At 42.9% G+C, this 135,425-nt stretch overlaps 2 protein-coding genes and 5 long non-coding RNA genes across 8 annotated transcripts; 2 read left to right on the top strand and 5 right to left on the bottom strand.

Annotated features, from left to right (window-relative positions):
* Positions 1-18,573: 18,573 nt before the first annotated feature.
* Positions 18,574-56,093, bottom strand: slc13a1 (solute carrier family 13 member 1). Its single transcript, XM_032577280.1, has 13 exons — positions 55,635-56,093; positions 54,694-54,838; positions 48,439-48,567; positions 45,024-45,160; positions 43,061-43,227; positions 41,365-41,404; positions 40,983-41,214; positions 40,575-40,732; positions 40,250-40,369; positions 32,278-32,376; positions 32,040-32,141; positions 20,489-20,580; positions 18,574-19,344 (listed from the first exon to the last, which is right to left on the bottom strand). Exons 1-13 carry the CDS (start codon positions 55,673-55,675, stop codon positions 18,926-18,928), a joined length of 1,881 nt encoding a protein of 626 aa, XP_032433171.1. The 5' UTR covers positions 55,676-56,093; the 3' UTR covers positions 18,574-18,925.
* Positions 49,143-50,150, bottom strand: LOC116728937 (uncharacterized). Its single transcript, XR_004341046.1, has 2 exons — positions 49,734-50,150; positions 49,143-49,642 (listed from the first exon to the last, which is right to left on the bottom strand). It is a non-coding gene; the product is annotated as an uncharacterized LOC116728937 (long non-coding RNA).
* Positions 56,094-65,798: 9,705 nt separating the features above from the next.
* Positions 65,799-96,342, bottom strand: iqub (IQ motif and ubiquitin domain containing). Of its 2 annotated transcripts, none has more exons than XM_032548368.1 (13): positions 95,864-96,342; positions 93,667-93,756; positions 92,101-92,235; positions 85,221-85,388; positions 84,003-84,178; positions 75,717-75,872; positions 74,064-74,274; positions 73,792-73,967; positions 67,819-67,989; positions 67,559-67,735; positions 66,811-67,059; positions 66,194-66,379; positions 65,799-66,066 (listed from the first exon to the last, which is right to left on the bottom strand). In XM_032548368.1, exons 2-13 carry the CDS (start codon positions 93,728-93,730, stop codon positions 65,965-65,967), a joined length of 1,971 nt encoding a protein of 656 aa, XP_032404259.1. In that variant the 5' UTR covers positions 93,731-93,756; positions 95,864-96,342; the 3' UTR covers positions 65,799-65,964. The 2 variants fall into 2 exon arrangements, with proteins under 2 accessions (XP_032404259.1, XP_032404250.1); XM_032548359.1 differs by lacking the exon at positions 95,864-96,342 and adding an exon at positions 94,408-94,932.
* Positions 96,343-110,865: 14,523 nt separating this feature from the next.
* Positions 110,866-111,764, top strand: LOC116709789 (uncharacterized). Its single transcript, XR_004336963.1, has 3 exons — positions 110,866-111,003; positions 111,209-111,264; positions 111,655-111,764. It is a non-coding gene; the product is annotated as an uncharacterized LOC116709789 (long non-coding RNA).
* Positions 111,765-112,376: 612 nt separating this feature from the next.
* LOC116709771 (uncharacterized) lies at positions 112,377-116,029 on the bottom strand. Its single transcript, XR_004336957.1, has 2 exons — positions 115,439-116,029; positions 112,377-113,629 (listed from the first exon to the last, which is right to left on the bottom strand). It is a non-coding gene; the product is annotated as an uncharacterized LOC116709771 (long non-coding RNA).
* Positions 116,030-130,354: 14,325 nt separating this feature from the next.
* LOC116709794 (uncharacterized) lies at positions 130,355-131,229 on the top strand. The gene is made up of 3 exons (XR_004336964.1): positions 130,355-130,493; positions 130,699-130,754; positions 131,145-131,229. It is a non-coding gene; the product is annotated as an uncharacterized LOC116709794 (long non-coding RNA).
* A 722-nt stretch (positions 131,230-131,951) lies between these two features.
* Positions 131,952-134,977, bottom strand: LOC116709784 (uncharacterized). The gene is made up of 2 exons (XR_004336962.1): positions 134,924-134,977; positions 131,952-133,115 (listed from the first exon to the last, which is right to left on the bottom strand). It is a non-coding gene; the product is annotated as an uncharacterized LOC116709784 (long non-coding RNA).
* Positions 134,978-135,425: the final 448 nt, after the last annotated feature.

The raw sequence follows: 135,425 nt of genomic DNA, 5'->3' as shown, positions 1-135,425 counted from the left end.
GTGCCGTGTTGAAGTGCCTGTGTCTCAGACGTATTGAACAGCCAAACCATTCATCTGGCTTCAAACAGCAGGTTTAGTTCTCTGCAGAGCTGCCCCACATTTAAATGGATACTGGTGTGAAACCCCCAACCACAGGGACGCACAACGTAACGCACTACAACCACAACCTGCATTTAAGTCTGGAAAGCATATTTATGCCTGATCCACAAACATTTTTGCATGGGCAACAGAAAACCTGACAGTGAGTTTATGTTGTTTATCTTGAAGCAACCAAACTTTGCAGAGGTTGCGGGAAAATTCAGCGTCAGTTTGAGGTTTACCAAATTAAGTAAAGGTAGTTTTAACCAACTCTGAGTGATTCTTGCTTTGGTTAAAGAAAACTCCCACAACACAGCCTGATCTCTAACAACCTGAACTCAGTGTTTTTATTTATGTTTTCCTGGAAGTAAAGAAAAGTGTGAGTTTAAACTAATAGACTGATATTGCAACAGAACAGTGGCAAGGGTCATCAATGTCGTCCAAAGGTCACTGTCCAAAACAGGTTGTCACCAGTCTTATCTTTTTATCTTTATGATTTTGGACTGATGAGTAGACAAGCTCCATGTCACTGTCAAAGGTCAAAGTGTTTTTGCCTTTTTGACCCGTGTTGGGTCAAGATCCACCAATCAATCAGCCAGCGATCAGAAGTGGCTCGTTTTAACTCTTAATCAATCAACAGCTGGTCAAATACTGAAAAGTTGGATCTTTTTTCCCCCCCTTTTATGTTTTGTCAAACTAAGAACTGCCACCATTTCCAGTCCACCAAATGTTTTGATGCCCCTTAATTAAATAAGTCTTATATGCAAATACTAATATGTAATGGGGATTATCCTACAAGTCCTTTATTTTCTGCTCAACAAAATCTGACATCGGTATCGGCCTGGAAAAAGCCTAATCGGTGTATCTCTTAGCGATTTATCTTCCTCTTTACTTCGTGAAGTGATTTTAAGTTTGTTCAGTTTTTTTTCTTCACGCTATAAGAAAGCTTGCTAGCAAAACATTTGTGAGAACAGGCAGAAGATCTTTGTTGGCTTGTGTTGATGAACTTGAGTAGTTGAGCCTGTGTAACGTGTTTGTGAGTCAGTGTTACTGGCTTGGCCACTTGGTCATCTGTTAGGCTTATAAAACTTGTATTGCAGGTTAGTGCAAAACAGAATGTCATGCTGAGATAGGATTTTCAGTAGAAACAAAAATAAGACAAGGGAATGCAGTAGTGACCCGTTAAAGTCTACCGCTCAATGTCGTCTTCTAACTTGTCTTTTATATCATCACTTTAAGGAGTTGTGACTAAGAAATTAAAAAGGCTGTGCATTTGTTGTGTGGGAGCGAAATTCTGTGAAATGTGTGTGTTTATCTGGTGTTACACATTTTGGTGAGAGTCTGTGTTAGGGGGAGAGAGCGATGACGTACCAAGTGGCACGCAGGCAGCAGGCCATGTCTGATGAAATGACTCATACAGCCAGCACACATTGAAGGGAAAATTTCATGCCGTTGGACAGTTTCGAACATTCACAAGTAAAGCAGCAAATACCAAGAAGGAGCTCAGGTTCTGAATAAGCAGCATACACGTCAAACTTCCTATCATTTCCTCAAATTAAAAAAAAAACATTGGCTGTCGTCACTGGAATGTGGTGTTTAGCAGGAAAGAAACCCCTGAGGTTGATTTAAAACTGTATTTCTATTGTTAATTGTTACAAAACGTTAGTCTAATACTGTTTACTTTATTTAACCAATACAGTTTTCACCCATGATCAGAGATTTGATTATTTCTTTGACATAAAACAGCAATAGGTTGAAGTGAGTCTAATGGAGAAGACTGATAAACCCGTTCATATTTTCTCTGTCAAATGTCTTCACATAAAAATACTTAGATATGCAATATTTTAATTAACAATCAGATTCCTAAATGAAATGGGAGGAGTAAAGATGACTTTGCTGCTGACCTCCTGATAACATGTTATAGTAATCAGTGGTAGATTGACATGTTTGCCTGCTGTACATAGACCTGACTCTGCAGTGCTGCTGTTTTACAGCTTGACCTTTGTCCCATATTTACTTCCTACTGAGTGAGAGTAAAGTAAAACAGTACTTGCTTTTAAACTGCTTCTGACCCACATGTTATTGTGTCATTACAGGACACCGCATATTCATGCAGGCCTAAAGCACAGTTAAAAGTGGAGACGGGGTTGGTAAAACTGGTTTCTTGTTATTTATATATGTATTTTTCTCCTTTTTTACGCACAAGCAAATATTTGACCTACTTTAGTTTGCTGAAGTTCCTCTTTAAAAAAAAGAAAGAAAGGAAAAAAGTTCATTAGTTTGTTCAAACCTTTGTCACAAGGCTTGCTGTGACTTGCGATGCTTTCTGTTGAGCGGCGTTTCTAAGTAATTAATATTTGTAAGTAAATAACAGTTGCAGTCTGTAGTGGAAATAAGATATCACAATCCAAAACAACACCTTAATGTCCAGAGCAGAGGTGTACTCTATAACTATTTTTTTTTCTATTTCATTTTCCTTTTTCTTCAGCTGGGATCTCTGCACCACTTGTAAAAACAGTGCAAATCATTTTGTATTGATCCTTTTATTTGGTTTTCAGCAGTTTGAGTTCTGTGAAGTTACAGTGCTGGATACAGTGATTGATTTATGCTTGCTTCTCTACACCAGTAACTGACCCCACATTACTTGTGGCCTCAGTTGCTCTGTTTCTATATATATATAACTTGTGAGTGCATGTTTTCATGTTCATGTTTTGACCAGAGTACTTATCTCCAACTAATCAAGACTGACATTTTCCAGAATCAAAAGATACACGTTTTAAATTAAGGGTGAAAAGCGACAACATGCTGCATTTGCATCAGTGAGTACCCCTCACATGACTGCTTTCAAATTGTTTTAAAAATATAAAATTAAAAAAGGCGTGGCGCTCCTGCCTCCTCTTCTAACTCTGGATAGCTGCATAAAGCTTTGAATTTGTCAGACGAAAACAAGCAGCAACATGCAGAGCAGATAAAATGAGATTTGGGGCGCCACGCTAAGAATAGCCTGAAAGAACAAAGTCAAAGATGTTTTGCACACAAATACCTGATTGATTCATGACCCCGGTTTCCTTTGAATTAAGCTTTTTATTTTGGTTTATTTGGCTGTAATTTCAATAATGTACAACATTACAATAGCTTTCACCCTGGTACCTAAGCCTGTATTGTAGGGTATTAAACTTAGAGCTAAAATCATCGATGTAAAAATGTCACTTGATGATGATAATGATGACTCTGAGTGAGATTAATACTTTTTTCATAGCTATATTTGAAACGGGAAAATTTGCATATTTTGGAACACTTTAATGTAGAAATGAAACCGATTCTTAAACGCTGGTATTTTCAGTGTAAAAGTGAAGCTCGCATGATACCAGTTGCCCATCTGGGAGCAATGTGATCATAGTTACCCTGCATGAAACAGTTCGATGACTCATTCTGCTTCCTGTTGTGGTCAGACATAACATGTCAGCTGTTGTAGGGGCTAAAGCAACTCGGGAGTCGGTCGGTTCAGATCCTTGTAAGCACGTCCTGGACTGGGTGTGTGAAGCAGCTCTTGCTTTGTGTTCTTTCCATATCTTTACTTCCATCAAATGAGCCTTTTTATCTTAATTTGGGGCCGGGCCAGTCTGTACTGTTCTGTTTGTTTTGCTACTGTTATTTTCACAAGTAGTGCCAATGATTACGTGAGTCTTTGATTCCTCAGGATACTAAACAACGTAGAATGAAAAACATTCTTGCAACATCAAACTTCTCGTACAAAGTAAAGTGAACGATGTTCGTTTAGTGGTGGATAAATATGCTTCTTTACTTTTTCCTTATTATTATTTTTTTCTGCTTTCCAGACCTTTTCAAATTGTCAAAAGGACGGTTTGTGCTCGCGCTGCGATCACATGAGTCTATCCTCCTGGGGGCTAAACTAGGACTGAAAAAAATCACATCAAAAGTATCTGTGAAAGCAAACTTTCCAACACGACAGGAAATGTGGCAGTGGCTACCAGAGAAAAGTGCTACAGTTATTTTTGATAATAGTTGGGCTGCAGAAATAGAAATTGATAAGACGTCACTGAGTGAAAAAAGGGTCCTGAGTGAATAACATTGCTTTCTGAAGGTTCATGTGTAAAACATGTTAGTAGTATTTGTTTCTTTCTCCTATTACCTTCAGTCCTCTTTCAAAATGTGTTGAAGAAACTCTGGTTTACCTGAAGGGTTATTTTTCCCACTGAGAGTAATGAGCTTTAATGTATTGTGTGGGGCGGGGTGAGAGTTTAAATGAAGCAGCCCTGTGCTAACCTTTGGGACATATTTACATCGATTTGGCCTCACTGGAGCCCGGTGAAAGATGGGAGGTAAACATATAGCAAGCAGCAGTATGTGGAAATGAGTCTGCAGCTGCATTCCTGATTATTTCCAAATTGTTAAAGCTTTGGTCGTCCCTTTTGGAAACCTGCAGTTAAAATATCAGCATGTGCTTTTTTGTAGAACTGTTTACAAGTTTAATGCAACTGTTTCCATCGGAAGCTTCTTTAATCTATTTAAAGATGGGCTCACATTTTAACTCTGGTTCTTAACAGCTAACTCTGTTTAAGAGGAAAGCTAGAGTGCAAAACAATTTGCCGTCGGGGAATACTTCATCTTCCTGTATGTGAATGTCTTGTTGCTGTCCTTGACACCTCTCGTTGCGAAGCAACTCACCATGACAGCAAGTTGGCAGCTTCTTATTGTTTTCAACTCTTGTTAAACGCAGCATTTAGGGTGGATGGCGTAATGGAGTGATTCAGACAAGACACTGAGGGATATTTTGGAGGCTGACTTCCGTTACTTGACATCTTTTGTTTAAAGTTTGGGACTGGTTAAAAGTGTTGAATGTTTTATTCAGCTAACTGGTTTTAGTCTGCCGCGTTCGAATTATCTTTACATTTTTACGTTGATGTTATATTGTTGTTTTTCTTTTGATCTGTTGTATTGTTTTGCAGTAAATTGGGAATCAGTCATTATTTTTTCTTTCCTTCAGTTTCTCTCTGGACTGCAGTTCCTCTCCAGCTTAGTCCCATAAAGCCTCGACTCAAACCCATCTTCAAGTTCAGAAACTTCAGCTACAACCCAGGTATTTAATATTCATACATTTGGAACAAGCTCAATTCAATAATATTTTATTTATCCCAAAGGTACATGAAATTATCAATTGAATTAATTCAGCTAAATAGATCCAAGTGCAAACAGTTGCTGTAGAAATCAACTCATTAAGTCAATGTGAGCCATGTCTGGGACAGCAAAAATCTTTTGTAAGACACTGTGGTAAAACATGGCAGTGGCAGCATCATGCAGAGGGGAAGTTTTTGTACATTTCTTGTAAGGATGAGGTTGGGAAGTTGTGGAGAGGTTGAGTTCCTTCTTCGAAGAACGAGTAAAACTTTCTGTTTCCACATGTGAAAAGCTGGTAGACAGACCACAAAAATTTTACAGCTGTAACCATGGCGACAAGTAGCTCTATTTATATATATTTTCCTTCCATTTCACCTAAATGAACCATTTTGTGTTGGGTCTACCACATGAATTCCTAATAAAACACATTGAAGTTTGAGTTTTGACCTGCCTGCATGACTTTTATTTGAACTTTCCACTCTCTAATCGTTTCAGATTTTTTTCGGTTGGTGGCTGCACCCCTCAGTCTTCTGTCCAGCTCCAGCTGGGATCCTTCTTGCTTTCAAATAAAGAAGGCAGTCCAGCCTCTCAAGCTGGACGAAGAAGAGACTGTCAGGGCCGGGAGGCCAGATGAGGGCCCGGCCTTCGTGCTGCGACACAGAAACTCTAACCTCACAGAAAATGCCACAAACTGCTCACCTGCAGGTCCCATGAGTCCACAGGAGAAAAACACACCCAACACCTCAGGCTCTTCAACCAGTCACCTCAGCACCGCAGAGTGCCCCTCACACCATGGCGTGAGTACAGGACACACACACCTGCCTGCTGTCAGCAGCTTTGGGGCTTTGTTCAGAGGCATGTGGCATGGCGGGGCTTTACTGGGTCACACTGTAAAACAAAACCAAAACTCGCATCCTAACGTTAATAATGTAAAAGGAGTCATTAAGAAGTTGAGGGCGTGAAGCTGATCCGTCCGGCTGTTTGAAAACAAAATTATACATCACTGCCTTTTCTCATTTAAATAAAAAAAAAGAAAAAAGGAAATTTCAAATCTTTGTGAACAGCATGTAAAGTGATTAGCAGATTATGTTTCAAACTCAGTAAAATCTTCTAAAGAGCAATTTTGAACTTGATTTTTGAAGTTGAATTGGAAAAGTTTGGAGTCTCCTTTAAAGTACTATTGAGTCACTCTTAAGCCTAAAGAGCTACAGCAGAGATCAGATAACAGAGCTTTATTAGTTCTCTGGGGAAATGTAAAAACTTTAAACATGCAGAAAAACATGACTTAAAAAATGAAAAGGGACAGATTTTATTTCCTGAAGTTATCTTGAATAGTAGCGCTAGTAGTAGAAGTGAAATCAATCTTATTTCAAGACAAACAAAGGAAAGGAATCAACTCTCGATATTTTTTTTTCAGTTTGGTGCAATATAATGGATTATTACGGTAAGTCAGATGTACAAGCAGCAGTTTGAGTTTACATGCCTTGGTCACGAGCCTCTTTCTCCAAGGTTCCCAACATCCACCTCCACTTATTGATAACCGCACCACTTTGAAGGCTCTGCAGGCTCTGATGACTCACACCGTGCTGTAGCAATTAGAGCTGCATTATGATGAAGCTGGCTCTGCTTCATCAGTCAGGTCCTTTCTAAGTTAATGGCGATGGTTTGTTATTTAACAACAGATCCATAAAGAAATCTGTTGTTATATGTATAATGGCGGCCTTACTGGAAAGAGAGCAAACAAATCTGACTATTGACCCGGTTAAACTAATGCACCAGACGCACTGAGACAACACTTGTTCGTTTTCAGGTGCTGTGTGTAAGCACACAGAGAATAGGTCAGTTCTATTCTTCAGCAGGAAAGAGCCGTCTGAAACACAATCTTTCTTTTTTTTTTGCTGTGTGTGCTGGGGTTCAACCTTTTTTTTACCTGCTGTAACACAACACGTAAACCTGAGACAGCATCAGAAGACACCTACCTCGGTCACAACAAGGCATGGTTTCCAACCCCCCTGTCCCCTAAACAAGGCCTCGTTTCACTCGTTCACGGCTTGCTGTCTGTTGGGGTGTGTGTGTGTGTGGGGGGGTGTGTGTGTGTGGTGAAGCTTTCAGGCTGGTATTCCACATCCTGTTTACCACCAGATTTCATCTGGTACACTTCTGTCTTCAGCTGCACTCGCTCGATTGGAGCTGTTCTTGTATTAATATAATTTTTTATGACAGAAGTGAAATACTATTCGGACTAGTTCTGTTGTTTTTTTAAAGCAACTTGATGGCTTCCAATAAAACTAACAAGTAGACATTACAATCCACAGTTAGAAAATCAGAACTTCTCTCAGATTCAGTTTTGCAGCTTTTAATTTCATCTCTATAAGACAAGCAGACTTTAATACTTGTATAAAGTTTGTTAAATTTGCTGGGTAATAGAGCTGAAACAGTTAATCAGTTTAATTGTGATGATTATTGAAATAATCGTCAACTAGTTTAGGAATCAATTAATTGTTGCCTGGATTATACAAACTCAAAAAAATGAAAGAACAACACACTCAGAGCAGTACTTAACACAAAGCTGTATAAAAAAATATACATTTTGCATATAAGGTAAAACAACCTTTGTCTGTAAATATGTTCTTTCTAAAACTCCTCAAGAGGAATAGTTGTAGCTTCACCTGGTTCAAATTCTGTACAAACATTTTCTATTAAGCCTATTTAAAAAATCATGTGAGCTGCTAGGGAAGTGAAATTAGCTGAAACTTTATGGTGTAACAGTGGATGATTATGCAGTTTACTTGCGTAATCCCAAGGACAACAAAAACTTTAAAATGGCAGATTTAAGCGCTCTTACTTTAAAGGGTCTCTGTTGCTGTGCCTGTAGAGCATTCACGTCCTCCACCTGGTCAGAACAGGAAGCACAGTGTCCTGTCTTGAGAACAGGCCGCTACTGAGGGTCACAGTGTCTTTTCCTACAATCCCAAGATGACAGTGAACATGTGTGAGTCACATGTTGAGTATCTCTGCCCTGCCTTGAGGGTTAATGTGTGCAGGGGTGAGCTCTTCCCTCTCTGGCACGTTCAACTCTCAGACTTTCCAGAGTTTCATCTGTGTTCCTCTTAGCTTTCTGCTCCTTCTCTGTTTTTACACTGTTAGCTCCTGCTGACTCACTATTAAAGGCCATCAAGCAGCAGATACCTCAAAATGCAAGCATGTGATGGGCGTGTTTGCAGAAAACCAGTCATTAGTCAGGTGAAATTGACCAGAAAGAACAACATGGAGTTAATGAGTCTGAGGGGAGCATGACATATGCTCTCTGTGGCAGAGAAGAAGTCTGGCCTTCTGGGAATCAGAAGAAAAACATCCTGATTTACTTCTAGGTAGAAAAAGCTCTCAAACCCTTTTTTCTTCCTATCGCTGCTTATCAATCAAGATATGTGGGGAATGCAGAAAAAACCTTTTTATCCATACAAATGTAGTTTTATTGTCCAAAATTAAGAAAATCATTGTAAATAATTGAGGTTAAGTAAGTATCTGATCTTAAAAATGTGCTGTTTGTTGTTTTTGCATTTGTTAGTATTGGAGTAAAGGCCCCAATTAAAAATCACTTTTAACCTGAGCAACATTCACAAAGAGGCTCACTGATTTACAGCTTTATCACATTGTTACATTTTTGACTATCATTGGTGTGTATATATAGATATATCTCAATATAGATATATTTATATAGATATACAGTATATATGTTAAATTATTGTTCTATGACACTCTTTTGCCTCACTCCATCAAAAATGCCCCAAAGAAATAAACAAACAGGAATTCTAATGATCATGTTTTGTAATTCAGCTCAGGATGTGTCTGCATTTCACTGATAAGGCTTCCAACCTTCTTTATCAGACGTAGTGTGAGCATCTGTGTACACACACCCCAACTATAACATTGCTTAAGTGGACAAAATTACTCAGCAAAATTTTTTAATTATATTATCAGAAAAGATAAACATGAAGATGAGCTTGGTTTTCATGTTTTCCTTAGTGAAAGTAGAAAAAGAAATCTTCCTTCTGCTGGGCTAAAAAAAATCAAATGTATTTACACTTGCATTTTTCCAGGAAGCAATTAGGAAAAGTATTTTGTTTCATGGATCTGGATTCCAGTGTGCGGGTGACGTGCTATGCAAACACACCGATGGCTTTTTATGCAAGCTTCCCCTAGGAGTTTCAGGTGTTGTTTCTTTGAAATCAGTTCTGAGAACAACTGGAAAGGCTTTCTGCTGAAGTATGGCTCCAACTGTGATGCAGGGAATAAATAACTGGGTGTTTTAGATGAGCAGCCAACCTGGGCGCCTCCAAGAGGGGACGGTTCATACCGTTGGCCCGACATCCAGACACTTTTATACAGAGTGAAATTTGACCCCGGAGCCTTTACCCTTCTGGCCAGTGGGAGGCTGAATAGCTGAGGTTAGGTCACAGGTTGCATGTGCAGATCTCTGAGGGGATTTAATGTGAGAAACATAAAAATTTCCAAGAACATGAGTTGTTTCAGACTTTGAATGTTTTCTGATGATTAACAGAAGCTCCTCATGAGCAGACGTCACTCAGACATCCTGTGTCATCTCCCTCTAAACCTCACAACTGCGGCTTTCAGTGACGGGACTTCATGCAGCTGAAACGTTCCTCAGAAAAGAAGTGGTTTTAGTTTGTGTTTTGTGGTCTGTTAACCAATTTTAAGACCTCCTGCCCCAACTAAAAATCAACCGAAACGGCTGTGACCAAAACAAGAAACCCAATTTTGGGATTCCACGTTTAATGTTCTTCCCCTCATATTTAATCTTATTTGAGATTCACTAATCAGAAAATTAAGGACGATCTTTGATCTGCTGATACCAATTTTAGCTAATTCTGATTTTATTATGTAAGACAATGTTTGCAAGGGGACTTCATGAGCTGTCGTTAGCATCTTTTGCAAGTTATTTAGCATGATTAGTGACTGTTGTCTCTGTGTGCTCTTTGCAGCTGACTGAAACAAGTCCTAATGCATGGTTAAGCACCATTGATACATGTACAATCTTAACATTAACAGATGGAAAAATAAACCACAGAAACTGAGAAGTACATTTCATCAGAAGGGGCATCATTCTAAGAGCAGACAGGAACTGGGCTGATCCAGAGGATATTTTGGTCTGTTTTCCTTTTTTTAAAAATAGGTTTTGCATCTGACAACATTCTCATTTTTTATTTCTATGTCTCATTGAATTTCCTCACTTTCTTTCCTCCTTATACAACAACAGAAGGTGCATTTTTCTTTCCTGTTATCTTCGTTCACAATAAAGTAATGCGTGTGCAATGGAGGTTTGGATGATTTCAGCTGTTTCCACTGCTGTGCTTATCACGGTTTTCCACCTGATTTCTTATTTGTTTTTCCATGGAGCATCGCTGTTTCAGTGTGTGTGTGTTACGTCTGTTGTTTGTTTGTACACCAGTTCTGATTAATGACTGCATACTTATCACCAGGCGGCGCTGACTGCCCAGCTGTGTCTCGAGTCGTTCAACTAAATTCACACTTTTTGACTGTTGAGCTTCCTGTTTGTGATTGGCAGGCGTTGGCTGCGTCTGCTTTATTTAACCAAATCAGTTCTGTTACTAAAATGTCCTTGTTGGTCAATTATTTAAGAATCCAATTCATTTTTGGATTATTTCTGGAATAGGTTTCAAATTTCTAACATATATGCGCAGGCATCAGAACAGTCATTCTTTTAAAAAGGTTTGCGTTTACACTCCAAAGTAAAAACCTGAATATTTTATATGATGGTGTATAATTATAATCCAAATTTCTTCAAATGTGGATATTTCAATATAAAGCCATTGTATTCTCTTAAAAATAAAAGGTATAATCTTTCATAGGTTAGATAATTGATCAACTTTGGTCCTACTCTTCCAATCCAGACATCTGCAGTCATTTTTAATGGTATTACAAAATAAAAGTCATGTTTTTAAAAGGTTCAAAAGTGGTGGCAAATGCTGCAGGATTTCTTTTAAGCAGTTTAAAAGTCTTATTGAACTGTGTACCATCCCATTTTATTTCTGTTCCCTTAAATTTCTTTATTTTGTTACACATGTACAGCAATTATTTGACACAAAATAGTCCAAAACCTTTCAGGGAAAGGAAAACAAGTCCAATAGGTTCATAGTTGATTCTCCAATTCTCCTTGTTTGCTTTCCTTTGTGACGTTCATTAACGTGATTAATTGGCACTTTGGCAAACATTCTCTCATGATCTACCTTTCAAGAAAATGTCTGTATATTTTGGCATGAATCCAGTCTAATGTTGTCTGTCTGCCCTGTTTCAGTCTGTCCCCGAGTGCCATGAAGAGGATGACAGAGGAGGAGAGGAGAGGAATCAGAGTGAGGATGAGAGAAGCAGCGACGAAGGCTTCATGGCAAGAACTCCGTTGCTGCAAGCTCACCACGCCATGGAAAGGATGGAGGAGTTTGTACATAAGGTAAAAATACTTTTTTACACCTTTAATTCTGTTGGTGTTCACATGTTTAGGATGACTGTACTTTAGCTCATATTTCTCACTAAGCTTCACCCAGGTGTTTGTTTTACTGAGACGCTCAATAAATCCACACAGTAAAAAGAAAAACAACTAGTAGTAAAACCATAAAAAATATGACAGGCTTGTGCCCTAAAGTAAACTACAGCCATGGTGTCCAAGTTGTAAATACGGACTCTAACGAGCCATATTTGGACATGGGCCAAAATTGAAAATGTATAAACCTATACAGTCATTAACTATATCACAGTCTGACCAGAGGTACATGTCATTCATCATTTCAGTTATGAGGCTGAAGGTAGCACCAGCACAAAAAAACAGGTTCTTTGGCGAATTCTGTCCTCGTCTTCCATTTACCTTCATTACTCCTTGTAATTTAAACATTCCCATCAATTTCAATGCGCTCCGGTTCAAATTAAAAGCTTAACAACGTTATTTATCGCCGTTTTGGCTGGCTAGAGCTAGCGCAGTCGGACCTGGCACTAGTCATTTACCCAGAATGCATCGCAGCTTAAAACAACATGGTGATGTCCGTATGACAATATTATTTGAATTTATAAAAACTAAACTTCCTACAGTATTATTACTGTATTGTTTTTACATCTAAAATAAATATTTCTCAAATAGTAAATTGTTGCAACTAATCATGGATCCCTTTAACAATGCATCTTTCTCACAGAACACTATAAAAGCAGATTGTTGCTGTTTTCGTCTTTAGTAATTGGGTTAAACATAGACGCCTCATTGAAAACTGAATTCTACGTTACGTCGTCCTCATCTTGAATGAGGCAGTGAAGTGAACAGAGGGCCGTAATTCATGTGCTGCATGAAATTGTTTAAACCATTTTACAGTACAAACCGTATTTATTGGCATTATCTTTCATAGGTAGGAATGAAAGTTCATAAAAATTAAATTTTACGAGCAGAATTTCTTGACTCTGTGGCCAATACTGTGAATTCCTGCAGTGAAACTAACTTCTAAATAACTGAGACATATGTACATTGACTATTCTGAAAAACATTCTGAATGTCTTTTGTTTAGCTTAAAAATTTTTCATATTGTGTAGGTTTTCTAATGAGAGAGCTAATAGGAAACTACAGTTCGAAGGGAAACAGGGTTTATACAGGAATTCTATACTTGAATTTACTACCTCTAAAATATTTTTAATACCAACATAAAATCAAGCAGCAGTCTCTTTTGGTGAAATTCAGTGAATTCTAGGGGTGCACCGATTTATAGGTCAGTTGATTTATCAGCACCAATTTCTTTGGCTTCACATGTAAGTATCGGCCGATCACTGATCTCCCAAAGTTAATCTTATCTACCTGAACAAAGGTCTGAAAATCAGCCACTGTCCTTTTCTGCTCTGCTGTGAGAGAGGTCTGACTGACAGACTGGCCCACCAGGTCATGTCTGCACGGTTGCAGTTAACAATAGTCACCCCACTGTGGCCAAAAGCAATTTTAGTGACATTTCAGACAAAAAATGGTATAGAGCAAAATCAGAATTGGCAGGTCAGGGTTTTTAAGGATCGGTAATCTGCGATCAGCCAGAAAACTGCAATCGGTGCATCACTAGTGAATTCACAGCACTGACCCACGTAATATGATGGCCTAGGTAAGACAAAACTTTATCCCACTTACTGGGGGATGAAGGTGCAACTGTGACTTTATCTTGACCAAGATCTCACATGTAAATATTGCAAAAGCATTTCCAGAAGACTTGGGATATTTGTTGTTATTTTTTATGATTGTAAACAAGATGCTATAACATACAAATTTCACAAGCCTATGTTTTATTCTCAGTAATGCAATAATATTGGTTTGCTACTAATTGTCAATATAAGTTTAAAAATATGTAATCTGTTGATGTGCAGCAGAATTTGGCGATTCGGTTCAGTTGAAACAAAAAAGGCAAACCACACACCAACTCTGACAGATCACCAGTACAGCAGAAGTTTAATTAGCTAATCAACCACCGCTGTGTTCAGACGATCATTTAATAACCGCAAAATAGACAGCAGGTCTGAAAACACAAACGGACTGAATGTTCTGTTTCTTTGAGTGGAAAACGTTTGCGTGTTTGTTGGGGTGGAATCCAGATAGGTAAAATGGCGCTGTTGTCAGTTGCTATGGCAAAGAGTCTGCGTGTATTTTTTCCTGACACAGAGTGAGAAAAAATTGGTTTTGAGTTGTATTTCCTACGCTGTTGCGCGTAGCACCGAATTAACATCTACATCTCCAGGTTTCATTTTGTTAATGGGATCATTCTACCGCGACAGCGTGGCTACTGATGGCAAGTAAAATAATCGGCTTTTCTCGTCCAGCACATCTGCAAAATTTCTGCCTGTAAACAATAACATACACTGCTCAAAAAAATAAAGGGAACACTTAAACAACACAATATAACTCCAAGTAAATCAAACTTCTGTGAAATCAAACTGTCCACTTAGGAAGCAACACTGATTGACAATCAATTTCACCTGCTGTTGTGCAAATGGAATAGACAACAGGTGGAAATTATTGGCAATTAGCAAGACACACTCAATAAAGGAGTGGTTCTGCTGTTGGGACCACAGACCACTTCTCAGTACCTATGCTGTCTGGCTGATGTTTTGGTCAGTTTTGAATGTTGGTGGTGCTTTCACACTCGTGGTAGCATGAGACGGACTCCACAACCCACACAAGTGGCTCAGGTAGTGCAGCTCATCCAGGATGGCACATCAATGCGAGCTGTGGCAAGAAGGTTTGCTGTGTCTGTCAGCGTAGTGTCCAGAGGCTGGAGGCGCTACCAGGAGACAGGCCAGTACACCAGGAGACGTGGAGGAGGCCGTAGGAGGGCAACAACCCAGCAGCAGGACCGCTACCTCCGCCTTTGTGCAAGAAGGAACAGGAGGAGCACTGCCAGAGCCCTGCAGAATGACCTCCAGCAGGCCACAAATGTGCATGTGTCTGCACAAACGGTTAGAAACCGACTCCATGAGGATGGTATGAGGGCCCGACGTCCACAGATGGGGGTTGTGCTCACAGCCCAACACCGTGCAGGACACTTGGCATTTGCCAGAGAACACCAGGATTGGCAAATTCGCCACTGGCGCCTTGTGCTCTTCACAGATGAAAGCAGGTTCACACTGAGCACATGTGACAGACGTGACAGAGTCTGGAGACGCCGTGGAGAGCGGTCTGCTGCCTGCAACATCCTTCAGCATGACCGGTTTGGCAGTGGGTCAGTAATGGTGTGGGGTGGCATTTCTTTGGAGGGCCGCACAGCCCTCCATGTGCTCACCAGAGGTAGCCTGACTGCCATTAGGTACCGAGATGAGATCCTCAGACCCCTTGTGAGACCATATGCTGGTGCGGTTGGCCCTGGGTTCCTCCTAATGCAGGACAATGCTAGACCTCATGTGGCTGGAGTGCGTCAGCAGTTCCTGCAAGATGAAGGCATTGAAGCTATGGACTGGCCAGCCCGTTCCCCAGACCTGAATCCGATTGAGCACATCTGGGACATCATGTCTCGCTCCATCCACCAACGTCACGTTGCACCACAGACTGTCCAGGAGTTGGCGGATGCTTTAGTCCAAGTCTGGGAGGAGATCCCTCAGGAGACCATCCGCCACCTCATCAGGAGCATGCCCAGGCGTTGTAGGGAGGTCATACAGGCACGTGGAGGCCACACACAATACTGAGCCTCATTTTGACTTGTTTTAAGGACATTACATTAAAGTTGGATCAGCGTGTAGTGTTATTTCACTTTAATTTTGTGTGTGGCTCCAAATCCAGGCCTCCATTGGTTAATAAATTTGATTTCCATTGATGATTTTTGTGTGATTTTGTTGTCAGCACATTCAACTTTGTACAGAACAAAGTATTCAATGAGAATATTTCTTTCATTCAGATCTAGGATGTGTTATTTGAGTGTTCCCTTTATTTTTTTGAGCAGTGTATATAGTTTCAGTTGGGTGATTCTCTGAATTCGGTACATTTTGGGGCCTCAAGTTACTTAAAAATATACCACAAAAAATTGTGTTTTTGAACACTGCATCTATTGAAGGACTCTTTGAACCTCCAAGAAAATATGTCTCCCCACCTTATGCATGAAATCCCAAACAGTAGTAGAAATCCCATTTCTTTGTACTTAGGTTGCTTTAAATTCAACTGGACAATTTGATTCCTCTATGAGTATAACTCCATAACATAATTAAACTAATTCTTCCAGTTCCTTTGAGATCACTTGCCCCTTGATTAAAATAATTAATTGTAAGTTATATTTTATACAGTACAGACCAAAAGTTTGGATGCACCTTTTTAATTCAATGAGTTTCCTTTATTTTTATGACTATTGACATTGTAGATTCACACTGAAGGCATCAAAACTATGAATAACACATGTGGAAATATGCACTAAACAAAAAAGTGTAAAACAACTGAAAATAGCCCTTATATTCTAGTTTCTTCAAAGTAGCAACCTTTTGCTGTGATTACTGCTTTGCACACACTCTGCATTTTCTTGATGAGCTTCAAGAGGTAGTCACCTGAAATGGTTTTCACTTCATAGCTGTGCCCTGTCAGGTTAATAAGTGGGATTTCTTGCCTTATAAATAGTCATGAAAATAAAGAAAACCCATTGAATTAGAAAGGTGTGTCCAAACTTTTGGTCTCTACTGTATATATTCATATATATCAATATTTTTATTTGATTCTGAATCATAATAATTAGACTGATAAGTAGAACATGGCAACTTTATGTAAGTGCTTTTCATAAATCATAAAATGCATTTTAAAATAAACATTAAATTGGGCTTTTTATATTAGAGTTAGGGTTATTTTGAAACATTCTTTAAACTTGAAAAATATTAGTTTAATATTTGCTGTTATTAAAAAAACAAAATCATAAGAATGTATGAAGTAACGGGGTTGAACCCAGTGTAAAAGTTGACCAAACTGAAACATGGTTGAACACTGTTTCAGTCCAACGTTCAATCCTGTAACAAAACCACTGTTTTTCTAAAGGGTTGAACGTTAGAGGGTTTAAGATTTTCGCTCAAAGCTGCCATAAGTCCACATCAGCTAGGGTATGGAGCAACATATGATATGACGAATACCAGAAATTAATATATGTTTCAAAGACAATTCTTTACTTTTTCCCAAACAACAATGAATATCACTTACGTGCGTAACAGTGTTGAAAGGTTGAGCTTGACGATGTCAATCTTAGGATAAAAATAATCAAATATAGGCAAGAAACTATACTAACACTTAAATCTCTTTACAGTGTGAGCGGGAAGACACGTAAGTGATGTCACTTCCAGGGTGCTGAGGAAATTGGACTGAAGCATTATTTATAAAAAGGAGGGATTGGTATGTTGTTATAGGGTTGAACAAAACTAGAGGGACATGATTAAAAAGTGCTATTTTACAAATAAGTCATGTATTTTTTTCACATTTCTTTTATTTAGGTTAAAGTATACCTAAAGATGTTTATGTTAGTAGAAATAACTTGCAGTTACTGACTATTTTTATTTGTTTTATATTCAGTGAAAACTTAACATTGGTCAGTGGGGACATGCGCATTTGGCTGACCTCTACGTTTCAACAACCCATAACATTTTTTAAAACATAATTTTTAAAATATATTTGCATGTTATATTACCAAGACTCATGGATATTTCCATTTCTTGATTTTCTCAAAAAATGTGGGTTGCATTATATGAAAATCTTTGAGATAAACCTGTGACACAAAATGCACCGAATTCAGAGAATGACCCAGCTGATGAATGTTATACAGTTAAAAATTTTACTACTTTTCCTAAAACTGCAGTAGAATTTTCATTTCAGTGGATGGTCACCCTGCCATCTGTTTGCCTTGCAGTTGGTGATATTTAACTTACGTCAGTAGCAGCGGTGTTCAGAGGTTAATGGTGTCAAGTAAGGTCTACTGGCTGTCTGCACCACCCGTCGCGTTGCTGGTAATACTGCTTTCTGTTGCTGTGTGATGGTAATACTTATACTTGTAGCTGAGCTTGAAGCTGCATCGCTTCGTGTCGCACCAAAAACGAAATAGGGATCTGCTCCCCTGCGAAGAGTGAACGGTAGATGCTCCACTTGGTTTGGTTTGATCACAGTCCAGGTCAGGTTTGTATATTTTCCTGCATACTTTACAAAGTACTTCTTTGTCATCTGGTCATCGAGCCAAAGTTGTGAAAACATTTATTTTCTCATGGTGAGGCGCAAAATAACTCACTAGTCTCAACATGTAAGGCGCTTCCAACACTATGCATGTGCACAGCAGATCCAATCGAGTCTATCAATATCAGCTCAGGTCCTGGAAGTAGTTAAATATTTTAATACAGATTATATATGGAGAGCCATTTCAGCCAAAAGTAAATAAATAAATAGGGAAAATAAATTAATGAGTAATTGGCATCTTTATTCTCATTTATATTTATTCATTTATACTTTTATTTATTCCCAGATTTATTTCTGCCTGGCCTTTTTTAATTTTCCCTATTTTCCCATTTTCATTTATCCTTTTTCAATTTTTCTTTTTCATTTATCCTTTCCTGTTTTTTCATTTTTCTTTTCCCTATTTTCCCATTTTTATTTATCATTTTCCTATTTTCATTTATCCATTTTAAATTTTCCGTTTTCATTAATTCTTTTTCAGTTTTCCTTTTTTCATTTATCCGTTTTCCCCAAAACTGGGAAAAAAGGTAAATAATTATATGCTAATGAGGAGCATATAATTATGCATTCATTTATGCTCCTAATGAGGAGCATATAATTATGCTCCTCATTAGCATGAGGAGCATGCTAATGTTAAGCTCAATACGTTGATCATGGAAGGTTTTGAGTTGATCTCGGCACTAGGTGACAAACTGAAAGCCGCCAGGAGGCTGAGACCAGCACGTCCTCTGATCATAAGGTCCAAAACATTTGTAACTTTACTAAGAAAAAAAAATCAACAAAACGTGATCAAATTAATAACCCAACAAAATTAATAATCTCAGTAATTATTGTTTCAACTAAGTTTTGCGCCATTCTGTGCGACTCAAAGACCGACTGACTAGCAGAGCAGGAGTTTAAATCGGCTAATCAACCACCACTGTGTTCAGGGGAGCGCTGATTAATAACCGCGAAATAAATATCAAGACTGAAAACCTTATATTATAACGGACTGAATGTTATGTTTTTAACGTAATCTCTGCTTGGCCTATAATGTATACTGTCGAAATGACAGATGGGCAAACTTTTTCGTCGTTTAAAAAAAAAACAATGGTCAAATAAGGAAAATATTCCATTAATGCAACCCCTGCTCAGAACACTCCTGAGCTCAGGTAAACAAACTACAGAACATTTAAAAAATTTTTGACTGAAGTCATTGATTAAATTTATGATTATGATGAGTATTAGTGAATTGTGTCTGCTGACGTATGATCGGCATATATTGTGGTGAATTTGAGGCATTTCACTCGAAAAGGTAAACACAACCTTTGCTCCTTCGGCAAGTGCAAATCCTCCACCAACCAGCAGGGCAACCTTCCATGGCATCAAGGCTTGAAATTCGTCCCAGGAGATCATGGCCTCTGTATCAGCAGAGAAAAATGTAGTTATATTTTTATGTAATATGCACAAATAGTTAACGGTTCAAAACATGTAGATATTACCATCAAGAATGTCATTTATTTGCTTATTAATACTCTTCAGTTTGATTTAATTTCTTTTTACAACCTGTGTTTTAAACACATAGGTTTGGAAGTCCCATCTATATAATTACCACATTTAAATGGTGGAAGGCTTTGTATCCCTGTGATCATGTGGATTATAGTGTGGGATTGTTTTTCAGGAGCTGGACTTGGCCCCTTAGTTCCAGCAAAAGGAACTCTGAATGCTTCAACATACCAAGGCATTTTGAACAATCCCATGCTTCCAAACTTGTGAGAACAGTTTGAATCTGTCCCTTCCCTCTTAAAACATGACTGTGCACCAGTGCACAAAGCAAGGTCCATAAAGACATGGATAGCAGAGCCTGGTGTGGATGAACTTGACTGGTCTGTACAGAATCCTGACCTCAACCCAATAGAACACCTTTGGCATGAATTAGAGTGGAGACTGAGAGCCTTCTCATTCAACTTCAGTATGCGACTTCATAAGTGCGCTTCTGGAAGAATGGTCAAAAATCCCCATAAACACTCTCCTAAACGTAGACTGCCTTTTTTAAAGGGTTGAAAGAGTGGATCGACATCATATTGAACCCTATGGGTAAGAAATGGGATGTCACTTAAGCTTATATGTGAGTCAAGGCAGGTGAGCGAATATTTTTAGCAATATAGTAGTATATTGCCAAATATAAGAAGTATATCTATTGGCTACAACCTAACAGTTTGTTATATAATGCACCATATTTGTCTAGTTTAAACAATGTTCTGGCATGCAGGAAAGTCAGAATATGGATTGTAAAGTTTTGTATTAAACTCAGCACAACTAGTTTGAGATTAATTAACACCTATGCTCTGTTAATTTTGGCTACTTTTTATTTTATCCTTGGTAGATTTCCACAGAGGTACATCAGTTTGTACTTCACAGAAGCAGCTTGACTTTTCTTTTGGAAGATCATTTAAGTAGAATTTCCACCCATGACTAAGTCAGCTATTTAAATATGTTCCAAAAAGATTATTATATTTGTACAGCCTCTTGATTACATTTTCAATAATATTACCATATTATTACCATATTTCTTGTCAGGTCCATGGGCAGGGACGATAAAAAACAAGAAACCCAGCAGCAGGGCCACAGTAGCATCTGTGATGTAGCCTGAGTGACTATCAAAGAGAAGAAGAAAGAAATTAATGTTGGTGTAGATTCTCATTCATCCAGGACATTATAACATTATAAGTGTTTGAGTAGAAGGGCACTAAACTTTTTTTGTTTCTAGAAGACATTTGCCTATTGCCTCTTCAGTTCTGAGCATGATTGGAAAAACAGATTAAAAAGTTGTAATCAGAATAGTCACACTGAGGGTCTTTAAAGTCATGTAGTATATAGAGGGCAACGAGAAGTGACCAAGATCTCTTGATCAGCCCTTATCAGCAATTGTACAGTCCCACGAAAATCAAATCCATTTCAAATTCTGGTTGCCCTTTATGAGGGTATCACACTTTTAAAGTAGCGCCACCAGCCAAATTTGTCCTAACCTCTCACACTTCACATGCACCAATATGAAAGCGGAAGCATAAAAGCAGCTTTTTTTAATTACACATTTTTCAAAACAGAATCACAACAAATGCCAATGAAGCACCTTTGTTTTTCTCTAATTTTCCCAGTTTCACCTTTGTCTTCTTTGCAGTTTCAGATTCAATGACTCGAGGAATAAAGGATTTTTATTGTCATACTATTTCGCAATTGCTTGCTTGTGGTATAAAATTCAAACTCAAGTCCCAGACCAAGAATTCAAATGGATAAGTAATGGCGTACACTATACTACATATGTGTGTAAATAAATAAATTAATTTAAAAAGTAAGATGTAGCTGAATTAAGTGCAGTTTGAGTTCAGCAATTTGACAGCTGAAGGTTAGAAACTGTTTCTGGTGGTCTTGCTTTGGATGCTCCTCAGCGTCCTGCCTGAAGGGAGCAGCAGGAACTGTCTGTGCGCAGGATGGGTGGAATCCTTCATGATGTTGCACGCCCTCCTCCTGAATTATGATATGTAGAGGAAAGTCTGCTCCCCCCAGTCCTCTGTGCGTCCTTAACCACTCGCTGCAGAGCATTCCTCTCACTGGAAGGCTTTGCGGTGATGCATCTGCAGAGAACACTTTCCATCACACAGCGACAGAAGCTCCTCAGTTCGAAGTCCAGCTCTCTGCAGCTTCCTGAGGAAGCAGAAATGCTGGTGGGCCTTCCCAACCAGATGGGAGGTGTTGGTACTCCAGGTGAGGTTACTAGATATATGGACACAGGTACCTGTAGCTGGAGACCACCTCCACAGCTGCTCCTCTGATGTACAGGGGATGAAGGAGGATCCTTGTCCCTTCTGAAATCCACCTCCATCTCCTTGGTCTTCTTCACATTAATGCAGAGGTTATTGTCTCTGCACCAGGTGTTCCACCTCCTCTCTGTAATTGGACTCATCACTGTTCGTGATGCATCGCACTATTGCAGTGTTGTCAGCAAACTTCACTATATGAAAGCTGGATTGTCTTGCCGAGCAGTCATATATCAGCAGAGTGAAGAGGAGGGCTCTCAGCATGCAGCCTTGCAGCAAGCCTGTCCTGAGGTTGAGGGAGGAGGAGACAGTGTTATGGATCCTTACAGTCTGAGGTTTGTTGGTCAGGAAGTCCAGAATCCAGTTCCCCAGTGTGGGATTTAGTCCAAGAGAGGAGAGCTTCTGCATCCGGGTCAGTGTGATGATGGTGTTGAAGAGTGCATCTGACAGTGAAGGGTCCCTTGGGCATTGTGCATCCCTGATGTTGTAGATTGTGATGCACTTGAATTCTTTTCACATGTGCCGGGGGGTCATTGGTGGTGAAGAGACCTTGAGCTTTCTGGGCGTATGTGACTTTGGCCCTCGCGATGCCAGCAGTCAGTTCTTTCCTTTCTTCTCGGAGTGCTGATGCCTCACCTGTCCTTATCACCGCATCCCCAGCTTTTCAGCAGAACTCTCACCTCATCTCCCACCCCTGCATCTGACTGTGACTTGTATATCACAGTCAGATCTGGTAAAATGTTACTGTCTTGGTGGTGGTAACTTCATCAGTATACTTGGAGATGAAGCCCAGAAGCAAAGAGGTGTACTTCAGGTCCATCTCTCCCTCATAAGTATCCACCGCTCTGAAAACCTGCCAGTCTGTGCACTGAAAACAGTCCTGAGCACAGAGGTTGCATCCCTGGGCCACACAGTGACTGTCTTCTGCGTTGGCTTTATCTGTCTCACCAGCAGACGATATGCTGGCATCACCAGGATAAAAATGTGGTTGGAGAGGCCAAGATGGTGGAAAGGAAGAGCTCTGTATGCACTGTAAATGTTGGTGTACACACAGACCAGAATGTTGTCTCCCCATGTTGGAAAGTCCATGTCACCAAGATGGCGGCGCGTGAACAACGCAAGGCTCAGAGTCTCTCCAGAATCTGCTCTTTAGTGGTTTTTTATCTATTCATGACTGGACTTTTTTTTCAGGATTGCACAGCGTTGCTGCACTACAGCAGACACGAACTTCTGGACCTTTGGAGCTACAATTTTGACTCTATGATCACCGATCTCCGACTCATCCCAGAGATCTCCAGAACACCGGAGGCTGCTCACTTCTTCCGCCGGGTGGAAGTGTACGCAGGCCGCGATGAGAACATAAACAAAGGCGGGGTAAGCGTGGAGGGGTGCGAGCTAGGCTAAAGCTAACACCACACCGGCTCCCTTTACCCAGCATTTTCCTCACCAATGTCCGTTCTCTGGCTAATAAAATGGACGAGTTACGACTATCCATCACGAGTGACAGACGGATTATGGACTCAAATGTCATGTTTTTCACCGAAACATGGCTAAACAACAGCTGCCCGGACAATGCTATCCAGCTAAGTGGACGCCACACACACCGAGCCGACAGGACAGCAGATGACTCCGGCAAGACCAGAGGCGGAGGTTTGTGCATTTATATTAACAAAGCTTGGTGCACAGACTCTGCTACTACCGAGAGTCACTGCTCACAGAATGTGGAGTTTTTAATGGTCAAATGCAGACCTTATTACCTCCCAAGGGAATTCACTTTGATCATCCTCACTGCCGTGTACACCCCCCTGGATGCTAATGCCAAGCTAGCCATGAAAGAACTCTATGTGGCTATTAGCAAACACCAAACCAAATACCCCGAGGCTGCTTTTATTGTTGCGGGTGATTTCAATCACTCCAACTTGAAGACAGTTCTTCCCAGATTCCACCAACATGTCTCCTGCCACACCAGAGGAGACAAGACCCTGGACCATGTCTACTCCAATCTGGCTGGAGCCTACAATGTGACACCCCTCCCCAACATCGGACAATCAGACCATCTCTCCCTGTTTCTCACACCTCGGTACTTACCACTCATCCAACGTGTGAAACCTACCGTGAGGACAGTAAAGGTGTGGCCAGAGGGCTCAGACGCTGTGCTCCAGGACCAGTTCAGGAATACAGATTGGACTATTTTCCACCATACAGACTTGGATCAGTACGCCTCATCTGTACTGAACCATATTTCCACCACCATAGAACGTGTCACCACCTGCAAACGCATTACCATGTACCCCAACCAGAAACCCTGGATGAACCGAGACGTTCGTCTCCTGCTGAAGGCTCGCAACATCGCCTTCAGGTCAGGGGATGCACAGACTTACAGTGCAGCCAGGGCTGAGCTGAAGAAGGGAATCAAGAAGGCCAAACACCACTACAAAAAGAAGGTGGAGGATCATTTTTCTAACGCCAACCCCCGACGAATGTGGCAAGGCCTTCAGATTCTCACAGACTACAAGAACCCCAATACCATCCCCGCTTCTACTGATGTCTCCTTCCTCAACGAACTTAACAACTTCTATGCTCGTTTTGAGAGAGGGAATACCACAACTGCAACCAAAGCAGCTACCACCCCAGGCCAACAGCCACTGACTTTCCTCCCCACTGACGTAGGAGCGGCTCTGAGCAGGATTAAATTCCACAAGGCTGCGGGTCCTGATGGCATACCTGGACGTGTCCTCAGAACGTGCTCTGGGGAGCTGGCAGCAGTGCTGATGGACATCTTTAACCTGTCCCTGGCCCGCGTTGTGGTACCGACCTGCTTCAAGTCTACCTCCATCGTCCCAATCCCCAAGAATCCCAACCCAACCAGACTCAATGACTACCGCCCGGTAGCCCTTACCCCCATCATTACCAAGTGCTTGGAGCGGCTGGTCCTAGCACACCTCAGATCCTGTCTCCCCCCCACACTAGACCCCCACCAATTTGCATACAGGCAGAACAGGAGCACAGAGGATGCAGTCTCTATAGCGCTGCACTCTGTCCTTTCTCACTTGGACAGTAAGAACACTTACGCCAGACTGCTGTTCTTAGATTTTAGTTCAGCATTCAACACTGTCATCCCATCACAACTCATTACCAAACTCACAGACCTCGGCATCAGTCCACTCATGTGTAACTGGTTGCTCGACTTCCTGACCAGTCGACCTGAACATGTCCGGCTGGACAACCACTTCTCATCCACCATCATCATAAACACCGGAGTGCCACAAGGCTGTGTGATGACTCCCTTCCTCTACTCCCTATTCACCTACGACTGCAGACCTGTCCATGGCTCTAACGCCATTATCAAGTTCGCAGACGACACCACGGTGATCGGCCTCATCAGAGATAATGACGAGGCTGCTTACAGGGAGGAGGTAGACCGTCTGGCTGAGTGGTGCGACAAAAACAACCTGCAGCTGAACACCGAGAAGACCAAGGAGCTTATCGTGGACTTCGGGAGGAACGCTGAACCACATCCACCCATCCACATTAAGGGGACAGTGGTGGAGCGTGTGGACACCTTTAAGTTCCTGGGAGTCCACATCTCCGAGGACCTGACTTGGACGACCAGCTGCTCCAAACTCATTAAGAAGGCGCATCAGCGCCTCTTCTTCATGAGGACCCTGAGGAAGAACCACCTGTCCTCAGAGATCATCACGAACTTCTACCGCTGCACCATTGAGAGCATCCTCACCAACTGTATTACAACTTGGTACGGGAACTGCTCTGTCTCCGACCGGCAGGCGCTGCAGAGGGTGGTGAAAACTGCCCAGTATATCGCCGGGGCACCGCTCCCTGCCATCAAGGACATCTACAGGAAGCGGTGTTTGAAAAGGGCCGGGAAAATCACAAAGGACTCCACTCACCCAGCACACACACTCTTTTCCCTCCTGTCCTCTGGGAGGCGTTACAGAAGCCTACGGACCAGAACCACCAGGCACCGGAACAGCTTCTTCCCCACAGCTGTCACTCTTTTGAACGCCTCCTGACATAAAACATAAACTATAAGGACTGTACTCCCCTATCCTCTCATACAACAATAACACATGGACTATCCTCACACACACACACATCACGGACTGTTTTCTTCACACACACATACAACCTGTAAATTTTATCTGCCATTATTTATCTATAATCCATTCCCTAACATTCTTGTATAATCTGTATAATCTGTGCATATAGCTCCCATATTTATATTCATACACAATATCTATATCTCTTGCTATAACCCCTTATAGTCCATACATACATAGTCTTGTACATCTGTAAATAAATATTTATATCTCGTAGAGCACTTCTGGATAGATGCAAACTACATCTCGTTGCTTGTACTTGTGACAGTGCAATGACAATAAAGTTGAATTCTATTCTATTCTATTCTAAAGGTGACATGCTGGTAAAAACCGGGCAGAGTGTCCATTAGTTTTATGTGATTAAAGTCTCCCTGAACCACGTAAAATGCCTCCGGGTGCTTTATCTGCAGTGAGGTAATGGTGTCTGTGAAGTCAAATCAGAAAAAAAAAAAGACATGCGTTCACTGTGTTCCACACGGACCTAGAAGAGGGACGGACAAGGGGGAAAAAAGCGGAAGAGAAAGCCAAACAAAGAGAACTGGATTTTGAGGACTCTTTTGATCAGAGATCCTGGTCGATTTGTGCAGATCTGGACGAATCTGTAGACGGGCGGAGAGGCAGCCGGTAAGAAAGAAGCTGTATTATTGCGAGATCGGACTGCAAGGTCACTCACGTACCGCCAGCTGGCCTCCAGCTTTACCGGCCAATTAACACCTATTAACCGCAACGTCTAAACTGAAGCGGTGGAGAAGAAGTCTGGAGCTGATTGACTGATTTTAATGATCAAACTGATTGTTGAGTTGTTGTTGGGTGTTAAATTTAACTATTAATCAATTTAGCATTAGATTAAGAAGAATAACAACTTTGAAGCTATTTATATTTATAAAATAAATATTTATGACTAATATTGAAAGGTAGATATTTATATATTTATGTTGACGCTGCCATCTTTAAAGGGCTGGAAATGCTGGACCGTGACGAAGGAAAAACAACATAGCCTTCAGTTTCGTTTGGCCTGAGTGCAGTACTCACCAGAGCAACCTGTGGCCTTTTAGTAGCAGATTGCACCCACCTGTGTAAATCTCCGCCCACAACAGGAAGTCAACAAGAACATCAGATTCAACACCCCCACTTGTTCTTATGTTGACATAATACATTTACATTTCATTGCTTTACATTTACATACCAAAAATAAAACATACAAATTTGTCCATTCTCATTTTAGTTACAGGCTTTGTTAAAATATCAGCCACCATTTCTGTTGTTGGACAGTAAGAGAGAGTTATTTTTCCATCACTGAGTGCTGACCGAATAAAGTGATATCGAATGTCAATGTGTTTTAATTTTTGACGATAGATCGGACTTTTAGAAAGAGCAATTGCACCTTGATTGTCCTCAAAAACGGTCACAGGCGAATATTCACATCCAAAGTCCATTCCATTCATTAGATTCACAAGATAAATACTTTACTGTGCAGCAGCAGCCAAAGCAATATATTCAGCTTCACATGTAGATAAAGAAACTGTGGATTGCTATTTAGATTTCCAGGAAATAATGGGTCCAGTTTCAGATAGACTAAAACAGTAACCAGTCTTACTTCGTCTGTCCTTCTGGTCTCCTGCCCAGTCTGCATCACAGTATGCCACAAGTTTAAGATTTAGATCATTTTTCTTGAAGCATAATTCCTGATTTAGTGTACATTTCAGGTACCTCAATACATGCTTTGCTGCAACCCAATGTTGTTCTTTTGGTTCACACAAATATTGTGACAACTTACTGACAATAAAACTCAAGTCTGGCCTAGTGCTCATTATTACATAGATCAAACTCCCCACTACTTCACGATACTTTTTATGATCAGCAGGTTGACCTTCACTGTCAAACTTCATTTTATTTTCACATAGGGTTGACCTTGGTTTGTAGTTAGCCATGTCAAACCTCTCCAAGATTTTTATGATGCATCTTTTCTGGTTCATTTTTACTTGACAATGATTCTGTGTAAAATCAATTCCTAGAAAATGTTTAAGTTTTCCAAGATCTTTAATTTTAAACTTAGCAGCCAACATTTTCTTCACGCTTTTGAGTATTTGATCATTACTAGCTGCAATAATAAGGTCATCAACTCAAATAATCAAGATCACTCTCTCATGTTCATTTTCTTTACTGTAAACACAATAGTCAGCAGGGTTCTGCACAAAGTTATTTTCAATAAGGAAATCATGTAACATTTTATTCCAATTTCGTCCTGACTGTTTCAGACCATAAAGTGACTTATTAAGTTTACAGACTAATTTTTCTCCTGTCTCTGTTACCACCTCAAATCCTTCAGGTTGTTCTAAAAATATTTCACAATCGATAGGGGCATGTAAATATGCTGTTTTGACATCCATTTGGTGCAATTCCAAATCATATTGAGCAGCAAGCTGCATTAGAACACGCACAGATGTCATATCAGCAGTCAGGGAAAAAGTCTCATTATAATCAATACAGCAACCTGACTATAGCCTTTTGCTACATATGTAGCCTTATAAAGTGTCTCAACAGGATTTTCTTTAATAGTGAATACCCATCTGCCCCCCACTGCTTGCTTACCCTCAGGTAATGAAGTTAGGCTGTAAGTATTATTCTCCATCAAAGAATCCATTTCATCCTTCATAGCTTTAGCCCATAGTTCTGATTGTGGTGAGCTCATAGCTTCTTCCACTGTCTTAGGCACATCACATGCGATCCTATAACAATAGTCAATGTTCATGTGTGCTTGATCATCCTCACATTTCATTTCATAATCCTGATCTGTGTAATACTTAGGAGGTCTCCTTTCTCTCTTAGGATAACGTGCACCAAGATTACATTCACTTTGACCCAAGTTCCCATCTATGTCACAAGTCTCAGTTTTAACCTCCTGTGAGATAATTGTTCTCAAATCTGGTTTTGATTGCTCACTTTCAACTTTCTTCTTGAGTAATATATTCCCATTTATGTCATCATCAGTCTGAGTGTCACATTCATTGGTACTTTTTGTTAAAAACTTTACCAGCCTATTCCTAAGTACTCTACCTGTATCTGGATAAAAGACAAGATATGCAGGACTATTTTTGTCATAACCAACAAAAATTCTCTTTTTACAACATGGATCCAACTTTTTCTTGTCATATTTATATGCGTAACATTCAGATCCTAAAGTTCTCATTTTTGAAAGGTCAGGTCTCTTTCCAGTTAACATGTAATATGGAGTCTGCTCAACACGTCTGTTGTAACATCTATTACGAATAATAGCAGCCGTCTGAACTGCGTATGTCCATAAATCTTTAGGCAGATTACTCTCAATTAACATGAATCTTGCCATTTCAAAGACAGTTAGTTCTCCATGTTCTCTCAGTTGTCCCATTCTGATGGGGAGAATAAGGAGCTGAAGTTTCATGTCTAATGGCATTTTGACTAAGCAATGATTGGTACTCTCTAGATATAAATTCAGTTCCATTATCGGATCTTATACATTTGACCTTCCCATAAGGTGCCACATCTGCAATAAACTTTTCTGTCCCTTTAACAGTATCACTCTTAACTTTCAGAAAATAGGTAAAAATAGCACTTGAATAATCATCTGTAAAAGCTAAGGTATATCTTGGCAGCTGGTTCTATTGGTCCAGCCAGATCTGCATGTACAAGATCTAGTGCACCTTTAGCTTTTTCATCCGGATCTCTACTCCTGGTCTGAGCAAATTTACCTTTTATGCATACTTCACATTTCAGATCAGGTTTTTCAGTTTTACCTCTAATTTTCATTCCATCTGCAATACCCTCCAACTTTGACACATCATCATAGTTACAGTGACCTAAAATTTCATGCCACGTTTGTATGTCATAGCAGGCATTACATTTTTCAACCTCATCTGTAAGAGTACTTAAATAAAACAGTCTATCATAAACATCAATATCAAAAGTCGTACCATTTTTATGGATGAGTCGGTTCTGTCCATCTTTGAAGATGACTGTCGCTCCTTGGGCAGTTGCAGCTTTAACCGAAAAGATGTCCTGAGAAAATGACGGCACGTATAAAGTGTCCGTTAACATCATCTCCACAATTCAGCCGTTGCTGTCTCTCAAACGAACTCTGGCGGTGCCTTTCTTCAGTGCGATGCCACTGGCCCTCACATCGTCAGCCAACTCCAAAATATGGCTCTGAGACTTAAATGTCGAGTCGAAATCCGTGAATTTTGAAGCGTGGGTCACAATGTGCTTTGTTGCACCAGAGTCGACCATGAGGCCCTTTACCTTCGTGCCATAGATCTGGGCATCGTCGATCTGCTTCACCTTGAAAGCAAACGTATGGTCCTCCTCATCCATTGCTTGCTTGACCTTGTCTCGCCTTTTCCGCCGACAATTTACGTACTTATGTGTGGCGCTCTTGCAGAAACCACACCACTGTTTCGGCTCTCTGCGCTCGCCCGAGGTTGAAGGACAGTCCAGGGCTTTGTGCCCTCTCTGGCCGCAGTTGTAACAGCTGAGTTTAATACTCCAATTGTCTCTTCCTTTAACTTTCATCACGCTATCTTCAGCTGAGCCAGCAACACACAACTTCTCTGTGCTCTCATAGCTTCTCAGCTTCGTTTTAAATTGGGCAAAAGTTAACTCTTCCTCACTCTGTGTAACACAAACAGAGAATGGTTTGAAGTCATCAGGCAGGCCTTTTAAAATCATTGCCGTCAGCAGGCCATCACTTAAAACTTCTCCAGCATTACGCAGAATCTGCTGTAATTGCTGTAATTGCAGATTCTGCTCGGATAATATAGTCAGTGACGTTCTCACTGACACCTTTCTGAAGAGACGTCAGCTCCGTATACAGACTAATCACTCGTGGCTTACCCGAACCAGCATAGTGATCTCGGAGGATCTTTAAGGCTTTTCTGCCATCATCTGCAGCATCTCCATGACAAGGGAAAGACTCTTATCGTCCAAGACTTGAATTAATTCTGCATACGCCTATTTGTTTTTGGTGGCGTCTTCTTCCGCGTCATCGGGTTCGTCCTTCAATAATATGGTATTCTTCAGCTCAAGCAGACGTAAGTGGGCCAAAAACTTTGTTTCCCACAACTCATACTTCTTTTAATCTCCGTCAAAGCATAACCGGTTCCATCGGCTTCCAAACTCCTTTCTGGGCCCACAACCTGTTGACGCTGTCATCTTCAAAGGGCTGGAAATGCCGGACCGTGACGAAGGAAAAACAACATAGTCTTCAGTTTCTTTTGGCCTGAGTGCAGTGCTCACCAGAGCAACCTGTGGCCTTTTATTAGCTGATTGCACCCACCTGTGTAAATCTCCGCCCACAACAGGAAGTCAACAAGAACATCAACAATAAGATTCAACAATTTAAATAAATGAAAATATTATGTAATTGTAAATATTAATGTGAAATGTACTTTAAAGTTAGAGAACTTAAGTTTAGTTACTTGTTCATTTAACTTTAATTACTTTGTGGGTTTGATTCACAGTGGTTTGCTTAGTATTGTTTATATAGTTTGTCATCATTTGCTTTGTAGTTTGAGTGAAATTAATTTATGTAAACTTACATGCAGATTAGTAATTATTTATTTTTCTTCTTTTGGGTTTGTTTAAAGGTTTTTACCTGCTTCTGGACCAGTCATGAAATGTCCTGACACGCATTAAATAAATGGAGGATAAAATGAAGAAAACTGCTTGGTCCTTTGAGTAAAACCCTGTTGACAAAAGTCTGCATCGATTTATCCATCCCTTTTCAAGTGGGGAAGCTGTACAAATTAGAAAAGAACTTGACAGTGTCATACTGTTTCTTTGATGCTTTGTTACCATTAACACCTGGTGGGATGAATTCAAGAGTCAGATGGGATGCATACACATGTGCAGTGTGAGCAGCCAAGTCACATCCATGATTTGTGAGCTGTGACTTTTCAAACCTTGCACTGGTGCTGGACAGTTGGAGCTGAAGCTGAACACAGTGACTGAAATTACAGCATTTTCTCAGCTTTACTCCCAACAATGTTCACAAATGAAGATGCTTGGTTGAGAGGTGAGATGTGATCAAGAAACAAGTAGTTGCCTTTTACTTAACAAATCAAAGTGTGACTGAACTCCTGATTTAATATAGATGTGTAAAAATATATAAAACATATGAATTAAGATATGCAAATAAATGTGACTCACTGAGGGAAGAGAGAAGCCCAGCCAGGCATGAAACCTGGAGATCTGGTTAACCACAACACCACCATCAGCAGGAAAACCATGCCAGTGAAGATCTCCTGAGGCCTGGATAGATAAAATCAATTATAGCAGATAGATGAAATAATGTGTAACTAACTGCAAGAATTATTTATGCAGCATCCCTTAGTAATACAATTTTTTGATACTGAATTAGTCTATGAATGAGTGACCAAGTAATCACCTGATTGCTCCCAATGACTTGTATTCTTCCTCTATAACTTTTCTTGCTGCTTTCTCTTTCCCAGACTGCACTCCATCACACTGCCACAGGAACGTGAAGCTGTGGAGACAGTGTGTAGGTGTCTACTAGTAATAATAAAATGTAAGAAATAAGAGTGCTAGTTGAATCCCTAAAATGTACTTTAGGCTTAGAAAAAAAGCGAAGTTTTTCTTATTCAGCGTTATCTTTATCGTGTCATAGCTGCCCTGCAAATTTTTGATGTTCACAAAAATCAAAGAGAAACTAGAAGTCTTTCCCAAAATAATTGATGCAATTACAAAAAAGGCTATTAATATTTGCAACCGTGTATTGCTTGTTTATCACAGTCAGATCTTATTTCATCTGGCAACATACTGTATAGTTGTTTCCAATGAAATATTTATTATTACATTCTAAACCAGAGGTGGCAAACTCATTTTCATTTTGGGCAAATCAAGATCATGAATGCTCTTAGAGGGCTGGTTGTGCCAGAATGTAGTGATAAAACCTTGTTGGCAACCTGTTAAAATATCAATGAATTCTTGAAATTAAATAATATTATTGAACATATTTTCAGTCCCTCCAGGATTCTTTTTGTGATTTTTTTTAAACAATTAAGATCAGAGTGTTTGTGGTACTAATTCGGAAATATTTGCACATGTTTATGACGCAAAAGCGACTTTTTATTACCCGCTGTATAGATCCTATTAAGGTTAAGGTAGCTGTTTAGTACAAGTAAGAAAGTTTTGGACCAACTACGTATTAGTGCAAAAAGTGCAAGGACTTGTTGATTTTGCATGAATTTCCACAATAATTCTCAAGAAACTGGAGGGACTGATTAATATAATCTGGCAGTAAACAGATAAAAACTGCATTGATTTGATTGATAACGTAATATTTAAGCACACTTATTGTTAAGTCTGGAATCTAGAGGGCCAGATTTGGCTCACGGGTCTTGAGTTTGACACGTTCTAAACTGTGACTTTTCGGTAACACTTTATTTGAAGGGGTGTGCATAAGATTGATATGACACTGTCATAAACATGACATAACACCCGTCATGAACCTGAATAAGTCTTCATGAATATTTATGACTGTTGTCATTCGGTAAATATTGACACTTTTCATGCAAAGTTGACTTTATTCAAAATTTCTTTGTTATGACAACTTGATATTAACCTAGACCAAAATGTCATTATGACAAGTCATAATATTTGTTGATTATTAACATTTAAAATGTTATGTATCTTTGTGTTTTATTACATTACTATATACAGTACAGAGCAAAAGTTTGGACACACCTTCTAATTCAATGGGTTTTCTTTATTTTCATGACTATTTATAAGACAAGAAATCCCACTTATTAACCTGGCAGGGCACAGCTATGAAGTGAAAACCATTTCAGGTGACTACCTCTTGAAGCTCATCAAGAAAATGCAGAGTGTGTGCAAAGCAGTAATCACAGCAAAAGGTTGCTACTTTGAAGAAACTAGAATATAAGGGCTATTTTCAGTTGTTTTACACTTTTTTTGTTTAGTGCATATTTCCACATGTGTTATTCATAGTTTTGATGCCTTCAGTGTGAATCTACAATGTCAGTAGTCATGAAAATAAAGGAAACTCATTGAATTAAAAGGTGTGTCCAAACTTTTGGTATGTACTGTATGTAGAGGAATATAATTATATTAATAGTTAAAAATTATGTTGTTTGGTTGGTTTGCACTAAGATATGTTTTAGCCTAAAAGAAATGTACTGTGTCATATGGACTGGGTCAATCTGACCTAGAAGTCAGGAAGGAATTCAGATTTGGAGAGATGTGGAATAGCAATCACTAAAGAGAGGAAAGTTGTTAGTTTAAGCTGATGTGCAAGAAAGTTCTGGCAACAGTTCCTTCCCCTGCTCGCCAGCAAAGGAATTGGGCCGGAGCTCGAGACGTGGGAAGGAACCTCTGTTTGGACAGATAAGGAACAAACAATTTGACTAATCGTTCTTCTGATATGAAGCAGATGTTGAGGTCAAGACGTCTCTAATTATTCCAGAAGGCCAACTCCTAATTCTCGGACTATCCAATACACATCCAGTGTAAGACGGAGCCAGAAGTGCTACACAAATGGAGGAGAGCAACGCCATTGGTCGAGGCTTCCCAATATACACCAGTAGAGCTATGACTCTATAAAAAACTAATATCAGAAGTAGAAGTCAAGAGATTGTGGATTTCTGTAACGATGTGTACGTGATGTGTGGTTCAGCAGATGTGCATTAAACTCTCTTCCCGTTTGACTATGAGCAGAAGGAGTTCCGAGTCTTGTGTAATTCTTTATTTATATATTCCATGAGTTTAGCCACCTTTAGATTCTACTATAAGTCATTTGTGGTTTATTTTAGCGAGATCATTATAATTGTGTGTTATTAATATTTTCCCTTAAAAAATTAGGGGAAAATACTTTTTTTATTTAATTAAAAAATGAATTGTTAATATTGGACTAGTCAGCCAAAATTAAAGACTAGTCCAATGTAACTAGTCTATAAGATTGGACTAGTTGGATCATTAAGTGTCATTACACTGTCAAAAGGTTTAACAACACAGTATTAATATTTCCCCTACCTGAAATAAAGTGGAACAAGTAGGACCAATGATAAAGATTTCATTAAGTTTTATTACACTGTCAAATACTTTAATAACAGAGTCATTAATAATTCCTCTTTCATCAAGTAAAGTGGAACAAGTAGCATAAGTTATGAAGACGTCATTAGGTGTTATTACATTGTCAAATGCTGTAACAGTGTCATTAATGTTAACTCTTATCTCAAGTAAAGTGGAAGATATTGTACTATTTATAACTACCATCATAACAATTTTGTAAAAAAAATATATATATATTAAATTTTTTTTTTTAGGTGATTAATTGTAATTTTCTCCAAATGCAAAGTTGTTATTTGAAAGATACATCAGTAGTATTGTTCTTTAGGGGTTATCTGATGTCACAATATTTTTTTTACCTGCAAGAGTCGTCTACAGTAGAAGGAGAGACCGGGTCGGTTGGCATGCTTTTTTGTCTATCGGCCATGTTGGATTTAACAAAAATAATTTCTTGCATTTGCAGCTGATGGCCAGTAGATGACGGTGTATTTTATGATGCATTAGTGTCCACTTCAGTGGTCTGTGTGCATTTAGAACATAAAAATCCACAAGAAGCACAAGAAAATGGCTTTTAGCTGTCCACTGTAGTGACCACTATGTAGGCCTGTCACGATAACAAATTTTGCTGAGCGATTAATTGTCTCAAAAATAATTGCGATAAACGATACCCTCTCCTTGGGCTGCTACCTTATCGTGGTGGAGGGGTTTGAGTGCCCCAATGATCCTAGGAGCTATGCTGTCTGGGGCTTCATGCCCCTGATAGGGTCACCCAAGGCAGACAGGTCCTAGGTGAGGGACCAGACAAAGGGCAGCCCGAAGACCCCAATGATGAATGAAAACCTTGGACTTGGTGTTCCCTCGCCCGGACGCGGGTCACCGGGGCCCCACTCTGGAGCCAGGCCTGGAGGGGGGGCACGATGGCAAGCGCCTGGTGGCCGGGCTTTTACCCATGGAGCCCGGCCGGGCTCAGCCCGAAGAGGAAACATGGGCCCCCCCTCCCATGGGCCCACCACCCGTGAGAGGGGCCAAAGGGATCGGGTGCATTGTGTGATGGGTGGCGGCCAAGGGAGGGGACCCTGGCGGTCCGATCCTCGGTTGCAGAAGCTGGCTCTTGGGACGTGGAATGTCACCTCTCTGGTGGGGAAGGAGCCGGAGCTAGTGTGTGAGGTCGAGAGGTTCCGGCTAGAAATAGTCGGTCTCACCTCGACGCATGGCTCTGGTTCTGGAACCAGTCTCCTTGAGAGGGGCTGGACATACTTCCACTCTGGAGTTGCCCAGGGTGAGAGGCGTCGGGCAGGAGTGGGCATACTTGTTGCTCCCCATCTCGGCGCCTGTACGTTGGGGTTTACCCCGGTGAACGAGAGGGTAGCCTCCCTCCGCCTACGGGTGGGGGGACTGGTCCTGACTGTCGTTTGTAATTACGGGCCGAACGACAGTTCAGATTACCCACCCTTTTTGGAGTCCTTAGAGGGGGTACTGGAGAGTGCTCCTCCTGGGGACTCCCTTGTTCTGCTGGGGGACTTCAACGCTCACGTGGGCAATGACAGTGAGACCTGGAGGGGCGTGGTTGGAAGGAACGGTCCGCCCGATCTGAACTCGAGCGGTGTTCTGTTGTTGGACTTCTGTGCTCATCATGGATTGTCCATAACGAACATCATGTTCAAGCATAAGGGTGTCCATATGTGCACTTGGCACCAGGACACCCTAGGCCGCAGTTCGATGATCGACTTTGCCATCGTTTCATCGGATCTGCGGCCATATGTCTTGGACACTCGGGTGAAGAGAGGTGCGGAGCTGTCCACTGACCACTACCTGGTGGTGAGTTGGCTCCGGTGGTGGGGGAGGAAGTCGGTCAGACCTGGCAGGCCCAAACGTGTTGTGAGGGTCTGCTGGGAACATCTGGCGGAATCCCCTGTGAGACGGAGCTTTAACTCCCATCTCCGGCAAAACTTCGAACATGTCCCGGGGGAGGTGGGGGACATGGAGTCTGAGTGGACCATGTTCCGTGCCTCTATTGTCGAGGCGGCTGATCGGAGCTGTGGCCGCAAGGTTGTCGGTGAGTGTCGCGGCGGCAACCCTCGAACCCGTTGGTGGACACCTTCGGTGAGGGATGCCGTCAGGCTGAAGAAGGAGTCCTATCGGGCCTTTTTGGCCTGTGGGACTCCGGAAGCAGCTGATGGGTACCGGCGGGCGAAGCGACATGCGGCTCGGGTGGTTGCTGAGGCAAAAACTCGGGCATGGGAGGAGTTTGGAGAGGCCATGGAGAAAGACTTCCTTACGGCTTCGAGGCGATTCTGGTCCACCATCCGGTGTCTCAGGGGGGGGAAGCAGTGCAGCACCAACACTGTTTATAGTGGGGATGGTGTGCTGCTGACCTCTACTCGGGACGTTGTGGGCCGGTGGGCAGAGTACTTCGAAGACCTCCTCAATCCCACCAACATGCCTTCCATTGAGGAAGCTGAGCCTGGGGACTCTGGGTTGGGCTCTTCAATCTCTGGAGACGAGGTCGCCGAGGTGGTTAAAAAGCTCCTCGGTGGCAAGGCCCCAGGGGTGGATGAGATCCGCCCGGAGTTCCTTAAGGCTCTGGATGTTGTAGGGTTGTGTTGGCTGACACGACTGCAATATCGCATGGACATTGGGGGCAGTTCCCCTGGATTGGCAGACTGGGGTGGTGGTCCTCCCGTTCAAAAAGGGGGACCGGAGGGTGTGCTCCAATTATAGAGGGGTCACACTCTTAAGCCTCCCTGGCAAGGTCTATTCAGGGGTACTGGAGAGGAGGGTCCGTCGGATAGTCGAACCTCGGATTCAGGAAGAGCAGTGTGGTTTTCGTCCTGGTCGTGGAACACTGGACCAGCTCTACACCCTCGGCAGGGTCCTGGAGGGTGCATGGGAGTTCGCCCAACCAGTCTACATGTGTTTTGTGGACTTGGAGAAGGCGTTCGACCGTGTCCCTCGGGGAGCCCTGTTGGGGGTTCTCCGGGAGTATGGGGTACTGGGCCCTTTGATACGGGCTGTCAGGTCCCTGTATGACTGGTGTCAGAGTCTGGTCCGCATTGCCGGCAGTAAGTCGGGCTCGTTTCCGGTGAGAGTTGGACTCCGCCAGGGCTGCCCTTTGTCACCGATTCTGTTCATCACTTTCATGGACAGAATTTCTAGGCGCAGCCAAGGTGTTGAGGGGATCCAATTGGTGGCCTTAGGATCTCATCTCTGCTTTTTGCAGATGATGTGGTCCTTCTGGCTTCATCAGGTCGTGATCTGCAGCTCTCACTGGAGCGGTTCGCAGCCGAGTGTGAAGCGGCCGGGATGGGGATCAGTGCCTCCAAATCCGAGGCCATGGTCTTGAGCCGGAAAAGGGTAGAGTGCCTTCTCCAGGTCAGGGGGGGTGTCCTGCCCCAAGTGGAGGAGTTCAAGTATCTCGGGATCTTGTTCACGAATGGGGGAAGAAGGGAGCGGGAGGTGGACAGGCAGTTGGCGCAGTGTCTGCCGTCAAGCGGGCACTGTACCGGTCCGTCGTGGTGAAGAGAGAGCTGAGCCAAAAAGCAAAGCTCTCGATTTACCGGTCGATCTACATTCCCACCCTCATCTATGGTCATGAGCTTTGGGTTATGACCGAAAGAACGAGATTGCGGATACAAGCGGCCGAAATGGGTTTTCTCCGTAGGGTGGCTGGGCTCTCCCTTAGAGATAGGGTGAGAAGCTCAGTCATCCGGGAGGGACTCAGAGTAGAGCCGCTGCTCCTTCACATCAAGAGGAGCCAGTTGAGGTGGGTAGGGCATCTGGTCAGGATGCCTCCTGGACGCCTCCCTGGTGAGGTGTTCCGGGCACGTCCCACCGGGAGGAGGCCCCGGGGAAGACCCAGGACACGCTGGAGGGACTATGTCTCTCAGCTGGCCTGGGAACGCCTCGGGATTCCCTCGGAAGAGCTGGAAGAAGTGGCCGGGGAGAGGGAAGTCTGGGCCTCCCTTCTGAAGCTGCTACCCCCGCAACCCGACCCCGGATAAGCGGAAGAAGATGGATGGATGGATGGATGGATGGATGGATGGATAATATTGTTTGAAGACCTTTTTACACTGATTTAATGGAAATGACGTAATAATGCATGCGATTTCCTGCCAAAGATAGATGCACTTCATTTTCAAAAGAACACTAAACACTGGAACTGATAAACAAAATAAACAAAACAAAATAAAATGAATTCTCAGTCTCCATTAACAAAACATGTACTTGAATAAAAACTAAACAACATAAAGCCAAAGTGTAAATAAATACTGCATTCAACCAAAAGAGTGCAGATTATGAAGTCTGTATATTATGTTGCCCTTCAGTAATCATTAGCTTTAAATAGAGAAAATGGCTCTACACGAGCCATTTAGAAAATCACACTACACGATTTTTTGCCCCGATTTTCCCCTTAAGACAATCTTAGAACGTTGGTCGTTCTAAGATTGTCGCTTACGATTTCGTAACCGATCATCCTGTAGTGTGTGGTGTGTTATGGTAGATCGTCGTTGCCGCTCTGATCTAAATCAGGGGTTTTCCCGGACTGGGAATGTTAACGCAGCCTGTTGAATGTGACAGGCAGCCAATCAGAAAGCACGGATTCCTCTGAGGGGAAATTACGGAGGGGAATCCCAAACAGCTGACATGACGCAACCCGAAGTCCAGCAGACATTGGAGATGATGTGCAAAGAATATAGAAATGACAAGGGGAGGAGTTGGAGCGAAATTGCTACCGCAGTTGATAAACCCGATAACTTTTCAGATGTTCTTCGTTAAGGTGACATAAATAAGTTATAATGATTTTCATTCAGTCAGGACTGACACTAGCCACATACATTGCAGGTAGATTGTAGTAAAGCATTGATTAATGCCTGGTTTTAAAATTAGTTAACTGAACTTAACTAATTATTAACCATTATTTTGTCCCCATTGTTGGACATCATACGGCATGATCGAACCCAATCGAACCGTTATATCTAGGATTTTGGTCGGCTAATGTGTGGTCTGTCAGGTTTTGAAAATGGGCCGACAGCTCTAAGATCGTGTCGTGTGTGCTGGGCTTTACACTAAGGAAATGAGGAAGGGAGGGTCAGTGGAGAGCACCGGAGTTGAGCCTTTTTTCGTTCAATGTCAACAACAGAAAGAGAAAAAGGCAGAAAGAGACGATAAAGCCGATAATTAAAATGACGTCGATAGTTTTAATTTATCGTACGATTAATTGATTTATTGTTTATCTCAACAGGCCTACCACTATGCATGAAAAGGTTAAAACCACATGTGAGTTAAGATCATGATGGTGTGTTGACACTCACTCTGAGCCAAGGAACAACCAGTACAGCCAGATCCATGTGAGCAGGAGCATGATGACACTGATAGGAAGGCACATCAGGAGCCAGTTCCCAAAGTTGATGCAGTTGCATTCTGGGTAAATCCTTAAGGTGAAGACAGTATTAAGAGTGGATCATTTGAATGCAAACACTACTTGCATGAAAATTTTCTATCATAGTGTTGTTAATACTTGCCTAAATGTTTCACTAACACTTTTATTCATACACAGCTGGTTTACCCTATGCTATGTTTCTCCTTTTTTTCATACCCAAACCAAGAGTAATGTATATAATGAAGTCAGTCACCCACTGATTGAGATACTCAGAGAAGATGAGGTTTGGAGAGGTTCCTGGCAGTGTGGTGATACCACCAATGTTGGATGAGTAGGCAATACCGATGCACATTGCTTTGCACATCATTAGGTCCTGCTGACTCCTGCTGACAACAGTTGGGACACACGCTGCAGCCTTCAAGACAGCAAGAAGGAAAGTGAGACAGAGCATCAGAAGCAACAAGAACGAAAATACAATGCTTTGAAAAACTTTTTCTATTGCTTTTACATTTCCTTACAATTAAATATTTCAGGTCAAACCAACTTTAATACCAGACAGAACAGAATAGAGGGGAAAATTAGGTAGTGCATAAATACTTGCCATATATGCAGCAACAATAACCATAGAAGTTAAAGAAATAATACTTTTGATGGTAAATTTATACCTGAGCTGGGTCAGACTGGTCAGACTGGGGTTGAGCTGGGTCAGACTGGTCAGACTGGGGTTGAGCTGAGTCAGACTGGTCAGACTGGGGTTGAGCTGGGTCAGACTGGTCAGACTGGGGTTGAGCTGAGTCAGACTGGTCAGACTGGGGTTGAGCTGAGTCAGACTGGGGCAGTGTTTGAATCTCAACACATGTGAAGTTTTCTGCTGGAGCGTCAGGTTTCTTCTCATCGCTGGGAACCAAAACAATATGGTTTTAGATTTTAACTTAATGCAACGACAAGAAAATACAGGAGCACAGAATACAGCAAGGAGGAATTCAAGGGTAGAAAGAACCACTTAAGACTCAGATGACATTCTGATATTCCCAAAGCTCGACATACCTTGCAATTTTCTTTATTGATTCGATTTTCATGTCAGTTTCTGCAAAAAGAACAGAGTTTGACTTTCCATTCAGATCCATTATGTTCTTATGCTTGGAGGTGATGTCCCAAACTGTTCATGGTCAAGGGTGGGAAACCCTTTTGATATGAAAAGGGAACAGTATGCAAGCTTTGATTATTAGGTAAACACAATTTTTAGATTTTCTTTCTGCCTGCAGCATTTACTGCTCAATTTGGCAGAGGTGCATTTTGTATATTCTCATTTGTTCCTTTTTAATCCTTTACTGTTTTTGTCTAAGTTGTGCAGATGGATGGTGGAGAAATGACTCAGATTTTGCTTGACATAATGCATCAAAGCAACATGATCATTATGACTGTATCGTTAATTTATTTTGGTCACATTTAAAGTTAAAACACGTAGGTAAGGCTAATTTTCCCTTCTGGAAAAAGCTTGTCTTGTGTTTTTTTCTGAGGTTTCCAGTGTGACAGGTTGAAGTGATGAAAGGAGAAAATGTCAGAGCTATGCACAGATTGTCAACTAATTCACACACTATAGTGAGCCTGCAATTTTGTAGCGACATTTATAATATTGACCTTTTTTCATTGACTTTATAATCCACTACATCCTGTCTTCTGGTACAGTAAAAGTAGAGTTCAGAGGGTTTACTGTACATTGTTTGAAAAAGCGTATGAAGCCTGACCTCCCAGAACATAATACAGACTATAGTTATTCTTCAGTTATTGAGATTTTCAGCCTGGCTGGGCATGAGCAAGTCTGATACAGAACATTTAAGACAACATTAAAACACAGTGCAGTGAAACTGTATGTAAAAGCGTTGTTGTCAAGATCAATAAACAATGAATGTGATGTTTGCTGTTCTGCAGGCCTCAGAAGTTTATTAGGGAACATTACACTGTAGTACATCACCTTTGAAACACCATCACAGAGAAACTGGTAGGAATGTGTGTGGTGTAACTTCAGGCCAGAGGAGAGAAGATGAGGTAAGTTGGAGGAAGAAGGTGGGATAATTGGAGAGATGAAGGAAGTCAAACAGGACTACTATTAGGCTAGATCCATAGCAAAGAGAAGGCTTCTTGTGAGCAACTTGAGAGGCTTGATAGTAAGGAAAAGCTCTGTTCGTTCAGGTTAGCACAACAGAAAGATCGTACTGGAATTGGTGTAGAGGAGGTCTGGTTGACAAAAGCTTGAAAAGAGAATGTGTTGATGAATGAACAGACTGTGGTGAGAGATGGAAGGAGAATTTTGAGAAGCAGAAGAATGAGAAATATGAGATGGAGAGGAGGACAAGATGGAGCAGAAATAGTGAATCAAAAAGTAAAGGACATCCGAAGAGGATGGGGGGCAGAAGAGCAGTTGGTACAGATATCAGTCCTGTAGAGGTATGAAGATGTTTGGGAAAGAGTGGAGTGGTGTTTTTGACCATTTATTTAACAGAAGCTTCTTTCTGAGCAAACTTTTGTTGTGACTGACTTAAAGCATGAGTGTTTTTATGTGAATGTTTGTCTTTGAATCTAAAGGCCGTTTTTCCACATAAGAGTTTAGAATTAAATCTATTTGAAGAAGGAATAAGACTGAGATCTGACAGATCTGTGTCCATTGTTGAAAGTGAAACAAAGACAGATTCACTCTTCAAAACCGTATTAGGTTGTGTTTTACTAAAGCACATCCAGTTACCATACAGTTGCAGGTCAGGGTTGACGTTGCCATTACATCCCAACTCCTTGGCCTTCAGGATCTGCTGGAGCACAGCCTCTACAATGGGCATCACCATGGTAACTGCCGAGGTGTTTTGAACCCACATGGAAAGGAAGGCACAGCCAGACATGAAGCCCAACATCAGCCTGGAGGCAACAACATGCTATCAGAAATAGGAACAAAGCAACCGCAAGTTCACACTTTAATTAGGTTTAGTTGACTAGAGCACTAGGGCTAACCTATGTACCCACTTTATTTTCTGTCGTAAGTTGCATAGGAATTGCCCTCTTGTGGCCATTTGAGGACTATGGAGGTTTTTATTTATGGCTACTTAATTTTTCATGGACGGACGGACGGACAGACGGATGGAATGAAGGGGCGTTGCCCATCCACACCTGCATTAGACTGGAAGTTGTTTATTTTTATTTGTTTGTTTGTTATTTCACCACGGAGAGGCCAACTTTCCATTATTCCTATCTTGATTTGATACAATAAAGGTTCCTGCACTGTATCTTTGCCCTCTGTTATTTCCTGCACTTTTTTCAGGCGCTACAACTGTTCAATCCGTTGTTAACATGGCGAAACGTGTTTTACCGAGTCGCCTTTGTACGAGCATGAAGATGTTCATGCTGGTTTTACACCTGGAGCTGCTGCTGTGCAGAGCTGCACCCCTGTGTATATTAGAATCAAATAGCAGCAAGCCAGCAAAAGGCAAAAAACTTAGTTGTTTTTTTTCCCCAACCAAACAGAGTAAGTTGAGTAAAACTGTTGCATGCGAATAATAAGCTGTTAAGCGAATAATAAGCTGTTAACTATATAATAGTTTGTGGTTTTAAAATTGCATATGCTATCTAGTTTATGGGAATTCTTATTATTGCTGGGTTTCAGATGTTGTAGCACTGATGTCATCCAATGGGGACAGGAAGTAAATGCAACCCGTTTATTTCTGCTGAACCTGCTTCAAAATGTCTAAAGTCTGTGTCATGTACGTTGTTCCAACAGTTCTAATAGAGAGAAAGATAAACGTTATTTTCGTTTTTCGAAGGTAGTTGGTCACAAGGGAATTCATTTTTAAAAACTTACCGAAAAAGAGGAGAAAAGTGGATTAACAATCTACGGCTAAAAACAGGAGATGCGGAAACTAACAATGCCAGAGTTTGCAGCGCCACTTTCTAACAGGCAACGACCTCATTGTTTAAATTATGTTTTCAGATATTTTATTGGACACTTACTTAGAAAGATAAGCACCTAATCCAAGTGCAAAAACTTTTCATTGAAAAACAAGAATTTTTTCAAAATTGCCATATTTCCATTAAGTGAACTCGTTTTTGGAATTTTAATTTGTGCCATTCTATTAACCGAGTAGCTTGTGAGACCTTTCTCAACAAGTAGAATAAAATAAAGATTAGATGCTGAAAAATTAAAACTCTGTGTTAACATAGTTTTAATGAGTCACTTACTGAAATGTCATTTTATTTTTAGACACATTCATCAGAAATCATCTTAGTTGTAGTTTTAGTGCTTTTTTTTGTATGACGTATTCACAAAGACATAGAGAAACTCTTAATCTTCTCAAATCTTTAAGTATATTTGTTGATTCTTACCTTAGTGAACTACTACTGCTATGGATGGACTGGAGTTGAGTTATTCAGTACACAGATGAAACTTTGCTGCTAAAACTTTGTTCATTATTCTTTTCCTAATAATGTCTCAAAAGACCTGGGGCCTCATATATAAAAGAGTGCACAGGGTTCACACAAAAAATTGGTGTATGGACAAACTGGCGCAAAAATATTAAGATGTATAAAGCCATGCGTACACATGTACTTGCACATCTTTCCTTTATAAACCGCAAATTTTTCGTGCATACACACACTTTTTACATGATCCTCCTGAATAATAAAGGTACTTGAATCCAGTAATCTATTAGAGAGGTGCTCACCATGCAGGGTTGACTCCCACCATGGAGACAAGTCTCAAGGCTATTCTCCGGTGAAGACCCCACTTCTCAATGGATGTAGCCAGGCAGATGACCCCCACTAACAAGAAGTGGAAATCTTTGAAGTACTCTTTTGCCACCTTAAAGCAACATGGATAGTTTTAATAAAAATCAGTAATAACTTGATAAACCAAATCATAAAACCAGAACTGCAACTGTTGAAAACACATCTAATTATGATGTTTCAATTCAAGGATTCTATGTATCAAGACATAAACAGAATGTGTTATTTTAGATATTTTTTAGGAACAACATCACAAAGTTCAGTTTAAAGAGATTTTTAAGGTTACTATCAACAAACACCCATAAATATTTTAAACCCTCAGGAGACCATTTGAAAGTGGACATGTTTTTAACTTTACTGTAGTCAAATACAGACATCGACAAAACCTCACTCTTTTCCAGGTTAACTTTGTATCAGGAAAATGAACTGTATTTACTCAGTAGTTCCTGAAGGTGACAAAGAGAGTATTCTGGATTGGTTAAAAATATAATTATGTTGTCAGCAAAAAGTGAAATCTTGTGTATGTTAGTGCCAATCTCAAAGCCACTAATATTAGGATTTTCTTCTAATGCCCTCTGCCAAGGGCTCGATGGCAAGCGCAAAAAGGGCGGGACTAACTATCTGTCTGTTGCCTCTCTACAGCCGAAATGGATCAGAGGTAATCCCATTGGTAATAACTCTAGCTTGAGGGGATCTATAAAGAGATTGTATCAAATTGACAAACTCTTCACCAAATTTCTTAAGGACAGAAAAGAGGCATTGCCATTCAACCATATTGAAAGCCTTTTCAGCACCAAATGAGAAGGGTACACTTGGTACCTTTTTCTTGTTAACAACATGTACTATGTTAAACAAATACCTAAAATTATTAGTGGAAATCCCATTTAAAATAAACCCTGTTTGATCTGGGTTGATAAGTAAAGGTACATACCTTTCCAATCTTTTTGCTATCATTTTGCTGGTCACCAACCTTTAAAAAACTTGACTTTCTGAATTAATTTTGTGTGTGTGCAAAATATAGTGAAAAAAGTGACTAAGTTGGAACCATTGGGTGATTATTGTAAACCTTGCATGGGGAGATGACCTGGTGGCCAGGACTGTGTATCAGCCCTAAATCATGATTCTGTCTAAAGCACCATATTACCTTGGGCCAGCCCTGCATGAACAGCAAGCCGCTGCTCTGCTCTGCCCATCTCTCTGCTGGAATCTACCTGGAATCCCCCAATAGCCCCTATGCCAGTCCGTCCTGCTTTTGGGACATCTTGATTTATGTAATCGTGGCATGTTTGTTTGTTCCTGTGGTCTAAATGGTAAAGTATTTTCACTGATGTTTATGTGATGTTTTGTGAACTCCAAATGCTATGAGATGAATCTTTCTTTAGCTTTAGCAGTTAAGGTTCTGCAGTAACTTCTATTCACATCTGTTCACCTCCAGCCCAGATCCCATCAGCGGTGCAAACCGCCTGGTAGTAACATTAAGCTAAGGTGAAGCACAGAGCGAACAGTGAGCAGGCGGTACAGGGGCTCTGAGGTATGTCGCGGTGACAGTCGCGGTACCGTTTATATCAGGATACCTGGTTCTGGCCCACAGCAGTGGGACCAACTCAGGCTGTCTGTAGCGAACTGGGCATTTAGTCCAGCACTGGCGAAGCCTGATAAAATTAAAGTTTGAAGTTTTCTCTGCAGCCGAACCATTTCTGTTTTTAGGAGAGAGGGGGGGCTTTGCGAGGACAATTACGAAAAACTTTAACTACTAACTTCAACATCAGACCCATGTTGTTATTCACAAACAATGTATGTTGAAAAATAAATATTCTTGCTCATAATTTGATAGTTAGAGGGCACAGATCCACCCCCCTCCTCCTCACCATGTGCCAGGTGTCTTTTTTTTTGTTCTTTCTCTCCCCTCCAGGGGCTCTTTTGTGGGCTCTAGTGTCCCTTATATGAAAGTAGGCTGACAGGAAAGGGGGGAAGACATGCAGCAAATATTGCCGGGTCCGGGAATCGAACCCGTGACGGCCGTGTCGAGGACTCAAGGCCTCCAAACATGGGTCACGCTATCCCCTACGCCACCACAGCACGCCCGGTGCCCGGTGTCTTAACAACATGGAGGCAGAGGAACTGAGAATCCTCATTATGAGACTGAGTCATTATTAGACTGAGGGATTACAAGACTAATTTATTTTTTACTAAATTATTATATTTACCTAAACATTATTGTTGAGGGGCACAAATAAGCAGGCCTCCTGGCACACAGATTTAAAAAAAAAAAAAAAAAAAACTCAAAAGGGCAGTAGGGGCATCAAGGATAAAAGGGGAGGGGCTCAAGCCCACTCCCCACCCCCATTCCCCCTTCAGGTGCTTGAAATAGAACATGTTAGCATGATTTAGAGCTACAAAGTTGCATTTAAACAAATCTGTCATGAATTGTGGTTTTGTGATGAAGAGGATTGACTGTGTCAGACCCAGGATGAAGTGGAGAAATGTGTTTAATGTTGTCCAGAAAGTGCCCAAAACCAGGAACCACAGGTGAGCGACGAGACAACAACAAGAACTAAGGTTTGCACACAATGGGCCAAGACAATTATGACGGCGACGACGACAACTATGACAAGGATCCAGCAGGGAACAGAGGAGACAGGTAAGGTTAAATACACAGGGGAAATCAGTAGTCTAATTACTACTAATTAGACTAATTAACTATTTTAACTAATTTAACTATAATTAGTGTTACCAATTAGTGCAACAAAAACAAATTGTGTTTTTGTAACACAATTTGTGTTACAAAAACACAAATTGTGTATTGTTCTTAGGACAGATGAGAGCAGAGTAAAGATACTAGGCAAAAACAGCATTTTAGAAGAAACACTTTTGTGCAACATGGTGGTGAAAGGTTGATGGTTTGGGCTTGTTTGCAACAACAGAACAAGTTCATATTTCAGGCTCTGAGTTAAAACCTGACGTTCTGGGGTCACATGTGAGGCCATTAGACAGATAAGGTTTTCAAACTCCAATTAAATAAATCAATGTTGGACAGAGAAGTGGCCTTAAATTACTCCTCAACACTGAGAGACAAGGTGATAAATATAACAGAATATACTTTATTGATCCTCAAGAATCAATAAAGTATAAAGGATCAATATGACTGAATATAAATAAACAAATAAGTATGCAGATGCAAATATGTTCATCTAAAAATAATCTGAGTGCAGAGAAAATTAGATTTAAGTTACTCAGAAAATAAAATAATGAAATAAATAAATACTTATAATAATAATAAATAAATAAATGTGGAATCTGTTAGACAGACTCCATAGACAAGATGAAATCCTTTCCTTTTTAAGATTGACTCACATTGGATGACTTCATAATGCCGAACATGGGGAAGAGGAGGGCAGGGAGCATGGCGGTCATAGACAAAGGAATCACCTCTGTCACCCAGAACACAGCCATGAGTAGCAACACAAAGGCACATTCTGCTACCTAAACAGTAAAAAGACAAAAAAAAAAAAATCACTTTTTTTTAACTGCCTTTATTGCAACAGGACGGCTGCTAGTATGAATTTTGAGTCTTTCTCTGTGGAGTTTACATGTTCTCTCCCATATCCAAACATCATCATCATCAGTGCCTATCTCCCTTTGAGCCCAAGACCACTGAGGAGTGATCTCCAACCTGAGTCCTCCTCTTCATTTGGTTGCAACATGAACTGCTGTTGACAGAGACACATCCCCATGGTTCCAGGCAGTCTTTAGCAGGTCAGACCTTGCCTTCCCCCTGCCTTTACCTCCAGCACTGCCTGGAAAGATGAAAATGTCCACATGCTTCTCCTCCTGGGTTTTCCTGTGTTCTTTTAATATTAAAACCTATTGGCAGTAATGGAGATGCTACATGGTGGGAAATAGTAGAGAAAGGTCATTGTAAAGTTGCACTGATGTCTACTGGTTGTCATGGTACCATAGCTGCTTCTGCTCCTAACGAAAATGGTCATCTAACTGTAAATGTCATGTTGGGGTTTAGGTTTCTAGCCCACATGCAGAACACCACAGGAGACAAAGAATCAGTTGAAGAATATTTATTGTAAAACAATAACCCAGTAAAGATGTTGGCGTGGTTAGGGTCCAAACTGGGGGGGAATGCTGCTGACTGCGGCTCACTGCAGAACAGCGAAAAGGAAATGGTGAGTTCAATGGCAGCTGGGAAACAGGATGTGCGAGATGGGAAAATCAGTTCTTACTTTCTGGTAGATATAGTCTCGGATTGAGAGGGTGGATACTGCGGGTTCCGGTTGGGCAGCAGAGCTGAGCGAGGTCCAAAGGCTGGGAGATGGCGGTGGAGGGCGGACAGGTAAGTTCTGGATTCGACGATGATGGAGGGAAGGGTCCGACAGCCAGCCGGAGGAAGTGAAACTGGGGAATCTTGAGATCCGACGGATGAGGAGGAAATGGGAACTCGGGCAACGTGTGGGTACCACCCGCGGCGTCACGAGGAGGGCTTAATCCAAAAGCCACAACGGAAGTCTCTCAGGGAGGATCCAGGGAATGACTCGAGAGGAAACACCTGAAGAGCACAGAGAACAAAATGACGAATTATTCGAGAGGGAACTCAGAGGAAACGAACTCGGAGACTGACACCGAGGGGCTCAGACTACCGTTTAGGCGAAAACACTCCAGCGTCGAAGTCCTGGCTGTCAGCGTCTTTTCACCTCCAGCTGATGATGAGAAGATCATCGTCAGGTGTGCAGAACTACAGGCACGCCTCCCCCGGGAAACCAGCCTCTGGCGCTATCTGGTGGACAGCCCGTGAACCACCAAGAGGATCCAAAAATAAAGAAAAAAATGAACAAAAACCCCAGAACCTGACAGTACCCCTCCTCAACGGTCGCCACCTGGCGACCGAGACGAACAGGAAGGAAAGGACGAACGATAATCAGCAATAAGTGAGGGATCCAGGATGAACGGACCCGGGACCCACGACTGATCCTCCGGACCGTAGCCCTCCCAGTCAACAAGGTATTGCCTCCCGCGACCCTGCCGACGGGAGTCCACGATCCGGCGGACGGAATAGGCCGGATGGCCGTCAATGATACGGGCGGGAGGAGGGGGCTCGGAAGGAGGGCACAATGTGCTGGTACGGACGGGCTTGATTTGGGAGACGTGGAAAGCGGGATGCACACGCAGGGAGGCTGGGAGGCGAAGACGGACTGCTGACGGGCTGATGATGCTTTCAATGACGAACGGACCAATAAACCTGGGGGAGAGCTTCTTCGAAATGGACTTAAGGGGAATGTTACGAGAGGATAACCAAACCTGTTGTCCCGGAGCGTAGCTGGCAGCGGGTGTGCGTTTGTGATCAGCCAGGCGCTTGTTCTGTTCAGCAGTGTTGTTCAGATTGTTGGTAGTGGTTCTCCAGACGTATTGACAGAGGCGGATGTGATGTTGGATTGAGTTGACAGCGATGTTCTTTTCTTCCGAAGACAATAATGGGGGTTGATAGCCTAGAGATACTTCAAAAGGGGATAGACCAGTAGCTGCAGAGACATGAGAGTTGTGCGCATATTCCACCCAGGGGAGAAACTGACTCCAGTCAGCGGGGTTGGTGGAAGTAAAACAACGAAGAGTAGATTCCAGCTCCTGGTTCATGCGTTCTGTTTGTCCGTTAGTCTGAGGGTGAAAACCAGAAGTTAATAAAAACTTTGCACCAAGTGCAGAGCAGAAGTTCTTCCAGATCTGAGAAATGAACTGGGGTCCCCGATCCGATAAGATTTCGAGTGGAATACCGTGAAGACGAAAAACATGTTTTATTAACAGCTGAGCAGTCTGGAACGCTGTGGGGAGTTTCTTCAGCGGGATAAGATGGCAGGCCTTTGAGAAACGATCTATAATAGTGAAAATGGTGGTAAAACCTTTAGATAGGGGCAAGCCGGTAACAAAATCTATGGAGACATGGGACCAGGGTCGTTTGGGAACTGGTAACGGCTGCAGAAAGCCTGAAGGGGGCTGATGGGAAGGTTTGTTTCTGGAGCAGATGGTACAGGCTAGCACAAAATCTTGAACGTCCTTATGAATGGACGGCCACCAGAATTTGCGGTTTATGAGTGCAATGGTGCGACTGATAACTGGGTGTCTGGAAAACCTGGATGAGTGAATCTATTGGATGAAGTGGGCTCGAATGGTAGACGGAACATAGATCTTGTGCGGCGGACAGGAGTCAGGGGCTGGCTCTGATTGCTGCGCCTGCTTGATAAGGTCTTCTACCTTCCAGGTTACTGCTGCAACAGTACAGCTGGGAGGTAGGATGGTGGCGGGTCCTTGTTCCAAATCATCAGGTGAATGTTGGCGAGACAGGGCATCCGGTCTTATATTACAAGAGCCTGGGTGGTAGGAGATAGACAGGTTAAATCTGGAAAAGAAAAGAGACCAGCGGGATTGACGGGAATTTAATCTTTTAGCAGATTGTAAATACGACAGGTTTTTGTGGTCCGTCCAAACCAGCACGGGATGTTCCGCGCCCTCCAACCAGTGCCGCCAATCCTCCAAGGCTAATTTGATAGTCAGAAGCTCTCGGTCGCCCACACCATAGTTTCGTTCTGAGGGAGACAGTCTGCGAGAGAAAAATGCACAAGGATGAACTTTATCATCAATCTCGGAAACCTGGGAGAGAACGGCTCCTACGCCGGTGTCTGATGCGTCAACCTCGACTATGAATTGTTTCTTGGGGTCAGGTTGAATTAGCACGGGTGCGTTGGCGAACAGGGTCTTTAATCTTTTAAAAGCTGCCTCAGCCTCCGGGGTCCAACTGAAAATGGTCTTAGTAGAAGTGAGGGCTGTTAAAGGTAAGGCAGTCTGACTATAGTTGCGGATAAAGCGGCGATAAAAATTGGCGAATCCGAGGAATCTTTGCAACTGCTTACGTGTCTCAGGGGTTGGCCAGTCCAACACCGCCTTAATCTTTTCCTCCGTCGGCCTTACCTGTCCGAACTCGAGCACAAAACCAAGGAAAGTGACTGATGGTTTGTGAAACTCGCATTTTTCTGCTTTAACGAACAACTTGTTTTCCAGAAGACGTTGTAACACAAGGCGGACGTGACGTTTATGGTCATCTATGGACTTTGAATAGATCAAGATGTCATCTAGATAAACAAAAACAAAAATATTTAGAAAATCTCTCAGCACATCATTCACAAGAGCTTGGAAAAATGCGGGAGCATTAGACAGTCCAAAAGGCATAACTAAGTATTCGAAATGGCCGATTGGTGTCTTGAAAGCAGTTTTCCATTCATCGCCCTGGCGGATTCTAAGTAAATGGTAGGCATTTCTGAGATCTAACTTAGTGAAAATAACAGCGTCGTGTACCGGTTCAAAAGCAGAAGATAACAGGGGCAGAGGATATTTGTTTTTTACTGTTATATGATTTAGACCTCGGTAATCAATGCACTGTCGGAGCGAGCCGTCCTTCTTGCCCACAAAAAAGAAACCCGCACCCAAAGGAGAGGAGGAGGGGCGGATGATGCCTGCGGCTAAAGAGTCCTTGATGTAATTCTCCATTGTTTCTCTTTCAGGTCGGGAGATGTTATATAAACGGCTAGAAGGTAACGGTGCTCCGGGGAGAAGGTCGATAGCGCAATCGTAGGGGCGGTGAGGTGGCAGAGAGAGAGCTCTTGATTTACTGAAGACGGGGGCTAAATCTCGGTACTCTGGCAGAATGGTGGACAGGTCTGGTGGGTCTGCCTCCTGGCGTTTTGCCGGGGAGGAACCTGGAGGAACTGCAGAGCAGAGACAAGATGAATGACACAAAGGGGACCAAGATTCAACATGTCTGTCTGTCCAATTTATATGTGGGTTGTGTTGTTGCAACCATTTGAAACCCAGAATTATTGGGGAGCTGGCTGTGGGAAAAACAAAAGGTGAGATGACTTCACTATGATTTCCCGAAATTACTAAATGCAACAGTTTGGTTTGATGGGTGATTTGAGGAAGAGATCCTCCGTCTAAGGCTGTGACACGGAGGGGGACTGCTAGCGGAACAGTTTCAATGGACATCTGTTTAACAAATGAGGAATCGATGAGGTTCTGCTCGCATCCTGAATCAATGAGAGTGGACAACGGAACTGACTGGTCTTGATTGATTAACATAGCTGACAGTAATAAACGCGGAGATTCTTCTTTTTGTAGGTGGTCCGCCAGTTCTCTCGCCTCTACTGGCGGACCTGGGAGTTTAACCGAATCGGACACTGTGCAATAAAATGACCAGGGGCACCGCAATATAGACAGAGACGAGAAGACATACGTTTCTGGCGCTCTGCTGGTGTAAGACTAGTGTGGCCTATCTGCATCGGCTCCGGACCTGGTGAACTTGGTGGGATGAGTGGATGGGAGGCTGAGTGAGAGGTATTGGGTGTTGATAATGTTCTCACTGGTGGTTCTCTGCGGCTTCTCTCTCTGGTGCGGGAACAGATTCTATTATCCAGACGAATAGTCAGGTTGATAAGCTCCTCTAAAGTCTTGGGTTCATCTAATACGACTAATTCGTCTTTGATCGACTCGTTTAATGCATGGAAATAGGCACTCTTTAACGCCGCACTGTTCCAATCGGATGCTGCAGCCTTTACTTGGAAATCTACGGCAAAATCAGCTACCGTTCCAAGTGGAAGAGTTCAAGTTTCTCTGGATATTGTTCACGAATGAGGGAAGAAGGGAGCGGGAGATCGACAGGAAGATTGGCGCAGCGTCTGCCATCAAGCAGGCGCTGTACCGGTCCATCGTGGTGAAGAAAGAGCTGAGCCAAAAAGCAAAGCTCTCGATTTACCGGTCGATCTACGTTCTCACCCTCATCTATGGTGATGAGCTTTGGGTCATGACCGAAAGAACGAGATCGGATACAAGCGGCCGAAATGGGTTTTCTCCGTAGGGTGTCTGGGCTATCCCTTAGAGATCGATTGAAAAGGTCAGTCATCCGGGAGAGACTCCGATTAGAGCCGCTGCTCCTTCACATCGAAAGGCTTTGGGTCATGACCGAAAGAATGTGATCATGGATACAAGAAATGGGTTTTCTCCATAGGATGCTCCTTCACGTCGAGTGGAGCCAGTTGAGGTGACTCAGGCATCTGGTCAGGATGCCTCCTGGATGCCTCCCTGGTGAGGTGTTCTGGACACATCCCACCGGGAGGAGGCCCAGAGGAAGACCCAGGACATGCTGAAGGGACTATGTTTCTCAGCTGGCCTGGGAACTCCTTGGGATACCCCTGGAGGAGCTGGAACAAGTGGCTGGGGAGAGGGAAGTCTGGGTCTCCCTTCTGAAGCTGCTACCCCCGCGACCCGACCCCGGATAAAGCAGAATAAACTGGATGGATGGATGGATATAAATAATTTTTGACATGGCATTTTAAAAAATTAAACGAACATTGTCTTCAAAATTGACACTGCTTTTATTTTCTTTTGATATTGTTTTCTCATTCTCTATTGGAAACAAACATTCATGATGAAATTAAAATAATTTTAAACCCAAATCTCCCAGGGATCGAATAATTTTGTACTGAACAAATCTATTCAACCCCTTAACAAATCTAATCGAAAGGCTGAAGATCAGATGCTGGACTCATGGAGACTGACCTTTGTTCTGATGACCAGTGGAAGAGGAAGCAGCAGCAGTGGCGTGAGGATGATGAAGATAAGGCTGCGATAGTTCCACAGCCCTCTGCCCACACTCCTCAGCATTCTCTCTTCTTTATTTCTATGAATAGTTATTGCTGTGAAACTTTACAAAGCATGTAGGGTGGTTAACACAGTCAGGTTGATCTGAACATAATGCATGAACATGATGCAAGTTCTGTGGCCATATCTAGTTTTTATTGTGTAATACCTTCAAACCTCAGTTTGAAGGTATTACACAATAAGGTATTGACAGCAACACAAAGCAAGATTGACATCTTGCTTTGATTTGTGACACTAATCAGTATTAGTGGAAGGATGCAGTGTTGTATTTTACATTTTGGACTGAAAACATTTGGAAATGTCACAAAAAAAGGTAACATGAGGTACCTTTTTTGGTAACCCATGTTACCTATAAACCTATAATGTTATAGGTTTAGGTTTGTTTCCTTTCTTATGTACCACATACAGAGTATTAGTCATCATAGTTTACCTAAAATGAAACGCAACCAGTTCTTGTAGTTTTATTTTTATTCTGGTCAGAGAATAGAACTATGAGATTTTCAACCATCAGCAGTGGTGGCTCATTTCATACATTATTTACATCTTTCATCTTCATTTGTTGAATTGTTATTATCAATTATTGATTTGTTTGGTAAAGAAAAAAAAGTCTAGGTGTAAAATGCTTCAGTGTAACTGACATTCACTAAGTTTTTTTATTAACATGCCATTCAGACATTCAAGCTTCATATTGAAGCCTGAAAAGTTTGATTCCTATTTTTTCAAACTCAATAATGAATTAATCTAGTAAACATGAAACAGACAGAGGAACATAAAGAAATAGAACAACAGGTATGTACAATCACAACCATTTCAGATTTCATAATTAGGTTTATTCTCACCTTGTGCTGTCCTCACTGAGACAATCCTGCCCATTGCACATCAGAGAACTTGGTCTAAATGTAATGAGCAGCCCTCCTTTTCACAAATAATATATCCCCCACTTCTTTCTTTGAAGTACTTTTTAACAGCTATTGTCAGCTTGTGTTAGTAATCATTAACACATTGCTTCAGACACAAGCGTTTCACTCTGCGTTCAAAGGCACCATCATAAAAATTGTTTGGGAAAAAAAAAAAACTTTGGACAGTGTTGCCAACAGATACACGTTGACTATCTCTATATTGGAATAGTACTTCAGTTACTGTATTCAGGTTTCAACTGGTGATGTGCACAGTTGGGATATGCTAAACACTGGGAACACATGTTCTCTTCAAGTTTTAAACTTTATATTTATCTATTTGTAGAGATGTAGATTCAGCCAAGCTCTATGTATGCTAGAAAGTGAATTCTATTGGAAATTCCTGCAAACATTGAGATGCATGTCTTTTTATTTATTTATTTTTTACAGATTTGACATACAAAAAGTTTTAAATTTAAAACATAGCCAGTTTCTGTGGAATTAATCTGAAGAGGAAAGTCTCCTCTGGTCTGTGACAAAAAGTGTATCCAGTTACCAGAGTTGTGTTACATCATTATAATCTCCTCATTTGTCTGGCTGAGAATCTGGATTTTGTTTTGATGCATGTGATACAAGATGTCTATCATTAATAAAATCAGCTAATGTCTTAAAATCTGCATCCCTACACCTTCCATCAGTACTAGAACCAGCAGAATAAAAAGCATGGGATAATAAATCTGGACCTTTTCATGTTTTTATGCGAGTTACAACCCATCAGGAGACAGCAAAACCAAAAAAAATAAGAATCTATGTGTTTTGTGTGTAAAGTTAAGCCAATTCAATACAATGATTCCAGTCACTTCCATTGCAGCACCAAAGGCTCAGAATATTACACACAAAAACACATATCATCTTACCTTTAATGCTTCTTTATTATTTCATGTCAGCTAACTTTTGCTTTCACTGGTGCAACATGTCGTCAGTGTTTCTGCTCTATTCTGTTTTTCAGTCATTGTTGCATTTTCTTCTCTGCGTAATGGATACCAACAGCTGCATAGGCCTATTGACTGGGCAAAAGAGCAACAGGAAACTTTTTCCCACCGCAAAAAGTTGCGAATACCGAGTTCTGATCTCTCTCCCCCAATTTAATGGCATACACTCTGTCGCCAGTAAGAGCACATCCACACACAGCTGTCCCAGACTACATCCAGGTGGGTTGGTGAAGTGCTGCGTTATTTCCTGGAATAGCCATTTCTCTTCAAAGTAACTCTGTAATATATAAGCTATGACTTGATGTGAAGAGCTCATTGCTCTTACAGATTTTGTGAGATTACAGATTTCACACCCTTTGCCCAAATTACACAGGACAAGTTTATGACCAAATATTGTTTTTACCTCATGTCAAACATTACTGGAAAATTGTAATATATTCAGAACACCTCTGCAGCGTTAGCCAAAGCTAATAAAACTAAAAGAAGAGCACATGGGACCAGGTTCAACAGAACGTCAGAGGTTGTTAGTCTGTCCTTAAGAAAACAAATCCGAAAACCTGAATTCTACATAAGGTAAATGGTACAGATCAAAGTAAAGAGGTGACTGCTTAATAGTTATCTCCTAAATTAACCCTCTGGAGTCTATGGACGCGTATACGCATCATTTTACGTCTGATTTGGGGTGACGTAGCAGCAAGACTCCGCCTCCCGAGTCTCACTTTCAATTTGAGTTTGAAGTCCACATTATAAACTACACACCAGTTTTTAAATTATGTTAATAGGCGAAGTAAAACCGAAGTTATGCTAAATATATTTAACACATTTTTTTCAGTCAGCGAAATTGCAAAACTCGCTCCATTTCACTCTAAGACAGTGAAACGGAGAGCTCTCGCAACACAAAAAATAAAACATAACAGGTGATCCCCTCACTCGATCTCACATATTCAACTGATGAGAGTTTACAACATTTTGTTGCTAAGAAACATAGGACACTGACGCAAGTAACGGCACAAAAAAGACAATAAGCAGTAACGCGGGAACAAAGAAGAGGCGAAAAAAAAGGCACATTGACAGGTAGTTTTGATGTCAGACCGATCAGTAAAATCTACTGTGTAATTTGTGTGTAGGAAATTGTCTTTGGTTTTGTCTGTAAAGAATGATGAGAATGAATGTGGAGCAGGCAGTGAAGCTCCTTTTTGAGCTAGAAGACGAGGGAGACTCGCAGCCTGAGTCTGAAGCAGACAGCGAGGATTCTGACGACGACGTAGCGGTTCAGTCATCCATTTTAGAAAGTGAGAGAGATGAAGATGGGTATCAGGAAGAAGATGAGGCAGGCGCAGACATAGCTATGCGGAGATCCAAACTCAGAAGTAGGCGGCACTGCGCGGTCTAGTTCTCAGTGTCTCGAAGCTGAGCCACTCCCCCACTGTGATCCCTGCAAGACGGAGGAGGATGCTGACAGTGTAATAATTTTTATTATCTTGTGTAACCTCTGATCCGTTGTAAATAATTGTACAAATATAGATAAGTAATTGCCAGGACTTCAATTTATTTGGCAAAGTTGTATATTTTTTGTAATCTTGTTTAGATGTTTTGTAAGTATTTGTACACAAACGAATGAATTACCTACATTTTGTTGATAATAGTCTTCTAAACATGAGTTGTTTGCTATATTTGTACATATTGATTTTGAAATTTATAGTATACTTTAGTATTCTAAACCATAAAAAACTTTTCTTATACATATTTGTGGGTTTCATACTGAAAAAATAAGTTTTTTCTACTCTAATTTGATCTTTTTGTGTGATTTTAGGCCCAAAATGCAATATCAGTATATCCAAATAACAAAAATAAGTGTAAATTGACAAAGTTCAGGTTGTCCTGAAAAAAATGATACCACATAAGGCAATATTAATGGTTTTTATTAAGAAATATAAAGGTAAAATCAAAATTTAGTCAAAAACAACCATTTATATTATGGACTCCAGAGGGTTAATAGACATGAATTGGTTCAACAGGCTACAATATGGTAGCACTGCTGCCTAACAGCAAGAAGTTTCTGGGTTCCAATCCCAGCCTGGCTTCTTTCTACGTGGAGTTTGCATATTCTCCCTGGGAATGCGTGGGTTCTCTCTGGGTACTCCGGCTTCCTCCCACAGTCCAAACACAGGACAGGACTGTTAGGTTAACTGGTTCTTCTACATTGGCCTTAATTGTGAGTGTGTGTATGTTGGTATGTCCTTTGATAACTGTGCTGTGAGAGGATGAAACACAACCTTGACACAGCATATACCTTGACCATATCATGTCAACTGGTTGTCAACCTTAAAGACCAGCAATCACAGTCATTGGCAAAGTTGGAAGACAAAATAATCCTCAACTTAGTTCCAGCAGTCTGTGGTTTAAAGACAGCATGTTCCTCTAACATGCAACTTTTCACTCTCAAAAATTGATGAAGAATGTGGAACTGAAGAATATTGCACATCAATAAACAGAAATAGCTCCATAAAATTAGAAAAGTTCAAAATCAGAAAGGTAAAAATCCAATCAAGAAAAGTACATAGATAGAGAGAAGGATTGGCATCAGCTATTTAATCTAGATTTAATATTTCTACAAAAAAGGTCGAACTTTTTTTACCATTCAATTGAAGTTCACTACCACTAAAAACATTTCGGTTTGTAAACTCATTCCATCTACTCTGTGCTCCCCAGGCAAAAAACTGAAGTCTTTCAACTGCTTGAATAAAACAGAAAGTTAAAACTAAGACTAAAATTATTTAATCTGCTTTTTTAAAAAAAAAATCTGTTCTATTAAGTAACACATTGTCTTTGTTTCTAGAGCTTTTGTGCATGCATGAGGAAGTCTTGATAACTATGTGGTGTTGATGAAATGTCAGCCAAGTTTGGGTATTATCTTAGAATAATGAGAGGCTTTATTACCTTACCTTACTGCCTACTTGACACCCAGGGATCTGTGTGAGTGTGAGAGCACCCACTTCTACTTTTAGTTCTCAGAAAACAGAAAAAATAAACAGATTTATCTTCAGTGAAAAAAGAAAAATGTTTTCATTCTTGGAGTTCCAGGACATTGGGTATCCTTTAACTTTTTATCTTGAAGTCATTAAATGGTTAAACAGTTGCCAACTTTAATACATGACCTTTGACTCAAAGCTAATACCAGTAATCACCAAAACTAGGCGGTGAATGAGAAAAAATATTGGTCAATGGTATGAAAGGAGGATCTTATCACATCTCAGAAAGGGTTATGGAATGAAAAGAGTTGCAGCTGGGGCCAGGTTCAAAATACAGAACAGTTAAAGAGTGGTACTTAGTATTCTAAAACAGAAGGTACTGCAAACCCAAAGTACACAAAACCAAAAACCAGCTGTATGAACACGTATTCCTGCTCACGAAAGACAGAAAGAGACAGACTGGCTAACACAGATATCAGGAAATTGTTTTCTTATGCTGGACATATGGGTCTCCTGTACAGACCAACCCCTCCCACCAAGTCCCACCATCACAATGCAAACAGCAGGGAAGGAAACTGAGTTCACGGAGGGCCTTGGGCTGTTTAGACAAGGAGTAAGGCCACAGGAGTGTCTAAACATTGAATAATGAACTCTGACCTTAAGTGAGGCAGTGAAGCCTACTGTGTTTTAGATGTATTGGGTTTTTCTGTGACCCCTTGGATGTAAGAATTTGGTTTTCTGGGTGTTAATTAGTCCATGTTGTCACATCTAACCCTTTATTGTTTCCAGCTGTCCCTTGTTTCCGAACCTCTGTATTTAATCCCACCTGTGTCTGTGTTTCCCCGTAGGGTCATTGCTGTCCAGTTGTACGAGTTTTTCAGTTGCTACCAGTGTCAGAACTACTTGCCTTTTGCTCACCTGTGCTGCATGGACTTTGTACTCTTTTTGGGCTTCATTAAAACCATAATTTTTCCACTACTACCTGGGTTCACTGCGTCCATCCTCTCCATCAAACAACCACACTTGACAGAAGGACCTGACTAAAGTAACAGTGAGGTCGCGGAAAGGACAAACATTTACAACATGGACCCAGCAGATTTGCTTTTTGAGAAAGAGTTTAAATATTTAAAATCTACAGTCCAGGACTACATAGACACTATTGCCAAACCATACTCTGCTTGCAGACTCCTCGGAATAGCAACCAGATAGCCTTAGAGCAGTGGTCCCCAACCTATTTATTACAGCGGACTGGTCAAGACTTGCCAGTTTTGCTGCGGCCGGGGGGAAGAACCGTCAGATAAGCCTTTTTTGTTGTTGTTTGTTTTTTGCCCCGATTTTCCCCTTACGACAATCTTACAAAGTCCTGCAGTGAGCAGAGTGTAACGTGGTGGTGTGTTGAATATGCCCGATCTAAAATCGGGCATATTCAACATTGTCTTGGCCCGATTATCGCAGCCTGTGGGGTTTTCCCTGACTGGGAGCGAGAACGCAGCCTGTTGAATGTGACAGGTAGCCAATCAGAAAGCGTGGTGACGTAAGACCGGAGGGGAATCCCAAACAGTTGACATGACAACTGAGAGTCCGGTGGACATCGGAGGTGATATGTGGAAATGTTTATTACTATATGTAAAGGTCATTTTATATATGTTTATTATATCTGGTTATGTTTATTCAGTTAAAAATGTTAACTACGAAAAAACATAACTCACCTCCAAATCATAGTGCAGCAAATAGAGCGGCTGCTCCCGCCGTCTTTTATCAAACGCCTTTTCTTTTTATTTTGTCTTTTATCGCTTAAAATGAGCCACAAACTATCACTGCTGCTTCTACATCGTAATCTGTGTTTGATTATTCTAAATTCACGTATGGTATGCTGAGGGTTTTACTGGATTTTCCTCTGGAATCGGGATGTTCGTGAGTGGAATCGGTTCATGTGTGGTGTGTTGCTCCTGCCGTGTGGCTGGACACACTAACCGATCGAACCTGTTGTACAGTACTTTTATCGGCTCGTGCCGTGTGTGGCCACAGAAGTTTGGAAAAATCGGCCGACAATCCTTACATCGTGCCATGTGAACCAGACCTAAAACGCACAAGCTCTACTCCTCTCATCTCGACCACTGTCCTGACGCTTTTGGACTCTGGTCGCTATGGTAACTTTTACATATCGCTTCAAAATAAGATGCAGATGTGCCACAAAAACGAACATTTTACTTTCCTGAAAATTTTAACTCATGATAAAGACTAATGGGAGCCCTGAGCTTGTTTCTCTGCAACGAGACGGTCCCATCTGGGAGAGATGAGAGACAATGACACCCAAAGTGTTGCTTATGCACAGGGTGCTTGGTCTCTATGTGGCGAAGCAGTTGAAGGCTTCATTGCCTCATTAGCGAGCCGATCACCATCTCAAAGAAACTTTCCAAAGACATCTGATCTGTTTCTTATTCATTTTGCTTGTGGCCTCAATATTGGCGCGCAAGACGTAACCGAGAGAATCCGGTTAAAGGATTTTCAAAATAAAAGATCCTCCAGACTCAAATAATACATTAAAACGGAAATATTTAATTATTTCTTGCGCAGTTCAGCACCAATTGGTCCACGGACCGGGGGTTGGGGACAGGTGTGTCCCTGATCCTCATCTCCCTTCTCTGGACTTGGTAGAGTTGTTGGAGGAGGCAAGGTGGGAACGCCAAGTAGCTCCAGCCGTAATGGCTGGGGAGCCACTTCCATCGAAGCCGGGGCAGCCGGCTTCACATTCTTCGTCCTCCTCCACAGCTCCAATCTCCCCTCTGTCTTCAGCACTAACCGCAGCTCCAGCCCCAATAAGCCTCTGGCTTCCCCCGATGCTCCGTCCGAGCTTTCCAGTGCTCAGCCCGAAGGTAGCCTCCCCGAGCCAGAGCCACCAGCTAGCCTCCAAGAGCCCAAGCACATACTTGTGGGGTCTGCCGGTGCTCCTGGACTTCCTTGTGCCTCCAGGAGTGGGGGGTTTGGGGTGGGGGAGGAGGGGCAGGCGAACAAATGAACATAAGATGAGATAGAGGAGAGGAAATAGACCAGGGGACCAAAGTAAGAACGGGGCGGGAGAGGGGGTGGCAATACAGGGATATTTATGGCACCTTCATTCGTCCCACTCAGAAACTCATCTACAGCCATGTACCGCCACGATGATTTCCGCCACCCGTTGGTTGAGACCGAGATGATATGAAATTCACTGTGTGGTTCCTCCGTAAAGCTACACTTACACTATAAGCATCAACTACTCAGCTGCCCGACGTGTTCAGTCTATCCGCTCACCTGTATAAATAGTCCTGCAGCGCTCTTACCACCATTCGCTCTGAACCAGCAGCTCCAGGAGGAGAAAGGCTGCTGTACTCCAGGCATCGTGTCACTCATTTCAAGGATACTTATTGATCCTCCAAAAACGATGAAAACCCAGGCGTAATTTTCAATCAATAAAATCCCCACTGGCCAAACTTGAAAATTAGACGTTATGCTGCTAAAACTTAGCATTCGTCAATAACTCGGAGGCGGAAGTCAGAGCTCCGCACAACGCAAATAATGTCCCGGCCGGAACACGGTGTGCTAAATAATAAAACATAAATTAACGAAGCTTCGAGGCAGGTAAATTTTCCTCGAGGAATTTTACTAATCGAGGTACTCGAATCATTCGAGGAATCGTGGGGTGTTTACATCTCAACACGCTGCCTGCCCAGCATGTTGCTCTCTGTCTTCCCTGTAAAGTTTATGTCTGTGTTCCCAATTGGCCGGAGCGTTAGTGGTTAACGAACCAACGCTAACCTCATCATGTAGGGTCAGCCCAGTAAGGAGCTTTCTCGCTCGCTTCGTAGTCACACGTCACGCTGGTGACTATATTATTATATAATTTTTTTAGTATTATTTTTCTGGTTACACTATGTACCATACCATACCAAATGTTTTGTCCATTTAGTCAATCAGAGTTAATGCGTGTGGTCGCGCGGTAATCAGAAAAACTCGTCCCACAAAATTGAGCAACCACAACAGTTTCTGAGACACTTGTTGAAAACTCAACAGACACAAAATGGAAGAGCTACTAAAACCACATTAGCAGGATTACATTAAATTTCTCGTTTGTTGCGCATCTCTGCATGAGGCCAGTGAGTTAAATCACCGGCCCTGCATGATGCTTTTAACTCGTCATGCAGGACCGGTGCGAGGCTGTATGAGGGCTTCCGCAGAATTTGACTTAAGTTCCAAAGTACCCCACCCCCCCCACCCCTTTTGTTTTCCTCCCCTCCAGGGGGTCTTTTGTGGGCTCTAGTGTCCCTTATATGAAAGTAGGCCGACAGAAAAGGGGGAAGGAGAGGGGGGAAGACATGCGGCAAACGTTGCCGGGTCCGGGAATCGAACCTGCGACGGCCACGTCAAGGACTCAAGGCCTCCAAAAGTGGGTCGTTCTATCCCCTATGCCAGCAGTCCCCAACCTTTTTAGTCGCACGGACCGGTCAGCCCTTCGCAATTTTGCTGCGGACTGGGGGTGGGGGGTGGTGGGGGGTGCGCTGTACTCCGATGCTGTTTTAAACCTCACATAACCTTATATTAAAGCAGAAAGTACGGCGCCCACCGTAAGAAAGGCTTACAGTATTCAATTATGCTGCATAACTGACCAGTACAGTATTGCGAGGGAATGCAAAAGTTTTGCGAGGGAACGCAAAAGAAAAAAAATTCCCCATGTCCCTTATGGGGCTCCGTACCAATATACAATATTCAAATTTCAGAGGCATTTTTTATTCAAATCCTGATGGCACATATTTACTTCCATAATCTTCCATCATACTTAGGCCTGTCGCGATAAACGATAAATCAATTAATCGTACGATAAATTAAAACTATCGACGTCATTTTAATTATCGGCATTATCGTCTCTTCCGGCCTTTTTCTCTTTCTGTTAATGACACTGAATGAAAAAAGGCTCAACTCCAGTGCTCTCCACTGACCTCTGACCTCATTTCCTTAATGTAAAGCCCAGCGCACAGACACGATCTTAGAGCTGTCGGCCAATTGTCGGCCCATTTTCAAAACCTGAGATCACAAACTAGCCGACAGAAATCCTAGGTATAACGGTTTGATCGGGTTCGGTCCTGCCGTGTGGTGTCCAACAATGGGCACAAAATAATGGCTACAAGTTCAGTTAACTAATTTTAAAACCAGGCATTAATCAATGCTTTACTACAATCTACCTGCAATGCATGTGGCTAGTGTCAGTCCTGACCGAATGAAAATCATTAGAACCTATTTATGTCACGTTAACGAAGGACAGCTGAAAAGTTTATCAACTGCGGTAGTAATTTCGCTCCAACTCCTCCCCTTGTCATTTCTATATTCTTTGCATGTTGAATAAACATTAATGTTGTTTCCACATATCATCTCCGATGTCCGCTGGACTTCGGGTTGCGTCGTGTTTGGGATTCCCCGACGTAATTTCCCCTCAGAAAGCAATCAGTGCGGGGTGTGCTGTGGTGGCGCAGGGGGTTAGCACGCCCCACGTTTGGAGGCCTTAGTCCTCGACGCGGACGTCGCGGGTTTGACTCCCGGTCCCGACGACCTTTGCCGCATGTCTTCCCCCTCTCCTCACCCTCCTTCCTGTCTGCCTACTGTCTAAAAAATACGAGCCACTAGCGCTAAAACTCTTCAGAGAAAAAAATCTTCTCTATTTAAATCTAATTATTACTGAATCCACTTTGGCTTTATGTTGTTTAGTTTCTTTTCAAGTACATTTTTTGTTAATGGAGACTGAGAATCCATTTTATTTTTGGTTGTTTTGTTTATTTTGTTTATCAGTTAACATACTTACACAAATGTAAGTATGTTTGAAATATACTAAAGTTTAGGTTTTTTTCTCCACGAGGGGAGCTCTGCTCCATGGTCATTGGATTTTTTAAACACTGCTCAAAGCAGTGCAGCCAATTCTAAGCAGCTTTTTTCCAATGTTTATCTCCTCAGATTGAAACAGATCTATGACCAGAGTCCCACCAGTCTGTCCCCTGTGAAAACTGCCTTGCTTAAGCCTCTAGTGAAAACCACACTCAATACAGAAATTCTCACAGACTACAAACCTTCCCTTCACATTGAGACTGATTTAGCAGTCAGTTGAATCAGAGACACAATAAAAATCATGAAGTGTTTTGTTTATTTCACCCATAAGGCAAACATGTCTTATGGGAGAAGCAGTGAGAGGACACAGGATTTGTTAATGTCCTGGAGTGTGGTCAGGATTCTCATTAGTGACCAACAGGCTAAGAAGACAAACTGGTTGTGTGGAGCAGCATCTGGCTAAAGGCCCAGGTTCTTTGCTATAACTGGGTTCTTGTTGAAGTGTTGTCGTGCCATTGAGTGTTTCTGTTCAACCCATTGGATGAATGTAGTTTCATATGCCTGGAAACACAGATTAGAAAGATTCAGTCAGACAACTGGATGTGGTCAGCCCAGGGAAAATACATTCAGCAAAACCTGTGTTCCCACTTTGCTGAAACCTCAGTCACAGTCAGTCACTTGAACAAACCTTATGGATGTGTTCCACTTGTGTGTGAGCTGAAGTCTCCTCTTTGGACAACAGTATGCAGTTCCAGGGGCTCCAGTCCTCCTGGACATTCCAGCGAGCAAACACCAGGTTGTAGATGTCTCTGCTGCCATTCAGAGCTGAGCAGGAAGCCCAAACCTTTTCTATCAGGTAGCGAATGTCGTCCACCTGGACAAAGGCAAAGGTCAGCTTGTAGGCATGTTGGCCTGTTTGAGATGTAATTTAGATTTATTTTGGTGGTTTCCCTGTAATTTTAAGATTGAATTTTGGTATTTGTGTGTTTAGATAAATCTCTTTTGATTGTTTTGATTACTTGTAAAAAGAACTTCTTTCAAATTAATGAAAAGAAAACATCAGTAAATAACGTATGTTATTTGTAAACAAGCTAAACAAGCTTTTCAACTAAACCAATCAGAAAATTATGTTTGTTTTGCCTTTCAAATGTCTTCAGATAAATCCATATCTCCAGACACCTGTAAAACATCAAGTGTATGTATATCTCTTAAAGAAATCTTGATGTATGTCACTGAGTTTGACAGGGCTTCACATAAACGAGAGCGAGCCATCGGTTGCTCACACGCAGAGAGAGTAGCATTTACCTGCAGCAAGAAGGGGATGGAAGTTTCTGGATTGAGGCGGTGCTCATCAGTTCTCAACCTCCTCAGGATGCTTTGGTACACAGAGTTGTCATCTCTAGATCTTGCAACATTGTCTAAGCGGGTACAGTTTCGGCAGCGACGACTCCGGCAGCCAGTGGGACTTGAATCAAAGTCGGCGGACCAAAGGTAGCGCTGGCACCCGTGGCAGAAGAACATGTCGTGCTGCAGCTCAGATGGTTTCTTGTGAACCTGGAACAGACTCCATGTTACGCTGAGATTCAGTTCACACACATCTCTAAAGCCAACATGTCCAAGGACATTTTGATTATGTTACTTCAGATAGTTATTAATGTAGCTCATGCATTAAGAATATATTTATTCTGCATATAAACTTTACTGTTTTTAATAATTTGTTTCTCTTTTCAATGATTCCATCCAGTGGTGCCAAATTTATACTTCTGCATGATAATAATCACCCAGCTTCATAAAGTTCAATAATGCCATTCCTTTCAGTATCAAAAGTGGAGTAAATATAGAGAACATTTTACAATTAATATATATATATATAAATATATAAATATAATGTTATCAAGAAATCACTTGACAACATGAAGTAGGCTGAAAGGTCTCAGAAAGGATAAAAAGGATAAAACACTGATCTAGAGATCTTGAAGACAGACAGCTTTGATCTATGGCTCAACACAGTAAACCTTTACATAAAGAGCACCATGAACATCATATGGTTTACCTTTAGCAGTTTGATCACTTTGGGGTTAAACGCCGGTGTTCTGATGTACTGAAGGAAAAGAGTGCATATCCTCTTCCTCAGGCCCTCCAGATTATGCTCCTTAACATCTCGACCCATCAAGTCCATCTCCCTGTCAATCAGATCAATGATGTCCCACACCAGCTGACACTCATGCTCCTGTCCAATAAGCAAACTCAGTGATGTCAGCATCTCTGTGAAGCACAGACAGCAGACATCTTCAGTTATCTCAAGAATATTACCATAACAGTGTTTCTCAGCTTCTCTAGGAAGCGCCGTCTCTCCTGCTGGTCCACAGGGAACTTGCTGATGTCGTCATAGATCTCCTTCAGCGCCCGGGCTCTGACATCAGGCACAGAGTCCATCTCAAACAGACGGCCTGTGGCTGATCGCCACTGATGGGCAGCAGCTGCCTGGACCGGGTACACCAAGCTGTTAGGATGTCTGCTGATGGCAAAACTATACAGTACACACTTTCAACTTTTCACTGCCACAAGGTTGAAGGTTCCACTTGCTTTTTTATTGCGTGTCTACTCATTCCTCATTTCTGAAACCTGGTGTACTAAACCTGAAACTTGCCACAAAAAGGGAGAAAATTTGTGTTTCATTACGGCTTTGCTGTACTAATGCTTCTTGGCAATTGTTCTTATTCCACTGGAAAACCTGGTGAGTCCTCCTTAAATTATGCCATTCCTTTGTAAGGAAGTTCACTTATTGTCTTGAGGAACAGAGCAGAGCATGGGGATGGCATTGCTCTGACTGGAAAAACCAGGTCATCATAATAACAAGATTCTACAATGAGATGGTAATTGAGAACTAGGATGTGTTTATTTCAGTCCATCCAGAAAGTATTCATAGAACTTCACTTTTTTCATTTGTTACTTTACAGCCTTATTCCAAAATTTATTAAACTAATCTTTCCTCAAAATTCCATACACGCATACCTTATTAAGACAATGTGGATTTTTTATGTTTTGCTTCTTCATTACAAATAGAAAAATTCAAAATCACATTTACGAAAGTATTTACAGTCTTTGCTTAATATGTTGTTAATGAAGCTCTAAACTGAGCTGCTTCCACTGATCCTGGAGACGTTTCTCCAGCTGTGCTCAATTCAACTTGATTTGGAAAGGCAAGCACCTGTTTACATAAGGTCCCACAATTGTCAATGCAGGTCAAAGGTCACACACCAATATGACGTTTACCTAAATGTACCTGAAGGACTCTCAGATTTATATAGACAACAAGGTAATTATTTACATGTGAAAATGAAGGATTTAAATGTATGATATGTGCACTTTGAGAAAAGGCAGTTAATACTTATGTAAATGTGATTTCTGGGTTTTCTGTTTTTATGTAATTTGCAAAGAACTAAAAAACATACTCGACATTGTAATTATGGGGTATTTGTGTGTAGAATTTTGAGGAAATATTTGGAAAAAGGCTGGAATAAAACAAATAGTGGAAAAAGTGAAATACTGTCTGGATGCTCTGTGTTTATCAGTAATTGCGTTGTACTATCCGTGAGAGAGGCCAAAGGGGTCGGGTGCAGTGTGTGATGGGTGGCTGCCAAGGGAAGATGCCCTAGCGGTCCGATCCTTGGTTGCAGAAGCTGGCTCTTGGGACGTGGAATGTCACCTCTCTGGTGGGGAAGGAGCCGGAGCTAGTGTGTGAGGTTGAGAGGTTCCGGCTAGAAATAGTCGGTCTGGCCTCGACGCATGGTTCTGGTTCTGGAACCAGTCTCCTTGAGAGGGGCTGGACATACTTCCACTCTGGAGTTGCCCAGCGTGAGAGGCTTCGGGCAGGAGTGGGCATACTTGTTGCTCCCCATCTTGGCGCCTGTACGTTGGGGCTGTGGAGGGGTCCTGCCCCAAGTGGAAGAGTTCAAGTATCTCGGGATCTTGTTCACGAATGAGGGAAGAAGGGAGCGGGAGATCGACAGGAAGATTGGCGCAGCGTCTGCCATCAAGCGGGCGCTGTACCGGTCCATCGTGGTGAAGAAAGAGCTGAGCCAAAAAGCAAAGCTCTTGATTTACCGGTCGATCTACGTTCTCACCCTCATCTATGGTGATGAGCTTTGGGTCATGACCGAAAGAACGAGATCGGATACAAGCGGCCGAAATGGGTTTTCTCCGTAGGGTGTCTGGGCTCTCCCTTAGAGATCGATTGAAAAGGTCAGTCATCCGGGAGAGACTCCGATTAGAGCAGCTGCTCCTTCACATTGAAAGGAGCCAGTTGAGGTGGCTCGGGCATCTGGTCAGGATGCCTCCTGGATGCCTCCCTGGTGAGGTGTTCTGCACACGTCCCACCGGGAGGAGGCCCCGGGGAAGACCCAGGACACGCTGGAGGGACTATGTTTCTCGGGTGGCCTGGGAACGCCTTAGGATACCCCTGGAGGAGCTGGAACAAGTGGCTGGGGAGGGAAGTCTGGGCCTCCCTTCTGAAGCTGCTACCCCCGCGACCCAACCCCGGATAAGCGGAAGAAGATGGATGGATGGATGTGTTATACTAAGGGATTTAGCTGAAGTTTTTGTGTCTATGTGGTTTGCTGCAAGCTGGTTTCTAGTGAGGCGAGATGAAGCGTCATGAAGCACCGAGGCCTCACATCCAATTGTTGGACTCATGAGCCGATGCTTCATTTGCTCTACTGCGACATCAAGCAGACAATACAAAATAGGCAACATGAAAACATGATGTATGAATCTTATAGTGAATAAACAAGTAAATGAAAATGTTAGTGATTCTGATACATAAATTCTTATAATCTTAATCTGTTTATATGAAACAATGGCTGGATCAAAAAGAAAACTGGAAACAAATGGGAGAGAGAGTTATGATTAATCAAGTTATATCATTATAGAACAAAATTACATTATTTATTACTTAAAAATAAAATCTTTAACTGTGCTTGGGTTTAGGTAGTCCTCTGTTTTGAAATGATTCTGTCTGCTACAGAAAAGCAGATTAAGCAAGAAACGCATCAGCAGGTTTATAAACGTTTTGATAAAATATTTGGTCACCTCCCAATGTTCCACAGGATGGGTGCTGTATCATCTTTGCATCCTAAAATGACTTAGCTGAGCTCGGCTGACCTGATTGCACTGGATAAACCTGGTGACTCTGCTTTTCTGCAGAGCTCAGTAATGCCTCAATAATACAAAATTAAAGTTCATTTGGATACTTATCCTTTTAAAACACTAGAAATTAGAGGGTAGCATAAGGATTTTTTTGTGTGTTTGTTTTTGTTGTTGCGTCTTCCCCTTGACTGTCTCCAGCTGTTCCTTGTTTCCCCTGATTATCTTCTTGTGTATTTAATTCCACCTGTGCCCCTTGCTCCCTGTTGGATTCTTGTTGTGTAAGGCGTGTCTGCCTGTCTACCCTACCTCTGTTTCTTTCATGTGTTATTCTCCAGTTGCTACCAGTGTCTGAACTCCTAGCCTCACTGCTCACTGTGGTGCCTGGATTTAGTGTTTATCTTCATTAAAACCATCAATTTCACTACAACCTGGTTCCACTGCATCTCATTCTCACCACCACCAACAAACATTTCATGACACACAGGAATCACTGTGTTGGTTTTTTGACATAGGCGAAGGTTTATTACTGTGTGAAACTATTTGGAGATATCATAACGTTGCCAGACAAGAGAGAATTGGGTCCATCGGAAAAAAGACGCTGTAATGAACTGCGAACGCACACGCAATAAAATCCTAAAACAAGAAAATGTGATGGGTGAAACAGCAGCGTTTTGCCATTTATTTTGATCTGCAAGCAAACTGACAAACCAGTTCCTGAATCAGCCCATTTGTGAGGCTTTAAATGCCACAACCTGCTCCATTACCACAAGCCTCGATATGCATTTCATAAAAATTCTCCTGGATTACTCGACACACGCTCCGAAGCCTTGACACAGAAGACGCGTCACGACCGGTTTCCCTTTAGTATTTTCTAGTGGACCAAAACATTTTTACTCAACTGATTTTTATTCCTCTTTAAGCTTAAAAATAAAGGGAAAATGATACATGTTTCCTATCTCATGTTTTAATATGCTTTTTTTATGTCCATTATAATGGACATCTCGACTAAATGAGAATAGAATATCTTGAAAACTTCTATACTTTTCCCATATAGTTTCATGTAATATCTAATTTGGCATGATCTCAACCTTTTAAACTGGATGTCTGCTTCTTTATCAGTGTGCATGTCTGAATAGAAAATATATAATACAAAATGTAGTTTTGACTTCAGCAATGTTTCACTGAAAGTTCAAATGGATTGGCATGTTATTATTTGTAGTAATGTAAACGGATTACACAGTTACCAAACCGTTGACGAAGCATCAGCTTGCTGGGTATTTTCATGGAATCTCTCATTTTTGATGAACACCCTTGAAGCAGTTTCAGTGTGACACAAAGCACAGCTGGATTTTACATGTGTTACAGTAGAAGTGCGTATTTCCTGTGTATTATGGCTTGTGGCATCTGGTGGACACTGACTTTTCTCCCAGATTTTTGTGTGATACAGACTGACAATTTCATCTAGCAAGACCACACCACCCACTGATTCACTGTATAGCTCGAACACCTCTGAATGAGACACTTTGAAAAATTAGAACTGCTTTACTTTTCAATTTACCATCTAATTCCTGTTCTCACATGGCTTATTTCCTATATCCAAGCACTGAAGATCAGATATCTCTCGATGTACAATCAGTTCAAGAAAGTCTGGGACTTTATACTCCATCATTGAAAATATAAAACAACATAAAATCTTTAAAAACCACAAAATGGCTATGATATGCTCATAAATGCTTCTTTCTTTCCATGGTAACACTGAATAATTAGGCGTTGTACAACATACACAAACTCCTGATGTCCACTGGGGTGGACATTCAACTTTTTAAAAAATCCTACGATTTCATGATAGACAGAAAAATTCAAAAAACCTTCAAATACTATGACTGGAAATACTTACAATTATACTGAGTAATTTTTTAGGCTGCTATGAACATACATTAATATTTGTGGTGGAAAACAGATGCTTACTCCTCCCCGTCTCGCGCTTCATACACATGCTTGTCTTGTCTGATGCCTGAAACTCACTAGTATCAAGTTAAGAGTCTAAATTTTGTTTTTGTTTAATAAGAAACCAATCTGTAAGATCCATCATGCAAATAACAAATTTCTTAATTTTTTTTATTGGTTTAATCCCAGAAAAATTGAATGTCCATTCCAGTGGACGAGGGGTCTGAAGGAGTTAATGAACTTAACAATTATGGAATTCTTATGAATCTGCTCTTAAGGACTCAAGTCTGTTTAAAGCAGTGTTTCTCAATTCTGGCCCTCATGTTCTCCTGCCCTGCATGTTTTAGGTGTTTCCCTTCTGCCACACACCTGGATTGAGTCTGTGGCTGATTAAAGATACACTCCTTAACCCCCACAAAGAAGCACTGAACTACAACCAGAGACAACAAAACACATTTTCTTACACTTTCTCAAATTTCTTTTTCTCATTCAATATGTTCATCACAAACCAGACAGAGGAAGAGAGATGAATAACAACCTCATTTACCTTGCTATGCCTGCTTGATAACATATAAACCAAAACAGACCTTTAAATTTTTTGATTTTTAGGCCGGCTACTAGGCTGAAGAAGGTTCGTTATAGTCATCAAGGAAACTGATTTGTCTGGAAGGTCACATGAGCTGTTTCCACTGAAGCTGCACAAATACAGTAGATCTGAATAGTTTAAAGTTCATTAAAGTTAATCTAGTTTCCTTCTGTCATGTGTTGATGTTCCACTGGGTAACCTGCCAATATACCTATTGGCAGGTTACCAATATGCATATTATATGCATAATGTGTGTTATTATGAGTGTGAATGGGTGAATGTTAGCCTTTAGCTCAGGGGTGTCACTCCAGTCCTTAAGGGTCGCTGTCCTGCAGTTTTTAGATGAGCCACAAACACTGAAATGAAATGGCTTAATGACCTCCTTCTTGTGTAGATCAGTTCTCCAGAGCCTTTATGACCTAATTATTCTGTTCAGGTGGTGCAGCAGAGACACATCTAAAGGTTTCAGGGCAGTGGCCCTCCAGGACTGGAGTTAGACACCTGTGCTTTAGCTGGTGTGTCTAACAATGTCAATCTTGACCTTAAAGATGTTTTAAAGTACCGGATTTTCAGTGAGCCTTTTGAGCAGAAAAGTGACCTCTGACCTTATTCAGGAAGTTCCTGATAATTTTGTCTTGGTTGATAACTTCTACGTTGATTTGATGGCGGCCAATGGCAGCGATGAACTCCATTTCCTGCTCCAGCAGCGTGCACAGAGCTGCTTTCCTCTCCGCACCGCGCAGGCTGCAGTTTATCTGCTCCTCCTCCTCACTCCTCCACTCTGAAAAGCAAAAATCACAGGCAGGAAGAGAGATTATACATATCCAGACACCTTACAGATGTTTCCTACACCCTCAGGCCCTGGTCTCAGGCCTACTCTGCAGGGCGTGGTAGAGCAAATTGAAGTCCTCTTTGGTCTGTGGGTTCATCCAGCGCCTGCGGCGTTCTCTCAGCTGCGCCTCTTTCTCCTCTTTGCACTTTCTTTCCTGAAGGTCAAACCAGGCGAGGCGCCGAGCTCGCTCTCTCCTCAGCTGCTCCACTTCCTCCTGGGCTAACCATCGCCGAACGTAGGACTGCAGGCAAATAACCTGGGAAACAAAGAATATATATACATTCACACATTTTGTACAGCTTTTTTGGTCACTCGGCCTTTTGACTGTTCTAAAATTTAACAAGATCCCATTTTAATAGAATGCATTTAGCTTTAAGATTTCTGTCAGGGTTCAAAGTGTTCACGGGAATATTTGAGTATATTTCAAAGGGTGATTTTTAGGGTCAGACACTGGTGTTGGGAGCAGCAGTCTGACTCCATCCCAGAGGTGGTCTTTGAACTTAAGCTCGGGGTTCTGCACAGCACTTCTTCCGCACCAAACTCTCTCGTTCAAGTCCTGTGGACCTCACAGGGGTCAGAGTAAGGAGTAAGGACTCTGCACATATAGACGCACATTTTGCTGCAGGTGGTTTGGGATATGGGTGACTAACATAATTATTCCTCAGGAAGCAGCTCCAGCTAAGTCAGACTGGGTGGAGAGAATCTTTGAACATCAGTTCCCAGGTCTCACCACAGATTCTTAGTTTTGTAATGAAAATGCAGCTTCTATGTTGATATTTCGATAATGTTGAAACACCTCCCACAATTTTACAATTGCAGAGTTTTTATTAAAGAAGAAACACAATTCAAATGTGAATAATCTTGTTCATGCAAAACTAATTAAAAAACATGCTGCGCTATGATCCTTCTACCACTTAATGTCGTCTTCTTCATCCTTTCCAGTTGTTGATCTAGTGACTCATGTTGATGCAAAAAAATGGATTCTATAGTGGTCTTGTGAAATAAACTAATGTAGAACAAGCCAAAAACCACCTCATCCTAGTGCAAAGACTAAAATGAAAATTTTCTGGAAATTGGGGTGTTTTCATTAAATGATTTTTTTGTAATTACAATTTAAACAATTATATGGTCAAAGAAAACACAGCTGGTATTGGATTTCATTTGTTACTTTGACTGGCCCATTTTCATACGGGTTCATACAGTACGTTTTGATATTTCTGGCTGGATGTTCTGCTGGATCTCCTGCTGGAAGGTCAACTTCCTCCAGTCTCTAACTGGTTTACTCCCAAGAATCTCCTCTAGCTCCAGCCATCCAATCTGACCTGCTTCTCTGTCCCTGCTGAAAAATATCGTCCCCCACAGCATGATGCTACCACTGTCACGCTTTGTGGTGCGAATGTGTCAGAGCAATATGCAGTTTTTCACTTTTTGCACTTAAGTCAACAATAGTAGGAGTGTGTTTGCTGTCCCCAGTACAGCTGGACTATTTAGGGCTTGTTGCCACTCTCCCAGACCTGCACTGCAGTCCTACTGAGGGGTTCTCCCACTGGAGCTGTGGATCTCTGCTGCTCCTTCACAGTCACAGCCTGTTGAGGCCCATGGTAACTTATCATAACAAAATGTTTTTATGACATAAAACCCCCCAAAACAAAACAAAAAAAACAGTGTCCCTCAACAAGGAAATTAGTTTTCACTCACAGCCTTCAGCCTCCTGCCATGATACTCATCAGCAGTCACATATTCCCCAAGAGTTACCAACTTGTCATTGACACAGGACACGTAGCAGCCAATGCCAGTCATCTGAGTGGACATGTCCACAGAACACTGCAGCAGCTTAGACTTCAGCTCAGCTGTCTGTTTAGGAGAAAACAAAACACAAATGAATTTCAGTGTAAAACTCTTACTCTGTAAGAAAGACGGTTGGGTCCAGTCAGTCTCATCCCTGCTCCAATGCCCCTGAACCACATTCCCTCATCTGCAGCTCATTCAGTTCTACAGAGGCTGACAATTTGATTCAGGTGTGTTTGCAAAGAGACACATCTACATGTTCCAGGGAAGCAGCTCTAGAGGCCTGGACTTAGACAGCCCTGCTCTAAGCAGTGTAGGCTATACTAACACTAATACCAATTTCTTCATAAAAAAAAATGAAAAAACCCTATCTACATATTTATGGAAATGTAAAAATGTAAATAAAAATGATATGTACAAATGATTTTTATTAATTTTGCAATACTGAATAAATTGAGAAATACAAAGAAGCAAAGGTTGAGAACAAATACTTTCAACATGTTATATAAAACATAATAAAATGGATGTATGGAGGACCAAAACTGACATAATAAAAAATAAAAGCATAAATATATATTGTTTATTATGTCAAAAACTTTATTAGAAAATAGTGTCATAGCTCCTGAATTTATTATTTTTCTTGTGGAACTCCCCTGCAGAACGTGTTTCAGTTTGCGGCTCTCATGGACTCAGAGGTTCACCATCGGAGTTTTCATAGTTTGGACAAAGCAGCGGCTGAAGTTGGCTTCTGATTGAAGCTTCGGGTGAACTCCGGTTGCTGGACGGTAAGCTAACGCTGACGTTTGTTTTACAACTGCACTCATATTTAATCAGTTGTAATATTAATGAAAAGTTAATGTGTTTCAGTAACTCAGCTCACAAACCAGTTACAGGTTAATTACACAAAGGGATGTTTCAAAGTTTTTATTTATAATAATTAGGACTTGTTTGGTTACAGCTAATGACAACAAAGCGTGTAAGATTAGAATATACCAGCAGTGAAAAATGTTTAAATACATGCTTAAACATTATTTTCAAAAGGTACTCTTAATCTAACACTGGAAGTACCAGAGAAATCCCATTTTGCATTTCTACCTTTGGAGTCCAGAGATGGGCCGACTGACCTGAAGGATTTTATCTAGCAGGTGCTTTTGTTCTGTAAATAAGGCCATTACCTTATAAGTACCCTGGTAATGGCCTCAACGCATCTCACAGTTGCACATTTGTTCCTTAGACTTAGACTTAGACTGACTTTGTTGTCATTTTGCATGCACAGGGTGTATACAGAATGAAATTTCGTTGCATACGGCTCAGGACAATGTTTGAGGTTCCAATGTTGTGAGTAAAATAAAATACAATATAAAATATGAATATAAATCTAAATATAAAATATAAAGTGCAGGACTGACAGTAAAATAGAAGTTATTTAGCTCTGTACATGTGCAAGGTATAAAGTGGAGACCAGTTTTTGAGTGCAGTCCAGTTAAGAGTTCAGCAGTCTGATGGCAAGTGGGAAAAAGCTGTTTCGGAACCAGGTGGACCTGCACCGGATGCTGCGGAACCTCTTTCCAGAGGGCAGCAGGGAGAACAGTCCATGGTGGGGGTGTGAGGGGTCACTGATGATGTTTCAGCCTCAGGACACGCATCCTGCATCGATGGTTGACCTGACACTTCGCCCTTTTGCCTGAGCTGGGTGTGGAAGGTTGTTGCAGAAGCAGTTTCTCCTTGTGTGCCTTCTTCTCACTCACATGAGAGTTACCGAACTCTTTTGCAAGCTCAACCAGGAAGTCCACCCGTCTCTCCTGCACCCCAATGCATGCCTGATAAAGCACATGTGCATTCAGTGCTGCCATGTCAATCATGTTTGCCAGGTTTGCTGACCAGCTGTCACATAGTGATGGAACCTTGGTCACCCCCCGCAAGATTATGCCTGAAATAAATGCCATTAGTTCTTGTGAACTAAATAGGTGAAGCAGTCACCTATTTATCCTCCACAGCACAAAAGGCTGCATGCAAATTTGCATGTGCAAAGTCTCCCAGATTTCTTTTGCTTACACTTTTTGCATGATTTTTTTGAGGTGGATCAACACAATTAATTTGGTTAGTTTATTTCTAAACTGTCATTTTAAACCCACTTAGCTTTATTTAAAAGAAAAACATTACTAATTTCTTTTAGAAAAACCTTTGCATATTTCTTGAAACAGATTGTATGTTTTGCAAACTCTATGTACATTTGGCAAAATGACCTGGATAATGCAGCACAACATCATGGATCAGCTGCAAAAGGTCACATCTCTCCAAAAACACTTCATGTATGCTTCAAAACTAGACTGAAGAGCATTACCTACAGGAGATCTGATCTCCTGTTGGTATCATAGATACCCACCCCCAACATGGACTATTCACACTCCTACCTTCTGGCCTGACGGTCAACGGCCACATTTACAATTGAAGAAGGGATGCTAATTTGAGCCATCAGAGTCGTCAGTTTGGACTCAGGTCTTTCGGGACTCTTTCGGGACTTCAGGGGAGAGGTCGAAACCCTGGTACTCCCAGACGAGTCTCTTTGGAACTCATTCTAATTTATTAACTATGACTGTACTTGCAATACACCAAATATAGGCACTGATTTCAGCCACAGTATTGTTTTCTTGTTTTTGTTACTGTATGTACACATTGCACATTAATTAATATTCATATTGTGTATGTTTTCAGATGTTGGTAAACTGGCACAGCAGACCATCCTGTGGCCTCCGTCTCTGTCCGGCTTCACAGACTCCCAGTGGCTTCACAACTTCAGGATGTCCAGAGACCTTCACCTTTCAGCATGGGAAATATGTGCCAAAAGCACTGATGGCACATTCATTTAAAATAAAATCTGTCTTATTGATAGGCAAGAACAATCTGTATATTACTGATTTGAAGTAATTAAACATGTTTGATTATGGTTCATCTGATCAGGTTCTAATGAAGCTGAATAAAACTGTTTTCCTTCTAATCTGTGTAGTTCTAATTTAATCAAATCTCATGTTCACATATCCCACAGACATTAAAATGGATTGTTTGTTTGGGGCTTAAAATAACTTAAACTCAACATAATCTTCATTGAACAAAGTTGGCAAAGTAAAATTCAGTAATGATTGCAGATTTTGGATCCATTTTCTCATTTTTTTGGTTTCATATTACATCGAAGACTCCAACACAACTAAACAGTGGATAGAAATATGTAGTACAATGTAGAAATGAACAAACGTAACATTTTGGGTTCCTTTTAAGAGCAACACTATTCATTCCGGTTTATTGAATAGCATTTGTTATGGCAACAGATCCAATATCTGTGTCATTCCTTAGACTCCTTAGACACTGGAAGTAAAGGACGCGTGCAAACCGTGAACTGAACAAAAATCCTTTATCAGTAAAAAGTAACAAAAAAATGCAAATACAAAAATGACGATACATCAGTTTTACAATTCCTCTTTTTCCTTTTCCAAAACATACACAGCTTACACGGTCAAAAACTGTATTGTTCCGTGTCTTGGTAATCCGTCAAGTTTTTCTAATACAATATATGGCCCGACAGGAAGCAAGCCTTTCAAAATAAATCTAAATCTCACGATAAAAAAGGCTTGAACAAATATCATTCTTCTTACTAAATATAATAAAATAAAAAACAAACCATCATACAACTAACTTAAATATTTCCTATTTATGGCTCTAACAGCATTATTCAATAAACCAGTTATTTCAAACTGTTTGGTTTATTGAATAATGCATGTGTTCACTGATGGATGCCTTCATTTGAAAATCTGCAATGTGAAATATTTTAAAATACTCAGTCCTGGTCTTCAGGTCGGTCTGCTCTGCGTGTTTCAGGTGTTTCCTTCTGCCACACACCTGGCCTCAATAAATGTCTGATTAACAGGCTTCTGGATGGATGGATGAGCTAATGCTATCGTTTGTAGCAGGTGTTCTGGAACAGGGCAGCGTTAATGTTCTTTACAACGATATGATGTAAACAAGTTGTAAAAGCTTTCATCTTATTGTGTTATTTTCACTCTGTGTCTGAAGTTCATCGCATTTCTGGAAGTTCTGTATTTCAATAAAAGTTAAATTAGAGGATTTTAGCAGGGCCACAACACCATGCAACCTACACATGTAAGTTGCAGTTGCCTCGTTTTAAGAAAAGAGACTGCTATGTTTGAGCACACCAGCATTTATTTTTCCTCTAATGTTTGGCTCAGCTCTCCTTTGCAGAGGTCGGTCATCTCTCTGCTGATGGCTACTTCTTCCTGAAGGAGATCCATCAGGAGTTCTGGTGCCGTTCACCGCTCACCATGTCAGCCATGGCCGCCTTCTTCTGCTCCCTGAGAAGAATATCAAATGTTGAAGCAGATATATGTAGACCAACAACTCAGACATATGAATGTGGACAAGTTATACACCCACAAAGAACTATTTAAATTAACAGTCATATGTACTTTTAATACACACAAACATGGTTATCATTAACAGATGTATATAACTCGAATAATGAGTAAAATTAAAGACACACTCCTGTCTTTGTAAGTATTGCACATATTGTCGTTTTAAAAAATGCCACCCTAGTTTTTTTCTAAGTTTCTTCTTCGGTACAATTATTTTCCATGTTTTTATGACTGTATGTAGCCAACCATAAAACATAATATAAACCAGACAGATGTACCTGCACACTGCTCACCTTAACGGCGTCTCTGCCCAGCAGTGGTGTTGTGCAGCTGTGGATGTCAGGCTAATGGAAAGATGGCCTCCGATGCAGATCTCCAAGGCTTGCCATTCTCATTCTCTCAGCTCAACAAAAACAACTCATTCTTCGATGGTCCACAGAGTTCCCTTTGAATATTACAGTTCCCTTATGATGGACAGAAAAGCTGAATTTCATCGCGGTCTACCACCACAGCCGGCAGCTACGGAGGACTCTCGAAGCTTCAATCAGAAGCCAACTTCAGCGGTCCAAACTATGAAAACCCCGATGGTGAACCTCTGAGTCCATGAGAGCCGGTAATTAAACACACGTTCTGCGGGGGGCCCACACAAAAAATAATAAATTCAGGAGTTATAACACTAATTCCTAATAAAGTTGATGAGCTGAGAGCTCCAGAAAACTGATAGGTGTATTTTCAAAACGAACTGCCTGAAAATACATAGACCCATAGTTCTCCATATTGATGGAGTTTGTGATGAAGATTAAATTAGGAAACCATCCATCCATGTGAATATCTATTGTCTGGCAATAGTAGCTTGTAGTTCTGTGCAGAGAGACAGATGGTCATCACCAGCCATCAGATAACTACTTTCAGGCTTATGTCTTGTTGGAAGCATGCATCCTAAAACTTGATGTCATCCTGTCCTGATACACTTAGATAGTCTACACTGTTCCCTTTCATCAGTATTCACATACCCTGTGGTAAAAATGTCATTCCCAAATGTCATGTTAGTGCAAAATATATTTTAAATTGGCAGGAACTCTAGAGAAATGTTACCTATTGCTCCATTACTCACTAGCGCCCTGCTTTCTCATAAACATTGCCTGATTTTAATCATCACATGAACATCATGAACAGAATAAAAAATAGTTTCAGCTCATTGTGAAGTCTGTTTCCTGAGTTGGTCACGTATCAGCAGCTGAATAAATGAATGAAGAATATGTAGATTATGAATCCATCATAATGCAGCCAACTCAGTTACCATGTCAGTCTATCTTATGACATAAGAAATAAACTCACAACCAAGATACTTTGCAGCAGTGTAGAGAACCAATAAACAGTTTCAAGCACAAAATTCTTAATATAACTAGTAAATATAGTAAATACTGTAAATCATATTTTGATAGCAGTTACTTTTGCTTTTATTTCTCGGAGATGAGATGTAAAGCGACCATTTCAGCTTCTATTCAAAACTTCACAGAACAACAATACAAAAAAGAAGAGGGGGGAGGGGTAGAAGGCTGAGTGGTGGAGTTTATGAGCAGCTTGGCTCAATTGTTCAAGCAGAGGTAATTATGGCCATGTTAAGACACACATGGCGTCTTTTAGAGAATTTCTGACCTCTTTCCACTGTGCTCCATCGGGCTTACTGTTAGCCAACTAGAGATATTTTCTTAAGTTTCTTTTTTCTTGTTTGATTTTTTTCCCAATGACATCATGAAAGAAAACTTAAGATAAACACAAAAATAAATGAATGAATAAATACAATAAATAAAGGGGCGGAATACACAAATAATAGGGTAAAAGCATGGACTAATCTGGGATCACATCCCATTCTGCCATGTCTTTCTTTTAACTGCATTACACAAGACTAGGAATGCAAAGAATATCAAGAGGTTTAAATCACAGCACACAAGGTGGACCCATCATTCTTTGGCTGACATGGACTGGGTGGAGACCTCTGGACTGGTGGTTTGGTTGGTTGTGTTCTGGGTTCCATCTGATCTTTGGAGATCTGCTCAGCGCCAGACAGCCTCTCTTTATTATAGCTAACATTGTTATTCCTTTATTATTAGTTGGGGTTTTTTTGTTTGTTTTTTATCTGCAGTAGTAGCTATATTAATGTTATATTATTTGATCAGTAATTTTTACATTATCTTCCTTTTTCCTTTATAATATCAACACTACAAGTACCACACTGGACCCTTCTCCTCTTTCTCTTTTTCTTTTCTCCATCATTGTCTTTTTTGCACACACATTTCTAACACTTGTATTTGTCATATATATCACAATAAAAAAAGAGAAGTTCTGACTTTTGACAGTAAGTTTGAAAGGTTAGACCATTTGACAGTGTAGTTCTACTAATGAAATAAAGCCTGATATGAGGTGACCAGTCCAGAGAGTGGAAGAGAGTGCATCACTTTGAAAAAGAGACCGTCTGGAGTTACAGTTGAAAACACCTCTGGCGCTAACCTCCTCTTAACTCGTCTTTTAGTGGTTCCACATTTTTATCATACCATACCAACTTTATTTATGAAGCACTTTATACACTGACGGGACCAAAGTACTATACACAATCATAAAATACAATGCGATTATAAAATAGAAAAGATTGAATATAAAATACATATTAATATGCAGACACAATAAAACAAAGTGAAACCCCTCAGATTGTTCCAAAAGCCAAAGAAAAAAGATGGGTCTTAAGAAGGACTTAAAAACAGCGAGTGAAGAGGCCAAAGGAAGATCATTCCATAGCTTGGGGGCTGCCACAGAAAAAGCCCGGTTCCCTCTGAGCTTGGACTTTGTCTTTGGTACCTTCAGAAGCAGCTGATCAGCTGATCTGAGGGAACGGGAGGGTGTGTAAGAATGTAACAGCTCAGAGAGATAGGGAGGGGCGAGGCCATTAAGAGCTTTAAAAACAATTAAAAGGATTTAAAATGAATCCTAAAATGTACTGGTAACCAGTGTAAGGAAGCTAAAATAGGGGAAATATGGTCAAATTTTCATGTTCCTGTTAAAAGACGTGCAGCAGCATTTTGTACCCTCTGAAGCTGGCAAATATAGAAATCATTGACTCCTATATAAAGTGCATTACAGTAGTCCAGCCTTGTGGTCACAAATGCATGGATCACTGTTTCAAAGTGCTGTTTGGAAATAATAGGTTTTACTTTGGCTAGCTGCCTTAAGTGGAAAAAGCTGGATTTTACAAAGGCTCTAATGTGTGCTTCCAGCTTAAGACCAGCATCCATCTTGACCCCTAAATTTGTAATAACCGGCTTGACATACTGGGCCAAAGAGCCAAAATTGGTCAGGGAATCTAAAGTGGATCTGCCAAAAATCACCACCTCTGTCTTATCTTCATTAAGTTTCAAGAAATTTAGGCCCACCCAGGTCTTCAAATCTTCCAGACATAAAAACAGAGACTGAAGAGAGGTGGAGTCTACATTCTTTAGTGGTAAATATATCTGGTGTCATCTGCATAACAATGAAAATCAATTCCATATTTTCTAAAAATAGAGCCAAGAGGAAGGAGGTACAACAAGAAAAGGAGGGCCTAGAACTGAGCCCTGTGGGACAGTGGAGCAGAGGGGGACCTACAGGCATCAAGACAGACACAGAAAGTGAAATAAGATTTAAACCAGTCCAGAGCCACCATCATATTGACTAGAAGCCATTTAAAATATTTTCTAATGTGTGACATTCTTAACAGTTTTGGAGAGCTGCGTGTTACCTGTATGCCCAGACTGTGGACCAGCACACCTCTGTCAGGCCTCTTTTTAGGAAGGGTCTGGACAGCGGCGTTGTGGTATTCCACCCCAGTCAACCGGTGCCTGTAGCCCCCAAGGAAGGGCTTCTTCTGGTGGGAACGCTCTATCTCCACTACCACCTCCTTAAACACCCCTTCATCTGGAAAACAGACACAAAAACATATTCAGGATCAAAAGTTCAGTGCTCTAAACAAAGAACATGACTACCACCTAGTGGTCAAACAATTATTAGCTGAGTAAGTCAGACTGGATTAGGGTGTGATAGCTGGTGCTGCTGGGAACATTCAGCTTTCTGCGGTAGAGTCGAGGAAGGATGAGATGATGTAATGTTGTTACTGGGCCATGTGAAAAAAGCTGCCTAAAAAACTGTCATGCTGGGCCCTTTAAGGGCGGAGCTTAGAGCAGCAGGGAGCAGAATGCAGACAAGAAAGGGAGAGAAGAAAAAAAGGAGCTGTAGAGTTTACTGTTTGCATTTTGTTGTCACCTCGTTTGATTTGTGTGCATGGAAATGCAAGTAAGTAATGTTAGAAGTTAAGGATATTGTTTATTTAGCCGAATATTTAAATTTTTACCCTTAATTGATAGCATGCTTTGTTCACATGCACATTCAATAAGAGTCACACAACCTGGATGTTATTTAGTAATTGTGATATTATTCAGGTCATATCCAGACACTGATGCTGTATTATTATTTATCTTTCTAGAACCACACAATTTCGTCAGATTAAGAAATAAACAGCAAGTGCAAGTTAAACCCACTGGAGTGCGACTGCGTTTCTTTGGAGTTCTAACCGGACTCACCACAGTAATCTGAACATTTCCACTAGCAAATTACAGTCCCTTACTTTGAACTATGTAGAAGATGAGCTTTGGTCTTGAACTTCTGGGCAACAGTTCCAGACTAGCAACATTTTCTATCAACAAACACACCTAAAACCTGGTGGTGGCAGCATTTCTTTTTTCAAGATGGTAGCTCTTCCTACCCTATTGTTACCGTATGATATAACTCTAACCCCACAGATGGTTTTGTTGAGGGGAATGAAAGTAGAAGCAGTTCCAGATTCTACTGAATGCTGGGAATAAAACAAAACTGTTTTATTTAAGTTTTCAGTATCAGCTTTGATTAATTCATGTCTTCAGCGTTGGGTTTAAGTTATTACTGATTACGTTTGAGGCCATACCTTTTTGGACCCGTACAGTAATGACATCGGGCATGCTGTCATGTTCTGGGGGGCGGAGAAGGAGGAGCGGGTAAGAAGTTGGGTCAGAGGAGCTCATCTCCATCTGGGTGGAGCTGTGAGGTCGGATGCCAAGTTCCATCAGGCTCTGCTTCTCCTCCACCACTCTACCTGCAAAAGAGTGATCTGAGGTTCTGTCTTTTCTTAAACCAAAACACTCTGGAGATCATAATATGAGGTTAAACATTAAAACAAAGCAGAACATCACAGAAATCTGTATAGTGTTGGCATTATGTAGCCTATGAAACATTTCTACTTTGCTTAGAATCATAACATCAACAACATGAAGACCTAAGACAATCCTCCATAAGTAAAAAGAAAGGAGCAGCTCGTTTCAGGTCCAGTCTTCAGACAGCTGAAGCTTTACCACTATGACCAGGAGTAAAACACACAAATGTGCCTAGAATTTAATCAAAAATAATAACAGCAACAGAAAATATTACATAAAAGTGCTGACCAGTGTGAGATGTACAAGCCTCAGTAATCACAGATGGGTCTTAATGAATCTTAACTGTTTTATGGCTAACTATTCCAAATCTGAGTAGTTGCCTGTCAGATGTCTGTCAGATAGATTAGAGATTTTCTGTATCCGACTAAAGCGCTACCTGTCTGCTCCATAGGGAGTGTGGCTTTGACATCATTTACTTGAGGGACTGGACTGGTAAAACGTTCAAAAGTCAGCTTTATTGAAATAATACCATCAAAACATAGGAGGTTAAACTTCATAATGTTGCCTTTGCATTGGCTTTTGATCTGAAACTTTCAGAGCTTCCTTGTAGAACATCCCAGGTTTAAAACTGACTGGTTAGTTTGGTTAACAAAAACGTAAGACAAAGTCAAAGCATAGAGATTGAGTTTGACAAGTAAAAACAAACATGATCTGATCAAAAGAAAACAGATAAAATTAGTTTTAACAGTATTTATGAGATTTGTATTTAAGTTGGGAGCCCAAAACACACCCAGAGATCTGAACTTATCTACTTTCTGGATTTTCTTCATCGTCAATCAGCACTGTGTTAACATTTCAAAAATTGTGTGTTCCAGACACAAGTCAGCTGATTCTTCTCTAGACATGTATTATCATCATCAAGGCAGGTCAGGCAGTAACCAGACAGTAATCAGTCCCTGGCTGGAAAGGCCGTTCTAACTAGGGGTACATCGATTTATTGGCCGGCTGGTTTATCGACGTTCGTTGGGACAAGCTGTTGTTTTCCATTGCCATTCTCTGTACTATGGCAGATGAAATTGAGAGAGTGGCACCAAAATATTATGTAGTGAATGATCAGTAATCTGTGATTGGCCAGGAAACTGCAATTGGTGCAGCTTTAGTTTTAACATTCAGATCTTAGTTATATAACTTAGTAGGACATCAAACAAGATAGATGTATCACTGATAACCCGCACAATAAATGGTGTCCTAAATCATAGGCGTAACTTCCTGAAGGACTGGTGTGGACATGTCCCCACCAACTCTGGACTGACGGGCACAGTCCCCACCAACATTTCCTATTTTTCTTTATATGCCTGCATCTATGCAACTCAACAGCAGCTGCACGCTGTATTCAAAGCATCAACAGTTAATTAATGATTTTTAAAATTCCTTTGTAAAACGTAAATGGCAAGTCCGCTCAGTGATCTAGTGGATTGGATGTCACGTGACTTACTGTGCATTAAGTCAGGAATATCGTTGGTGGTGAAAATTAAACAAAGAATCTGAAAAAGGGACCCAAGGTTTTAATTGAAAACGCTACGACAGCAAGATAACAAGGTCCAAAGGGAATCACTTCACAGGTCAGTAAAAAGCCTTCATTAAAAATGTATATAAGAAAGTGGAGAGTAGGTTAGTTATGCTAGCTTAACTTTTATCAACATGTACTCTTGCTATGCAGTTCAGAGTATTTCGGTTCAATTAACACAAAATAAGGTGAACTAGACACATTTTCTGGCAGATAATAAGGAGTGCAAGTGTTTAAGTAGCTAATCAACCACCGCTAGTGTTCAGGCGATCACTTTGGTGTTTTTACTTTTTTGTGTGGGAAATATTTTGTGGGGTTTTTTTAGTGTTAATTCCTGATGCACTTGAACGTATTCTTTGCTCTATACTCCCGGGGCTGTTGTTATTGGTTGCCATGTGTAACAACTTTAGAAAAATGTGCATTTATTTTTTATTATTATAATGTTTAAAATTTCACCAAATCCTGATTAACACTGAAGAATTCTATTTCTTTGTTATATTTTAAGAATTCTATTATTTTACTAATTTTGACAAGCACTAGTACCTGTACTGTCACTTTAAGAGAGTGTCTTATGACATCAGCATTGTACTGTTCAGTTGGCGCTAGGCTGCCTGAGAAGAGGTAGGAACTTTTCTTTGCTTTAGGTTGCGCTCGCGTTTTATGAAATGTGTAAAATAATTGTAAGTGCATGCAGCTGTGAATGTTAATTTGTTTTAACACATATAGAGGAGTTTTCTTTTTGATAAGTTAAGAAAATTTTTCTTAAATGTTAGAGCAGATATTGTTATTAGTTAGACACAGGGTTTCTCCATGTGTTTGTCTGCTAGGGGAATTCCGACTCCTGTGAATGGAAGAGCTGCATGTTAAAGTCATTTTTATTTCTATTTGTGCAGGTATGTGCATTTGGTTCTGTTGTTCTACAATGTTTAAGTCAGTTGTATTTAGGGAACAAAACATCTGATTCAGAGTTTTTTATTTTTATTTTACAAGAAATCTACCTTTTTATTATTGTGGATTTATTTACGAGAACAATAGTACTGTACTAGCTTGAGTTGGCGCTAGGCTGCCTGAGAAGAGGGGAATTCCGACTCCTGTGAATGGAAGAGCTGCATGTTAAAGGGATTTTTATTTCTATTTCTGCAGGCCTCTGTCAGCAACCTGCATTAAAGAACAACCAGCAACTCCGACTCCGTTCTTCATCTGAACACCACAAGGTTAACCGACTGTATAAGACCAGGTTATCAGTAAAGAACACTAATAGTATACACCGGTTACACATGGCAACGTGCCATGGCTGACAGACTGGGAAAAATAATACAATCACCCGTTTTTCTACATTTTCCCTGGACTAATTGCATAATTGAACGTGGCAATATTCAGATCAATCATCAAATAGGATGAAATATTTCATAAAGCAAGCCAAAGTTTGTTAAATTTTAAACCATGGCTCCTACAGCGACTATTAAGTAAAATTAAATTATTGGTCAATATAAAAGAGAAATTCGCTTTGTTCTCTCTTGTATCTTTACAGAACTGACAGAAACCAAACTATTTATAGATTTATATGCAGACAGAAAATATATTTTACATGTCCAAACATCAGCATCTCAGCTTTAAGCCACATTTTATAGAATCCAGTAACATCGATGGCACTCTACTCGCCAACTGTTCCAACCAGTTGGTAAATAGTTTTTGGGTCTCTAATATTTGCTATATTAAAGCAAATATACTCAGCAAATACAGACTCGTTCCATAAATTAGAATATGACTGAAAAGTTCCTTTGTTACTAATTCCATCACCAAGTGAAAGACATTATATAGATTAATTAGATGTTTTAACATATTTATATTTCGTAGTATGTTCAATACCTGCTAAAAGATGATTTTTCGAAAGGTACTATTAATCTGACAAGCCTGATCAGGACATATATCCTAATTTATTGAATAAGACTGTCTGGCATTCACATGCAAGTGTTGGCTTTATTCTTGGCACTAAAAAAGAAAAGGTCTTCCAGTAACTGTGGTACATCAGCACCCCTTCGTTGCCCCCCAACCCCTCCTCGTCCCCACTAACTTGCAACACAAAGTTACACCCTTCACCTAAATCACATGTATCAAACTCAAGGCCCGCGGGCCACATATGGCCCGCTACGTCATTTTATGTGGCCCTCTCCCCCACCACCGTTTTACAGCCCCATTAATTGACTTAAAATAGGTTTTGAGCACGAATTGACTACAAACTACATCTCCCATAATGCCTTCCCGATTGTTACCAGCCAACATTACGGCTTCTCGCCACTAGAGTGCAGCAGAGTCACCTCAAGCTGATTATTAATTTTCCCAGCGAATAAAACTGAAACATCGACAAGCTAACAAGCTAAAGAGCGAAGTTTAGCTGAGCAGTTTAAAAATACTGAGCATATTTTTAAACTGAGCAGTAATTTTACATCCATGCAAACTCAAATGTAATATTTAAAACTTGAATACATAAAATCAGTTATTTAACAATATGAGGCGTTGTTTAATTTATTTTTAACATTGTATTTTCATACGTTTATGCTAGGATTGCCCAAGTCTAGTTTTCCAGACCTATCACTCTGCAAATTTAGATGTGCTCCTTCTCTAACACACCTGGATCATTGACTCATTCATAGGCCTCTACAGAACTGAGTTGCTGCTAATGAGAGAAGTCAACTTTTTGTCTGGGGTATGTTTTAGCAGGGACGCATCTAAAAGTTGCAGTCTGGAGGACTGCACTTGGGCATTCCTGATTTATACCGTCAATGTGGCCCATTGAGGGTGGTCAATATGCTGAAGTGGCCCTTGGTGAAATTGAGTTTGACACCTCTGACCTAAATAAATACTCCATTGATGAACCTTATTATCAATATGAATTGTCGGTGCACTTTTCTGTGTGTGGAGGCAGAGATCAACCAGTGATCTGTTCAAGTCTTGTCTGATCTGATCCAGCTGCTTGTATTTATCTAAACCCGAGTCACAGCTGATTTTTCACCTTTTCCTGTCTTGTGCGAAATTCTGTTCCCTTGTGAAAACCTGTTTTCCGCGTGTCGGGAGCGCACATTGCAGCCAGAGAGGAGCATCTGACCATTTTTACGGCGCTTCTGATCAATTTCTTGGTAAAACAACTCATATAATCGTGTCAAGGTTGTAACTTTCAGTTTAATCGGCAGCTAACAAAATTGTAAAATAAATAAATAAACGAGGTCTTGTGTGGAGTTTTTCTTACATTGTTTTGTGTTATTTTTTAATCACCAGGAGAGTCCGTTTTTCCAGCTTTTGTCACTTATGCCTGACAAATAAAAGTCACCAAACACAGTTTTCCAACACGCAGTGTGTATTTATAATTTTTCATTGCTGATATAAGAGGATGGAAACTGGCTGATAACGAGGCACAAAAATTAAGACTTCCTGAAAAGATGAGAGTGTAGACTTTCTGGAAAATCCCGTTCTAATGTAAAATATGACAGACTGCTGGATAAAAGAAATTTCTAGTCAATTTTTGGTGGCTCAATCACACATAACAATTATTGAAAATTTTGGAAATATTTGTTCTTTATTTGACAAAGTTATCAGGGGGAACCAAATATTTCAGCTGCCTGAAATAATCTGTTCCCCCTCCACAACATGGGTACAAATTAATTTACCAGCAAGTCTTTAACTGTGTTTATTCCTCTCATCAACAATAAATCCTGTATATTTGGTAGCATTTGCCTAAATTGTGAGAGATGGGGGTGGGGGGGGGACCAGATACTTTAGCAACCTGAGATGATCTTATTCCCCTGTATAACATGGGAACAAATTATTTTTTCACAAACTCTTTAGCTGTGTTTATTCCTCTCTTCATCATCTACAAATCATGTCAATTTGGTAACATTTGCTCTTTATTTGCCAAAGTTACTTGGGGGAAATCAAATATTTTTAGCTGACAGAAATAACCTGTTCTCCCTTCAAACAGTGTTGAACAGGTTGTTTCTGGCAGTTAAAATATTTGGTTCCTCCCTCATAACTTTGTCTAATGAAAATGTCTCTAAACTTACAGGATTTATCTTGATGATGAGAGGAAAAAGCACAGTTAATTTGTTCACAATTTGTAATTGGGAACAAATTATTTTGTGAAAAAATTATTTGTTCCCATGTTATGGGGGGGAACAGATGATCTCAGGTAACTAAAATATTTGGTTCCCTCCAAGTAACTTTGGCAAATAAAGAGTAAATATTACCAAATATTTGTTTATAATATTTGTTGTTGACGAAGAGAAGATTAAACTGAAAGTTACAACCTTGAGATGAATATATGAGTTGTTTTACCGAGAAATCGATCAGAAGCGCCGTGAAAATGGTCAGATGCGCCTCTCTGGCCGCAGGGTGAACTCCCGACACAGAGGGAACAGATTTTCACAAGGGAACAGACTTTCGGACATGACCTATTCTCTTAAACTGGCATACCCTTCTACAAGCATCTGGGGTTCTTTGTTGGATCATATTTTTTTCTACCTCAACAACAGTAAGAGTTCTAGATTTCCATATAACTGTAAAACACAGAGAGACTGATTTAATCATGTTCTGTTCAAAGACAACATGATTCTTAAACCCCTCTGAGACTTCCACCACTGGCCAGTTGAAAACCTCTGAAGCTTGCTGTGGAGTTGTTGCAGTTACAAATATGACAAGATAATATGCATCGAGCTGGCAATGGACATCTTCACAACTTGTAGGTGATTCATTAAAAGCAGAGAAGTAGTGGTCCTAAAATGGATCCTTGTGATCCATCATTAAAATATTAAAATTCACATTCAAATTTGTATGCACATGAGTAATGGATGGACATTTTAAAAGCATTTTTATCAATAAAGTCTGATATAAAATAAGCTTCCACCCCAAATAGATCTTTAGTCTTTCAGTTTTTTTCAATTTATGTAATAAATAGATATGTTTAATCTACTCAATCCATTTAGCCATACACTGGAAGATAAATCACGTGCAGTTTTTAAAGGTTTTGCATGTGACAAAGCAGGACTAAGATGAGAAATGTGATGTGAGGTTGGAAGCTAAAGCAAATGACTCACCATTCAGGTAGAGCTGCAGCACCTCCAGTGGGACTTTCAGCTCTGAGGCCAGGTGATGCTTCATCTCTTCAATGGTGAGCCCGATGGCGAAAGCCATGGTCATCACATGACCCCCTGGCACCAGCACAACTTTCACTGAAAGCATACACAGACTCTGTCTGTCATCACATTGTCCTTACTGCTGAAATGGGACATTTCTATATTAAATTTCTATTTTTAATTTGACACATTTTAAAGAGTTTTAAAAAAACAAGTCATTTCAGACATTGTCCATGTTGTCAAGTGCATATGATTTGAAAATGAACATCCATATTTTTCTCCTATGACAGACAGACTTAACTGTCATTCAACTGCACATTTAAAATGTACATATTGAACAAAATTTTGTTGCAAGGCTCTAATAATAATAACAAATAAATAAATAATAAAAAGCATGAATATAAGTATAGATAATTTAAAAAATAATGGGACACGTTAAATATCCCAAATACTTGCAGATCATTTTTGACAATGTAACTTTACAAACAGCACCACATGGTACACATGAAGAAAATGATGCAGCTCTGCTAAAACAATCTCAAATACAGAAACCAAAAAGATGTGTAAGGAACATAAAATTATGGTTTTAATGTTTCAAAGAATAGAATCAGCTACTGATCCACTCCAGAATTAACAAAAATTGATCTGCAAGAAGTTTTCACAAAGGCCCTTTGTTATAAACCAGTGGTGCCCAAAGTGGGTTCTGGAGGGCCGGCATCCTGCATGTTTTAGTCTCTCCCTGGTTTAAAGCACCTGGATCAAATGATGGCTAAGGAGAACATTGACCTGCTGAAAAGGTTGTTGGTACCACCAGGGAGAGAACTAAAGCATGCCGGATGTCGGCCCTTGAGGACCCACTTTGGGCACCCCTGTTATAAACCAACATATGCTGAAAGACATTACAGTTGACCAAATAACACAGTGAGTGACCTAAAGAGACATGGAAGAACATTTTATGGATTCAGGGAACCAGAATTGTACTTTTTGGTTCTAGGAACCAATAGTTTATGAGACAACCATGCAACTTTTCTTTTCTAAGGGAAAACCCAGAAATGCAGATGAGATCAAGGCTGGAACACCTGAACACAGGTGTCAGACTTTGTTCGACTCCATCCAACCCAGATGTGAAAACGTTCACAGAAACGATGCCTTTACAACCAAATACTAGTTCAGTGATTCACAGGAAACAGAAATCTTCAAGCATTTCTCACTTTACACAATAAATGTTGGACTCTGGAAATAACATTGCTAACACTGCTATTTTGAACAGTCTAATATTTTGTAAATTAATATAATCATGTTTCTCATGTTTTGCTTTAAAATTCAATTAGCAATATTTCAAATCATTACAGAAATAAAAAGTTATTACAAAGATAAAGGGTTAAAACTCAGTTATCATTTGAACGCAGCTCAAAATAACTAAGGCTCTGTTGATGCTTCACTTCTCCTCCAAACTCAAATAAATCACTGATCAACATGCAGAGCCCAGCAGGCTGTACTGTAGTGTCTGGTTGCAGTCATGCTTACCTGTAGCTGTTGAGTTTTTAACATTTGTTTCATTATCATCAAGCTCATCAGCATCATCAGGCATTTGATCCTCCACAGCATCCAGAACAGCTAGATCACACAAAAAGGAAGGAATTTCACAGAAAGCCTCCTCTTTGCTTTCTAAAATAACAGCGCTTATGAGTAGATTTTTATAGTAATTACTTTATGACAGACAAATTCTAGATGACCCTTCAGAATTTAATATAAATCTGAATAATTCCAAATACAAGTTGATTAGGATAGCTTGAGATGAAATAAATATATTTTCTATGGAGCTTTGAACATTTCCTGTGTTCTGTTGCAGATCATCACATAGATCACCTAGCTCGACTTCCAGTGTCTTTTACATCCTGATCTACATTTGCAAAGAAAAAAACAAGAGAAAAGTGGCTGAGAAGGAGCGAGGAGGCCATTGTGTTTATTTCGGCTTCTGATTACATTTGCCTGTTTACTTTAATACAGCTCTTTACTAATCACTTCCTCATACACTCCTTCCATTCCTTGGTATGATTAGTGCTCAGGCTGAACAGCAACATATTGCTTCAACATAGCAACGTGTTATCAGGTGTCACCACTTAAACGCACCGAGCAAAACAGGACATTTATGTAGACAGCCTGTATGTCTGTGTCTTCAGGTAGACTATGAAGGTAAAAAGAATAACAGCTCTTCCACTGAGAACTTTTGGCCAAGTTCTCAGTGTTTTTTTTTTTTTGCCTTACTCGCACTGGGCTCATCTGAACAGGAGCCGTCTTCGCTCTCCTCCTCTCTGCCGCCCCCTGATGGCTGCGTTATAGTACTTCCAACTGTCTGCGGGCTCTCTTTAGTCTTCTCGTTCTCTTCCTCTTCCTCTCTGTCCTCTGTGGTTTCTCCTGGTTTGCTCATTGTGGTTTGAACTGGCAGCGTGAGGATATCTTGGTAGAGAAGTACTGAACTTAAATCAACAAATGTTCTATAAGAAAGTCTGACCGCAACAAATCCACGACAAACCGCGTCGAGATTAAAACCTGGAAACCCGTCAATATCTACATTTACGAATAAAGTCGTTGCTATATTTTTGTTAATTTATCAATGGAAAAAAAGGTTTGCAAATTACAAACCTAAGCTTTCGAAGGCGTAGGTTTAAAATGGCTGAGTAAAACGTTTACATGTTGCCATAGCAACCGGTTTGTCTTTGTATAAGGATCACCAGGGCCGGACTTAGGAGGGTGTGGGCCCCTGGGCTTGAGCCAAGGTGTGGGGCGGCCCTAGGGCCCCACTTAATAATCGTTATATATATATATATATATATATATATATATATATATATATATATATATATACAGTATGTGTGTGTGTGTGTGTGTGTGTGGGGGTGTGTGTGTGTGTGTGTGGAACCGATTCTATCTTATCTACAAACCTTATCCACCTACAAGGTCACAAAAATCAGCCACTGTCCACCATGAGGCTGATGGACAGTCCCAAGCTCCAGGTCATCCCAGGTCATCTCTACATGCAAGGTTTACAACAGTCAAGTCAGATTTTTAAAGATCGTGATCAGCCAGAAAATTGCTACTGGTGCACCTTTAATGAATGTAAAGATCATTACTACAAACAAAATAGTTATTAAAGAAATACTTGAACATCTTGAGTATGTCTATTCAACAGATCTTTCCTAAGGAAGAACAAATGTGACGATGTTCTCTATCCATCCTCAATGTACAGTATTTATATTTATTTATCCTTCTTCATTTCTATCTTTATCGTCTCTCTCCCTCTTTCAATTTTTATCAACTTTATCTTTCTCTGTAATTATCAGGTTTATTTCCTTACCAAGTTCAGACTGTCAGGTTATCTCCCCTCTGAGAGCCAAACCTGCTCAAAACTGTTATTCTGTGATGACCGGATGTAGCTGAGTGTCAGGGCAGGACGCACTCGAGTTAATACAGTCGGTCCTTCCTTCGCCATATGATTAGGACAGTTCAGCTGCTAGCTGGAAGCTAAAGCTAGTTTTAACTTCACATTGAGCGAGCAGAGCGTCGCATTACTTTTCTGTGACTTTAGCCGTTTTCTTTCTCTGTTGCTTTTTTCCTCACGGAAACTCGTTTCAAAGCTTCACTGACTTTTAGCATCGTTTAAAATACAAAACCCAGCCGCGGCGGATGGAGGAGAACTCATCATGTGTTTGGATGTACTCACCACTTGGAGCTGGCTTTTAAAAAGGCGATCAGGAGAAGAATCGATTCTGATGTTTGTAAAGATGTTCCGATGCTTTAAAATTAACATCATATTTTAATAGCTCCCTGCTTCTTGCTCAGCCCAGTAAGCTCACACGAACTCATCAGTTTTTACCCAAAGTGCAGGATCAGTACTGTACGGATTATCCGTGGTCATCGCTGCACCTGGCGAAGAAGTTCGCCCTTCCGCCGCCTCTGGGCGGCACCGGATCAGTCAGAGATCCAGGTTCTGGCGGACCATAGAACCGCTGTTAGCAAGGCTAACGTCTTGAGAAGCGGAGAGGGACGATGGTTCTGTTCCATGTCCGATATGAGTTTAAAAAACCCTGTTAGCTTGGATATTTTCTTCATCACCTGTCGGTCGCGCTCTTCTTTTTCTTTCGTTCCTGCGCTCCGCTGTCATTCATTCTGTTGTCCGCCATCGTGAGAAATGACTCCGTGACGCTCCGCCCCAAAGCGTCAGAAGCAACTTGGACCAATAATGATCAAGCTTTCATGATGGACGTTTGCCAGAACAAATTAGACATTTTTTTTTTCAATAACACCGCAAAAATCCTCTTAGTCAGTGATAAAATTAAGACATTATCACCTTATTCATTCACAAAATACAAAGCATCTTGCTAAAATCCGGGCTTGAGGATCACATGACCAAACAAGCTATGAAGATGTCATGAAGTGCGGTGGTGTTGGTGGTGAGGCAGATGCAGCGGACCCAGGTATGATGAATATGATGAGTTTAATTATAAATAAATCCAACAACGAGCAGCAGGCACCAGGAAACACAGACGAAACAGAAGCTAACATTGACGTTGACGAAAAAATGACGAGGACCCGACGACGAACAAAGAACACAGGTGGAGTTAAATACACGGGAGGGTAATCACAGAGACGAGACACACCTGGGAACAATCAAGGGGAGGACAGGACAACGAAGAGACTAAGGACACAGAAAACTCTAAATAAACACAGAAAAACACAGATCCTGACAGTACCCCCCCCTCAAGGGCGGCTACCAGACGCCCAAAAAACAAAAACACAACAAGGGTGGGCGGAGGGGCGCTGGACGGGGGGCCAGAGTTCAGAAAAAAACAAAAAACAACCCACCGTTGTGGGCGGAAACACAGGGAGGGCCAAGAGTCCATAAACAAACAAAAAACTACCCACAGGGTGGGCGGAGGCAAAGGAGGCGGGAACCACGGAAGTGGTCTGGCGGTCGTCCGCGGCGGCGGGAACCACGGAGGCGGTCCGGCGGTCGTCCGCGGCGCCGGAGGCGGGAACCACGGAGGCGGTCCGGCGGCCGTCCGCGGCGCCGGAGGCGGGAACCACGGAGACGGTCCGGCGGCCGTCCGCGGCGCTGGAGGCGGGAACCATGGAGACGGTCCGGCGGCCGTCCGCGGTGCTGGAGGCGGGAACCACGGAGGCGGTCCGGCGGCCGTCCGCGGCGCTGGAGGCGGGAACCACGGAGGCGGGAACCACGGAGGCGGTCCGGCGGCCGTCCGCGGCGCTGGAGGCGGGAACCACGGAGGCGGTCCGGCGGCCGTCCGCGGCGCTGGAGGTGGCGATGAGTCCCGGGGGCCGCCCACAGACGGCGACGACGAGCCCCCCGAGGCAGGGTCTCTGGTGGAGCACAGGGGGTCTCGGTCGGAACGCTGGGGGTCTCGGTCTCGGGTGGAACGCAGGGAGTCTCGGTCTCAGGTGGAACGCAGGGAGTCTCGGTCTCGGGTGGAACGCAGGGAGTCTCGGTCTCGGGTGGAACGCAGGGAGTCTCGGTCTCGGGTGGAACGCAGGGAGTCTCGGTCTCGGGTGGAACGCAGGGAGTCTCGGTCTCGGGTGGAACGCAGGGAGTCTCGGTCTCGGGTGGAACGCAGGGAGTCTCGGTCTCAGGAGGAACGCAGGGGGTCTCGGAAGGAACACAGGGAGTCTCAGTCGTCTCGGAAGGAACGCTGGGAGTCTGAGTCGTCTCGGAAGGAACGCTGGGAGTCTGAGTCGTCTCGGAAGGAACGCTGGGAGTCTCGGTCTCGGAAGGAACACTGGGAGTCTCGGAAGGAACACTGGGAGTCTCGGAAGGAACACTGGGAGTCTCGGAAGGAACACTGGGAGTCTCGGAAGGAACACTGGGAGTCTTGGAAGGTGCGCCGGCTGGAACGCCGGCTGATTCGGCCTCGGGTGCGCCGGCTGGAACGCCGGCTGATTCGGCCTCGGGTGCGCCGGCTGGAACGCCGGCTGATTCGGCCTCGGGTGCGCCGGCTGGAACGCCGGCTGATTCGGCCTCGGGTGCGCCGGCTGGAACGCCGGCTGATTCGGCCTCGGGTGCGCCGGCTGGAACGCCGGCTGATTCGGCCTCCGGTGCGCCGGCTTGAACGCCGGCTGATTCGGCCTCGGATGCGCCGGCTGGAACGCCGGCTGATTCGGCCTCGGATGCGCCGGCTGGAGGTGAGCCGGAGCGGAGCCTCGGGGCCGGCTGCGGGGGCGAGCCGCAGCGAAGCCTTGGAAGCGGCTGCGGGGGCGAGCCGCAGCGAAGCCTTGGAAGCGGCCGCGGGGGCGAGCCGCAGCGAAGCCTTGGAAGCGGCCGCGGGGGCGAGCCGCAGCGAAGCCTTGGAAGCGGCCGCGGGGGCGAGCCGCAGCGAAGCCTTGGAACCGGCCGCGGGGGCGAGCCGCAGCGAAGCCTTGGAACCGGCCGCGGGGGCGAGCCGCAGCGAAGCCTTGGAACCGGCCGCGGGGGCGAGCCGCAGCGAAGCCTTGGAACCGGCCGCGGGGGCGAGCCGCAGCGAAGCCTTGGAAGCGGCCGCGGGGGCGAGCCGCAGCGAAGCCTTGGAACCGGCCGCGGGGGCGAGCCGCAGCGAAGCCTTGGAACCGGCCGCGGGGGCGAGCCGCAGCGAAGCCTTGGAACCGGCCGCGGGGGCGAGCCGCAGCGAAGCCTTGGAACCGGCCGCGGGGGCGAGCCGCAGCGAAGCCTTGGAACCGGCTGCGGGGGCGAGCCGCAGCGAAGCCTTGGAAACGGCTGCGGAGGTGACAGCTCCGGAAGGCGACGAGGGGCCGGGTCCACCGGCGGCTCACGTCGCTGTCTCCGGGCTGACCGTGGAGGTGGCGGCTCCGGAAAGCGACGAGGGGCCGGGTCTGCCGGCGGCTCACGTCGCTGTCTCCGAGCGGGCAGCGGAGGTGGCGGCTCCGGAAAGCGACGAGGGGCCGGGTCTGCCGGCGGCTCACGTCGCCGTCTCCGGGCTGACAGCGGAGGTGACGGATCCGGAAGGCGACGAGGGGCCGGGTTCACCGGCGGCTCACGTCGCTGTCTCCCCCGGCGTGAGTAACGGCGGGGGCCGAATCCGGAGGGCTTTGGGGTGGGGACTGGTAGGATCTGGCGTTGGCTAATCGCCAGGGTGTAGTCCGACACCAGTCCCATCTCTTCCAGCAGCAGCGGAGATGGCAGGATCTCAACGTCCCTTTAGAGATCCCGCTGAGCCAACTCCAACTGCTGCTGGAACCATACCTCCGGGTCGTGCTGGGCCATGAGCTGCTGTCTCACCATCGGTCTGGTCGGGTCCTTCTGTCATGAAGTGCGGTGGTGTTGGTGGTGAGGCAGATGCAGCGGACCCAGGTATGATGAATATGATGAGTTTAATTATAAATAAATCCAACAACGAGCAGCAGGCACCAGGAAACACAGACGAAACAGAAGCTAACATTGACGTTGACGAAAAAATGACGAGGACCCGACGACGAACAAAGAACACAGGTGGAGTTAAATACACGGGAGGGTAATCACAGAGACGAGACACACCTGGGAACAATCAAGGGGAGGACAGGACAACGAAGAGACTAAGGACACAGAAAACTCTAAATAAACACAGAAAAACACAGATCCTGACAGAAGATAGCTCGAGACCTATTTTAGATTACATACCATATGGCAGGGTGGGCAATTCATTTTTACCGGGGGCCGCATGAGCAACCGGAGCACTGCTGGAGGGCCACAACAGTATTTCAATTTAATTTTGCTCAGTATTATTTTTGATATACCGTAAGATAAATAATAATAATAATAAGAATTTAATTTAACCTAACATAACTTTATACAAAAGCAGATTGCTTTTGATGGTTTTATTTAAACTCTTAATCCTTAAATATTTATATTAGGCTATGTGAAATTGAAAAAAGAAAACAAAAACAATCATTGAATCACTGCAATTTATTTTAAAATTGTTCACACTTTAACTTTGTTCTACAAACAAGGAAAAACAACAAACAACTTAACAAGTTTATAGAAATACAACAAACAATAACTTATGTTTTTTTACCTCTTCAGTGTGAATAATCCAGTCTGTTCTGAGCTTGAACAAGGGCATTGAAATCTGGCTGAATGTCTGAGGTGGCTATGTGAAGGACAGCTGAGAGGTGATCATCAGTGATAGAGGATCTGTGTTTGGAGTTGTTGAACTTCATCACTGAAAATGTCTCTTCACATACATAGGTGGATCCAAAGAGGACCAGAATCCTCTGAGCACGCCTCCTCAGGTGTGGGAAGTTCTCCTCTTTGAGGGAGGAGTAAAAGTCCAGCAGTGAGACTGACCTGAAGTGCTCTGCCAGAAGTAGGTCAGACTGCAGGTCAATGAGCTCCATCTGAACATCGCTTGGTGAATTGTCCACACTGCAGTTGAAGGGAGAAGAAACCATGTGCAGTTCACGCTCAATAGTTTTGAAATCTTGAAATTGCCTCAAAAACTCTCCATGCAGTGCTTCTAACTTGCTTGAGTACTTGTGGAGGTGATCGGTTGATCTTGTGGCTTCCTTTAGTGTTGGCAAGTGGGTCAGAATGTTGTCCTTCACTTGGCTTGAGAGAAGCTGCAACTTTCTCATGAAAGCCGTCACTGCACTGTACATTTCATACACAAAAAGGCCCTTGCACTGCAGTTTGACATTCAGTTCGTTCATGAGTGCAGTCACATCCACAGCGAATCCGAGGTCTGCCACCCAGTCTTCATCTGAAAGTTCTGGGATGTCATGTCCTTTCTTCCCACAGAAATTCTGAATCTGGTCTCTCAGGTCTCAGACACTTTTCAGTACTTTGCCCAGGCTGAGCCACCTGACGTTGCTGTGGTAGCTTACATCACCATGTTCACTGTCATGTTCCTCCAAAGTGCAACAAATTGTCTATGATTTAACGCTCTCGCTCTGATAAAGTTAACTGTTTTAATTACAGCATCAACAACATGGTTAATTTTTAACACTGTCTTACACAACACTTCCTGATGTATAATACAATGCAAAAATGTCCATTTCTGCACAGGGTGAATTTCTGTCACTTTATCCTGCATCCTCTTTAAAAGTCCAAAATTTTTCCCCGTCAGATTTGAACAACCATCTGTTGTCACACCTGCCAGCTTGTCCCATTTCAGTCATGTCCAAACACGCATTTACCTCTGTGAACAAGTCATTACCTGTGGTTGTTGTTCTGTTCTCCGATATGTATATTTAATAAAATCTTGAGGCTACACAGAAGCACGTGTGAGACATCTCCATCTTAGCAGGTACTGCTTTATTCTGGTCCGCCCCCGAACACAATACAGCACAAAGGTTCCTATCCACCGATAGCCTGATACTACATCCCCCTTTCTGAATGGGATATGTTATGAGGGTTTATATACGAACATGTAGAACTGTAAACTTAAATCACACACCAGAAAGATGCACCCTGTGGAATACCCAAGATTAACTCAGTATCTTACTAGTACTTTTCCCACAGTAGAATGTGCTAGAACTTTAACTTGTTATTACTGTTTATTTATCTGTTTTACACTAAAGGTGCACAAACTTAAATCTCTTTCCAGTCACAGTTCAGCATTAGAACTAAGACATATATAAATCTCAGAACATTAAGTATTCTCTATAACATTTAACTTTAGCTACTAAGAGGAAGGGGTGGACTACCCAAATCCTCTATCTGAGTGTGGGGATTATTCTGCCCCATGCAGGAAACTCACTCAGTTCCTATGAACAAATATAATCATCCAGATAGGCTGGAGGTCTCCTACTTCTCAGTGAAACTCGACTCTCAGGTGGTGGAGTCTGATGGCTAACCTCCTGCTGGTCTTCATCTGGAACAGGTATGTGTGGAGAATTGTGAAGATTTCCTTCAGGTAATGTCTCGTGTGGAACAGCAGAAGTTTCAGGTGGAACAACAGATGTTTCAGTTGCTCCAGGAGTGTGTGAAAGGTGGCAGCTATTCCTTCTCAGCATGCCTCTGGGTGTCTCGATGATGTAGGATCGAGGTGACCCTGCTCCAGACACTACTGTTCCTCTGGTCTTCAGATCTGTCACCCACACCTTCTCACCTGGATGTAGGAGTGAAGTGACATGTTGCGGGCCCGGTGACTCCGGTTGTAGTTTTGTCTTTGTTTCTGTCTATAATCGGTTTCTGCAGTCCTCAGCTTTTCCATATCAATAATCTTTGGCGTTAGCTGAGACTGAGTAACAGGAACAGTTGTCCTTATCCTCCTTCCCATGAGAAGCTCAGTTGGACTGAATCCATTTGCTAATGGAGCGGAACGGTAGGCCATAAGAGCAAGATACGGATCCCCCGCCTTTTTAAGGAGATTCTTGGTAGTTCTGACTGCTCTCTCAACCTCCCCGTTGCTCTGAGGAAAATTTGGGCTGGATGTTTCATGACTGAAACCCCATTCCTGTGCAAATCTTCTGAAGGAATCCGAAGCAAACTGTGGCCCATTATCAGAACGGAGACGCTCTGGTATGTCATGGCGTGCAAAGATGGACTTACAGTGTTCGATAACTCCCTCAGATGTTGTAGTAGTAAGCTTTGCAACTTCAAAAAATCTGGAGAAATAATCCACGATCATCAAATATTGTTTGTCCTTAAACTGGAAAAGATCAGCTCCCACCATGACCCATGGTCTTTGTGGGAATTCAGTGGGCAGTAGTGGCTCTTTGTGTTTAGTTCTCTCCCTACAACACGTGTCACAGGTCTCCAACAGCTTAATCAGCTCGCTGCTGAGACCTGGCCACCACACTGAATGTTTGGCCCTTTCTCTACATTTAGTTATCCCCAAGTGACCCTCATGTAGCTTTGACAGAATGTCCTTTCTGAGAGAAGCTGGAATCACTATTCTGCTACCATAAAGAAGCAGGCCATTTTGAACAGTGAGTTCACCTGAAAATGGCAAATAAGGCTGGAAACCTTTCTCAATAGAGAATTTATCTGGCCATCCTTCCACACAGAATTTTTTCAGTTGTTTGAGTATGCTGTCGCTGTCCTGATGTCTTTGGATTTCCCTCAGTCATGGTTCCGTGGCAGGTAAACATGCAACGACTGAGTCAACATACAAGTTGATCTCCTCTTCTTGCAGTCCTCCCAAATCGTTGGGGATTGGAGCTCTGGACAAAACATCAGCTGTAGCAATATTTTTGCCAGCCACATGGGAAATACTGTAAGAAAATCTCATTAGTCGCATTCGCAGTCGCTGTATGCGAGGAGGAAGCTCGTTTAGACTCTTCGACCCCAGCAGCGGAACTAATGGCTTATGATCGGTTTCAATGTGGAACCTCTTCCCGGTCAGAAACTCTGCGAACCTCTCACAGGCCCATGTTGAAGCGAGAGCCTCTTTCTCAATCTGAGCATACCTCTGCTCTGTGTCGCTGAGAGACCGTGATGCATACGCCACTGGCCTCCATCCTGTATCAGCGTGTTTCTGGAGAAGAACTGCACCGAGTCCATACGATGATGCATCTGCTGACACACATGTTTCTGCATTCGGGTCATACAATGCTAGTCCTGGAGGTGTTGTCAGATCTGTTTTAATAGCGTCAAAAGCTTGTTGCTGTGGTGGACCCCATGACCACATATTTGACTTCTTCAGAAGATCTCTCAAGGGTCGGGTTTTCTCTGCCAGGTGCGGGAGGAACTTCCCAAGATGGTTCACCATACCCAGGAAGCGTCTCACCTCACTTATATTTCTGGGCTCCCCCATGGCTCGTATAGCACTCACTTTATCCGGGTCTGGACTGACTCCTGATGCATCAATGACTTGTCCCAAGAACTTTATTCTGCGTTTAGAATACTCACATTTGTCATTTAGCGTAACTTTCGCCTCCTGGAGTCGAAACAGTGCCGTCCTCAGTCTTTCATCGTGCTCCTGCTGCGTTGTCCCCCAGATGAGGACATCATCCATCTGACAAAGGACTCCATCCAGGCCCTCCAGAATCCGTGTCATGCGTTTCTGGAAGTGCTCTGGTGCTGATGAAATCCCAAAGCAGAGCCGATTGTAGCAATAGCGCCCAAAAGGTGTAATGAAGGTGGTGAGCAGGGAAGACTTCCTTGACAGTGGAATCTGCCAGAATCCAGCATTGGCATCCAATTTGGAGAACACTTTTGCTCCTGCTAGCTGTCCGAGCGTGTGCTCTACTGATGGGAGTGGATGTTTTTCTCTCATGACATATTTATTCAGTTCTGTGAGATCAATGCATATCCTCACCTTGCCCGAGCTCTTGGGAACCACCACCATAGGTGCACACCAGTCTGTTGGCTCCTCCACTTTGGTGATGACCCCTTCCTGCTGCATACGGTTGAGCTCCTTTTTAACCTTAGGCAGTAGGGGGAGGGATATCCGCCTCGGCATTGAGAGGGAGAAAGGCTGCGCATCTGGTGACAGAACAATGTTATACTCGCCCTCCATCAGTCCTAGTCCTGTGAAAAGTTTAGGAAACTCCTGTTTCACAGCATCAATCGAGTCCAAACCCATTTGGTTTACCCTGGCAACCAATTTTAATGCCATTGCGGCACGCCCACTCAGCAATGATGTGCATAAATCCTTCACAACATAGATGTCCTCCTCAGTACTAACACTGTTGTTGCTGAGTGTTGCTGTAAACATGCCTTTCACTTTTAATCCGGTGCCTCCTGGTCCCTGCAGGATTTTTTTGGTTTATCTAATTTGCCAAATTGATACTGCGAATACAGTGTTTCTGGGACAGCAGTGACATCAGCTCCCGTGTCTATTTTAAATACAGTCTTATGCTTGTCTACCAGTATGTCAGTCATCCATGGATTGTCTTTAACGTCTGTAGAAAGCGATCCCAGAAAAGCAACATCATTGTCTGTATGTGTGCTTTCTGTTGCAAACCCAGCATTCACTTGACATATTTTTTTATTTCTGCAGACCCTAGCAAAATGTCCCTTTTTCCCACAATAATTGCAGGCTGCTTCTCTAGCAGGGCATTGCTGCATACTGTGTCCTTTCGTGTCCCCGCATCTTCTGCACTGTGCCTTTTTATCTTGTGTAGCTTTTGTAACGACATATTTGTGTGGCGCCTTCGGTTGCCTGGAGCGCGCGCTCCCACTCGCGTGAACGCGGTCCAACTGCGCGCCAGCAATGTCTGACTTGAAGTTAGCATGAAGCATTTCCTGTTGCTTTTTTACTAGCTCGCTCTGACGGGCTCTGTTTAACGCCTTCTCTAGCGTCAGTTCAGCGTCCATTTGTAGCTGTTCTGATAGTCTTTTATCTCTCAGACCCACGACGAATCTGTCCCGCACCATCTCATCATGCAAAGTCCCATATCCACAGTATTCAGCCAAACAGTGTAATGCGGTGTGAAAGCCGTCAATGGACTCACCCGTCTCCTGTTGGCGCTGATTGAATTTCGCCCGCTCAAATACACTGCTCAAAAAAATAAAGGGAACACGTAAACAACACAATATAACTCCAAGTAAATCAAACTTCTGTGAAATCAAACTGTCCACTTAGGAAGCAACACTGATTGACAATCAATTTCACCTGCTGTTGTGCAAATGGAATAGACAACAGGTGAAAATTATTGGCAATTAGCAAGACACACTCAATAAAGGAGTGGTTCTGCAGTTGGGACCACAGACCACTTCTCAGTACCTATGCTGTCTGGCTGATGTTTTGGTCAGTTTTGAATGTTGGTGGTGCTTTCACACTCGTGGTAGCATGAGATGGACTCCACAACCCACACAAGTGGCTCAGGTAGTGCAGCTCATCCAGGATGGCACATCAATGCGAGCTGTGGCAAGAAGGTTTGCTGTGTCTGTCAGCGTAGTGTCCAGAGGCTGGAGGCGCTACCAGGAGACAGGCCAGTACACCAGGAGACGTGGAGGAGGCCGTAGGAGGGCAACAACCCAGCAGCAGGACCGCTACCTCCGCCTTTGTGCAAGAAGGAACAGGAGGAGCACTGCCAGAGCCCTGCAAAATGACCTCCAGCAGGCCACAAATGTGCATGTGTCTGCACAAACGGTTAGAAACCGACTCCATGAGGATAGTATGAGGGCCCGACGTCCACAGATGGGGGTTGTGCTCACAGCCCAACACCGTGCAGGACGCTTGGCATTTGCCAGAGAACACCAGGATTGGCAAATTCGCCACTGGCGCCTTGTGCTCTTCACAGTTGAAAGCAGGTTCACACTGAGCACATGTGACAGACGTGACAGAGTCTGGAGACGCCGTGGAGAGCGGTCTGCTGCCTGCACCATCCTTCAGCATGACCGGTTTGGCAGTGGGTCAGTAATGGTGTGGGGTGGCATTTCTTTGGAGGGCCGCACAGCCCTCCATGTGCTCACCAGAGGTAGCCTGACTGCCATTAGGTACCGAGATGAGATTCTCAGACCCCTTGTGAGACCATATGCTGGTGCGGTTGGCCCTGGGTTCCTCCTAATGCAGGACAATGCTAGACCTCATGTGGCTGGAGTGTGTCAGCAGTTCCTGCAAGATGAAGGCATTGAAGCTATGGACTGGCCAGCCCGTTCCCCAGACCTGAATCCGATTGAGCACATCTGGGACATCATGTCTCGCTCCATCCACCAACGTCACGTTGCACCACAGACTGTCCAGGAGTTGGCGGATGCTTTAGTCCAGGTCTGGGAGGAGATCCCTCAGGAGACCATCCGCCACCTCATCAGGAGCATGCCCAGGCGTTGTAGGGAGGTCATACAGGCACGTGGAGGCCACACACAATACTGAGCCTCATTTTGACTTGTTTTAAGGACATTACATTAAAGTTGGATCAGCGTGTAGTGTTATTTCACTTTAATTTTGTGTGTGGCTCCAAATCCAGGCCTCCATTGGTTAATAAATTTGATTTCCATTGATGATTTTTGTGTGATTTTGTTGTCAGCACATTCAACTTTGTACAGAACAAAGTATTCAATGAGAATATTTCTTTCATTCAGATCTAGGATGTGTTATTTGAGTGTTCCCTTTATTTTTTTGAGCAGTGTATAATATTCCGGCGGGCTACGAAGTGAGCATCCAGCCGTCCCTTAACAGTCTCGTACTCACTCGCTTCTTGCGGAGTTAGATGCAGGGAAACCAGTATATCTTCCGCCTCATCCCCCATGGTTTATATCAGCGTATTTACTTGGTTTTCGTCCGCTTGTGTCTCCAAACCAGAAGCGATACGAAACCTCTCGAAACGCTTTATCCATTTCGTCCAGTCTTCAGCTCTGAACGTGAACTTTTCTGGCGGGGTGACTTGAAACTGGTTCATGACGTTGTCCTTCTTATTTTATTCGAGCCGTCAGTTCTCACTTGTTCTCTCTTCGCTTAGTAGTCTATACTTCTGACACCATGTTCTGTTCTCCGATATGTATATTTAATAAAATCTTGAGGCTACACGTGTGAGACATCTCCATCGTAGCAGGTACTGCTTTATTCTGGTCCGCCCCCGAACACAATACAGCACAAAGGTTCCTATCCACCGATAGCCTGATACTACAGTTGTCGCTTTAATTGACTGCATGGCTGCCAGCAGGGGCGCAACTCCATATTTTTGAGGTGGATGCAAACATATCTTCGGCGCCCCCCCCATATATCGAATGATGACTGAGGCCTGCTCTTGCTTTGAAATATCAGGTGTGCAGTCCAGTTCCACTGCAAAGTACTTAGAGGACTTGATCTTGGCAGATATTTTACTCAAAACACACTCTGATATTGAATCTAAAAATTCATTCTGAGTGCACCATGTCAGATATCCAGTGGTTTGTTTGGAGGCAGCCTTTCTAAGATGCTCTGCCAGTGTTACATCATATCGTGCTATGAGCTCAAGGATTCCCAGAAAATTTCCATTTTTAGGATTTCCTAACTGAGAATTTTTCCCCCTTAGTGGCAAGTTTCTCTCTGCAAGGAAAAGTATGCAGTCGATAACTCTAGTCAACACACTTCTCCAGTGTGCTTTTTCAGCTACCATGGTTTTCTGCAGTTCACTATCAATAGTCTTACCTAGGCGTAAGCGAGATGCCATTTCTTTCCACGTCAGATAAGCATTTATGTGAGAACTACTGGTTTCATGGTGCTTCAGTGTTTTTGAAAGACATCGCCAGTTATTATACCCCTCCACAAGGCATGTGTCAAGAACTTTAGCTTCACCAAAAAGCTTACATGCAAAACAATAGACTCTGTTAGTATTTTTAGAATACAGTAACCAATCTCGTTCAACTTTCTCTCCATTAGACAGTAAACGAAAACAGTATGCTTTGGAAAAACACCTCTTATTCTTCTCTGATCTTGGATATGGACCATCAGAAACTTTCTGTGGGCCATTTACAACCATGTACTGCCTAAATGTGTCCCCCATTTTGTGTGGTAAAGGCCATTCAGATGGTTCTTCTGAATAAAGCCTTGTCTCGGCTCTCTCCTCCGCAGCTCTGTGCTTCTCTCTCTCTTCATCATCTAGTCCTCTCTGCTCTTCCTCTCCCTCATCTGCACCTTTCTGTTTCTCATTCTCCTTTCTCGTGGTTGACTCACCATGACTGCCTGCACTAATTTTCCCAAAAAAAGAACACAATCAAAGATGGTCATCAGAAACTCAAACCATCATGGTATATAGGTTTTTGTTGCTTTCCTAATGCCTACCTGATCTCATCACTTGTCTCCTCTATCACTGACCTCATGTCTGTCTCCTTCATCCCTTGTCTGTGGTGTTCTCCACTAAGTCATGTGGTCAAAAAAGCATTATTAGTTGTAAAAATTACAGATCTTACCGTTTTTAAAAATAATGTTTAAAAATTTGTGCTTGAGATGGACTAGTTGCTCCCTCACTTCCACCTGCATTAGACCAACCTGTTGCCTTCCCCTGTCTGTCCTGATTCTTCCTCTTTCATCATCTTCTCTTCTTTCTCTCCACCACCACAGCTGAATGACATAAATTTTGTGTTAAATAGGCTTAAAAAATACAGCAGTCAAACTACAATAGAAATTAAACTTTAATTTAAATCATCTCCTTGTTGGATAACAGTTACTGATTGGACATTACATCTGATCTGACTTATCAGATACATCACAACACCACTGTAGTGGTATTGAATAAGACATTTAAACTCAAGTGTCCCCCTGCCAAAAAGGTTGGTAAAATAGGTCACCAACCTTTTTGAGTTTAAGGGCTTTAGTGACTCTGATGACTAATTTGTCTGATACACACATGAACTTGAACAACTCATCTTTAATTAAAGAATCCATAATACATATGAGTGAAAAAAAATGCACCCAGGAGGGCTAAGTGTTGGACCATAGCTGGGCACTGCCGCCACAACAGCTTTAGCTTTCCTGTGTTAATATTTCCTGAGTTTTATTTCGGTCATTCTTACTTAGTGCGCGGTTATGTGTCTGTGACAGGTTTATGTATCAGATATTCATAGAAATACAAAACAAATCGCGTCCCTTAATGGTTTAATAGGGGAGGCAACTTTTAACAGCAAATATGGGACGATTCCGTATTAGGCTAGCTGCTAGCTTTAGCTAACTTGATTATTTACAACCCTCCTGTCCTGCTAATACACTGACGGTACTTACCTACTATCTTTCAACCACATTGAAAGGCTTTTTTTCATCCCGCCAACATCTTTATCCTTCTCCCTTTTCCTTTTTCTGTTTTGCGCCCCGGACAGCTTTATTTTCTGCCGCTCCATTTTGTCAAGTGCACTACGAGTGGTAGTCTAAAATTTAAAAAAAAAAAAAAAAAAACGCGCCTGCGTACTCTTAGGGGCGCGTGCACAGCCACCTGCATGGGAAGGGAGAGCGACAGGAGGGGAGGTGAAGGAGCAGAGGGGCGCCTAATCAGTGCTGTTCCCCTGTTATTGATCATTTCATTCTGTTAATTATAGAAAATGCCAACAAGAAAAAAAACATTTTTCGAGACGGGGTTTTGGCGCCCCCTCTAGTGCAGCGCCCCTATGCGTTGCATACCCTGCATACCCACTTTTTGCGCCACTGGCTGCCAGCTCCTCCGTGATTTGAAAGTCTGCAGTTATCCCACGCAAGAAGATGAGCAGCTGGGCGGTGTCACGTACATCGCAGCTCATCCAAAGCCAGAGAAAAACAGTCAAAGTCGGCCGCTCTGTTCTTCAGCTGAAGCTCCAAGTTTCCAGCGATGGCCTCAACCCGCCTCGTTACAGAGCGTCTGGAGAGCGACACGTTCTCAAATGCGCCCTTCTTCTCCGGGCATATCTGCGCAACAGAGTCCAATGAGCAATAAACTTAATAAACTCTCCGTCAGAAAACGCCTTACTTTTTCTGGCGATTTTGTGAGCAATGACGAAACTTGTCCTGACGGCTGCATCTCTGGGGGTGTGAAGTTTGGTAAAAAGTCCTTGTTGGGTTTGAAGTTTTACCATCAACGCATCAGCCTTCCTCGCGCCTCTTCATCAGATTCCGATGTTTATCCTCGTGCTTCGTCGTGTAGCGGCGATTCAAATTATAATCTTTAAACACAGCAACCTGTGTACCACAAATTAAGCACACGGCTTTACCTTTCATTTCTGTAAAGAAATACGTGGCAGTCCATGTCTTGTTGAAAACGTCATCAACTTTGCTTTTTATAGCGTGAGCGGACATCTTGGGGGTAACCGGGCATCACTTGTAGCTGTGCACCTTTACTCACAGGTTAGGCACGGACATACGTCCATAAATAACACTTTTCAAAATAAAAGCAGCACAGTTGTATTGCACGTGTAACATAGTTAAAATGGTTCAGGTTAAATCCTGCTAAAATGCACCATCTGCTGGTAAAACGGGGTATTGCATTCACCCTAGAAAGAGCGGGGTATTATGGGTAATCCTCAGAGCCATGAGGATCACTGTCGAGGTAACGTGTCTCTGCGATGTGATAAAGAAATATTATTTATAAAATATGTTTATGGTTTTCGTTTTTGCATATTATTGAAATATGTTAATCCATGTTATGTTAGCTTTGCTATTATATTGTTTTTGTTGCGTTATAGAAATGTTTAGTTCGTGAGAAAGTGTGGCGGGAATCTCCCACACGTTAACATTCTGGCTCCTCCTTGCAGGAGTTTCTTTCATGCCAGAGACTGACTTTACCTCGGTGCCCATGTGTGAAATGCAGGTATGTTTTACTAAATCTCTGTAGCAGATGGCTAATATAAGGCAATTTTATATTAATAGTTTTATATAGATATGGTTAATGTTTTTGCATTGTTCCAAGATGCAGTTCGTATAAGCTAAAATATAAAAATGGCATCTAGTAAATTAAATGTCAGCATTTTATTTTATTTTTCAGAGCATTTTAATTAATTGTGTTACTTTCTTTAAAAAGGACACTCACTGGTTGTTCCTTTGATGTAAACCAAATCCACTATACGATCACTGTAATTTTCAATTATTTTATTTTGGTTACTGTATGATGGGTAATCCTCAGAGCCATGAGGATCACTGTCGAGGAGTTTCTTTCATGCCAGAGACTGACTTTACCTCGGTGCCCATGTGTGAAATGCAGGTATGAAATAAAGAAAACAACTGATGCCAGATTGAGCTCCTAGTCCTTCATTTCTGCACCAAGAAGCCACCAGATCCACGTAGGCCACACACGCACGACATACTGTAGATGTTTTAAAAAAAATTATTTTGTAATTTATGATTGGCCTCACGCGGGCCGGATGTGGCCCGCGGTCTGCCATATGATATGTAATCATGAACGCAAAATGCCGTGTTAAATAAACGCACTGAAAGAAATACCAGCTCAGGATAGACAGGTTGCTAGACAGACACTTTAGAAATCCCTTTGGGATTTTCCCTCGGGGAAATTGCAGTTCCCCTAACACAGCACCAATATTTAATGTTTTTTTTTTCTTTTGTAAGCATGCAATATAATGCACAACTGAATATATATTATTATTATTAATTTCAATTTTTATTTAAATAACTGAAAGTGATGTAAATAGCAAAAATAGAAGCATGTGAACCAAGAACCACGGAGGGAGTAGAATCAGTAACTTCACGGCCCTGGTAGGGTGATGGTACTGAGTACAGCTTCCAAGCAGTTCCAAGAAGAACCTTTTAGCATAAAAGGTAAAACATGTCTGGCATCAGGTAGTCTGGTTGTCTTCCACCTGAGCATTGAGGATGACCTGGGCTATGGAGAATCTGCACCAACACATGAAACCAAAACCTCTGAAAATAAGTTTTTAGAAAATTTAACAGAAAAACCATCAGACCAACTCACCTATGTAAATAACATTTATTCAGGTATACAATTTATTATTCTCACTGACCCCACCCGTCCCGGCCCCTCCCGACCTTTTTCACAGGCTTTATGTCAGTAACTTGGCTTCTTGATGCAGCATTAGGTCCCTGGAGGACAATAAGAACTTAAAGGACAGACAGAGAAACAAGTGTCGGTTACTTCTTCACACTGTTTCTCTGACAAACCATCACAGGCATCGCCAAAGCCACAAGCTGCTTGAAAATGCCACATTTGGTTCATCATTATTTGCTTTGTCTAGTATTTGCAAAAGGAGGGCATTTACAGTTGCATTGCATAAAAATCAGTTTCTTAAAAAAAAAAAAAGAGTAAATAACAAATATTTTTACTTGTTCCCTTTAAATGAAATGAAAACAGTATGATGATGGTGTAACTTCCTGACAGGATAATGGAATGTTGCAAAAGAAAAGAAAGTCCTGCTATATCAGCTATACATGCATGTGTGTCTGTAACTCAAACATTGTCTTGTTACATTAATGTCAGAGTATCCTACTGTCTATCCTACTGTATGTATGCTACTATTACAAACACACAAAACAAGAAACCAAACAAACTATTTTAGAAACTGTGCAAAACGAGACAAAAACAACAAAACCTTTTAATCATGTGAAAAATCTAAGTTAAAGATCTACACAAGGTTTGGTCATGGTCATGTCTTCAATAGGAGATGAAAAGACAGAAAATAAATAGAGGACAAATATGATAGGAAGTGTTAATTATGCATTTCAGAGCAATACACTCAAACATTTTCCTGCCAAATTGCTTGGAATATTGTCCATTTAAAGTTTCTGAAACAGGCAATGAAATGTAACAGAATGACTTCCCAGGAAGCTCCGCCCACCTCCAAGTCTTCCCTGCAGCGTTTCCTTCTGGAGCTCAGGTCCAGGCTGTGCTCTGAGCTAACGGTGCATTAAGTGCTTTCTACTGACGCAGGAGGAGGAGAGAAGCTTTTACCTCTACGGTGTGTGATGAACAGAACAGCTTCATTGATGAGGTATTGCACAGATTAACTGGAATTATCATTTTTTAAAAGCAAAAATAAATATACTGGAAACTCAAACAACATTTACATTACATGATGTAGTGGGGTTCTGGAAGAGTTTTAGTGTTAGTGGTAGGCTGGGAGAGGTGGGTGGGGGGCATCTTCACTAGTCATCCCACTCTTCATCATCCTCAAAGTCATCATCTTCGTCTTCATCCTCATCGTCATCTGAGAAAACAAACATGGAGGTTTAAAGAGCCAATCAGCAGCTGAGCCCTGGTCTGCTGTCCTGAAGGGAGGGGCTTCTTTCTGCCATATGAAAAAAACCCAAAACACACAAACTTGCGCAACACCTCGTCGAAACAATAATTAGGATTATTATTTCTATTAGGTCGTTCATTTGAACATGTCTTTTTTTGCCTTTGGTTGTTAGAAACGTTTTGGATCTAAGTGAACATGTTTGATTAGCAACGTCTTGGCCTCCTGGCACCGTTCAGTTTGTCACCTGAAGACGCTACTTCCTGATACTGACTGATCAATTGCAATCCTCTTATTGGGCACATCTGATCAATTAATCACATACAGGTGAATGTTTGAAAGTCTGATTTGTCTGAGCTCTTAAAGCAGTGGAAACACAGTTATCCTACCAGATGTAAACTTTACCAGCATAACTTAATTGTGTTATGGGCCAAAAATCTGAAGTATGAATTGTGTAGCCTGTAGGGGAATAATATTTTAGCATTACACCTGTCTACAGGTATTATGGTGTTAGGGTAATTAGAAATTCCAGATAAACAGGGCGGACAACAGGTCGGGTCTGTAGGGCAGATGGAAAACTAGGGTGTCAGCCCGACCTAAAACTATTCTTTCTCTATCTGATCTGGTTCCCCTGAGTCGGCCTTCTCAAACTGTCCGGAGTGAACAAGAAGCTCTATCTTGGACTCTACTCAAGGTCACTGATAAAACTTTTCACCACGTATCAGAGACAATGGCAGGGTCAGCTTACCACACACACATGCTGACATTCATTCTACATAGCTAGAAACACACAACCCTCAAACTCTCCGCCTTCGGAGACATGTAGACACTCCTGTGTCTACGTGTTGCTTTTCAATTCAGGGTTTGCAACCTCTCACCCTGTCCTTACTGTGGGGACAGAGTGACAGGATTTTTTTCACCTCCAACAAACATCATCTTATTGTTTTTCTGACCTAATGAAAAGGGCAGCGCCTCCACGGCTGCAGTCCAGGCACCTGTTTTCCTTTTCTTTGTTTATTGTCTTTGGATGGTTGTACTGAAATTAATTTCTGTTGTGCTTCTGTACAACAATCAAGCATTCCAATTCAAAAGTTGAAAATCAGCTCAGAATTCAGCAAAAGCTAATCGCAAATGCATTCACATCACAGCATGCTAAAGAAAATGCAAAACAAACCTTCCATTGTGCAGGAAGTCAAAAGCATAGTGACATAGTCAGCGTTTAGTTTTACTGCAAAAAACTTCTCGGCTGTTATTTTTCTGACATTCTTGCATCCACTCATGGTGCATTCACGGCAAACGCGTTTTGCTTGTTGGGCGAGTCCGGTTTACATTTAAATCCATGTGGAGGCCCCCGTTGAGGCGCGTGGAGGCCCCACTGAGGCTCCGTTGAGGCGCGTGGACGTCCTCGTTGAGGCGCTTGGAGGCCCCGTTGAGGCGCGTGGAGGTCCCCGTTGAGGCGAGTGGAGGCCCCGTTGAGGCTCCGTTGAGGCGCGTAGAGGCCCCGTTGAGGCGCGTTTGAAGCGTTCGTCGCATCCGACAAAGAGGCCGGCAACGAAAACAACGGCTAATACAATTTTTGTGCGTCTGACGCACCTCCACATAAACTTTACATTTAAACCAGATGCGCCAAACACATTTGGCGTGAACGCATCATCAGACTGCAGTGACATCACAATGGGAGGGGTTATGTGAAACAACCCCACACACCTCGCCTTCTTTGTCTGTTCACATGAAGTCATGGCTGTAGTGGCCAGAGAGCTTTGTGACGCAGAAACTCACCAGAGGAATGGATAGCTTTGCTCCTCTTTTGCATAACCTCCATTAGGGCCCCAACAATCCCTGCAGTTGGAGCCGGAGTTGGGGGGCCCGATTCTGGGAGATCTGATACCTAAAGGCACAAACACAACCATCACACAGCAGGCCTCACCATTTTTCATTCCTTAACAGAACAACAGTCTTGGTTTCGTAAAAAAAGTTTTGTTTTTTCCTCAACAATAAGAGGAAATACAATTTCTCAAAAGAGACTTCGCCACCTGGTGGATCACTGGCATAACATCATGGAGGACGTTCGCTCTAGAACCAAACGTCATCTCTAATATGCTGGAACTAGACAACTAGGAAATCACCTAACTCCCAAACTGAGCAGCCTGCCTGGAGGTCAACAGGCCAGAAACTCAAAGATCCAACCCAATTCCAGGTCAGTACACACATTGCCAACCCAACAGCGTTCTGACGTGGAAGTTGCTGGGTAGTCCTCTGGGAACAGGAAGTAGTTAAGACCTGGTAGCTGGTCAGCCTAGTTAACAGAACCTGGGGCAGAAGCTGCGTCCCCAGGTTCTTTCCCGGGAACCTGACTCGCCCCAGGTCCAGCTGAGCATGACCAAACAAGCTATGAAGATGTCATGAAGTGCGGTGGTGTTGGTGGTGAGGCAGATGCAGCGGACCCAGGTATGATGAATATGATGAGTTTAATTATAAATAAATCCAACAACGAGCAGCAGGCACCAGGAAACACAGACGAAACAGAAGCTAACATTGACGTTGACGAAAAAATGACGAGGACCCGACGACGAACAAAGAACACAGGTGGAGTTAAATACACGGGAGGGTAATCACAGAGACGAGACACACCTGGGAACAATCAAGGGGAGGACAGGACAACGAAGAGACTAAGGACACAGAAAACTCTAAATAAACACAGAAAAACACAGATCCTGACAGTACCCCCCCCTCAAGGGCGGCTACCAGACGCCCAAAAAACAAAAACACAACAAGGGTGGGCGGAGGGGCGCTGGACGGGGGGCCAGAGTTCAGAAAAAAACAAAAAACAACCCACCGTTGTGGGCGGAAACACAGGGAGGGCCAAGAGTCCATAAACAAACAAAAAACTACCCACAGGGTGGGCGGAGGCAAAGGAGGCGGGAACCACGGAAGTGGTCTGGCGGTCGTCCGCGGCGGCGGGAACCACGGAGGCGGTCCGGCGGTCGTCCGCGGCGCCGGAGGCGGGAACCACGGAGGCGGTCCGGCGGCCGTCCGCGGCGCCGGAGGCGGGGAACCACGGAGACGGTCCGGCGGCCGTCCGCGGCGCTGGAGGCGGGAACCATGGAGACGGTCCGGCGGCCGTCCGCGGTGCTGGAGGCGGGAACCACGGAGGCGGTCCGGCGGCCGTCCGCGGCGCTGGAGGCGGGAACCACGGAGGCGGGAACCACGGAGGCGGTCCGGCGGCCGTCCGCGGCGCTGGAGGCGGGAACCACGGAGGCGGTCCGGCGGCCGTCCGCGGCGCTGGAGGTGGCGATGAGTCCCGGGGGCCGCCCACAGACGGCGACGACGAGCCCCCCGAGGCAGGGTCTCTGGTGGAGCACAGGGGGTCTCGGTCGGAACGCTGGGGGTCTCGGTCTCGGGTGGAACGCAGGGAGTCTCGGTCTCGGGTGGAACGCAGGGAGTCTCGGTCTCGGGTGGAACGCAGGGAGTCTCGGTCTCGGGTGGAACGCAGGGAGTCTCGGTCTCGGGTGGAACGCAGGGAGTCTCGGTCTCGGGTGGAACGCAGGGAGTCTCGGTCTCGGGTGGAACGCAGGGAGTCTCGGTCTCGGGTGGAACGCAGGGAGTCTCGGTCTCAGGAGGAACGCAGGGGGTCTCGGAAGGAACACAGGGAGTCTCAGTCGTCTCGGAAGGAACGCTGGGAGTCTGAGTCGTCTCGGAAGGAACGCTGGGAGTCTGAGTCGTCTCGGAAGGAACGCTGGGAGTCTCGGTCTCGGAAGGAACACTGGGAGTCTCGGAAGGAACACTGGGAGTCTCGGAAGGAACACTGGAGTCTCGGAAGGAACACTGGGAGTCTCGGAAGGAACACTGGGAGTCTTGGAAGGTGCGCCGGCTGGAACGCCGGCTGATTCGGCCTCGGGTGCGCCGGCTGGAACGCCGGCTGATTCGGCCTCGGGTGCGCCGGCTGGAACGCCGGCTGATTCGGCCTCGGGTGCGCCGGCTGGAACGCCGGCTGATTCGGCCTCGGGTGCGCCGGCTGGAACGCCGGCTGATTCGGCCTCGGGGGGCTGAACGCGGATGATTCGGCCTCGGTGCGCCGGCTGGAACGCCGGCTGATTCGGCCTCGGGTGCGCCGGCTGGAACGCCGGCTGATTCGGCCTCGGGTGCGCCGGCTGGAACGCCGGCTGATTCGGCCTCGGGTGCGCCGGCTGGAACGCCGGCTGATTCGGCCTCGGGTGCGCCGGCTTGAACGCCGGCTGATTCGGCCTCCGGTGCGCCGGCTTGAACGCCGGCTGATTCGGCCTCGGATGCGCCGGCTGGAACGCCGGCTGATTCGGCCCTCGGATGCGCCGGCTGGAGGTGAGCCGGAGCGGAGCCTCGGGGCCGGCTGCGGGGGCGAGCCGCAGCGAAGCCTTGGAAGCGGCCGCGGGGGCGAGCCGCAGCGAAGCCTTGGAAGCGGCCGCGGGGGCGAGCCGCAGCGAAGCCTTGGAACCGGCCGCGGGGGCGAGCCGCAGCGAAGCCTTGGAACCGGCCGCGGGGGCGAGCCGCAGCGAAGCCTTGGAACCGGCCGCGGGGGGCGAGCCGCAGCGAAGCCTTGGAACCGGCCGCGGGGGCGAGCCGCAGCGAAGCCTTGGAACCGGCCGCGGGGGCGAGCCGCAGCGAAGCCTTGGAACCGGCCGCGGGGGCGAGCCGCAGCGAAGCCTTGGAACCGGCTGCGGGGGCGAGCCGCAGCGAAGCCTTGGAAACGGCTGCGGAGGTGACAGCTCCGGAAGGCGACGAGGGGCCGGGTCCACCGGCGGCTCACGTCGCTGTCTCCGGGCTGACCGTGGAGGTGGCGGCTCCGGAAAGCGACGAGGGGCCGGGTCTGCCGGCGGCTCACGTCGCTGTCTCCGAGCGGGCAGCGGAGGGTGGCGGCTCCGGAAAGCGACGAGGGGCCGGGTCTGCCGGCGGCTCACGTCGCCGTCTCCGGGCTGACAGCGGAGGTGACGGATCCGGAAGGCGACGAGGGGCCGGGTTCACCGGCGGCTCACGTCGCTGTCTCCCCCGGCGTGAGTAACGGCGGGGGCCGAATCCGGAGGGCTTTGGGGTGGGGACTGGTAGGATCTGGCGTTGGCTAATCGCCAGGGTGTAGTCCGACACCAGTCCCATCTCTTCCAGCAGCAGCGGAGATGGCAGGATCTCAACGTCCCTTTAGAGATCCCGCTGAGCCAACTCCAACTGCTGCTGGAACCATACCTCCGGGTCGTGCTGGGCCATGAGCTGCTGTCTCACCATCGGTCTGGTCGGGTCCTTCTGTCATGAAGTGCGGTGGTGTTGGTGGTGAGGCAGATGCAGCGGACCCAGGTATGATGAATATGATGAGTTTAATTATAAATAAATCCAACAACGAGCAGCAGGCACCAGGAAACACAGACGAAACAGAAGCTAACATTGACGTTGACGAAAAAATGACGAGGACCCGACGACGAACAAAGAACACAGGTGGAGTTAAATACACGGGAGGGTAATCACAGAGACGAGACACACCTGGGAACAATCAAGGGGAGGACAGGACAACGAAGAGACTAAGGACACAGAAAACTCTAAATAAACACAGAAAAACACAGATCCTGACAGAAGATAGCTCGAGACCTATTTTAGATTACATACCATATGGCAGGGTGGGCAATTCATTTTTACCGGGGGCCGCATGAGCAACCGGAGCACTGCTGGAGGGCCACAACAGTATTTCAATTTAATTTTGCTCAGTATTATTTTTGATATACCGTAAGATAAATAATAATAATAATAAGAATTTAATTTAACCTAACATAACTTTATACAAAAGCAGATTGCTTTTGATGGTTTTATTTAAACTCTTAATCCTTAAATATTTATATTAGGCTATGTGAAATTGAAAAAAGAAAACAAAAACAATCATTGAATCACTGCAATTTATTTTAAAATTGTTCACACTTTAACTTTGTTCTACAAACAAGGAAAAACAACAAACAACTTAACAAGTTTATAGAAATACAACAAACAATAACTTATGTTTTTTTACCTCTTCAGTGTGAATAATCCAGTCTGTTCTGAGCTTGAACAAGGGCATTGAAATCTGGCTGAATGTCTGAGGTGGCTATGTGAAGGACAGCTGAGAGGTGATCATCAGTGATAGAGGATCTGTGTTTGGAGTTGTTGAACTTCATCACTGAAAATGTCTCTTCACATACATAGGTGGATCCAAAGAGGACCAGAATCCTCTGAGCACGCCTCCTCAGGTGTGGGAAGTTCTCCTCTTTGAGGGAGGAGTAAAAGTCCAGCAGTGAGACTGACCTGAAGTGCTCTGCCAGAAGTAGGTCAGACTGCAGGTCAATGAGCTCCATCTGAACATCGCTTGGTGAATTGTCCACACTGCAGTTGAAGGGAGAAGAAACCATGTGCAGTTCACGCTCAATAGTTTTGAAATCTTGAAATTGCCTCAAAAACTCTCCATGCAGTGCTTCTAACTTGCTTGAGTACTTGTGGAGGTGATCGGTTGATCTTGTGGCTTCCTTTAGTGTTGGCAAGTGGGTCAGAATGTTGTCCTTCACTTGGCTTGAGAGAAGCTGCAACTTTCTCATGAAAGCCGTCACTGCACTGTACATTTCATACACAAAAAGGCCCTTGCACTGCAGTTTGACATTCAGTTCGTTCATGAGTGCAGTCACATCCACAGCGAATCCGAGGTCTGCCACCCAGTCTTCATCTGAAAGTTCTGGGATGTCATGTCCTTTCTTCCCACAGAAATTCTGAATCTGGTCTCTCAGGTCTCAGACACTTTTCAGTACTTTGCCCAGGCTGAGCCACCTGACGTTGCTGTGGTAGCTTACATCACCATGTTCACTGTCATGTTCCTCCAAAGTGCAACAAATTGTCTATGATTTAACGCTCTCGCTCTGATAAAGTTAACTGTTTTAATTACAGCATCAACAACATGGTTAATTTTTAACACTGTCTTACACAACACTTCCTGATGTATAATACAATGCAAAAATGTCCATTTCTGCACAGGGTGAATTTCTGTCACTTTATCCTGCATCCTCTTTAAAAGTCCAAAATTTTTCCCCGTCAGATTTGAACAACCATCTGTTGTCACACCTGCCAGCTTGTCCCATTTCAGTCATGTCCAAACACGCATTTACCTCTGTGAACAAGTCATTACCTGTGGTTGTTGTTCTGTTCTCCGATATGTATATTTAATAAAATCTTGAGGCTACACAGAAGCACGTGTGAGACATCTCCATCTTAGCAGGTACTGCTTTATTCTGGTCCGCCCCCCGAACACAATACAGCACAAAGGTTCCTATCCACCGATAGCCTGATACTACATCCCCCTTTCTGAATGGGATATGTTATGAGGGTTTATATACGAACATGTAGAACTGTAAACTTAAATCACACACCAGAAAGATGCACCCTGTGGAATACCCAAGATTAACTCAGTATCTTACTAGTACTTTTCCCACAGTAGAATGTGCTAGAACTTTAACTTGTTATTACTGTTTATTTATCTGTTTTACACTAAAGGTGCACAAACTTAAATCTCTTTCCAGTCACAGTTCAGCATTAGAACTAAGACATATATAAATCTCAGAACATTAAGTATTCTCTATAACATTTAACTTTAGCTACTAAGAGGAAGGGGTGGACTACCCAAATCCTCTATCTGAGTGTGGGGATTATTCTGCCCCATGCAGGAAACTCACTCAGTTCCTATGAACAAATATAATCATCCAGATAGGCTGGAGGTCTCCTACTTCTCAGTGAAACTCGACTCTCAGGTGGTGGAGTCTGATGGCTAACCTCCTGCTGGTCTTCATCTGGAACAGGTATGTGTGGAGAATTGTGAAGATTTCCTTCAGGTAATGTCTCGTGTGGAACAGCAGAAGTTTCAGGTGGAACAACAGATGTTTCAGTTGCTCCAGGAGTGTGTGAAAGGTGGCAGCTATTCCTTCTCAGCATGCCTCTGGGTGTCTCGATGATGTAGGATCGAGGTGACCCTGCTCCAGACACTACTGTTCCTCTGGTCTTCAGATCTGTCACCCACACCTTCTCACCTGGATGTAGGAGTGAAGTGACATGTTGCGGGCCCGGTGACTCCGGTTGTAGTTTTGTCTTTGTTTCTGTCTATAATCGGTTTCTGCAGTCCTCAGCTTTTCCATATCAATAATCTTTGGCGTTAGCTGAGACTGAGTAACAGGAACAGTTGTCCTTATCCTCCTTCCCATGAGAAGCTCAGTTGGACTGAATCCATTTGCTAATGGAGCGGAACGGTAGGCCATAAGAGCAAGATACGGATCCCCCGCCTTTTTAAGGAGATTCTTGGTAGTTCTGACTGCTCTCTCAACCTCCCCGTTGCTCTGAGGAAAATTTGGGCTGGATGTTTCATGACTGAAACCCCATTCCTGTGCAAATCTTCTGAAGGAATCCGAAGCAAACTGTGGCCCATTATCAGAACGGAGACGCTCTGGTATGTCATGGCGTGCAAAGATGGACTTACAGTGTTCGATAACTCCCTCAGATGTTGTAGTAGTAAGCTTTGCAACTTCAAAAAATCTGGAGAAATAATCCACGATCATCAAATATTGTTTGTCCTTAAACTGGAAAAGATCAGCTCCCACCATGACCCATGGTCTTTGTGGGAATTCAGTGGGCAGTAGTGGCTCTTTGTGTTTAGTTCTCTCCCTACAACACGTGTCACAGGTCTCCAACAGCTTAATCAGCTCGCTGCTGAGACCTGGCCACCACACTGAATGTTTGGCCCTTTCTCTACATTTAGTTATCCCCAAGTGACCCTCATGTAGCTTTGACAGAATGTCCTTTCTGAGAGAAGCTGGAATCACTATTCTGCTACCATAAAGAAGCAGGCCATTTTGAACAGTGAGTTCACCTGAAAATGGCAAATAAGGCTGGAAACCTTTCTCAATAGAGAATTTATCTGGCCATCCTTCCACACAGAATTTTTTCAGTTGTTTGAGTATGCTGTCGCTGTCCTGATGTCTTTGGATTTCCCTCAGTCATGGTTCCGTGGCAGGTAAACATGCAACGACTGAGTCAACATACAAGTTGATCTCCTCTTCTTGCAGTCCTCCCAAATCGTTGGGGATTGGAGCTCTGGACAAAACATCAGCTGTAGCAATATTTTTGCCAGCCACATGGGAAATACTGTAAGAAAATCTCATTAGTCGCATTCGCAGTCGCTGTATGCGAGGAGGAAGCTCGTTTAGACTCTTCGACCCCAGCAGCGGAACTAATGGCTTATGATCGGTTTCAATGTGGAACCTCTTCCCGGTCAGAAACTCTGCGAACCTCTCACAGGCCCATGTTGAAGCGAGAGCCTCTTTCTCAATCTGAGCATACCTCTGCTCTGTGTCGCTGAGAGACCGTGATGCATACGCCACTGGCCTCCATCCTGTATCAGCGTGTTTCTGGAGAAGAACTGCACCGAGTCCATACGATGATGCATCTGCTGACACACATGTTTCTGCATTCGGGTCATACAATGCTAGTCCTGGAGGTGTTGTCAGATCTGTTTTAATAGCGTCAAAAGCTTGTTGCTGTGGTGGACCCCATGACCACATATTTGACTTCTTCAGAAGATCTCTCAAGGGTCGGGTTTTCTCTGCCAGGTGCGGGAGGAACTTCCCAAGATGGTTCACCATACCCAGGAAGCGTCTCACCTCACTTATATTTCTGGGCTCCCCCATGGCTCGTATAGCACTCACTTTATCCGGGTCTGGACTGACTCCTGATGCATCAATGACTTGTCCCAAGAACTTTATTCTGCGTTTAGAATACTCACATTTGTCATTTAGCGTAACTTTCGCCTCCTGGAGTCGAAACAGTGCCGTCCTCAGTCTTTCATCGTGCTCCTGCTGCGTTGTCCCCCAGATGAGGACATCATCCATCTGACAAAGGACTCCATCCAGGCCCTCCAGAATCCGTGTCATGCGTTTCTGGAAGTGCTCTGGTGCTGATGAAATCCCAAAGCAGAGCCGATTGTAGCAATAGCGCCCAAAAGGTGTAATGAAGGTGGTGAGCAGGGAAGACTTCCTTGACAGTGGAATCTGCCAGAATCCAGCATTGGCATCCAATTTGGAGAACACTTTTGCTCCTGCTAGCTGTCCGAGCGTGTGCTCTACTGATGGGAGTGGATGTTTTTCTCTCATGACATATTTATTCAGTTCTGTGAGATCAATGCATATCCTCACCTTGCCCGAGCTCTTGGGAACCACCACCATAGGTGCACACCAGTCTGTTGGCTCCTCCACTTTGGTGATGACCCCTTCCTGCTGCATACGGTTGAGCTCCTTTTTAACCTTAGGCAGTAGGGGGAGGGATATCCGCCTCGGCATTGAGAGGGAGAAAGGCTGCGCATCTGGTGACAGAACAATGTTATACTCGCCCTCCATCAGTCCTAGTCCTGTGAAAAGTTTAGGAAACTCCTGTTTCACAGCATCAATCGAGTCCAAACCCATTTGGTTTACCCTGGCAACCAATTTTAATGCCATTGCGGCACGCCCACTCAGCAATGATGTGCATAAATCCTTCACAACATAGATGTCCTCCTCAGTACTAACACTGTTGTTGCTGAGTGTTGCTGTAAACATGCCTTTCACTTTTAATCCGGTGCCTCCTGGTCCCTGCAGGATTTTTTTTGGTTTATCTAATTTGCCAAATTGATACTGCGAATACAGTGTTTCTGGGACAGCAGTGACATCAGCTCCCGTGTCTATTTTAAATACAGTCTTATGCTTGTCTACCAGTATGTCAGTCATCCATGGATTGTCTTTAACGTCTGTAGAAAGCGATCCCAGAAAAGCAACATCATTGTCTGTATGTGTGCTTTCTGTTGCAAACCCAGCATTCACTTGACATATTTTTTTATTTCTGCAGACCCTAGCAAAATGTCCCTTTTTCCCACAATAATTGCAGGCTGCTTCTCTAGCAGGGCATTGCTGCATACTGTGTCCTTTCGTGTCCCCGCATCTTCTGCACTGTGCCTTTTTATCTTGTGTAGCTTTTGTAACGACATATTTGTGTGGCGCCTTCGGTTGCCTGGAGCGCGCGCTCCCACTCGCGTGAACGCGGTCCAACTGCGCGCCAGCAATGTCTGACTTGAAGTTAGCATGAAGCATTTCCTGTTGCTTTTTTACTAGCTCGCTCTGACGGGCTCTGTTTAACGCCTTCTCTAGCGTCAGTTCAGCGTCCATTTGTAGCTGTTCTGATAGTCTTTTATCTCTCAGACCCACGACGAATCTGTCCCGCACCATCTCATCATGCAAAGTCCCATATCCACAGTATTCAGCCAAACAGTGTAATGCGGTGTGAAAGCCGTCAATGGACTCACCCGTCTCCTGTTGGCGCTGATTGAATTTCGCCCCGCTCAAATACACTGCTCAAAAAAATAAAGGGAACACGTAAACAACACAATATAACTCCAAGTAAATCAAACTTCTGTGAAATCAAACTGTCCACTTAGGAAGCAACACTGATTGACAATCAATTTCACCTGCTGTTGTGCAAATGGAATAGACAACAGGTGAAAATTATTGGCAATTAGCAAGACACACTCAATAAAGGAGTGGTTCTGCAGTTGGGACCACAGACCACTTCTCAGTACCTATGCTGTCTGGCTGATGTTTTGGTCAGTTTTGAATGTTGGTGGTGCTTTCACACTCGTGGTAGCATGAGATGGACTCCACAACCCACACAAGTGGCTCAGGTAGTGCAGCTCATCCAGGATGGCACATCAATGCGAGCTGTGGCAAGAAGGTTTGCTGTGTCTGTCAGCGTAGTGTCCAGAGGCTGGAGGCGCTACCAGGAGACAGGCCAGTACACCAGGAGACGTGGAGGAGGCCGTAGGAGGGCAACAACCCAGCAGCAGGACCGCTACCTCCGCCTTTGTGCAAGAAGGAACAGGAGGAGCACTGCCAGAGCCCTGCAAAATGACCTCCAGCAGGCCACAAATGTGCATGTGTCTGCACAAACGGTTAGAAACCGACTCCATGAGGATAGTATGAGGGCCCGACGTCCACAGATGGGGGTTGTGCTCACAGCCCAACACCGTGCAGGACGCTTGGCATTTGCCAGAGAACACCAGGATTGGCAAATTCGCCACTGGCGCCTTGTGCTCTTCACAGTTGAAAGCAGGTTCACACTGAGCACATGTGACAGACGTGACAGAGTCTGGAGACGCCGTGGAGAGCGGTCTGCTGCCTGCACCATCCTTCAGCATGACCGGTTTGGCAGTGGGTCAGTAATGGTGTGGGGTGGCATTTCTTTGGAGGGCCGCACAGCCCTCCATGTGCTCACCAGAGGTAGCCTGACTGCCATTAGGTACCGAGATGAGATTCTCAGACCCCTTGTGAGACCATATGCTGGTGCGGTTGGCCCTGGGTTCCTCCTAATGCAGGACAATGCTAGACCTCATGTGGCTGGAGTGTGTCAGCAGTTCCTGCAAGATGAAGGCATTGAAGCTATGGACTGGCCAGCCCGTTCCCCAGACCTGAATCCGATTGAGCACATCTGGGACATCATGTCTCGCTCCATCCACCAACGTCACGTTGCACCACAGACTGTCCAGGAGTTGGCGGATGCTTTAGTCCAGGTCTGGGAGGAGATCCCTCAGGAGACCATCCGCCACCTCATCAGGAGCATGCCCAGGCGTTGTAGGGAGGTCATACAGGCACGTGGAGGCCACACACAATACTGAGCCTCATTTTGACTTGTTTTAAGGACATTACATTAAAGTTGGATCAGCGTGTAGTGTTATTTCACTTTAATTTTGTGTGTGGCTCCAAATCCAGGCCTCCATTGGTTAATAAATTTGATTTCCATTGATGATTTTTGTGTGATTTTGTTGTCAGCACATTCAACTTTGTACAGAACAAAGTATTCAATGAGAATATTTCTTTCATTCAGATCTAGGATGTGTTATTTGAGTGTTCCCTTTATTTTTTTGAGCAGTGTATAATATTCCGGCGGGCTACGAAGTGAGCATCCAGCCGTCCCTTAACAGTCTCGTACTCACTCGCTTCTTGCGGAGTTAGATGCAGGGAAACCAGTATATCTTCCGCCTCATCCCCCATGGTTTATATCAGCGTATTTACTTGGTTTTCGTCCGCTTGTGTCTCCAAACCAGAAGCGATACGAAACCTCTCGAAACGCTTTATCCATTTCGTCCAGTCTTCAGCTCTGAACGTGAACTTTTCTGGCGGGGTGACTTGAAACTGGTTCATGACGTTGTCCTTCTTATTTTATTCGAGCCGTCAGTTCTCACTTGTTCTCTCTTCGCTTAGTAGTCTATACTTCTGACACCATGTTCTGTTCTCCGATATGTATATTTAATAAAATCTTGAGGCTACACGTGTGAGACATCTCCATCGTAGCAGGTACTGCTTTATTCTGGTCCGCCCCCGAACACAATACAGCACAAAGGTTCCTATCCACCGATAGCCTGATACTACAGTTGTCGCTTTAATTGACTGCATGGCTGCCAGCAGGGGCGCAACTCCATATTTTTGAGGTGGATGCAAACATATCTTCGGCGCCCCCCCATATATCGAATGATGACTGAGGCCTGCTCTTGCTTTGAAATATCAGGTGTGCAGTCCAGTTCCACTGCAAAGTACTTAGAGGACTTGATCTTGGCAGATATTTTACTCAAAACACACTCTGATATTGAATCTAAAAATTCATTCTGAGTGCACCATGTCAGATATCCAGTGGTTTGTTTGGAGGCAGCCTTTCTAAGATGCTCTGCCAGTGTTACATCATATCGTGCTATGAGCTCAAGGATTCCCAGAAAATTTCCATTTTTAGGATTTCCTAACTGAGAATTTTTCCCCCTTAGTGGCAAGTTTCTCTCTGCAAGGAAAAGTATGCAGTCGATAACTCTAGTCAACACACTTCTCCAGTGTGCTTTTTCAGCTACCATGGTTTTCTGCAGTTCACTATCAATAGTCTTACCTAGGCGTAAGCGAGATGCCATTTCTTTCCACGTCAGATAAGCATTTATGTGAGAACTACTGGTTTCATGGTGCTTCAGTGTTTTTGAAAGACATCGCCAGTTATTATACCCCTCCACAAGGCATGTGTCAAGAACTTTAGCTTCACCAAAAAAGCTTACATGCAAAACAATAGACTCTGTTAGTATTTTTAGAATACAGTAACCAATCTCGTTCAACTTTCTCTCCATTAGACAGTAAACGAAAACAGTATGCTTTGGAAAAAACACCTCTTATTCTTCTCTGATCTTGGATATGGACCATCAGAAACTTTCTGTGGGCCATTTACAACCATGTACTGCCTAAATGTGTCCCCCATTTTGTGTGGTAAAGGCCATTCAGATGGTTCTTCTGAATAAAGCCTTGTCTCGGCTCTCTCCTCCGCAGCTCTGTGCTTCTCTCTCTCTTCATCATCTAGTCCTCTCTGCTCTTCCTCTCCCTCATCTGCACCTTTCTGTTTCTCATTCTCCTTTCTCGTGGTTGACTCACCATGACTGCCTGCACTAATTTTCCCAAAAAAAGAACACAATCAAAGATGGTCATCAGAAACTCAAACCATCATGGTATATAGGTTTTTGTTGCTTTCCTAATGCCTACCTGATCTCATCACTTGTCTCCTCTATCACTGACCTCATGTCTGTCTCCTTCATCCCTTGTCTGTGGTGTTCTCCACTAAGTCATGTGGTCAAAAAAGCATTATTAGTTGTAAAAATTACAGATCTTACCGTTTTTAAAAATAATGTTTAAAAATTTGTGCTTGAGATGGACTAGTTGCTCCCTCACTTCCACCTGCATTAGACCAACCTGTTGCCTTCCCCTGTCTGTCCTGATTCTTCCTCTTTCATCATCTTCTCTTCTTTCTCTCCACCACCACAGCTGAATGACATAAATTTTGTGTTAAATAGGCTTAAAAAATACAGCAGTCAAACTACAATAGAAATTAAACTTTAATTTAAATCATCTCCTTGTTGGATAACAGTTACTGATTGGACATTACATCTGATCTGACTTATCAGATACATCACAACACCACTGTAGTGGTATTGAATAAGACATTTAAACTCAAGTGTCCCCCTGCCAAAAAGGTTGGTAAAATAGGTCACCAACCTTTTTGAGTTTAAGGGCTTTAGTGACTCTGATGACTAATTTGTCTGATACACACATGAACTTGAACAACTCATCTTTAATTAAAGAATCCATAATACATATGAGTGAAAAAAATGCACCCAGGAGGGCTAAGTGTTGGACCATAGCTGGGCACTGCCGCCACAACAGCTTTAGCTTTCCTGTGTTAATATTTCCTGAGTTTTATTTCGGTCATTCTTACTTAGTGCGCGGTTATGTGTCTGTGACAGGTTTATGTATCAGATATTCATAGAAATACAAAACAAATCGCGTCCCTTAATGGTTTAATAGGGGAGGCAACTTTTAACAGCAAATATGGGACGATTCCGTATTAGGCTAGCTGCTAGCTTTAGCTAACTTGATTATTTACAACCCTCCTGTCCTGCTAATACACTGACGGTACTTACCTACTATCTTTCAACCACATTGAAAGGCTTTTTTTCATCCCGCCAACATCTTTATCCTTCTCCCTTTTCCTTTTTCTGTTTTGCGCCCCGGACAGCTTTATTTTCTGCCGCTCCATTTTGTCAAGTGCACTACGAGTGGTAGTCTAAAATTTAAAAAAAAAAAAAAAAAAAACGCGCCTGCGTACTCTTAGGGGCGCGTGCACAGCCACCTGCATGGGAAGGGAGAGCGACAGGAGGGGAGGTGAAGGAGCAGAGGGGCGCCTAATCAGTGCTGTTCCCCTGTTATTGATCATTTCATTCTGTTAATTATAGAAAATGCCAACAAGAAAAAAACATTTTTCGAGACGGGGTTTTGGCGCCCCCTCTAGTGCAGCGCCCCTATGCGTTGCATACCCTGCATACCCACTTTTTGCGCCACTGGCTGCCAGCTCCTCCGTGATTTGAAAGTCTGCAGTTATCCCACGCAAGAAGATGAGCAGCTGGGCGGTGTCACGTACATCGCAGCTCATCCAAAGCCAGAGAAAAAACAGTCAAAGTCGGCCGCTCTGTTCTTCAGCTGAAGCTCCAAGTTTCCAGCGATGGCCTCAACCCGCCTCGTTACAGAGCGTCTGGAGAGCGACACGTTCTCAAATGCGCCCTTCTTCTCCGGGCATATCTGCGCAACAGAGTCCAATGAGCAATAAACTTAATAAACTCTCCGTCAGAAAACGCCTTACTTTTTCTGGCGATTTTGTGAGCAATGACGAAACTTGTCCTGACGGCTGCATCTCTGGGGGTGTGAAGTTTGGTAAAAAGTCCTTGTTGGGTTTTGAAGTTTTACCATCAACGCATCAGCCTTCCTCGCGCCTCTTCATCAGATTCCGATGTTTATCCTCGTGCTTCGTCGTGTAGCGGCGATTCAAATTATAATCTTTAAACACAGCAACCTGTGTACCACAAATTAAGCACACGGCTTTACCTTTCATTTCTGTAAAGAAATACGTGGCAGTCCATGTCTTGTTGAAAACGTCATCAACTTTGCTTTTTATAGCGTGAGCGGACATCTTGGGGGTAACCGGGCATCACTTGTAGCTGTGCACCTTTACTCACAGGTTAGGCACGGACATACGTCCATAAATAACACTTTTCAAAATAAAAGCAGCACAGTTGTATTGCACGTGTAACATAGTTAAAATGGTTCAGGTTAAATCCTGCTAAAATGCACCATCTGCTGGTAAAACGGGGTATTGCATTCACCCTAGAAAGAGCGGGGTATTATGGGTAATCCTCAGAGCCATGAGGATCACTGTCGAGGTAACGTGTCTCTGCGATGTGATAAAGAAATATTATTTATAAAATATGTTTATGGTTTTCGTTTTTGCATATTATTGAAATATGTTAATCCATGTTATGTTAGCTTTGCTATTATATTGTTTTTGTTGCGTTATAGAAATGTTTAGTTCGTGAGAAAGTGTGGCGGGAATCTCCCACACGTTAACATTCTGGCTCCTCCTTGCAGGAGTTTCTTTCATGCCAGAGACTGACTTTACCTCGGTGCCCATGTGTGAAATGCAGGTATGTTTTACTAAATCTCTGTAGCAGATGGCTAATATAAGGCAATTTTATATTAATAGTTTTATATAGATATGGTTAATGTTTTTGCATTGTTCCAAGATGCAGTTCGTATAAGCTAAAATATAAAAATGGCATCTAGTAAATTAAATGTCAGCATTTTATTTTATTTTTCAGAGCATTTTAATTAATTGTGTTACTTTCTTTAAAAAGGACACTCACTGGTTGTTCCTTTGATGTAAACCAAATCCACTATACGATCACTGTAATTTTCAATTATTTTATTTTGGTTACTGTATGATGGGTAATCCTCAGAGCCATGAGGATCACTGTCGAGGAGTTTCTTTCATGCCAGAGACTGACTTTACCTCGGTGCCCATGTGTGAAATGCAGGTATGAAATAAAGAAAACAACTGATGCCAGATTGAGCTCCTAGTCCTTCATTTCTGCACCAAGAAGCCACCAGATCCACGTAGGCCACACACGCACGACATACTGTAGATGTTTTTAAAAAAAATTATTTTGTAATTTATGATTGGCCTCACGCGGGCCGGATGTGGCCCGCGGTCTGCCATATGATATGTAATCATGAACGCAAAATGCCGTGTTAAATAAACGCACTGAAAGAAATACCAGCTCAGGATAGACAGGTTGCTAGACAGACACTTTAGAAATCCCTTTGGGATTTTCCCTCGGGGAAATTGCAGTTCCCCTAACACAGCACCAATATTTAATGTTTTTTTTTTCTTTTGTAAGCATGCAATATAATGCACAACTGAATATATATTATTATTATTAATTTCAATTTTTATTTAAATAACTGAAAGTGATGTAAATAGCAAAAATAGAAGCATGTGAACCAAGAACCACGGAGGGAGTAGAATCAGTAACTTCACGGCCCTGGTAGGGTGATGGTACTGAGTACAGCTTCCAAGCAGTTCCAAGAAGAACCTTTTAGCATAAAAGGTAAAACATGTCTGGCATCAGGTAGTCTGGTTGTCTTCCACCTGAGCATTGAGGATGACCTGGGCTATGGAGAATCTGCACCAACACATGAAACCAAAACCTCTGAAAATAAGTTTTTAGAAAATTTAACAGAAAAACCATCAGACCAACTCACCTATGTAAATAACATTTATTCAGGTATACAATTATTATTCTCACTGACCCCACCCGTCCCGGCCCCTCCCGACCTTTTCACAGGCTTTATGTCAGTAACTTGGCTTCTTGATGCAGCATTAGGTCCCTGGAGGACAATAAGAACTTAAAGGACAGACAGAGAAACAAGTGTCGGTTACTTCTTCACACTGTTTCTCTGACAAACCATCACAGGCATCGCCAAAGCCACAAGCTGCTTGAAAATGCCACATTTGGTTCATCATTATTTGCTTTGTCTAGTATTTGCAAAAGGAGGGCATTTACAGTTGCATTGCATAAAAATCAGTTTCTTAAAAAAAAAAAAGAGTAAATAACAAATATTTTTACTTGTTCCCTTTAAATGAAATGAAAACAGTATGATGATGGTGTAACTTCCTGACAGGATAATGGAATGTTGCAAAAGAAAGAAAGTCCTGCTATATCAGCTATACATGCATGTGTGTCTGTAACTCAAACATTGTCTTGTTACATTAATGTCAGAGTATCCTACTGTCTATCCTACTGTATGTATGCTACTATTACAAACACACAAAACAAGAAACCAAACAAACTATTTTAGAAACTGTGCAAAACGAGACAAAAACAACAAAACCTTTTAATCATGTGAAAAATCTAAGTTAAAGATCTACACAAGGTTTGGTCATGGTCATGTCTTCAATAGGAGATGAAAAGACAGAAAATAAATAGAGGACAAATATGATAGGAAGTGTTAATTATGCATTTCAGAGCAATACACTCAAACATTTTCCTGCCAATTGCTTGGAATATTGTCCATTTAAAGTTTCTGAAACAGGCAATGAAATGTAACAGAATGACTTCCCAGGAAGCTCCGCCCACCTCCAAGTCTTCCCTGCAGCGTTTCCTTCTGGAGCTCAGGTCCAGGCTGTGCTCTGAGCTAACGGTGCATTAAGTGCTTTCTACTGACGCAGGAGGAGGAGAGAAGCTTTTACCTCTACGGTGTGTGATGAACAGAACAGCTTCATTGATGAGGTATTGCACAGATTAACTGGAATTATCATTTTTTAAAAGCAAAAATAAATATACTGGAAACTCAAACAACATTTACATTACATGATGTAGTGGGGTTCTGGAAGAGTTTTAGTGTTAGTGGTAGGCTGGGAGAGGTGGGTGGGGGGCATCTTCACTAGTCATCCCACTCTTCATCATCCTCAAAGTCATCATCTTCGTCTTCATCCTCATCGTCATCTGAGAAAACAAACATGGAGGTTTAAAGAGCCAATCAGCAGCTGAGCCCTGGTCTGCTGTCCTGAAGGGAGGGGCTTCTTTCTGCCATATGAAAAAAACCCAAAACACACAAACTTGCGCAACACCTCGTCGAAACAATAATTAGGATTATTATTTCTATTAGGTCGTTCATTTGAACATGTCTTTTTTGCCTTTGGTTGTTAGAAACGTTTTGGATCTAAGTGAACATGTTTGATTAGCAACGTCTTGGCCTCCTGGCACCGTTCAGTTTGTCACCTGAAGACGCTACTTCCTGATACTGACTGATCAATTGCAATCCTCTTATTGGCACATCTGATCAATTAATCACATACAGGTGAATGTTTGAAAGTCTGATTTGTCTGAGCTCTTAAAGCAGTGGAAACACAGTTATCCTACCAGATGTAAACTTTACCAGCATAACTTAATTGTGTTATGGGCCAAAAATCTGAAGTATGAATTGTGTAGCCTGTAGGGGAATAATATTTTAGCATTACACCTGTCTACAGGTATTATGGTGTTAGGGTAATTAGAAATTCCAGATAAACAGGGCGGACAACAGGTCGGGTCTGTAGGGCAGATGGAAAACTAGGGTGTCAGCCCGACCTAAAACTATTCTTTCTCTATCTGATCTGGTTCCCCTGAGTCGGCCTTCTCAAACTGTCCGGAGTGAACAAGAAGCTCTATCTTGGACTCTACTCAAGGTCACTGATAAAACTTTTCACCACGTATCAGAGACAATGGCAGGGTCAGCTTACCACACACACATGCTGACATTCATTCTACATAGCTAGAAACACACAACCCTCAAACTCTCCGCCTTCGGAGACATGTAGACACTCCTGTGTCTACGTGTTGCTTTTCAATTCAGGGTTTGCAACCTCTCACCCTGTCCTTACTGTGGGGACAGAGTGACAGGATTTTTTTCACCTCCAACAAACATCATCTTATTGTTTTCTGACCTAATGAAAAGGGCAGCGCCTCCACGGCTGCAGTCCAGGCACCTGTTTTCCTTTTCTTTGTTTATTGTCTTTGGATGGTTGTACTGAAATTAATTTCTGTTGTGCTTCTGTACAACAATCAAGCATTCCAATTCAAAAGTTGAAAATCAGCTCAGAATTCAGCAAAAGCTAATCGCAAATGCATTCACATCACAGCATGCTAAAGAAAATGCAAAACAAACCTTCCATTGTGCAGGAAGTCAAAAGCATAGTGACATAGTCAGCGTTTAGTTTTACTGCAAAAAACTTCTCGGCTGTTATTTTTCTGACATTCTTGCATCCACTCATGGTGCATTCACGGCAAACGCGTTTTGCTTGTTGGGCGAGTCCGGTTTACATTTAAATCCATGTGGAGGCCCCCGTTGAGGCGCGTGGAGGCCCCACTGAGGCTCCGTTGAGGCGCGTGGACGTCCTCGTTGAGGCGCTTGGAGGCCCCGTTGAGGCGCGTGGAGGTCCCCGTTGAGGCGAGTGGAGGCCCCGTTGAGGCTCCGTTGAGGCGCGTAGAGGCCCCGTTGAGGCGCGTTTGAAGCGTTCGTCGCATCCGACAAAGAGGGCCGGCAACGAAAACAACGGCTAATACAATTTTTGTGCGTCTGACGCACCTCCACATAAACTTTACATTTAAACCAGATGCGCCAAACACATTTGGCGTGAACGCATCATCAGACTGCAGTGACATCACAATGGGAGGGGTTATGTGAAACAACCCCACACACCTCGCCTTCTTTGTCTGTTCACATGAAGTCATGGCTGTAGTGGCCAGAGAGCTTTGTGACGCAGAAAACTCACCAGAGGAATGGATAGCTTTGCTCCTCTTTTGCATAACCTCCATTAGGGCCCCCAACAATCCCTGCAGTTGGAGCCGGAGTTGGGGGGCCCGATTCTGGGAGATCTGATACCTAAAGGCACAAACACAACCATCACACAGCAGGCCTCACCATTTTTCATTCCTTAACAGAACAACAGTCTTGGTTTCGTAAAAAAAGTTTTGTTTTTTCCTCAACAATAAGAGGAAATACAATTTCTCAAAAGAGACTTCGCCACCTGGTGGATCACTGGCATAACATCATGGAGGACGTTCGCTCTAGAACCAAACGTCATCTCTAATATGCTGGAACTAGACAACTAGGAAATCACCTAACTCCCAAACTGAGCAGCCTGCCTGGAGGTCAACAGGCCAGAAACTCAAAGATCCAACCCAATTCCAGGTCAGTACACACATTGCCAACCCAACAGCGTTCTGACGTGGAAGTTGCTGGGTAGTCCTCTGGGAACAGGAAGTAGTTAAGAC

This window comes from Xiphophorus hellerii, chromosome 2, assembly GCF_003331165.1.
Source record: "Xiphophorus hellerii strain 12219 chromosome 2, Xiphophorus_hellerii-4.1, whole genome shotgun sequence".
Taxonomy (NCBI): Eukaryota; Metazoa; Chordata; class Actinopteri; order Cyprinodontiformes; family Poeciliidae; genus Xiphophorus; species Xiphophorus hellerii.
The sequence above is the reverse complement of the archived record's forward strand: the minus strand, read 5'-3'. Positions and strand labels throughout refer to the sequence as shown.

Excerpts from the sequence above, each read along its gene's own strand:
- slc13a1 (XM_032577280.1), bottom strand. The coding sequence starts at position 55,675 with ATGTGCAATGGGCAGGATTGTCTCAGTGAGGACAGCACAAG. Across the intron at positions 43,228-45,023 it reads GTGGGAGTCAACCCTGCATG|GCTGATGTTGGGCTTCATGT; the intron begins GTGAGCACCTCT and ends TGTTGCCTCCAG. Across the intron at positions 40,370-40,574 it reads TTCTCTGAGTATCTCAATCA|GATTTACCCAGAATGCAACT; the intron begins GTGGGTGACTGA and ends CTTCACCTTAAG.
- iqub (XM_032548359.1), bottom strand. The coding sequence starts at position 94,570 with ATGAGCAAACCAGGAGAAACCACAGAGGACAGAGAGGAAGAGGAAGAG. Across the intron at positions 92,236-93,666 it reads TAAAAACTCAACAGCTACAG|TGAAAGTTGTGCTGGTGCCA; the intron begins GTAAGCATGACT and ends GTATGCTTTCAG. Across the intron at positions 85,389-92,100 it reads GCTGCAGCTCTACCTGAATG|GTAGAGTGGTGGAGGAGAAG; the intron begins GTGAGTCATTTG and ends ACTCTTTTGCAG.